This window comes from Molothrus ater, chromosome 2, assembly GCF_012460135.2.
Source record: "Molothrus ater isolate BHLD 08-10-18 breed brown headed cowbird chromosome 2, BPBGC_Mater_1.1, whole genome shotgun sequence".
In the NCBI taxonomy this organism is placed as follows: Eukaryota; Metazoa; Chordata; class Aves; order Passeriformes; family Icteridae; genus Molothrus; species Molothrus ater.
The window spans coordinates 38,182,200-38,326,378 of NC_050479.2; the positions used below are offsets into that span (position 1 = coordinate 38,182,200).

At 40.0% G+C, this 144,179-nt stretch overlaps 4 protein-coding genes across 7 annotated transcripts; 2 read left to right on the top strand and 2 right to left on the bottom strand.

Annotated features, from left to right (window-relative positions):
* Positions 1-2,295: 2,295 nt before the first annotated feature.
* On the top strand, positions 2,296-11,993 carry POGLUT2 (protein O-glucosyltransferase 2). Of its 3 annotated transcripts, none has more exons than XM_054514073.1 (10): positions 2,296-2,488; positions 3,887-4,092; positions 4,506-4,711; positions 5,455-5,532; positions 7,557-7,729; positions 8,669-8,906; positions 9,483-9,692; positions 10,049-10,138; positions 10,675-10,779; positions 11,921-11,993. In XM_054514073.1, the coding sequence occupies exons 1-10, from the start codon at positions 2,319-2,321 to the stop codon at positions 11,966-11,968; spliced, it is 1,524 nt and encodes a 507-aa protein (XP_054370048.1). In that variant the 5' UTR covers positions 2,296-2,318; the 3' UTR covers positions 11,969-11,993. The 3 variants fall into 3 exon arrangements, with proteins under 3 accessions (XP_054370048.1, XP_036246825.1, XP_036246816.1); XM_036390932.2 differs by lacking the exon at positions 11,921-11,993 and adding an exon at positions 11,004-11,267; XM_036390923.2 differs by lacking the exon at positions 11,921-11,993 and having other exon boundaries at positions 10,675-11,267.
* Positions 11,994-12,209: 216 nt separating this feature from the next.
* On the bottom strand, positions 12,210-17,331 carry TEX30 (testis expressed 30). Its single transcript, XM_036393844.2, has 5 exons — positions 17,308-17,331; positions 16,053-16,283; positions 14,976-15,027; positions 13,683-13,897; positions 12,210-12,577 (listed from the first exon to the last, which is right to left on the bottom strand). The coding sequence occupies exons 1-5, from the start codon at positions 17,323-17,325 to the stop codon at positions 12,404-12,406; spliced, it is 690 nt and encodes a 229-aa protein (XP_036249737.1). The 5' UTR covers positions 17,326-17,331; the 3' UTR covers positions 12,210-12,403.
* A 31,644-nt stretch (positions 17,332-48,975) lies between these two features.
* On the top strand, positions 48,976-57,087 carry METTL21C (methyltransferase 21C, AARS1 lysine). Its single transcript, XM_036380200.2, has 5 exons — positions 48,976-49,008; positions 52,862-53,013; positions 54,302-54,444; positions 55,995-56,112; positions 56,693-57,087. Exons 2-5 carry the CDS (start codon positions 52,872-52,874, stop codon positions 57,085-57,087), a joined length of 798 nt encoding a protein of 265 aa, XP_036236093.2. The 5' UTR covers positions 48,976-49,008; positions 52,862-52,871.
* TPP2 (tripeptidyl peptidase 2) lies at positions 55,027-107,567 on the bottom strand. Of its 2 annotated transcripts, XM_036380180.2 has the most exons (30): positions 107,406-107,567; positions 101,409-101,537; positions 99,605-99,700; positions 99,091-99,195; positions 98,301-98,425; positions 97,427-97,590; positions 96,043-96,197; positions 94,966-95,042; positions 94,324-94,451; positions 92,384-92,483; positions 90,254-90,402; positions 90,009-90,124; positions 88,258-88,426; positions 86,234-86,391; positions 85,649-85,725; positions 84,714-84,820; positions 83,765-83,919; positions 82,570-82,686; positions 80,909-81,009; positions 78,857-78,953; positions 78,424-78,561; positions 76,896-77,140; positions 76,617-76,695; positions 74,717-74,755; positions 68,039-68,190; positions 67,845-67,941; positions 66,851-66,981; positions 65,377-65,584; positions 58,954-59,073; positions 55,027-58,347 (listed from the first exon to the last, which is right to left on the bottom strand). In XM_036380180.2, the coding sequence occupies exons 1-30, from the start codon at positions 107,565-107,567 to the stop codon at positions 58,258-58,260; spliced, it is 3,786 nt and encodes a 1,261-aa protein (XP_036236073.1). In that variant the 3' UTR covers positions 55,027-58,257. The 2 variants fall into 2 exon arrangements, with proteins under 2 accessions (XP_036236073.1, XP_036236081.1); XM_036380188.2 differs by lacking the exon at positions 74,717-74,755.
* Between the last annotated feature and the right edge of the window lie 36,612 nt (positions 107,568-144,179).

Here is a 144,179-nt window from a genome sequence, read left to right on the forward strand (position 1 = left end):
TATGAAGGAACGAAAGTTTATTTCAGGTAACACTGTCTGGAACTGCTGACAATATTTGTCATCTCATCCTTCACTGCGGTCAGCATGAACAACACTGAAGATGCAACTGGAGCTGTTCTGCTACTGCCACAAATATGTAAAATTAATTGATTTTTAATTATTCAGATTGATTTTGTAACAAAGTCGCTACAAAATTTTAAATAAAATATCAAAAAGTTATATGAGGTCCTGCTGACAGAAGATTCACTCCTGGCAATTACGACACTGTGCCTCAGTCCACAGAGCCTCTACTCCCAGCAATACTTTCTGTGAGAGGTGCTGCAATTAATGGAAAAAACCCAGAATCTAATACCCTGAATTGCTAGTGTTATTTGATGGTTCTCAGTGGTTAGGTGTAGCTGAATTGCCAAATTGCTCAAGCAATTGAGGGTACAGCCATGTTTGCCATCCCCTGGACATCAGAAGCCCTAGATCACATTCCATAGTTTATGTGGTTTATCCTGAGGCAACCTGCCCCTTGTAAAGGAGAGCATCCCTTATGTCTTTGCCAGCTGGAAGCCTGTTGAGCTGTAGTCGGCCAACAGCCTTTGATATAATTAAATAATTCTGCCTCCACAGCGTTTTTATCTGAGCCAAATTATAGGCATTAGGATAACAGTGATGTTGGCTTTGCCAGCCAAGACTAAAATTAGGTTGCATGATTTATCTTATAACTTGTTCGGGTGCTGACAAATAGTGCCAAATCTCTGCATGGATTCCCTGAGCTGCACTTATGGGGGGGAAAAAATCTGGAGGAGAGAACATCAGGAGGATGGAAGTGTGTCACCTTTACTTCACCACTGCTGTGCTTTTAACGTGTCAGTGCCATCCTGCTTAAGAGGAGGAAGCATGATCTGTGAATTCTACAGCTATCAAATTTCTTTTTAATTAAAAATATCTTTAAAGTTCTGCCACTAGAGAAGACTGGCTTCTCTCATATAGCAAAATATGAACTTAGAAGGAGTCTGATTTCTGCCTGTAAAACATATCAGGAGAGTAAAGATGGGGAAGGAGAGGAGCTAAAGAGTCATGGATATACAATAGAGTCTGTGTGAATTCTTAGTGGAAATTTTAAGTCTTCTAACTGCTGAATGTCCTGAAAAACTCATGACAGTTAGAACATTACAGGGCAAAACCCATGTCTTTAAAAGCTGGAGCTTGGTAATATTTAAGGCATTTTGTAATGACCTTGTTGGTTAGAAAAGACTCTCTTCATCAACCCAAGTTGTCATTTCTCAGCTTGAAATTTTCTTCAAACAAGTGCTTTTTGTGTGCTTTTAGCTAAGCATATTTGCAGTTATTTCAAGATAATTAATAATAATAATTAATTTGCAGTTAGTTCAAACTGTAAAATACAAAATCTTTTTGAAATTCATGAGTCCTTGCTGATGAGTTTCAATTTTTTTTATTGTTTGCCTTAACAAGAGAGAAGCAGTCAGGAGCCAAGTTGAAAGTATCTTAGAGGTTTTTTCCAACCTAAATGATTCTGTGTGTAGTTAAGAGCAGCATTAGTGTTTGGGACTAGCTCTCTGCAGTTGGAGGCTGGATTATTTGACAAAGGGCCATGGAATCACCATATGCCTGAACTGGGCGATTGCCCTGGTGGCAGCGGGTGAGGTGCCCCCTCACCTCTGCTCCAGACAATCCCAGACCTGCACTACCAGCAGCCACATATCACAGAGTCACAAAGCTGTTAAGTGAGGAAGGCACCTCGGGAGATCATCTAATCCAATCGCCCAAGGCAGGGTCACCTGGAGCAGGTAGCATGGGAACACCGTGGGCTTGGAATGTCTCCAGAGAGGAAGCCACCACGGCCTCCATGGGCAGCCTGTTCCAGGGCTTTGCCACCCTCAGCTCAAAGAAACTCTTCACCTCCAGCTGCTCAGGGGAGGATTTTGAAAACACATTTTCCGGATTGTAAACTCCATTTCCCAGCCTAAACTTTGGGAGCGGATTGAAGGGAAGCTGGGGGGCGGGGGGGGAAGAACTTCAACTCATGGCAGGGATTAAACAGCGGCTCAGAGATGTCCGGGTGCGTAGGTCAGGGCCGCGGGCCGTCAGAGCCTGCTGTCCCTAATGCTTTCCATGCGCTAGGTCCCAGTAATTCCCGGGGACTGTGCCGGTGCCTCCCAGCCGGCCGGCGCCTCCCGGCAGCGCCGCCCCGCTATGCCGCGGCCCCGCCCCGTGGAGCCGCGCCGGGGGCGGGACTGCCCGGCGGCGTGCCGAGGGCAGGAGGCCGGTGCCGGCGGTGTTCGTCCCTCGGGACGGTAGCGCTGCCGATGCTTGCGCTGTGGCCGCTGTGCTTCGCCCTGGGAGCCGCGGCGGCGGCGGCCGCGGGCGGGCGGCCGAGCGCCGAGCGCAGCACCGTGTGGGGGCCCGGGCTGCGCGCCGCGGCCGCGCTCCCCGCACGGTACTTCTATGTGCAGGCCGTGGACGCCCGAGGGCTGAGGTGAGGGCGGCGGCGGCTTTTCGGGGAGATTCTGGGCATGGTCTGACCGAGAGGCTTGCGATTTGCTCGTAGAAGGTGCGGGCTAAAAGCTCCCTCTACGTGACTCTGCATGTCACTTGGCAAGAGCTAATTAATCCTTTCAAGGAGTGTCAAATAACGGCGCGAGGGGATGAGATAAGAGGATGAAAACGTTCAGCAGCAAAGCATACGTGTTAGTCAGTGGGAAAAGTTCATTATTTATTCTCCTTTGTCAAAACTTTAGCAGTGACTAATACATTTAATTTGTTAGGCTCAGGCATCAAGCTTGTTTCCACTGTTGGGAACATTAGCATTTCTCCTACGTGCTGAGGCGCAAGATCAGTGAAATAATTTAGGAATTAGTCCATAGACCAATAGGTAAATTTCTTAGCAATGAAATAGGACGAGGAGCAATGGCCATAAACTAAAATACAGGAAACTTCACCTCACCACGAGAAAAACTTTCCCTGAGGGTCACAGAGCACTGGAACAGGCTGCTCAGGGAGGCCGTGGAGTTCCTTCTCTGGAGACATTGCAAACCCCCTGGACACGTCCCTGTGTCCCCTGCTGCAGGGTGACCTTGCTTTGGCAGAGGGATTGGACTAGATGATCTCCAGTGGTCCTTTCCAACCCTAACAACTGTGTGATTCTATGATTTTCAGAGGATACTCATTGCTTTCCATTTATTTAGGAAAACTGGTTATGCAACCTAGATAGGTGCTCAGAAAGATTAGCTGCACCATGGCTTGTGTCAGTATGGAGGCTGCCAATTCAGCTTAACTTGGATAGTAAATATTTCTTGCATTTAATTGAACTGGCAGGTCTCGAGTATGACTGGACATGTTTTAGGAAAGGTGAAGTAAGGAGTTACAGCTCAAGAGCCTGGTCACTGAAAGAAAGGTGGAAGGAAGTTGACAGCATTTTGACTGCACCAACTTTGTTAATACATCAATGATATGTGATAACTTCATGATTATTCAGATTATTTTATTTGGTTTTATAGAGGTTTTTCTGTTTTGGTATATGTTTAATTATACCAAAATATCTCATGTACACGTAGAATTATGTAATCCCTCTATAATTTCTTTTCCCTGTTTTTTTCCAATATAAGCTACCATAATGATTAAGAAGTGTAACTTTGTTCTTAACTTCCTTAAATAATACCTGGAAAATAAGGTAATCTGAAAACATTTTGCTTCTGAATGTAAAATAATAGACTTATTAACCTGTTAAAGTGAACATTTGGATGTGCTTGTAGAGGCCTAACATGGCTCAGAGGAAATTGTGGCTAACATGGCTCGCTGGAAATCTGTTGACTTGCAAAGGAAATCTGTTGTATGTTTCCTTTGTGTATTAAGCTCCCACTTATTCTCTGGGTAGGTTCACTTCATCACCAGGTGAAAATGCATTCCAGGTGAAGATCACTGCTCCCGAAGAACAGTTCACTCGTGTTGGTGTGCAAGTATTGGACAGGAAAGATGGTTCCTTCCTCGTGAGGTACAGGATGTATGCGAGCTACAAAAGCCTGAGGATAGAAGTCAAAACTGGAGATAAACATGTTGCCAAGTCTCCATATATTTTAAAAGGTAAGAGGCACCACTACACACAGGTTTCCTGTCAGGGCTGACAAAGCGTGTCCCGGAATGTCTTCTACTAGAAGCACGGGATTCTTTGGGACCTCATACTTCTCTGGACTATCAAATCCCATTGGGATTACGGATTCATTATATGCATCCTACACGTAGTTTTCAAAATAATAAAAGGAAGCAAATGCTGTGAAGCTGTTGCCTGATAAATACAGGTGGAAGGCTCACACATAAGCTGATAGAGGTTGACATGACTCCATTAGAGTTAAAAAAAAAATTCAGACATACCCATTTAGAGTTGCTGAAGTGTTGGCCCTAAGCAATGAATGTTCAGTGCTTGACCCTGTTCTGTGATCTCAACAGCTCAATATTATGACTTATTAAAAGTAAAATAATAATTTTGTTCCCAACAGGACCTATTTACCATGAAAACTGTGACTGCCCTCAGGAGGATAGCAGTGCATGGCTGGAAGAGATGAACTGCCCTCAAACCATTCCACAGATTCAGAGAGACCTAGCAAATTTTCCCATTGTTGACCCAGATAAGATTGCAAAAGAAATTCCGCAGAGGTTTGGACAAAGACAGAGTTTGTGTCACTACACCATCAAAGACAATGAGGTATGGAATCTGGTTGATCTGAAGTCCATATGGGAATTTGGTGGCAAGCCATAAGCAGTTTGGTTGTTCCAAGTTGTAAAAGCTTCTTGTAGTGTATTCTTTAAGAACAAGACTTTGCTTGCTTCTCTGTCCTTGAATACTTTGCAGTTTATGTATGAGCTCAGCAATGTCTCTCCTACTTTGTAAGTGCTTTTTTTGTCCATGTTACAGCTGAAACACAGTGAAAGCAAATTACTTTCCAGGCAATCAGTGTGAGTACTGGGCACCCACCCAAGTCTCCTAAATGCTAATTCAGTTTCCTGTTCTCTGAGCAATACTGCTGTGAGGTGTCACAATCATCTAATGTGAAGTACATCAATAAATTATATCATGCATAATTCTGAGATACCCACTTTTAGCTGAACTAAGCATCAGAGCTGCAATTCTTTGTAACAGAGAATTGTATATACTGTACTTTTTTCAGTGGAGTTTTATGTGGAAATTAGAAGAATGGAACACCACGGAGACAGGCAACAGTTTCTGCTTTCGTGAAACAGACCTCAAACATCTGCAAAAGCAAACAAACCTTGTAATTTTTTTCATCACTTTTCTGTGATGAGATTTCTACTGCTTCCCAGCTGATTCATAAATCTATACAGCCATATAGTCTGTCTGAGTAGTTACTATGTGATTAAAAGAGCCCTGAATTGTGCCAGCCATTCTCTGGAATGAAATCACCCAGTAAAACCTTTGTTTATTTTCAGGTTTATATAAAGACATATGGGGAACATGTTGGCTTCAGAATTTTCATGGATGCCATACTGCTTTCTTTGACCAGAAAAGTGAGTACATCTGTACAGCCACTTACTCTGCATGTCCTAAGTTATAGAAGCCTGGCCTTAAATACACATCAGAGTATTTGTTGCTGTTTCTGTTAAAAAACTCTTGCTCATTGATTAATTATGGAAAGGTCATGATTTTCCTTGTTTGAAGTTGTCATGTTCTAGAATGCCATCTGATTGATTATCACAAAAGTTAATTGAATAAGCAGGCTTTTATAGGTGAGTTTGATAAGCCAGAACAGGGTGTGTTGGTTTGAGGTTTTTTCCTCTGTAGAATAAATAAATCATCCTGTAACATCTAACAGAAAATTCTGTCTCTGCAGGTACATTGCTGCAAAAAGCTGAACACAAGTTTAACATTTTAAAGAAATATCAAGTAACCTTTCCACTATCCTCAGGATTAGTAATGGATCAGTTATGCTACTCTGTCTGCCTTTAGGTGTCATGCTTTAAGGATTGCTCTATTGCTAACATTGCTGAACTAACATTGCACAGAAAATGGGGAAAATGACTAAATGTACAAATGTACAAATGCACATTTATTTAACTGGGGATTGTTTCCTCTAACACTGTCTACAGGAGGATATGATGTCTAAGGAAAAACATGAATGTAGACTACAATTATCTAAAAGATTGTTCTCTGGAAGATGGAAGTAAACTGTTCTTGGTGTCACTAGTGTTGGATAAGAAATAATGGAGTTAAATTTCATCTAAGGACTTTAGACTAAAAGTTGAAAAAGGATTTCTAACTCCAAAACCAGAAACTGTTTACAGATCTAGAAAACAAAGTTTATCTCATTCCCATTAAATATCATTGAATAAGAATTTTTATTAGGATAGTGTCGCTGAGTGACGGTAGATAGTTTGTTGGAGAAGATTCAGGCTGCTGATGGATTCTGCTGCTGAGGATGTGTAGAAAATTGAATTTGTAGGGTTTATGCCCCTTACAACCATTAGATGGCGCCATAGCAATGAAGTTCAGTGCTGAGCGTTCGTCTGTGTAGCAAACACCCTTTGAAAGGAATAGAATATCTTCCACCATTTGGAAGTGTTTGATATTTGGCAAATTATTAATTTCTTTTGTTTTGAAAGAGGCAACTGAGAGGGAAGAGAGTGAACTGAGATATGACATTAGTTCTGCACTGACCTTATATGTGCCTTCAGGGTTCTGTAAAACGCAGCCATTTGTCATGTTTTGCCTTTTGCTCTCCAAACTGAACTGTCCCACCATTTTCAGTGTTTCCTCACAAGGCAGCTGGTCCTTTCTTTGGAAAACTACAAAGCTGCCTTTCTTTCTACCTTTTCTTACTTCACTTGAAAATACCCAAACCAAACTCAATACAGGGGGTGCATCACAGTTTCATAAAGCACAAAATTATGCCCTCTGTCCTGCTTCCTGGCCATCAACAGTATTTTTCTTGCCTTTTGGCTGTGACAGTGATTTCAGGTATGGTTCCATGCTACCAAATATTTTAACTAAGTGATGATGTTATGCTTAATAATTAACCAAAGCACTGACTAAATTGGTCTTCCCATCTTGGCTGTTTATTTCTGTTTCTTCTCTTCTGTTGGATTTAGGCATCCTGCAGATACAGGGTGAATTAGATCACTGATGTGACAGAAAACTGATTTACCAGCCAGCATCAGTTTTCCAGACAGTAACAAGATGATCCAGCTTACCTTGGAACTATACAATTGCTGACTAGGTCCCAGTGCTAGCCTGATCAAAAGATTGTGTGGCCAATCATGTAAAGTATAACAGGAAACCATCCTCTAAAAAGGGGGCTCCTATGCCTTATGTCACTTTGCAAATATTTTTTTTTAAATACTATTTTGTAGGCTTTACTCTGTGGTCTCAGTACTTCTAACAGGTTTCTAAATGTCCATGATTTATTACAGGTACTTTAAGTATATTAGACACCTGGCAATTTTTTCTCTTAGTGAGGGTTGTTTTCAAAATGCAAGATGCCAGCAGAATACTGTTTGTGCTAAACTGCATTTGTGCCTACTTTGCTTCTCTTTAGGTGAAAATGCCAGATGTAGAATTTTTTGTTAATTTGGGGGATTGGCCTCTGGAGAAAAGGAAGCCCTCACAGAACTTGCACCCAATCTTCTCGTGGTGTGGGTCCAGTGAGTCAAAAGACATTGTCATGCCAACATACGACTTAACAGACTCAGTTTTGGAGACTATGGGACGGTAAGAAATGGATTAAACTTATCACAAAATTCACAATGAATGATCTTCCATAGAGATCTGTATGGTAACAGTATATTAGCTATTTTCATTTACCCACTGAGACACTGGCAACCCAGGTAGGCAGTGACTGTGTAATCAATATATTATTATACTTCACTGTTTCATTTCAAAAATTAAATTTATCTAAACATGGTCAAATCACTAAAAACAGCACTTAAGATGTTTCAAGGCTGGGCATTTGATTTGTTCTTGTTTGCTTTGTTTCTCCCCCCATGAATTTGTTGACAATGGCCAGGTGTCTTTCTTTCCTGATTTTGTTGGAATTTGTTATTTGTGTACCTTTCAAATCCCAACATAGCTATGGGGAATTTTCGAACTAGGAGCTACCATCTCCCACTTTGATTACTGACCATAACTAGCCTTAGCAACTGCTCTTTTCTGTCTTGAAACACTACAAAGACAGCTTGCTTCTAAGAAATCTTTGTAATCCATCTTGAACTTGTTTATCGTTTCACTGCATTTAGTTCAGGTTCCTTTTTTTTGTCAAGAGTTTTTCTAATTTGCTATCCCCTTGCCCTCCCAGTTTATGTGTTTCATTCTTACATTTTTAAGGATGTGCAATATATTTACTAAGCCAGTTACAGTACTTTGCACCACCTTCTCTGGCAACTGTATCCACTTTTACCTATTTTTTTCCGTGGTATTGTTTCCACATGCCATGTTGTTGAATGATGCTGTCATGCCACAGGCCTGTGAACTTAACATTCATTATCTGTTTCTATTGCTGCAAAATGACTGATACAGTAACACATGATGGTGTGCTCATGACTCGCCTTCATCTTTGCTCTCTGCCTCTGGGTACTGTGAACTCTTTTAAGTTACTGCACTTTAAAAAGTTTCCAGTAGGCTTCACTATTAAACCACTTCTTTCTGGTGCAGAGTCAGCCTGGATATGATGTCAGTCCAAGCAAACACTGGCCCATCGTGGGAAGACAAGAACACCACAGCCTTCTGGAGAGGACGTGATAGCCGCAAAGAGAGGCTTGAGCTTGTAAAACTCAGCAGGAAATATCCAGAGATCATAGATGCTGCTTTCACAAACTTTTTTTTCTTTAAACATGATGAAAGCCTCTATGGTCCTATTGTTAAGCACATTTCATTTTTTGATTTTTTTAAGGTAAGCCACTAATTATTTTTCATAGAACTCAGTTCTCACTGTTTCCCATTATGAAATAACTTAGTATGTATTATTGAAAATAAAGGGATTGTTAGTTTTTCAGGACACCACCAGTAACAAGCATGACTAGACATCCCTCCAGTGGGATTAACTGCTATGTAGCTCTTACCCTCAGGATAGTAATGTCTGATTTACATCTAAAGGTTCTGTAGAACCTCGTGTAATCTACATAACTTCAAGTTCCTTTTTATTTCTTTTTCCTGATTCAGCGATCAGGACTACTAACATAACTAACATAGTGGGAAAATCTGTGGATGAAGTGGCACATCTACCCTCACATCCAAGGATGAGCACCTAAGAATTCCTGGAGAACTTAATTGATGAAGCTCTGTGTACCCTGCACTGTGATGAATTCCAAACTAGATAATAAAAGCTTCTTAGACATTGATGCTTGCCTAGCCAGTCCTACCTGTCTCAATATCGGCAAGTCAGTAACACCAGTGCCCTCAGAACATAACCTAACCAAGCCACTGGGATCTTGTAGTTTTTAGTAACTTCTGGTCCTTTTCTTTCCAGTATAAATATCAAATTAATATTGATGGCACAGTGGCAGCATACAGATTGCCTTATCTACTAGCAGGAAACAGTGTGGTGTTAAAGCAAGACTCCATCTACTATGAGCACTTTTATAATGAGCTGCAGCCGTGGAAACACTTCATTCCATTTAAAAGTGACCTGAGTGATCTGCTAGAAAAACTACAGTGGGCAAAAGATCATGATGAAGAGGTAAAATACACATTTAGAAGTATGCAGTAATGTTTCTAGAAGAGAACAGAAATTGAATTTCTTTAAAACAAAGCAAAAAAAAATACTAGGACAACTTGAAAATTATTTCATCAACTCTACAAAGAAGAAAAACACTCAAAAATGCATAATATTGTCCTTAATTTGAAATCAAATTGAACTTCAGGAAAAAAAAAGTATCTTCCTAACAATGCCGTAACTTTTAAAAAGAATGTTTTACTTGAGTTATCCTGAAGTGTCAACTTCATTTGTAACTTGGGAACCAACAGTAGCACCCTGAAATAAATACTAGGTCTGGGCAATAAAAAAATAAACCAAACTTTCATTTTCTTTGACAGGCAAAAAATATTGCAAAATCTGGACAAGAATTTGCAAGAAACAATCTCATGGGAGACCACATTTTTTGTTACTATTTCAAACTTTTCCAGGTCAGTATATTTTTAATGGCTACTGGCACAGAAATAGAAATCACACAGCAAGAATTTAGGGCAACAGAGCTGCTGGAAATTGGCCAGTCTGGTACTTGAAGTCATGAAGCAAGCAGCAGCAATTAAAATCTTAATTTGGTTTTTACAAACATTGTATTCAATTATATGCTATGAAACCCCTCAAGACTATGCTGGCTGCTTGAGAGGCAGTGGGATCCCAAAAATCTTGATCTAATCTGCCAGAATATGTAGCCCACAATGATCAAAGAATTCCACATCAGACACACACCCTGTGAACCACAGCTGAAAATATCTGTGCATTAGCACCAAGATACCGAACTCCAGGGAGGCACCCGAAGGGGCTCCTGTCTGCAGCTGAGTGTTCCCTCACCCTGTCTGTGACAGTCTGCAGGAACAGATTGTGTAGCCCCAGAGTTTTTACAGAATTCCTCAGCTGATTTGGTACAATATTGGCAACTACACGTACAATCTAAAAAATTTATGGATTAATGATACCTTCCTTTTTTTAAAACTAGGAATATGCCAGCTTGCAAGTGAGTGAACCAAAAATCAGAGATGGGATGGAGAAGGTGCAGCAGCCTGATGATGACCTTTTCCCATGCACTTGCCACCGAAAAAAGGTACAGTCCATGCAGGTTAAATGTAAAGTGCTGAGTGTCTTCAGTTCCTGCTGAGCCCTGCTGGAGCAGGGCTGCTCAGTGTCCCACAGTATCAGTTATCAGGCCAGGCCATTAACACCTATCGAACTTAGAAACACTTCTTGATGTATTTGCAGGACTAGGACTAGACAGTGAAAAATAGGCTTCTACTTAACTGAAACATGTTTCTTCTTTTTTGACTGCAGGCCAAAGATGAACTCTGACAGAAGTAAATAATTTTTTTCAGTATTTACCTAAATTCAGACTGTCTTCTTAAAGAAAGAAGGGAAATCTGGGTTAGTGTGCCCGCAGAAAATGTCAGTGGATATTTTAAAGTTTACCATTTCATGATCTACGTATGGAAGAAAACAAAATACCCCTGATTTCCTTTTAATCATGCAGTGGTGGCAGAGCCTTATTCAAACACATTTTTATAATTTTTTTTTAATAAAAACCATGTTTGTATCAGTCATGTGTTCCTGTCCTGAGTTACCTTGGAAATACAGATACTTCTTACTCATGCTTGTATATAGTAAGTCTTTTCACAAATGTGAAACTGTTCTGCAAAGAAGGGCAGATGAGAATTGTATATCTTCCCTCCCTCTCAATCTATCCAGCCAAAGGCTTCTTTTTTCAGACCATAACTGTGCTCCTTCTGAGACAATCTCAAAGGCAATACTGTGGGGTTCATAATCTTGTTAACCTGAAGGAAAACCACAATTCCAATATTGCTGTAGGCTCGGTTACACCAACAGATTACTCACAGGCCCTAATGACAAAGGCTGCAGCTGCCAGTACACACAAAGTGTTTTATCCACTCTCCGGGGTCAGAGCTCAGACAGGGACCTGAGATCTCCTGTCACAATGGATGCACAACTGGTTCCTGCTCCAGGAGTTCCTCCATCACTAAACACAATTTGTTTTTATTTATCAGAGGGCCTCTGTGATCAGTCCTTTACAAAAAGGACATTAGTGAAGGGGACTGCTCAAAACTGAACCATGTTCTTCGCTTCACACACCCAGCTGTGCCTGCATTACCTCCTCCTCCCCACAGAGGAAGAATCTGGCTCCCTAAGGTGGCAGACACTGTGACCAACCAGAGATTCCTCTCCCTGCCCCACAGGTTTGGAAGCACCTGGGAAGGCCAGCACACAGCACCAAGGCAAAGTAGTATACCAGGCTTGCCAGCCTCAGGGGATGTGCTGGCAGAACCCTAAAATCAGTAGGTTTTGCAAGTGAGTACAGCATCAGTAATATACTCAGAAATTGAAGAACCCTAAAGATAGCTGTTGAAGTAGATTTTTTTCTAGTATATTACTTCAAATATTAGTCAAAAGCATTATTTAATCCTCTACATTCCCAAGTGTCATATATGGATATTTGCATAGAAACACAGAACAATGCTGTCATGATATATTTTCTGTACTTCTGGACGTTCTTTATTATTTTGCATTTTTTTTTTCATTCATACAAAGCTTTATTTGCATTTACACTTAGACCTCTGAAAACATAAGTTTTTTAAAAAATATGCCTCTAAAAAATAACAAACCCCTTATTTGCCACATTTAGGAAAAACTAAATGAAGATACTGCTTGAACACTGCAAATTATTTTTGCTGCAGTTGAACATTCTCTCTAAGCCAAGAAAAAACTTGTGCATTTACTTCTTCCATGACATCATCTGCTGTTCGTCCTTTGACTGCCATCCCATGGTTTGCTTTATCAATCCAATGGATTTTTTTAGGGGCTTTCATTTTGCTCACCACACCTTCTAGCAATTGCTATGGAGAAAACAAGAATGCAAATATTAGAGAATTGGCTGCTACAAACTCTGGAACTCCTAGATGTCTCTTGCTTTGCCTGTGTAATGCAAAACAGGCAGCTCTAAAAAACAGATAGATGGATCTGTGTGCACATGAAAAACACCTTGCTAGGAAAATGGGTTGTATTCTCTATTCAGGATATGAATAGTGGGATCTGCTCAAAGCTTCACTCTTACTGAAACAGAGAATAGCAGAAAATTAAACCTCAAAGGAGTCCATTTTTACTGTCAGAGGGTAGTGCTGGCAATAAAATGATAGAATTGAAGTCAGATTTGTCTGCAGAGGCTGAATAGCAATGTAATTCCTTAGGGACTAGCTTTGACACTGTTGAAATCTCTCAGCAAAGAGATCTAAGAACCAGCTCACAAAGTCAGAGATTCCCCCTTAAAGGGCACTCCAAGGATCTGCTGGTCACTGGCCTGACTTATTTTGGCAACAAATCCTCACAAAAGCATTATGACTCCTTAGAAACTGTCCAAGCATGGAAAATGCCAATTGCACGTAGCCCCAAATTCACACTGGCCTGTTTAAAAACAGCAGACACCTGTTTGCAAGGAAACACAGCAGAAAAGCACTGTTACCCTCCCTCTGAACACCTGCTCTTCATCTCTACAAAAATATCTCTACCACAGAAGCCTGACTTGGGGGTAGAACTGCTTTGCTAGAAGAATTTGCCATGAAAATGTGACCAGTGTGACAGTGGTGGCACCACACAGGTTTTGTAACTTGAAATGATTAAAACAAAATAGCAAATAACTCACTCGTTCCATAGACCACTTTTAATTTAGGCACTCCTATTGAAACCATTTAAATCGGGAGTATTTCAGTGACCCAAAGATGAGCTTGCTAAAGTGGAAGACCAAGCATGGTCCATTACATTTTAAGTGGCAAAAGGAAGCCCTGTCAGGCTTCCTTGTGTCTGATGAAGTTTTCTACCCAAGGCTTCCTTCAGAAGACACCTATTTAGGCAAGTTTGTTAATCAGGTGAAATACAGGCATCACTGAGGCCCATTGCTGCTCCTCCAGACTGCCCTTTCATAGCAGGATTTACAAGGGTACTCACTTTTTCACACATCTCATCTGCTGATCCCGAGACAAACAGCACTGGACATGTGATCAGTAACAAATCCTCATCCCGGAGCTTGGACTGCAGTTTTGGTCGATGCAAAGGGTAAGATAAACACACGAGACCTTGAATGAAGCCATCATCATCATCATCACCACCCTGGCTCAGCTGACGTATCACAGAGGCAGCAGCTCGTGAGCCCATGGAACGGCCTTTCTCCCATGCAGAAACAAAGGAAAAATGTATTATCTGCTGTCACCACATCCACATTCTGGTTTAGTAAACAACTCCCCAAACCAATCCAACTGAGTGTATTTCAGTGTCACAAAATGCTAGGGATGTTCTCCTTCATGAAAAACATTAATCCTAATTTCAACATTTTCTGCTAAGATATTTGTCTAGTTGTAACATTTACACCCCTGCTTAAAAAAGAGGGGGAAAAAAAAGAAAATATAAATGGATAGGGATCCCTTGCAATACTGGAAGGAACAACATCCCATCCTGGGGACAAGGGAAGAGAAGCATTGGTCCTATGCTCCAGAGCCTGGAAATTTGAGATAGCCATGATAGTGTGCTGTATCATTATTTTCACGCAACCTCAATTTGCTCAAATTCAAAACAAAATTCTGCGCTTGATTTCACTTGGCTCACAAAACAAATCCAGCCAGTGTTATGTACACCTTGAACTTCAGCCTAAAAGTAAAAGTAGAAGGGAGGGAAAAAAGTGTGAACTTGGAACATGAGGTCAGTCAGTAACAGCAAGCGAGTATCAAAGTATCTCCTCAAAGAGGAGGCATATGAGCTGACAATGCACTGAAATTGAGTGCTGCAAGTCCCTAGTTCTTATAGCAGCACAGACTTGGTTCACTCAAGAGAAAACTTAGAATTTTCCCTGTCAAGATATTCCTAACCACCCCCATCTATTCCCCTTCCCACGTAACATAGCTGACTTTTTTATCTGCCACTAGGTTTTAATTACCAAAACCTGTTTCGGGAAAACTGTTTTCCATTTATCAGTAACCAGAATTCTTCAAGACCTGCAGTTAAAAAGTACACATGGATAATCAGAAAAGTCATGCCCTGTGATTCTAAGTGACAAGGAAGTTTTTTCCCAAAGTACCTGGAAAATACAATCTATTGCTCTTTCTTTCCTCTTCTGCAGTAAGATCTATGGCATCATAAGGAGGGTTCATTTGCTTGTCACCAAAGTGGGACAGACTTGGAATATTTACAGAATGCTATTACTAGAGACAGTATAACAGAGAAAATGATTGATAATAAAAACAATACCTGCAAGGAAAACACCAGAAAGTTTATAATCATCACAAAGTTTTAAGTATTCCTAAAGAAATAAGAGAAAGAGAAGCATTACAAGTCAGTATTAAGACAGCTGGGAAGCTGGGAATCTCTTCTGTTTGTAGTTACTACACAGAAAATGGGAAGCTCTTTCAGCACTGAAGATTAAAGAACAGGTACATATAAGGTGCTCTCTTGGGTTTTATCACATAAATGGTTTCATAAGGTTTTGCAGCAACAACACAATCAATTTAACATTAGCTTTCAGCAAGTCTAAAATATCAGACGCCCTATAAAGTTACCAAAACATAAGTGAATACTATGTATCAACTCAGTTACAGTAACAGATCCCGAGCACACTCTTGGCCCATCAAAAGGAAGAGCAGGTTTGCAAAAATGCCCTTCACTGACGTTATGTATTTGTGACACAATCAGTTAAGTCCAACAGAAAAGATAAAATTCAGCAACATTTTTTCACATTTTAGGAGATAGCATCTGATAAGATGGCATCTGATTAGTTATCTTAGCAGATGCCTTAAAATTACCTTTACATTGCAGCATATTAACATAAACCCGCTAACAACATTATGCTTCTTCCATAAAGACTGAAGATGCCCATGAAAGACAGTAAAGTCTGACTTCAAATTAATGTACATATAATCACAATGATATCACACAAAATTCCTTTAGAACTCGACTTTGTTCCCCTATGAAAATGCCTCCTGCTCAGTGCAAGCAGATCACCCATCCTAAATTCTTCACCTAGCTCATTTCCATCCTAAATTCTTCTGCTTTTTGCAAACTGTAAGTTTTCCCATGAAACACCCTTGCTCTTTGTCAGGCTTTTCTTTTTCCCTACACTCAAACCCGCACACTTGTGGCAGCTGTTCCAGCTGTTGCCCATCTAAGAACCGCTTCTGCTGTTTCTGTTCATACACAGTGCTCCATTTACCTAAACATTGGTTCTAATTTCCCACTGTTGCTTGGCTAATCTCTGGCTGTAAATTAAGAAACCTGGAAGACAGCACCTGTGGATCTAAGCTTTGGTCTGAGAATTTTTTCACTCCTTACCACAACTGCTTTGAAAGCCTTAGTCCTGTAGGCAACATTAAGGCCTTTACAAGTAAACCGCAGGCACAGAACTCCATGGGATGCAAGATAGGCTGCCAAGGACACCAAGTGAGGGAAATTCATGTCTCCTCCAGCTCCATGAGTAAGAATCACTCCATATGTTGGTTTCTTCTCTGGGACAGAAAAAATAGCATCAAGGTATTTGTTTCCAAAAGGTATTTTCACTTTAACCTAGAAATGAAACAAAACCCAGTATTATTATTTTTAAAAAACCAAACAAAACCAAACGCAAAAAGCCTTCCCCAAAAAACCAAGAGGGAGTGTTCCCAGTCTATACATCTACACATTATTATGAAAAAAAACCCCAGACAATTAAGAAATAAACCAAAATTGCAAGCCTGTTTTTATTTCTTCTGTTTAAGAGTACTAAATGAGTGACTGCACCTCTGGTTCAAAGATTTTCTGTACAATAATGGGCAAATCACTTTATGACTCCTCACCTTATGTTCTCCATTAGAGAATGAAGCTTCAAAGCATAAGCTAAAATGATTCTGACCCTCTCTATATATGTATGTCTAGCTTTTCCAGACCTAACTAGCTGCCTAGACCATAATATGTGACATTAAGACATTAAGCAAACATTTTGAAATCACAGAGTGATTTCAATCACCACTGAGTGAAGCAGCAGCCTGCAGAGGGGCGGACTGAACCTTCCCCAGGGACAGGGAACAGCACAGGTTCGGCCAAAGCTCCAGGGGGACACAGGGCCTCGATCAGCACAGCCAGCTGGAGAAGCTGATCCAGACACAAGACCTGCTCACGTTCTACGGCATGAACGGGGACTGGGCAACACAAACATCCCTGTGGCGGCTTCTGAGAGCAAGAAGGACACCCCGGGGCTGAGATAAACTCAATGTCCCGAAGGCGTTCCATTGCAGCGCTCCGCAGAGGAGCTGCACAGGCCGGGGGAGGCGCTCAGCGGCCCTGCCGAGCTGCCGCCCCCCGGGGCGGCCCTGCCGAGCCCCTGCCCCCGCAGCCCCCGGAGCGGGTGGCAGATGCCAGACACGGCAGGGGATGGCGGAGGACACGCGGGACAGCCAGAGGCCTGCACACAGCAGTTTTCCAGTGGGAAGGCAGCGACGGCAGTCTGGCCCCTTGCCCAGCTCAGGCCCCTCTGAGGGAAGGGAAGCTGCCCGGGGCGGCAGGAACCCACAGAACCCACGGGCGGCAGGCGCAGGCCAAGCGGCAGCCATACCTCCGCGCGCCCGCCCATCCCGCCGTGACGTCACCGGAGTGACAGCTCCCTGCGCCAGTCCCGCTCCGCGGCCCGGCTGCCGCGGCGCTGATTGGTCAGGACCGGCGAGGCCCTGCCCCCCCGGTGAGGGGAGGGGCAGCGGCCTACGCGGGGGAGAGGGAGCTGTGGATGGAAGCGGGTTGGGCCGTGTTAAATACATCAAACACCCAGAAATAAATAAAGCCCCACGTAAATTGTTTTTATTCACCCGTGTGAACAAAAACTCTACGGACTGCTAGGTGGTAATTCAGCACAAATAAATAGCATAGGGATTGCTCGGAAAGTCAGGTTTTTACTGACTTGAAGGAGTACAGATGAGATGCTTAGCATGAGTTACAGAATCATTTAGGTTGGAAATGACCCCTGAGACCATCGAGCCCAACCTATGACTGAACACCACCATGTCAGAAAGACCCAGGCACTGAGTGCCACATCCAGTCATTTCTTGAACACCTTCCAGGGATGGTGACTCCACCACCTTCCTTGGGCAGTCCATTGCAATGTTTAGAAAACCTTTCCATGAAGAAATTTATCCTGACGTCCATCCTGAACCTCCCCTGGCGCTGCTTGAGGCCATCTTCTCTTGCCCTGTTGCTGGGTGCTTGGGGGAAGAGACCAACTCCCATCTGGCTACAGCCTCCTCTCAGGGGGTTGTAGAGACTGATAAGGTCACCCTGAGCCTCCTTTTGTCCCCTCCATCCCCTCAGCTGCTCCTCATGAGACTTGTGCTCCCGACCCTTCACCAGCTCCATTGCCCTTTTCTGGACTTGCTCAAGTGCCTCCATGTCTGTGTGGAAGTGAGGACCCAGAATGGGACACAGGATTCAGGGTGTGGACTCGGCAGAGCCAAGTACAGAGGGAAAGGTTAGATGTCCAGAGTGACAGCAGGCAATTTTCTTTTGGCAGCTGTCAGCACACTTGATCTGTGTGACATTGACAAACAGGGGAGAGACACTCAGTGGCTGGTTTTCTAGGTACACATCTGTTCCTGGGGCCGTGCTCTGTTGTACAGTAATGACCTACTGTGTTCAAAACACAGCCTTAATCTGGTGGGAGACAGCACCAACAATATGCAGCAGTGCTTGCAGTATTTGTATATTGAGTATTTCACAGGCCAATAAAAAATTCCAAAATCCTCTATTGCAAGGTATTTAGCCAGAGCTCATGTTTTCTTCCAGTATCAGTGCATGAAGCTCGCTCATATCAATTAAGGTGCCCTATTACTTACTTGATTGAAGATGGCATCTTCAGCAGAACTTTGTTTTTCATATGTTCAGTTGATGGAAAATAAGCTCACTCTGGCTTGTGCTCTGAGTGTCTCACTGTCGGCCTGCCAGCTGGACATTGTCAAACACTGGGACTGAAATATTGCAGCCCTCTGAGAAGTGAACCTGGCAGGGTAGCTCAGGTTCTGAGCTGCGGTCTCAGTGACCATCCTGCTGCCTCACAGGCCAATTCCCAGTCCAGGCATTATCATAGTAAGTGTGGAACACAGAAGTCGAGAACTGTGGAAACCCAGGAAATTCCTCTGGCTGCCCTGGAGGACTCAAGCCCCTGCCCAGGGGGCTCAGAGACCTTGGCACAGAGCCCAGGACCCCTGTGCCTTTGATTTAGCCCTTGGAAAAAACAATTCCCAACCTTATATGAAGAATTACAAGCCATGAAAGTTTAAGTAGAATGATGGTGAATTTATCACAGGGTCAAAAATAGATTTTTTGGGGTTTTTAGAATGGGGGTTCAGGGCGCAAGATGGAGGAATCTGGGTGTGTCCAGCCTTTCTCCTTCTTCTTGCCTCCATCTTCTGCTGTGATGTTGGCATTTTTAGATTGGTTTAGAATAGAAGCTCACTGTCTAACATAGGTGACAGGTGTTGGAAAGTAATTGTAAATATTGTACACGTAGTTTTTAGTATAAAAAGATAACACCACCCTGGGCAGGCAGAGTGCCTCTGACTGTCTTGCTGAGCAGACCTCGGCAGGGCAGGAGAAAGAATTTTATAGATAAGATACAATAAACAACCTTGAGACTGAGAAATGAAGAGCTCTGACTCCTTCTTCGAGCACCGGGCTTGGAAAAGAAACTTTCTAACATATCTCGGGGTCACTCTGACCAGCTAGAGACCCCGAGAGAGAACCTGGGAGATTTACAGGGAGATTTATTTATCTGGATTTCTACCTTGCCTAAAAGATGTCAAGCTAAAGTGGGATGCAGAAGCGTTAAGCTGAGTGAAAGTCAGGCACAGCCTGCGTGAGTTGTGCACCTTCCACTGAGCTGAACCATAGATGGTGTCCAGGCAGCTGCTCCTGGAGCCGTAGCTCACATCTGGGGAGTGCAGCAGACTAGGGAAATGTCAGATTAATTTGCCTTGATTGGAGATCACACTATTCTAACTAGTAGTTCACACCAGTTAAGCCTCTGTAAATAAGATACTTGGCAAAAGTGGACTGAGAAGATTTGTTGTCCCAAAGTAGTTACAACCTCAACCTAGAAAACAGGTATGCAAGAAGAAGGTTAAGAAAATCTTCCTTCATATTAATTTCTGGGGTTTTTTTTATAACTGCTTTCATTTCTATATGTAATGGATGTTTTTGTGCTCTGGTATAGTTTATATTTTTGGTGCTGTTTTGCTCCTTTCTTGGTCTGCTTTTTGCATTCTCTTTCTTTTTAATTTTTCCTCCCTCTTGAGTCCACCTGCTGTATTTGTCCTTCTGTACTCACATACTGTCTCCAGAGTAGTCCTTAAGGAACCTCTATCCCATTAAATCTACCCATGTGTAACCCCTTCCCACTGGAAAACTACTTTCTTATGCTCTCTCCATACATCAAGCTGCTACCAGTTTACATCCTATTTTTTCAGTTCATTTTCTTGGCTCCAATCTCCTTTCAACACGTGAAACTCTTCTGTGCATAAGCACAGTTTTTGAGGTAGGGTAGCTAATACCAGCAGAGTTGAGAACATCACAAATGCCAGGCTGGATGGCGCCCTGAGCAACCTGGTCTAGTGGAAGGTGTCCCTCTTCATGGCAGAAGGGCTGGAACTGGGTGACCCTTAAGGTCCCTTCCAACCCTAACCATTCTGTGATTCTGTGATGAAGAGAATGTGTGAGGAAGGAGAGACTCTGTCATTCTTTAATCCTCTGGTCTGTGGCAATAGGGTAGGACCAGTACATTTTTGCCACGCTTTTCCTGCTGTAACTTTCTTTCTGGAAGATAATGACCCCAAGTATTGCTAGTATGTCAAAGGCAATTTAATTATAAATACATATATTAGATTCCAACTCATGGGCAAATTCTTTATGATGGATAAATTCTGGGTTTTATTGAGTTCTGCATATCTAATAAAATGCATTAATTAATGTGCAAATGATTTTTTTTTTTAATTTGGCATCATAAAGCAATTCTCATATCAAACTATTCCAAATTAGGTCTTTCTAGGTTTAGGAGGACTTTTAGATAGATTCTTGTTGATTTTCAAGTGTGCTGAGTAACTGTTCTGAAATCCAGTTTTATTCCTTTCCAGGAGCATTGAAAATACTTTTTTTTTTTTTACACACTTAAATATTAATTAATACTGTAAGTTAAAGCTCCCCCAAAAAACCAATTATGAATCTTTTCGAAACTTCTGAATCAATGTTTTTAATTTAACATCTAAGGTAAGGAAACATGGTTTCTTAGGAGCATGGCATCGTTTCATAACTTTAACCTTACATCACTCCTGGAAATAGAAGTTGATTCTGGAAACTACATAGTACATAATAATCTAAGTCTGTCACCAAATATGAAAATCATTTGGGGTATGTGATTTGCCATTTCTCAATGGGAATATATGTCGAGCGTTAAAATAACCTATGCACTGCTGTAAGCACCTCTGACAGATTTGATATGCCAAAGGCAGCTGGGTTTAAAGAAACAGTGGCTGTTTACCAAAGAATGACATTATCCCTGGTCTAAACTTGGGACCCGATAACTTTCAGTAGCACATCAGACAATCCCTGTTCTTTTCTTTGGATTATAAATACAGCATTTCATACCAGAGACTTAGATTAACACACAATGGGAACAACAGAGATGACCTTTTGAGTTAATCTTTTGTTGGAATATATTTGTTCAGAGAAATGTATAAAAATAATTATAAAAGTATAAAAACTTATGTTGGGGGGGGTCTGTATTTCAGTGTAAAATAAATATAATCTTGAGGATATTTGGCTCAGAAACTTTTTTTTCTTAAGCTTTTTAATAGAAGACTGCAAAAAATTTGGGGTTCTTTTTAGGCTGGAGACACATATTTGTTCTAAAAGTTCAACTCTCCCTCTAAATTACAAACTTGACTTTTGAGCAAGAACCTTCATTTTTTTTCTTCCTGAGGATGTGGATACACATCAGCCCATGGACATGCTGTGTTCACAGGTATCAAAAGTAACCTTTAATAATTTTCTGAAAGTGATCAGCCAACTATTACCTGATTAGCCGCTATTGTTTCCTGTGTTTAAAAGTGGTGATATCCATAACACTGCTTAATTTTTAGCTATTGCACCATACTTCTTGAGGGTCTGAAGAAGTTTTGAGGTCCTCCATGAAAGAGGAAGTGATGGGCAGGCGATAAGTAGAACCCCTTTCTCCAGGAAGGGTGAAGGAATAAGCCCACCTGGTTTTAGTCTATTCAGACTTACTATTGTAAGCCTGTTACTGACATGCAATGTATAGTATATAATAAATATATAATGTGTATATTAGGCATCTATTAGGCATCTATTTTTATAAAATTATGTCAGGTACATGGTGCCTTTTGTAGCATTATATAGGTCACAAACTCTAGGAGCACTGATAACGTCAGGTGACAAATGTGCAGTGCGTAAAAACTTCTCTCCCTGTGCACGAGTCTCTTTGGGAACGTTTCTGGCTTTGTAGTTGTGGTGCTAAATGAAAGTTCCTTACTTTAATTAAGGAAGGTGTCATCATAACACATGCTTCTGCATGACAAATTTAGATGCTATACATTTCTCAGAGTCTTTGTTAGAGACTTTGAATTCCCTCATTGTTCTTGATAAATGCAACCACTTTGTTTTCCAGTGGCAGCTGTTACAGTTCTTGCGTGTGCTGGGACTGCACAGGCCACTGCTGGCAGGGGTCTCTCTCAGTATTCTCTCCCCTTGGCTGATGGTGAACTGACCTGGCCAGGAGTCAGTGGAACAAACCTTTCTGTTCTCAACGCTGAAAGGAAAGAATTAGTAGTTTTGGCATGTTCATACAATCTTTGAATGTTAAGCTCAATTCCATGTATGTTTTTGTTCTGAAGTTTCACTCTACCTGTTGCTTTTTTAAAAGGTTAACATGGTTAGGGATGGTAAAGAACATTATTGCTGCTGCTAGGGTTTCTTTTGCTGTGAACAGTGTTTCAAGATTTTAGTCTCTTTAATTCTCAATTCAAAAATCAGATCCCCTCAGCAGTTGTGTCATCAATCATTCAAGTAAGTTACTTATCTGGAGTTTATTGATAGTTATAATTATAAACATCGTGCTACAGCCCGTAAATATGGGCACTGTGTACATTTTGCATCTTGCTGCAAGATCCTAGGCCATTTTCACTTCTGTTAATATGATTATTATGTGATGCAGGAAGTGACATTGCACTTCTCTTTGCCTTTAATTCTCACATAGGTTGGCAGAAAATTAAGCCCTTTGTTTATCCAGAAGTTGTCAGAATGAATAACTGCAGAGTCTCTGCAGATATGTGTTTTACCTTCTTCAGTTATCATTCCTCCAGGTCACTTCTTTCATTTAAGCAGACAGAATTACAGAACCACAGAATCATTTAGGCTGGAAATGATCTCTGAGACCGTTGAGTCCAACCTTTGGCTGAACACCATCATATCAACTAGACCATGGCACTGAGTGCCACATTCACTTGAAGAATTTCAGGGATGATGACTCCATCAGCTACCTGAGCACCTTATTCCAATGTTTAATTGGAATAATTAATTTAGTCTTGAAGAATTCTTCGACATGTCCAACCTGAACCTCCCCTTGTCAGCTTGAGGCTGTGTCCTCTCATCCTGTCACTGGTTGCTAACCAGCCCCCATTTGGCTACAGCATCCTGTCACGTGGTTGTAGAGAGCAAGAAGGTCTCCTCTGAGCCTCCTTCTCTCCAGGCTAAGCAACCCCAACTCCCTCAGCTGCTCCTCATAAGGAGCTCTCTCCTTATCCTCTCCTTATCTTCCTGGAATGCTTTGGAAAACTCTCTTCTCCGAAGCATTCCAGGAATTCCTTTTAGTCTCACATTACCTGTATGGTTAAGAAGTATCTTATCTACTCTGCAGTCCAAGATATTTCTAAACATAGGGAGTTCAAGAAAAGAGTGCAAGGAACTCTCTCTGATTTATTCTTCTGTTCCAACAGAATATCATTCGCAGTCAGAAATGTTTTTTGGTTTTGCATGTGTGCTGTTGAAAGTTAATTTATGCTATGAATCTCTAGTCTGATAGAAAGAAGCAGTGGAAAAGTGTAATAACGTCAACATCTATTCCTGTTCACAAATTCTATTACTCTGGAGTAGGTGGAGAAATGATTTGATTTCACACAATTTATCAAATCCATTCTGAATATTGTTCACTTGTTAGTTGATTTCAGTGTACACAGAGAGTGTGTATTTGCTTAGTGCATGGAACTGAAGTCAAACTGAAAGGTCTAATTATTACCTTCTTATCTTCCCCTTTTATCTTACAAGCTGTCATAAATTTACATGTGCCACAGGATCTAGTTTGCTACCAGCTATATACTTTTGAGTATAAGCATTCATGCTCATATACATGCACACCAGAAGTGTTAGCATGCAAGGAAATGAGTCTGAAGCCTGACACATGCAGCTGTCAGTGACCCCAAGCAGAATTTTTAAAGAACTGTTACTTCTCAGAACAGTCTTCGAGCTCATTATATGTTCATAGGACAGCTCATACATCCTCTGACTGTGCTCAGGGAGTCTTAGGTGGACTAATGCTTGCAAGGCTGTCATCAGCTATTTTAAATCCTCCTGGTGTCATGCAAAGCTGCACTCAGGGCTCAACCAACTAGTGAATTCATCTCAGTTCCTATGATCCATGCATCAGTTCTTGAGTTGTTAGCATCTTGATGCACTTGGTAATCACAGAATCATGGAATGGCTTGGGTTGGAAGGGGCCTTAAAGATCACCCAGTTCTAGCCCCTCTGCCAAGGGCAGGGACACTTTCCACTAGACCAGGTTGTTCAGAGCCCCATCCAACATGGCCTTCAACACTTCCAGTGATGGAACATCTACAACTTCTCTGGGCAACCTGTCCCAATGTCTCACTACCCTCACAGTGAAGAATTTGTTCCTAACAGCCAATGTAAACCTAGTCTCTTTCAGCTCAAAGCCATTGCTCTTTGTCCTATTACTCCATGCCCTTGCAAATCCAGGTAAGTGGACATTCCTAAGTCTTGCATTTTGTGCCATATCTAAAACCAATCTGAACATATCTGGGGAGATGATATTTGACCGCTCTTCTTTCTTATCTGCCATCTCCCTCCCAAGGAAAGACCAGCTGGAAACATTTTTCAGGACCTTTTAGTCCTCATCAAGTATATTCTCACCTCAGTTCTCTAAGTGTAAGAATTTCTTCACATCTTCTACAGCTTCCTGAAGAGCAATAATTAAGTATGGCCTGAGTGATCTCTCCCCCACCTCTTCATGCTCTGCAGTTTTGGTTGCAGAATTTTTAACAGAGATGCATGGAAACTATAGCATTAAATGGTGACAAAACTAAGAATGCTCTTTACTCTGACTAAACTTTTTGTGCCCTGCAGTTACTCAGCTGGAACGCAGTGGGGATTAATGGATCAAAACTGTTATAAAACTGTATGGGTATGACTCTTGCAGCCATTGCAAAGACTTTGATAGGCTGGAAGAGAAGACTCAGGAATGATGCAGGTAGTAACACACATGTTGTACCTGGACTCATTTAAAATCCTTAATTTAAACAAAGCTGAGCCTCATAAGTATTTCTCTGATATACCATTAAGAGTGTCCCAACCTATTTTTCCTCTGAGAATTTCTTGCTGGGTGAAATTAACCGTGTCAGGTATCTGACCTCCGCTTGAAGTTGTGTTGCATGTCACAAAGTGTGCATTTCTTGTACATGGGCACTTTGCCAAGTGGAAGATTTTTCATGAGATGCTGCAAGGGCAACAGATTGCTGAAGTCAACATGACAGCTTTCAGCCTCAGACCTGTTTGGCTCTTCTCCTCAGCTCTTATAAAGCAATAGATTATATGATATGAATAAGTTCAAGAAGATGACAAGAAGAAAGATGAAGCACAGGATTTCATCCACTGTGAGTACTCCTAAGACCCTGTAGCATTACAAGACTTTTATTTATGTGGGATTTTATTTGTGTGGGATTAATGTCATCCCAGGGTTAACCTTTGAATTTCTGGATATGCAGCCTTGTCTTGATTACCTGAATACTTCAGCATGCAAAGCCCTTTGGAAATTGGATCTAAAACCACAGGTCTTTCAAATGTCTGTTCCACAATTAATCTCATTAACTGAAAAACAAATACAAAAAAAGAAGATCATTGCACTGCAGCATTCTGGGAAGACACTAAGGATAGTAACATTACACTCACAAGTTGGAGGACTTGTTTTCATGGGGAATTTGTAGGTCTTTGCCAATTGCAGCAAATCACACAGCGAATGTCTGAGCAATGACATCAGGCACACTGTGGAGTCAAGAGGCAAGTTGGTGATAAAGTCAGAAGGAGGCAGACTTGGCAAACTGCATCAAGCTCATGCCAGCCTGCGCCAGGGCACACAGCGAGCTTTTGGCCTTGTGCTTGATATCACGATGGACAGGTACTGAGCTAATGAAAGGGGTGGTGAAAAGATGACCTAGGAAAAGGTCATGTGCAGGATGGAATTTATGGTGCTATTTATTTTGTGGTTTAATTGCTGCTTTCAGTCCTTCCAATTTTAGATGCAGGTTTTACTTTGATTTTGGAGTTATGGGTTGCTGTTTGGTTTTAGTGGGTTTTATTTTGCTTTGTTTGGGGTTTTGTTTGTTTGTTCTGTTGGTGGTTGCTGTTGTTTTTCCTCAAAGAAAATAACTGCAGGTTCTGTTTTCAAGAATATTGACCCTTAAGAAATGAGCCTTTTCCAGGTTAGGGGAGATTTCTAAACCCTCAGTTTGGATCAAGATCAGATTTAGCCCAGAGTAGAACTGTATCCAAATCAGGTTTAGGACCCAATGGGAGCAAACTATGTTTATGAACTTGTCATTCTCTTAGATGCTCTGTTCACTTTGAGCTCTTGGCCTTATTTAAATGCTGAGCTGAGGTAATAGGCCCTCATATGGTGAGGAATTAATTTGTATCTGCAAAAAAGCAGGTTGGATCAATTAATCAGTGAGGTAGGTCAGTTGATTTCTCAAAGAAGAGTTGGAAGAAAGTAATTGCAAAAAAGGTCTTGCATTGATATTGCATCAATCTGTTAGAATTCTTAAAATGTCCCTTTTAGTATTTACTAGTAGAAATCAAATGCAGCAGAAACATATCTCAGTAGATGCTTTGACATCACTGCAGTTAAATATTTTTTAAGTGGCAAGGCATTTTCCTAGGACTGCAGAAATGAGAGAATCCAGCCATGTCATCTAGGCCTATCCCTGCTGATGCAGCATTATATGGCATTTGCTGTGGTGACTGTCAGGAACTTTTTAGACCATGTTATGGCAGCAGCCCTTGTGTTTGCAGTGACCCAGCCCACAGAGGGGATGGAAGAGGCTGTGCCAGTACAGCCTCTGTAGATAATTCTGTTTGTTCCTGCAGCTCTCTCCTGTAAGTTTATGCCTACATCAGAGTGTCATTAACATCAGCTCTTTGTCCTCTCCCCCTCTGCCTAGAGGAAGTGTGCAGCCAACCAAATGCTGTCTTTTGAAATTGAATGCTCCTTTTCTCTTTGCACAATCAGTGCAGAGTAGTGTATGTTTAATTTTCACATAATAAAGTGTATATGTGCAAGGTCCCAATCCCAGACCTCACCTACCTAGTAATGAATGCTGGCTCACAAGGTTTAATACAGACCTGCACTTAAGAGTTTCACAGTGTTTGTATTCAGCTCTCAAGAGCATTCCTCCTTTTGTTTGGCAGAACAGGCAAGTTTTCTGCAGACTGGCGCACATAGTGGGCTCAGGTCAAATGGCCTGACCAGAGCAGGGTGTGCTGAATTTTGACCAGGCAGGGCCCTCAGATAACTCCAGCCAAATCATTCAAGGAGAAGCTGGAGGATGCAGCCTGCAATTTTGGGTTCTTGTCTTTCATGGACTGATCTCTCTCTGTCCTCTTTCTGATTTGTTTCAGTGGAGCATTGTAGAGAAGAGTTTGGTTTCTGCCACTCTACCATTCCTTGACACTTGCAGACCCATCTCCGTATTTTGGAGTAGCAGAGCAGTCAGAAATGTCTCATTGTCATCTCTTAAATATGTCCCAACATTGTTTGCTACCAAAGAAGTGAAACTGGATAGTTGGTGTCTCTTCTGACAGCCCACTCTACTGGATATGCTCTGTATGAGACCAAGGGGTTTCACCTGCAGACCTTGCCAAGAGCATCAGATTCTGGGCAATCTGATTCTGGGCAGAGAACTCATAGTTTCATGAAGATCTAACCTTTAAGATCCTGTGCCTGTGGATTTTTTTTCTGACCTCCTTTCACAAGTTTTCTAGTTTATTGTTTAAAGCTGTTAATACCTCAAATATGTCAAGTGTTGCTTTGCCTCCTCCAGTTGTTACATCCTTTTCTTTAGCTTTCCAAGGACGCTCACCTCAACTATATTTATTTCTTTCTTTTTTTTTATTTTTAAAGAGCTTTAACTTCTCCAGTGCCAGTAGCTTTTTTTAATCACCTTGAAAAAGGTTTAGTCATGTGCTACTTGTGCTGACAGTTTCCCGTGCTAAGTGCAGACATTTTTAAACTGCACTATTCCTGCTCATTCCTTGGGTTATTGGTTCAGCAGAAGCATTGAAGCAACCCCAGTGGTAGCTGTATTGGTAAAGCTAACACATGCTGAAGTCAGGTGTTCATCTTCATGGATGGCCTATTGCTGGCTCTGCATCCTGAAGTGCATGGTCTTCCCAGAGCCTACTGAGTTTCTCTCTTAGCCAGAACTGCAGGAGCGTAGTAAGTGTAGGATTCCTTCTTCTGCATCTTACAGATGTTGAGAAAGTGCTGAGAAAAATCAAGGGAAGAAAATTATTGAAATATTAATCAAGAAGGTTTTCTATTTCCCAGTTTACTCCTTCCAGTCCCTAAAGAGCTGTGAAAATAAGACTGCATTTTTGGCAGATATATGTACCTTAACTACACCATTTATATGACACTAGGTCTTTTAACTAATCTTCAGGCAATGGATAAAAGGATTTTCCAAGCCACAAAGACTGATTAGAGCATCTTGAGCCTCAAGGGACCACAGGGATCATCCTTTGTGTTGTGTTCTGTTCAGAGGAGGCACAAATAGACACTTGCAATACATACACTTTGGTGAGATATGTTCACAGTGTTGGAACTTCCCATTATTAATTTGCAGTGTTAATGTTGTGCTTCTTGCAGCCAATAAAATACAGCAGGAAAAAACCCAAAACAAACATCCCTGCTCATGTGTATATTTATACCGTTTAATCTTTGGTCAAAAACCTAATGGGGTGCTTTTTCAAATACCAGCACATGGGAGTACCCACACAAATGTGCAGGTATGCTGATGCACATGCAAAACAGAATTTTTTTTAAAGATTATACCAGAATTCTTACTAGTTCATGGCCTGCAGGATGAAGCAAACTTTTCTCTGGACAGTCTAGCACAAACTCAGCATTTAGTTCTCATTAAAGCCCCAGTCTGAGAGGTTAAATAGCATTAAATGTTGCAGGAGCCTCATGCCACATCTCTGCAAGGGGAGTGGGTAGAGTTCATTCACTGTGAAGTAATGCTTGTGTTAATAGTTAGAGGTAGGATGACCAGGAATCCATGCCTGGAAAACCTGTGATCTTGATTATTTCAGTGCCCTCTCTAGCATCCTGTGAAAAATCTCACATGACAGCTTTGAAGGTGGATGGATCCCTTGCCAGTCAGCTGCTCCCTTCAGAAAATTCTTCCCCAGATATTCTCTGGATGAAAGTAATCCCTGTCAAAACACCCATCAGAAGGGAAAGAGCAGCAGCACTGTGCAAACAGCCTGGGGAGTGCCCTAATTTCAGATGAGCCTGTGAAAAACACTGCTAGGTCAGTAATGTCAGCCCATTAAATGTTGCAGTGCTAGAGCTCAGCTTGAGCTGCTCAGTTCATTTCTGGGGTAGGGTTTGAAGCCTGGATTGCACCCCAGGCTCCTGGGGGAAGCTTGTCCCCAGTGCTTAGGGGAATGAGCTGGAAGGTGCATCCACAGGGCAGAAACACCTACAGACTGACATCCTTTGGGATCAATCAGTCAGGAATATAGAAATAAATAAGTATTTGTGCAAGGGACACTACCTTCATGAAAGGCATCTGGTCTGCAGCAAAGGTGCAGTGGAGGTGAGGACAGCACTTCTCCATGTGCCCCACAGGGCTCATGGAAAACTCTGGAAAGTGCCTGCACCTGGGCAAGGCCATGCCTGCCAGCAGCAGGGCCCTCCTTGCTTTAAGCATCCAGATGCTGCAAGATCAATGTCCCCAGGGAATGGGACTTTTCAGAGACGTTTCTGAGGCCATGCTTGAAATATGTAGTGTTGGTAAGCAGCTCGTGAGGCAGCTCTGTGAGCAAGAGGTCAGCAAGTGAGGGAGTTCTCCCTGCTGATACAAGACTGTGTCTGAGGACATATTTGAGGTAGAAGTGGCCTAAGTGTAGCACAAAGCCCTTCTCAGTATTCTCTTCCCTAAGGCTTGCAGTGTGTAGCTCTGGAGGAGCCTCCCACCTGACTGCCACCATGTTCCAAACAGTAATTTCAGGCTGCCTGGCCTAGCAGGATTTGAAATGATGCCAGGATATGATTAATAAATTTCCATGTGTTTGCAGGAAAGAAGTGCTGGGAACAGCTGTGGGAGGTTGCCAGAAGCATGAGGTGACATCCATCATGGCTATGGTTGAGTAGGAATGTCTCCAGGCAGCAGAGTGCCACTTGAAAAAGTCTGACTGGAACTGACCCCACAGTTCCCACTCCCTGGCTGGACTCTCCTTTTCTGGGCAAGTGGGCACTGCCAGCTCATCTTCATCAACCTGAGTACCATTACCAGTCTGTCAGGAGAGGTGACAAATCTCTTGGTGGCAGGAGGCAGCCCCAGCATGCTGAGGCTTCTGTGAAGGCTGGGAAGGAAGAGATGATGGCTGGTTTCATCTCTGTTTGAGCTGCTGGAGAAGAAGAACATTCTGCCCTCACTCTCCTGGGGCCCACCCATTTCTCCTGGGTGAGTGAAAGCAGCCCAGCTCGCTGAGGCAGCAGCACCCCAAACCTCTGTGAGAGAGTGAAGAGAAAAGAGTTGTCCGCAGGTACACGTGGCAGATTTTCTGTTGTTGCTGCTTATTATGGGAAGTCAGGAAGTGGACTGTTTTCAGGGTATTTTTGACCATGCAGGACTTCTCACTCAGCAGTAATCTAATCCCCACAGAGGCACGGGGATCCTGTATACTGAGGTGCAGAGGGCAATTCTGCTGCCATTCTTCGTGTCAGCCTTTTTAACTCACTCAGCAGATTGCCACAGACTGAAAAAAACAAGAATAAAATGCCATGCCAATGGATGTGTAAAATGGAATAAAAATGGAGAAAGGTAAATTGTGTTTCTGAAATTTATTGAGGTGTCAGATATTGATCAAGATAACTTTAGCCTTTGACAGTGCTAGACAGTTTAATTTCCCCACTCATATTAGCAAAATCTTTCTGTGTATAATGTCTCTTTTACTTTGGAAGAATAGCAATGCATTAAAAAAAGCCCTCATTCTCAATTTAATGAAAACACATCTCACAGTGATTTGATATATTTCATAGTTGATTAAAAAATGCTCTCTCCCAGGAACAAAGACTTCCCAGCTTATGAAAAGGCAACATCATTTTTTCCTTGGTTGCAAAGCTCATTTTTTGCTATAATTGGATATTAACACCTTTGACAGCGACTGATATCAAAGGCAACACTCTGGCACTGAACTCTGGCAGGTTGGTAGCTGAGCTCATGACAGGGCTGCTTCTGACTTCAGGTTTCAGTTTCCCAGGGGAGGCCCATGCCAGGGTATTCCCTCTTTCCTCAGAGGTGTGGGGAGCAGCATCAGGAGTGTGCCTGGCTGGGTCAGGTGTCCAGCTTCAGTGTATTTCCTGGTGCCACAGGGATGCAGCGTCACAGTTAAAAGATATGGACATCATAGAATATCCTGATCTGCAAGGGACCCACAAAGATTGTTGAATTCCTGCTGCTGGCCCTGCACAGGACAGCCCCAGGAGTCAGACCATGTGTCTGAGTGCGTTTCCAAACACTTCTTGAAATATTTGCAGGCTTTGTGCCGTGAAAAACCCATTTCTAATGTTCAATCCAAAACCCATTTCTAATGTTCAACCTAAACCTCTTCTGACACAGCTTCATGCTGTTCCCTCATGTGTGTCAAAGACCTTGTGAAGCCCTTTTTGAAAGAAATGTGTGCATGTGTGTGTAGTCCATGTACACTCCTATGGATATACATATTTCAGCCTAAACTTGGTTTCTGCTACGTGTTTGAACAGTCACTGAATGGGACAGTTGGGGCTATTCCATGTGGGTTATGCATCTGTAGCACACTGAGATAAGGAAACACGTCATTCCCAATACTTTCAGGATCCTTCTGTACAGTAAAGTCAAAAGATTTTAGGAGAAGTTGCCGAGGGAGGCTGGGAAGCTCCAGGATTCAAGAATATTTACTTGGCAAGTGTTGCACCCTGTGGTAGAAATAAACACCTACAGGCTCTTTTAAAGTAAGAAATAACCTTAAATGTGAAGACCCCTAAATGCACCTGCAGTTTATTGAACAGCTGCTTTCCAGGCCATATTTAACTGAAAAAGGAACTAACTTCACATCCACATCAGATCCAAAGGAGTTCACATCTAGGGGCCAAGGTCAAACATGTGCTCATAAGCACATTCATAACTTGAACATGCCGGGCATTACTCAGTGGTTATGGCTACCAGTGCTTGAGTCATGGCCTACATGTGTACCTCTGTGACCTTGGTCAAATTAGAGCTTGGGAGTGCTGGCTTAGTGAAATAAAATAATGGAATTAGGTGGCTTTGTTGGTATAGTGAGCTTTATTCTAACAGGACTGTGTTTCCATTCCAGCACAGATGTGTCCCACTGCCCAGGAGGCTTGGATCAGAGGTATTACAGCACGTGTATATCAAAGGCTGTAATTGAAAGGATTCATCGCTTCCCTCCTTGCCTGTGTCTGAAGGAGGAAATCCCTGTCCAGATGTGACAGCTCCATGGGATGATAGGACACTTGGCTATGGCAAGCTCAGTATCCTGAGTGCTTTACGGGCAAACAGACAAGGTCATTACTGAGGAAAACTAAACACTATGTGATCTAATAAGAAGTCTTTGACAGTAGAAAGTGAAAATGAATGATGCAGTTGCTGAGGTACCAATTTAGCAGGACTGGGAGGGCCAGAGTCTCTGGTCTGCTGAGACTAGGTTCCATTGTAGATAAAATAAGTAGCATCCATTCAGGTTTTTTAAAATTACATTTTGACAAGTTTTAGTCATGGCTTTCCATCAGAAAACTATCATTCCCCTTGCATAGAGACCCAGTAATCCTGGTGCCTGGAGTCTCAAGCCACCTGGGTGAGGTGGTATAACTGGTCCAGCAGCCCAGCAGAAAAGGCAGCCTGACTTAGTCACTGTCCTGTTGCACTAGAAATGCCATAACAGACATGGCAAATGACATCTGGTCAGAGGTCAAAATGCAGGCCTTTAAAGCAGGTGGAGGGTAAGATTAGAAAAGCTGCTGTTCCTGTGAAAGGAGTCTTTGCTCATGTAAAACTGCCAGTGGACTTCTCTAGCCAAGAAATGAGGAGAGTGTTCTGGGAGCACATCAGAGTAAGAGGGAGGATGGGGAAGAAATGGACAAGTGAGATGACTTCTCAACATCTCTCTTGCTGTCAATGTACAATGCAAATTGGTGTGTCTTGTACTGAATCTGGCTGGCAAAGGGGCTACAGCACTCCTGCACAGGACAAGCCCTCCAACCACAGGCTTCATTCCTGGTGTGTGAATACCCCGTTGATTGACTTAAATGAGGCAGCTGCAGGACTCTTAGTAGGGTGGGAGCCTCTGTGCCAGCACAGAATGGTGAATGGTAATGAGAATGTTGTGCATCTTCCTTCCTCACTTCTGTTCCTCTTCCCACTGCTTCCCACCACACAGTGCCACTGCTTCCTTGCCTTTGGGTGCTGGTTGGCCACTGTGGCACACACAAACACTCTCCTGGAGAAGACCCCTCTCCTGTGGGGAGAGGCTTACCAAGCTCAGTGATGTCACAGCCAGTGAGTGCCAGGGCCACCTAAAAGCTGGGAGGTGGCTGGGAAGGCAGGCACAGCCATGGGGAGCAAAACTTCCTCCTTGCAGTGGTGGGGGCACCAAGGGCATCCACTTTTTGATGTGGAGTTGGGTGAATAGATGGGTGCTACTCTGCCAAGCTCCCCAAGACCTGGATTGCTGATGGCTCCATGTTGTGGAAAAATCCTTGAGCCAGTGGGAACCATCCTAGGTGCCCATTCAGGCTGGCCTCTCCTGCCTCACAGAGAGCTGAGTAGGTCAGACCTAGGATCGAGTGATTGGAATTTTGATGCTTCACTTAAGAGGGTCTCATGGCTCATTTGAAACTAAGCCTGAGCTAATTAGTCCCTGAAGACAGCAGTTCAGAAATAACCTGTCTGGCTCTTGGTATCATGGTGGGAAAGGACGAGGAAAGCTCATCTCTCTCATTCTGTGCTCTCGCCTGGCACACGCCGTGAGGTGAGTCTTGGCTGGCTCCAGCCCAGCCCTGCCTTTTCTGCCGAAGGGTGAGGGATAAAGGATTTTCCAAATGCTTTTTCCTGAGTTCTTTTGGCTCCGCCAAAAGGCCTGTTGTTTTGTGTTCATCTACTGTCATTGTTCCCCTGGATTAAAAACTGGAGCAGGTTCTCCCTGCACCTGCTGGCACTGTTTGGGTTAATCCCAGGTACTCAGCCAAGCCAGCTCTGGCAGCAAGGGCAGAGCCTGCAGGGCCACCACCTCTTTCTTCCTGTCCCTAGGGGAGACACAAAGTGAGACAGCCCCTGGCCTTTGCTTCACTTCTGTCCCACCTTTCAGCAATGCTTTAGAGCCCTAAGTATAGGAAAGGGATGTTTCCAGAGACAGGGAACATCAGGTATTCATTGTTTTTGATAAATTGGTACTCACAATGGAAAAAAATAATACCACATTATCCAGAGATAAGAGCAATGGAATGAGTACAGAAGTCTCTTATTAAACAACCATCAGCCTGATGCTATAATTGGTATTTTATATATTATATAAACCAGTATATATATTAAATATAATTATTCCTTCTTACACTTAACAGCTACGTTCTGATTTTTCCTCCTCTGGATGAGGCAGACTGTTGCTCTCTTGTTGCCTTTATGAATTTTAGCTTGGCTTCTGCAATGAAATAAAAAGCCAGTCCTCACTTCAAAAATATGTGGTCATGTTTCTTAAATGAAACAGTGTGATGCTGAGAGTACCAAGACTGTAACTCAAGTCGCTGATCACAAACTGCCAAAGTGATTTTTCTTTCAGGATATTGCCTTTCACTGAACTTGAAGATTAACTTACAATTTGTTGGACCATACATATCTGTTGGACCATGGATATCTGTTACATTTAGGAAGAGTGATTAGCAAACACTGGCAAGGCATTCTCCTAAGTAATATGGCACTACTCACTGCTGAATTTAAATGAAAAGATAAATGTTACATGCCACAAACCTAGCTCTATGCAGGTTTTGCTTCTGTTTTTATTACATATTTCTAAAGTAGCAGATAGAATTCTGGTGTTTTTGAAGCTGTACTTAAGAACCAACAAATCAAAGGTCCTTATTAAAGGAGCTGCTTCTATTCAGAGCAGCGTAGCCAGACCTTAAGCTAGAGGTGCAGGACAAAGCCTTTAAAATACTGCAAGATAAGAAGTGCTTTTGTAGAAATTGTCCACTTCAACTGACAACTGAAGCTATATTTGTTTTGTCATAAAAAATAATAATTTGAAAAATTGAAAGTGCTATTCTTTTAAATGGATTTTATACTTCTTTGGTTATTGCTGTTCTAGTCCTAGGGAGGAGCTGACTTTAAGGAGCTGTGCTACAAGGCTCAAGATAGTCATGCCAGCAGCACTGCTCTTAGGAAGATGCATTTTGTCACCAAGAACTAAGGCAATGACTATCTGGTCCTGAATTCTCCCATCATTTAAGCAGCAGAGAAATGTTTTCCTAGTCAGACCAGGGACAAACCAGGGACATAGCCTTCTGCAGAAAAGTGGCCACTCTAAGAGGATACTCTTAGACAAGTCTTTCTGCTTGTAAAGGTGTATCAGAGCTCATGAGAGCTGTTGGGTGGTAGCCTTTAGAAGAGAGCCCATAGCAGTTTGGTGTTCAAAAGAAGGGCTTAAAATTATGGAATAGCTTGAATGTGCATGGGGAAGCTGAAAAGAGTTGGTAGAGGAAACCTTATCCTCATTAGGAACATCTTAAATCACTGCATGAATGTCCTTTCTCATATTTCCAGCACAGATGCTGGAGATAATTCTGAGTCTATAAAACTTTGCTGGATATAGCTCTGTTTGCAGGCTCTCATTCCAGTTTTGAGGAGTAAGTACATTCTTGTCCGGTCTTCATAGTGGTATAGTTTGGAAAAAACAACATGCCAAAGCAGTTCTCTTCCATGTGGTCCTCCTTCAGCACAGATGGCTGCAATATCTGTGCCCGCCAAGTGAGTCACACACAACTTTCAGTTTACAAACATTTTGAAATGTCGTGGGGATGGGAGAAGGGTGTCTGCCTACCTATGCTATTTCTTCTCTTTAAATGAGCATTTGCCCTTTAACCTTGCTAAGAAGCACAGTTTAACTCAGAGGGCACTCAACTGTGGAACTTGCTGGCTCATAAGGTGTTGGAGCAACTTCTTGCCATGTAAGTCTCAGTCTAGTGAGGTACCAAGGATATGGAAAGGTGTCAAATAATGCCACCTCATGCTCAAACACAGTTGTGGTTGTCATTCAGCAATGAGCTTGCATATATTTTTCAATTTAATCTTATTGAGTTTAATGGGATTTGGAGTGTCCCCAAGGTTTGAGCTACAGCTGTGCAATCATCTGACCTGAAGCTTCAAACAGAGGCTGCACAAAAGCAAACAGTGCAAACCTGCTTTCACCCTTGCACCCAGCACCTGTGACATTCTCCTCACAGATCTCACTAAAATGAAGACTGCACCTCTTGGCTGGTCTTGAAAAGCAGGTCAGTCAAATGTCTCCTAGGAATGGCTCAGGTGTACTTTCTCCTGCCTTGGACTGGAAGAATGGCTTTCCACAAGCAATTGCAACCCACTTTTCTAAAATTTCTAGGAAATTATACCACCTGATTGTTAGATTATTAGATGGATGACAACTACAGCTACTAGCTAGTAGCCAAAATTAAAACAAATATTAATTACTCAGATTTTCTGTAGCTGTTAAACCTTTCTGACTTCACTTAGGCATCACTTCAAAGAGGAAGAGACTGGGGGAAAGAGAATGGTTTCCTGCTGGAAAGAGAATGCTTTTCAGCTTACAGATTAGAGGACATACTTTCCATCCCATTTTACCTGTCACTTCTCTCAAGTGTTGACACAGACAGAAAAGAAGTCTAGATCATAAAAGGCAGTCGTAAGCCTCTTGGGCAGCCAAGTCCAATGTCAATCTTGTGAACTCCCACCCTAAGCTGTTGTTTGTCTCTGGCTAAATATGCCCTGTAGCTCTGTTTCCATCGTAAACGTTCTATGTCATCAGATGCTGGCCATAGATGCAATAAGTCAAATCCAAATGTTTTTGTCCGAGCATAAAAAAAAATCTCTGGTGAATTTCCCAGAGACACTTTCCCACCTCTTTCACTTTGCAAAGGCAAGACTTAATTTTAAGTCTACTTCTTGCCTCCTGTCATACTTTGCTTCTGAATCCCTAGTTGGCATCCTTGTCTAGGTGACAAGGGATTCTCAAGCCAGTTTCACATCGGGGTGCAGTCACAACAAGAGGGACTGTGAAGAACTGACTTAAAAATTATCATTACCTTGCAAGCTGGATTGCCATTTGGTGTGGTAAGAGAAGGATGGAATAGAGATAGTTGCACCCAAAAATTATCTAGTTGTCACTTTCAGTTCCCAAATCTTGTTATTTTTCTAGTGAGATAGCTTTATTTTGGGGAGTCAAGCTTATATCTTATCTCAAGATTTAGTACTTTAGCTCCTTCTTCAATCAGCAGAGATCAGTTTGATGCAGTCAAGGGAGCCTGGAGGAGGAATCAGATGCCCTACCAGCACAGATGGGCTTCAGGTCTTTAATGTTGGCTCCTCCTGCCATTTGATACTCCAGGGCAGATGAGACATCTGCACAAGGCTGGTAGATGTGATGTGAGATGGAGAAAGCTCACATTCTTTTTGGTGAAGCAACTGGATGCCAACTGGGATACTCCAGAACACCTAAAATAGCATTAGACACTTATTTTAGGCTACTGAATCCTGGGTTTAGAGAGTTTAATTATTTCTAGATTCATCAGTCATACAGAATAGATCTCCATGGACTGGAGTGAATTGAACTCCCACATTGATGCCTGAGTTTAGATGTTCTCACCTGGCATTGAATCCCTTCTCCCAGCAGGATTAAATGGCCTAAATATGGTGTCTAGAACAAGTTAGTCTTTCATTAGTGAATTTGCAGATGACACTAAGCTGGGAGCCGATCTGTTGGAAGGAAGGAGGGCTCTGTAGAGAGACCTGGAATGGTTGGATGGATGGGCAGAGTTCAATAGGATGAAGTTTAATAAGTCCAAGTGCCAAGTCCTGCACTTTGGCCACAATAGCCCCCTACAACATTTCAAGCTGGGGATGATGTGGCTGGACAGTGCTCAGGAGGAAAGGGACCTGGGGGTGTTGGTGACAGCCAGCTGAACATGAGCCAGCAGTGTGCCCAGGTGGCCAAGGAAGCCAGTGGCATCCTGGCCTGTGTCAGGAATAGTGTGGCCAGCAGGAGCAGGGAGGTCATTCTCCCTTGTACTCGGCACTGGTGAGGCCACACCCTGAGTGCTCTGTCCAGTTCTGGCCCTTCAGGTTGGGAAGGACTTTGAGATGCTTGAGCACATCCAGAGGAGGCAACGAGGCTGGAGAGGGGCTTGGAACACAAGGCCTGTGAGGAATGACTGAGGGAGCTGGGGGTGTTTAGCCTGGGGAACAGGAGACTCAGGGGTGACCTTATCACCTCTACAACTTCCTGAAGGTGGCTGTAGCCAGCTGGGGTTGGTCTCTTTCACCAGGCAGCAGCTGACAGAACCAGAGGACACAGTCTTAAGCTGCACCAAGGGAAATACAGGTTGGATATTAGGAAAAGGTTTTTTATGGAAAGAGTGATAAAGTACTGAATGGTCTGCCCAGGGAGGTGGTGGAGTCACCATCCCTGGATGTGTTTAAAAAAAGACTGGTGTGGCACTTGGTGCCATGGTTTAGTTGAGGTGTTAGGGCTGGGTTGGACTCAATCTTGAAGGTCACTTCCAGCCTAGTGATTCTGTGATTCTGTGAAATGAAACCTCCCTGCCAAGGTGATGAAGGGCTTCCATTGTCAGTTTGACACAATCACATGAGTGATACAGGAGAGCAAAGATGACACCCAAACTTAAAAAGGTTTGGGCAAACTTGTTATTTGAGAGCACATTTCTGAGCTCTCACATTGTCCTCAGTGCCTGCGTGACATTGCAGAATCTGGTCAGTGAGGACTGAAAAACCCCATCACAGGTGCCTTTGCAATAGATACCTCTGCAAGTGCAGGGCAGGAGGACCAACAGCTGTGAGAGAACCACATCCATCAGCAATGAGCAGGCACCTCAGGCTGCTCACTGTCTCCTAAAACACATGCAGGGAGAAGCCACTTCATCAATGGAGGAGCTTTACTGTTTAGCTTACATGGCACTACCACTAGCAATATTCTTTAGAAGAGCTGCATTGCAGAAGTGATAATTAAAACTAAATTATACTATAATTCTTCTAACTGAATTTAATAACTCATGCATGGAGAACTGCCTAGGAAAGCATTTACTGCATAACATCCATAATAACTATTTACATTTGAAACAGCTGGAGAGAAGTCCTTGCAATCTTAGCAGTACATTTCAGTGTTTGACCAGAAAGAGAAACAACATAAAAATATCCACACAACAGCACAGTTGTTGTGAGTAATAATACTTGAGTAATAACTTCCCCAAAGAGAGGCTTCACGCAGAGCAGTGACACCAGAGCAGGTCACAAACACTCAGACAGGTGTGAGCATCACTCCCACGCAAGGACACAGGAGCAGAAAGGCAGAGCACCTGCCAGTGACAGCAAGCATGCAGGCAGGAAGGCTGGAGCTCTGGGATGGAGGAGAGGATGAGCAAAGGACACAAAATTGGAACACCAGATGTAGCTGTCCAGGATTGCTACTGCTGTAACACTGGATTAGCCTGTGCTATGTGACACAGTATTGTTACTCATGGCATACATTTCACTTGATTATAATTTCCTGCACTGCACAGCTACCCCTCCTCTGAGCATCTGTCTGTGCTGCAATGCTGCAATTGCAGTCTTTAAAGAGCTTTTAAAACAACTGTGGTTTTGACCAATTGGCATGAAAATGGAGGCCTGAAGCCATGTCCTGGGAGGGGAGGGGGCCAACAAAGTATTAGTGGGGCCCATCACTGGTGTGAAATGCATAAAGTAACCCCTCATCTTTTTGGTGGTGCTGGCAGGGAATCATTTTAACCTTGATGCAATAGCTATCCCAAAATATCTTTTCTGAATAGCCTTACAAAGGCTGCCAGGCAAATCTTTCATAGCTTTAAGTATTACTGGTACTTGCTAGATAACGTAATTCTGCTTTTTCTGGGCCATTCCTAACATACTACAGGCAAGCTGCATGACTGCAGAGGCAGGGGCACAACAAAAGGTTTGCCAAGGCTGACTTCTTCCTTGGCACCAAGTTCCTGGGCCTTCTGGCCTCTCACCTTCACAAAACACACTGATAAAGTAGGTGAAGCTGAGGATATAAGCTAAGATTCAGCTGTCCCTCTGATAAAATAAAAAAAGCCAAGTCTCTCCTTTCAAACAGTCAGACTTTGATTTATGTCTTAATTTGTGCTTCTGCACTTTAGTGAGCTAGGAAGGACTTAATTTGTGCTTTAGTGAGCTAGGAAGGACTTAATGATCACTTCTGACTGAAGATGTTTGTTAAACATCCACATTGCAATCCTTTTAAACTTCTACACAGCTAAATCGGCATCCTATTCTTACCTACGAGATGGAGAGCACACACAGAGCAGGATAAGGCTACACTGAATTTATAGCCTATTTATAGCTTCAGCCAGCAGTTAAAAAGATGTGATGATAGACATTGTAACTCATTTGATTTTTAAAAAATAAATATCATTAGTGACTTAGGATTAAATTCTGCAGTTCTTTCTTGGACAAATCTGCTGAGCTTTCAGATGAGGCACACCACAGCACACAGATGTTGATTAAATCTGAGTTAAACTGGAGGTCTCAAAATGATCCCTTTTGCACCCAGACTAATTCTATACATGGAAGAAAGGAGAGGAAAAAAAACTTTTAAAAAACATAATACCAAATATACAAGAGCCCTCTTAAACATAAACTTGATAAAAAATATGAAATAAATTTTTGTAGTCCAATGCAAAAAAGCCCACTCTCTCCAGCGACATAGAAATTTACCTTATGGTAACCATCTGACATTTCCAGTATGGTTTCAGTAATGTCATCACGAGTCTGAGGACTAATTCAGGCACAGAGCTGCTTTGATTTGCATTAAATTTTTTGATTTGCACACACACTAGTTAAGGAAACACACTCTGTATTTATATTGTGCATCTGTACAGTGAAGCTCATACAAGTCCAGGTTTGTTAAAAATCACAGGGATTAATGGTGGGGTTGGCAGTGCTGGATTAACAGTTGGACTCAATCTTAGAGGTCCTTTCCAGCCTTAATGATTCTAGGATTCTAAATCAATAGAGATTCTTCCATCTAATTTTTTTAATACTGCTTGTATTAGGCTGCAAAGACTGATTTCTGAATACTTATTCCTGTTACAAAACAAATTGCTTCATTATAATATTGCTTGGGCTACTCATTAGTCATTCATTTGAAATTACTTTAAATACACTTTTATTTCCTTCTAGAGAAACACCACATTTTTCACAAGTGGAAGAGAAGCAAGGAGTTTCTTCAGTGGGATACCATTAATCAGAACCTGCATTCTTGTAATTCAGCCATTTAATCAACCCTACCTTGACAAAATCCTCATTGGCTTCTGTAGCTTTACCTGAACAAGAACTTGAAGAATTTATTGCTTAGCAAATATTGTTACAACAGGGGATAGTTATATATCCTACAAAAAAACCCCCAAAATAACAAAAACAACAACAAAACAACAACTACAACAAAACCAGAAAAAACCCCAAAATTCAACAAAACAAAAAACCTAACAGCCCAACAAAAACAAAAAAGTAAGCTGAAGTCTGTAGCCCTGAGAGTGTTCATCCTTGACACAGCCAGCTTCAGTTGGTTCCTCATTTGTGTCTATAGTTACCAGCCCCAAACAGATTGAGTAAGGGCAGCCCCTGCTGTTAAACTTCCAGTTCAGCATATTAGGACCATTACAATCTTAGCTCTATAAAAAGCCACATGGAATTAGTTCAAGATCTTTCCTTGCCATTAGGAAAAAATAGCAGATGGCATTGAGTCCTTCTCCAAACAACTGGCAGAGAAATGGTAGAGGGACCACGGGAGGTAAGACAACACCCCATGGCAAGGCAGGGGGCTCCTCCGTGAAGAGCTTTGAGAGAGTTCAGATGAAAGTTCAGCTTTAGTGACTTCTCTCTGCAGGGAGCAGCAGCTCTCCAAACAGGTGGGATGAATAAGCAGATGAGAAAGAGGTGGCACCAAAGAGAAAAATCTGTCCCTATTTAAAACAGAGAAGAACTGAGATTAATGATGAAATTCAAACTAAAACAATAAGGCAAACAGCTTCAGATTTTGAAAAATTAACTACAGAAGGCTTGAATATATCCTCAAAACTCATTGCTGAGGGAAGCAGAAGTGTGTGACTTTATAATTAAACAGGAACTAATCAGTGTCAAAAAAAAAAAAAGAAATCCGTGGATGAGTTATATTGCCTCTGCTGTCAAGACATGAAAATGAGGGCAAAGGATCTGATTTGCCCATGATTTCATGTAGTCAAAGGCACTTTCCACATCCAGCAGTGCCAGAGGTTGTGCCTCTGTTCCTTCCCTGCCTTCTCTTTGCAGTTGTACCTCTCTAGCCAATCTCTTCATGCAAGTGCATGGCATCTAAATGGTCTTTACCATGACAAGAGACACTTAGAGAAGCTGGGCAAAAAACTCAACAAGGAAATTACTAGTTAAAAAAAACCAAACAACCTGTTAATTCTGGTATTACAGTGTGTGCTTAAATAATACTCCAGGACTCTTCACATAAGAAAAGTGAAGGAAGGTCCTACTCAGCCCACAAAAAAATTTTGACTCACCTGTCCCCTTGTTTTTCTTGCAAGACAGGAAGACATCTTGGTTCAACAGACAACACAGATGGATACAGAAGGTACAGAACACACCTATCATCACATGAATGAGGCTCTTCAGGTTAATCCAGAGCAGCCTAAGTTACAGAGGAAGGTTAGATTATGGAAATAAACATTCATTTTAGAGTCCCATTCCTCACCATCTTGGCATTTGTGATAGGTCCGAGTGATGCAGCACTAGTTTCCCCAACAGCTTTGCTAATGAGCTGTAGTGCGTGCACTGCCAGGGAAGGACAGAGCAGGCATTAAATGCACTATACACAGCTGACAGCAGCCAGGAGCTGATGACAAGGTGGGTGTCCCTCTTCTCAGCATAAATCTTGGAGCATTTCTTCACTCCTTCATGCTCCTGAATATAAAGATCCCCTACATGTCAGGACAATTTAAAATTATTACTTAGAATCTCAGAATGGCTTGGGTTGGAAGAGACACAAAGAGAATCTCGTTCCAACCCCACTGCCATGGGCAGGGACTGGTTTCACTGGACCACACTGCTCAGAGCCCCATCCAACCTGGCCTTGAACACCTCCAGCAGTGGGGCATCCAGAATTTCTCTGGGCAATTTGTTCCAGGTTTCTTATCTAGCAACAGTGAGATTTGCTCCCTTCTTTGAGATGTGTGCCATCTCATTGTACGTGCAAATAAGGTTAAGCCTGATTAACATGAAAGATTGAATCAACTAAAGAAAAAAAAAAAATTTTTTTCAAGCACTGAAACAGGCTGCTCAGTGAAGTGGTTGAGTCACCATCCCTGAGCCAGGCAAGCAGAAGAAGACATCTACCAAGGAGAATGTATGTATTTGTTATTCTAAAAAGAATGAAAACGGTGTGTTTGGTTTGAGGTTCATATTCAGTGTTATCCTACACCTTTCACTGCCCTTATTCAGGAAGGCCACCAGAATTAACTTTGAGTATTAGTGACCTTAAGCTGAGAATTCATTCCACAGCCATAATGAATTGGAAAAAAAAAAAGCCAAACATTGAAGATCATGCTTTATGTTGAAAAGGATCTTTAAAGGTCATCCAGTGTGATCTCTCCTGTGATGAGCAGGGACATCTTGAAATAGATCAGGTTGCTAAGAGCTCTGTCCAACCTGACCTTGAATGTTTCCACGGATGGGGATCAGTCTGTCCCCCAGCATGTATTGGCCTCCAGGGTTGCCCGAACCCAGGTGCAACATCTTTCACTTGGTCTTGTTAAATCTCAGGATATTCCCATGGGCTTACTTCTCGAGCTTGTCCATGTCCCTCTGGATGGCATCGCATCCTTCAGGTGTGTCAACTGCACCACTCAGCTTGGTGACATCTGCAGATTTGCTAGGGTGCACTCAATTCCTTTGTCTATGTCATTAAGAAGATATTAAATAACACTGGTCCCAACGTGGACCTCTGAGGGATTCCACCTGTCACCAACGTCCATCGAGCCATTGACCATTACCCTGTGGATGTGACCATCCAACCAATTCCTTAGCCACAGAACAGTTCACCCATCAAATCCATCTCTCTCCAATTCAAAAAAGTTGGGGATTCTGTCAGGGACCTTACCATAGTCCAGATAAATAACATCTGTAACCCTTCCTTTGTCCACTGATGTAGTCACTCCATCATAGAAGGCCACTGGGTTGATCAGGCAGGACTTGCCCTTGGCAGTCAGCTGTGCTGGCTGTTCTTAAAAAACAATTCTCCACACTCAATCTAGCTCTTGGTGGAGAGGGCAGCCCCACCACCTTGCCTTTCTCCCCTGTCCCTTCTAAACAGCCATTGACAGTTGCATTCCAGTCATGGGATTCATCTCACCGTGTTTCAGTAGTGGCAGCTAGGTCATAGATTTCCAGCAGCACAGTGGCTTCCAACTCCTCCTGTCTGTTTCCAATGCTGTCTGCTTTTGTGTAAAGGCACCTCAGCTGAGCTGTTGGCCTTGTCATCTTCTTAGAGAAACATTCCTTAATTCCTGTGAGATATTTCACTGGTATTTCCCTGTCAGAGATCTCAGCCAAGAACAAATTCACCTTGCAGTTGTTTATACTTCAGTGGACTATGCCAAGACCATGCTGTAGACATTTAGCTGGCTGCTGACAGATGTCCCCAGCAGTAAGAATGAGGAGAATCTGCTGTAGAAGTGTGACTTTGCCATTTTTCATCAGTCATTCACCAGGTCACCCAGGCCCTCCAGCAAATCCTGCAGGAGCCATGAAAGTTTTAATCAATACCGTGAAAGTTTTAATCAAAGATTTGAGGCACACACTGAAAAGATAAGATAATATCTGAATTCCTGTAGTGGAAAAAAACAATGTTCCTTTTCCAGTTTTTGTTTGGTTGGATTTTTTCCATTTCCTTATAAAAATGCAACAATCCCTTTGTGGTTTTGGTTAGTGAAGTGGTTTTGCAGGTACATAGCTATGGTATATTGCTGTCTCTGGCTCCATGAAGATCTCTTTCCTAGGTGCTACCGCGTTAGAGACTGTGTATTATGTGGTACTTGTCAGCACTGAATTTCATTTATCACATTATCACCATTCATAACATGCCAGAGATCCTGCTGGAACTCTGCAGCTTATTTTTCTTTTCACTGTCTTGAATAATTCTGCATTGTCATCACATTATTTTCACTACATTTTAGGTAAACACTCAGCAGCACTGGTTCTTCTGGGTCATTGAAAACTTGACCATTTATGGTCTCCTTACTGTTGAATTATTACAACAAAATATAAAACCCCTTATCCCAACAAAACTCAATTTCTGTAGGGATCTTTAGTGAGTGACCTATGAAAAGCTTGTGGAAAACCACGTACTCTGTAAACTGGAGGACAATTCATGACATGCTTGTAGACACTGCCAACGAACACACAAAACCTTCTTTACAGCACCTCTTATTTATCACCAGCACTGCTGTTCCTCTCAGTTTAACCAGCACTGTCGGACTTGCCCCACTGTTCCCTATATGCCTCCAAGACTCCTTTAGAAATACAACTCACATTTGTACAATTTCCTCTGCTTGGGTATCAAGCCTACTTTTAGATAAAGGCACCACACTTTGGTCTGGAGCTGGTAATACCACTGTGGAGTTCTGAGTAATTGCCATCTTGTCCTGTTCATCTGTGGTTATTGATTTAATTGACAAGAATATAATTTAACTTTTCTGGTGTAACTCTGCTGTCCTTTGGCACAAATCTGGCAGGCTTCTTGCTCCTGATGAGTTTAATGACTGTAACATTTTCATTCCTGTTTATCACAACCTTTTAAAGTTTTGATAGTTCTACATAACTTTTATGCTGTAATTGGTACTATTAACAGCAGAGGAACATTTTAATTTGTTTTAAAATTGAAACACTGTACTGTATAATCCAGTAATAGGAATATAGTTTTACTCTGCCTGTACAAGGAAGAGAATGCTACTGCTGAGTTCAGTGACACAGTCAGGAAAAATACTCCTCCCAGCTTTCCTGATAGCTTAAGAGCACTAAATGGGAAAAAGACCCATACTACTAATTAGGTTTCATATTGCCAGACCTAACACGCCCCTAAACCTATGCAAGCTACACAGTTCACATTAAAATACATACATTCTAAAAATATTTGAAGTTTGCTTTACTTCATCACTTTTGGCAGCCTGCTGCATTTTGTCTTCCACCAATGGTCTAGATGGCAAAATTCCCACAAGTGTTTAGGGAAACAGAAAAGCCAACCAAATAATTCAGAGCTTTGTGGAATGTTGAATTGATAACTGAAAAATGCCCTTTTACACGTAGAACTGAGGGGCTGTATTGCCCTCAGCCTGCCCATTCACAGAAGTCTGGAGAAGTTTTAATTCCATAGGGCTACCCCTTCAGACAACAGTCATTTTCAGTGTTAAACAAGAAATACTTGGAGATTGAGTGTGGAATAACAAGTATTTATAGAAAGTATATAGTAAATATATGTCAACAAAAGCTGCATTTCAGAGTATCAGTGTTGATTCCTCCATGAGTTGTAAACAAGAAATCAAGCCAGGCCTGCATGATTCGTAAATAATTGGTAACACTGTCCCTACAGTTTCCACCCTTGCTACAAGAGACACATTACAGAGTAAGCCAATTCCTCTGCTTTCATTTAACAAATAAACTGTTTATATCCACCATCAGTCCCATTCCAAAGCTTAGGACAGAGCTCTGACAGCAGCACCAGTCTGAGCTGCATTCACCCCTGGTGACAAATACAATAAATATGACAGCAGGAACATGCCTGCTAAAAGGACCACATCTTAAAAAAAGCCATGGCAGTCATTCCAACAGCAGCCTATCTTCATTTCCAATAACAGCTACTCACCTGCCTCAGGACCACTCATTTGCACTGCTTGTAAAGTCAGGCAGGTCTGGAGTCTTTGTGGAATGCAAAGTTTACAATATCAACTTAATACAGTTAATATCATAATACTAGTTTCCAAGTATAAATTAAAAAGTATATTTTAACTATCACATTTCAGAGAAAGAAGCTGGTGAGCATTTTAATGTGGAGACAAGTTTTTCCTGTCTTAGGTGTGACTCCTAGAGACACGCAGCAGCACACACATGGAACAGCTGCCGTGACACAATAGGGTCATTTTTTTAACTTTGCCACTTTTCAGGAGAGTATTACCTAAATTCAAAAGCTTTTTACCCCAAAATGAAAATGCCTATAAATTGAGTTAAAAATCCACATTTCCTCTGCCTCCCCCATTTCTTGCGCCAGCCTTCATCCATTCATTAATTAGCCAGGGGTTATTTCTAGCTTTATGACTTTCAAAGTAGTTTTAAATTTTTTCTGTCCTCTAATGGGATTGAATTTTTTTTGGCAGAGTCTTTGCAAAGAAGGAGAAGGGAGGGCAGAAAGGCAGCAAAGGAATAAATGTATATAAACCTCTCCAATTTTTGATATGTGTAAGGAATACACATCTGGTTCATCTTCAACATCTATGCCATCCATCTGTTTTAAAATAATCAGCTGGAAGATCTTCTGAAAAAAGTGGGATTTTCATTATTTTAATTTTTCATCCTCTTTCAGTCCATACAATATTTCCTATGGTTATGACCTGCAGTGATGATCAGAAAGTTTTTTTCTTAGGACTGAGACTTCCCCACACTGTCTGTGACTCAGGGCAGGGAGGGCACCCAGAGCTCCCCAGCCAGACACTCAGCAGGGCAAGAAGACCTGACCTTTTCCTGGTAGTGGGAGCTTCATGAACTTTTCCCTGTGCTTGGGCTGCTGCCAAGTTGCCACACTCGTAATTTACGCACTAGTTTGCCCACAGTTAGTTGCTGGCTTGGCTCAGCTCCGCTGACGTAAGGCGAGCACAGGGAACGGCATCGTCTGCAAAAACAGAACAAGAGTCTGGAGGAGCCGAGAAAGGTTTGTATGCTTGGGGCTTCAAAGTCTAAGAGGGTTTTTGATTTTGTACTGCACATGTGGAAGTCTTAAGTGTAACGTGGTAAGTGTAAGTTCTTTGAGCGCTGCCTGGTAACGTTACTCTAAATAACTTGCAATCCGACTGGCTGGAGGGGAAAGTTATTCTTTTCAGGTGCACGCCTGTATAAAATACCTCTGGAGCGTGCATCCACCCACAGGAAACTTCCCATGCCCTCTATCACATGAGGTACCCACACAGCTGCCCAGCTAACCTCATCTGATGTGCCTTTGTGCTACCTGCTAACTAATAACAGAAATACCTTTGTCTGAATTTTTGTATTTCAGGTCAGCTCTCTGAGCCAACACAATTCCAGCTCTCTGTTTCGTGCGGAGTGACGGTCACTGCGGTATTTGGGTGCGTTTACCTTGTAGATTCAAATATCACATAAATTTACTATAGTGATGTTCCTAACATTGAGATTTCATTTGTTTCCTAGCATTTGTGTTGCTGGTGTTTATTTTTTTAAATTTAGTTCATGGTAACATGAGAAAATTGCATGAGCTCTAAAGCAGATGTTAATGTATGGTAGAAGTATGATTAAACCTGATCTTGCAAAGAACAGACTGCACATGTGAGCAAATGAAATTGGCTTTTGCCCAAATATTTAAACTAACACAGACTACACTCAGCAACTCTGTGCTGAGATGAAACACATTTCAGCAGAGTTGTGTTTACAGCTGAAGACCCAGTGACACAGCACTGCTCAGTAACCTACTCTTTTTTGGCCACGTAACTGGATATTAAAAGCTCTTTCCAAGAAATTGATTTCAGCAGCTTAAGAGGCACAAAGTTTATTCTTATAGGGGTCTGTTACCTTAAGGTTTATCATCATCTTACAATTTCCCTCTAAGTGTTACCTTGTAATTTTATGTAATATTGTCAAATAGATATAGTTCTGTGAATTCTTCTTTCTTCCTTAGGTTCTGAAGAAATCAAAGTGATTTTCTAAGTTGTGTTCACAACAGCTTAAGACTATTAATGGAGTCAATACTGGTTTAAAAACTCTGAAAGAATTAGATAATCATTTCCCAACAAGATTAATTTGGAAAAAACCTGGCTACTAACATTTAGAAAGAGCCAACATTTTCTAAGAGAACAGATTTTGCTTGCAACATTATCAAACAAAAATTATTTTAGAGATAAATATTTTTTAGTAATATATGGATCAGAAAAATGTCAAAGTAGTGACAAGTGTGGTTTTTTGTAATTCTGTGAGCACAGCAGCAACATGAACATATATTGCATAGAGAATGCAATAATGCAAACACCACTTATTTGCAAACAGCCTCTCAATATTCACTTGTGCCTGTAGCCTTCAGGAGCAGTTTGTCATTTAAAATGACAAATAAAGCTGTGCATTATTAAGGCCTCGACACTAATATACTTGAATTCTTGAATTTATAAGACTAAAACTGTCCTGTAGTTTGCAGCTAAAAAAAGATTTACTTTTAACTCCTATGAAATATGTAATTGAATAATTATGGCAGTAGAATGAACATGCATATATATATATACATATATACACAGTTATAAACCCCTTTCTGTTTAGCAAAGGCTACACCTCTACAAGATATTGGTATAGCATCCAGAAGCTCCAGCCAAAAACCAGAGCCCAGTGTGTCAGGTGACATACAAACATAGAGTGCATAGTGTTTATCCCCCCAAATCACCACCTAGGAGCTCAGGCAACTTATGGGCTTAATGACCACACCAGCAGCAGGGTAACCACTAGTGTGGATTTTAGGCCTCCTGATCATTTTAATGAATTTAGTAAAACCAGCAAGGTTTCTTTATAAATATTTAAGCAGACTCCCATTTTAGGGGAACTCAAAGAACAAAGTGAGGGAAAGCATAACAATTTTTATTTTGAAAATGTAACATGTCTAATCAAGTTAGAGCTCAGTCTGAATAAGTGATAAATAAGGTATACATATATATCAGGATCAGAGATGGAATTTTATTTGCTGCAGGTCCTTAATAGCTGATCAACAAATTTGTATCTATCAAACATGCTTCCAAGCTATTTTCTGGAATTCACTGCCACCCACAGCCAACTGAAATTTTGGCCTGTTGTAGTAAGAGGTTGCTTAAGCAAGGAAAAAAATACAGTGGGATGACTTTCTACCCAAACTAACAGTTTATTATTAAACAAGCCTTCTGGTTTTATACATAGTAGAGTACTGGACAAGGTAAAGTTTTCTCCTGCTTTTTAATTTCAGGATTAAAAAGTTTTTTTATCAGTTTTTTTCACTTAAATAGCACAAATCATTTTTGTAAGGCTACAAGAGCCTTACAAACACCACCAAAACAAACACTCACCCCCAAATCCCCAAATATGAGAATGTATTGCTCTGCAGGTTTCAACATAAAATGTTCAGAAAACTGTGTCTTCAACCAAATGTCTTCTGGCTGTAGCCATCACCAGTTCTGACAGATTGTTCTCTTTTCATTATGTACCCTCCCAATTGCACAAGTCTGAAAATATTTTTCACAGAGATTTCCTAAAGCATTCAAACATGAGCAGATTTTATTCTAGCTTAAGGCATGAAAAGGAGACATTGCTCAAATCCAGAAGCCTACTTTTGATTAAATGAAAAAAACACTGCTGTTGGAAGGAGGCACACTGTGATATGTGGAAAGTGAACATGGATGCACTTCCTCATGTCAGGGAATGCAGTGACTGCACCATTAACTTCAGTCTGTTACCTACCTTCATCTTACCTCAAATCACACATCACAGGGGAAAGCCAGATCTTGTTACTAGCCAGATGGAGGCCCTCTGAAGAAAAAAAAAGGTGCAGAAATCAATTTAAAGCACTTTAAAACACTCTTCTCTTGCAGTACAAAATCACTGCCAAGATGGAACAAATACAGTTTCAGAGGAATTAGAACAGAAATCCTGTCCTTGTGAGTAAACAGAGCAGGAATAAGGAATATATCAGGTATCAGTAGAATTGCAATGGTGTCAATATCATGTGCAAATTAAATCACTCACATAAGTCAGCAGTCACACTGCTCCTTAAAAAATACCTGCAGGCATTGCTAAACATCTTGGCCACTGCTAGAGATTTACCCCTTCCAGTGAGGATATGTAAAACAGCCTCCTGCAGTATGATGCAACTCAAATGATACAACACTTTGCAGTGCCTGTGGCTGGAGAGAGCAAATATGCAGTCTCAAAAATGAGCAGAGTGGACAAATGTTTTTATCATGGATAAAAACACAGCTCACTCCAGCCACTATGTTATGGGGGAAAAGTGAACATGTACAGCCTCTGGCCAGAGCCAGAAGTTATGAACGGTTTGCTCTTTAAATATAGATGTGCCTGTGATATATCTATTTCTGTATCTAATCTAGATCTAACCTATATCTCTAGATCTGATTTTCACACACTCACAGATACATGCATTTCTTTACTGAAGAAAACTCTAGTCAAGCAAAGAATTTCACTGACCTGTCTCTCCAAGCAAATCTATATTAAGTTCTGTTCTTGCTTTTATTGATGCTGGCTGGCATCAATCAATTCCTTCTTAGATTAGGTGCTGCCCTGTACCCTGGGGATGCACAGGGAGAGTTATCCAAAACCCTTAAGGATTCAATCTTCTCACAGCAATGATTTCCTGACTGCCATCTGGGTATTCTGCAGTTCATTGCATTTCAGTGTAATTGGGTGAGCTGTTCTACAGGAAAAGACAGGGAAAAGAAGGCAACTCTATGCAAGGAGACAAAATCAAGAGCACTGACTGCAGCAAATGAAACAGTTTTATCTCTGGAATCATAAGTCCCAAATTTTTTGAAAATAGCAAATTACACAGATAAAAAGTCACAGATATTAAAAGACAGTTATCTTCCTCAGCTATTGCTTCAATTTATAAGAGTAGCTCAATTTTCAGGCTGACTAGAGGTATCAATTCAGTGACATAATTCTAAGCTTCTGCATAAATGATAAAAAAAACACAATGATAAAAATGATAAATGAGAGAGAAGAAAAATTCTGACAGCATTACTACATTCCCAGAAACAGCTTGTACCACCCAGTGGAGTGGAGATGTCCCATCTAATCCCACTTCTTCAATCCATCACTGAAAAAAACTCCAAAAGGCCACCAAAGGCCACCTAAACTACTTACTGTCTTTATCCAGATATATTCCATATGAAGAGAGTGCCTTCAAGATTTTATAACATTATTTCTTCCCTTCTGTTTCAGCTCTCTTGCCATGATTTCTGCACAGCAGCCACCATTTCCCAACAAAATTCAAAGAACAATGGACTGCCAATCCAAGGAAGAAGAAACATGTGAAGAGCAGTACGACTCTGAAAACTGCACTTGCAGCTCTGAGCATGCAGAATCTGAAAGAGGTTTAGTCCAATTTAAATACTGCAATTGCCATGGCATGCTAGCATATCATACTTTGATTTTTGTCAGTCTTCAAATAGCAGATATTATCATGCAACTTTTCCTTTGATATCCCTTTATATCTTTATATACCTTTAATTTCCCCCATTATGTCCCCTTATGCTTGCATATATTATCAGATCAAACCTACAAGAAATACCCCTCTATCTCCATAATTAAGAAATATATTTTAAAAGGTCTCTTGATTTTATTTAGACATCTAAGAATTATTTCTCAGCTAAAATCTCTTACAAAAGAGATGCGTTTATAATATGCATTAATCGGGCTGGCACTGTTAAAGCCATGTTATTACAGATTTTAACAGGCTAAACTGCTCCAACAGCTACTAAGGATTCTAGGCAGGCATCAGTTAAAAATCCCTGCAATCCAGAGCAGAGTAAATTTTCCCCTGGCAGTTAATTCTATGCGTATCCTTGCAACAAAAGTCCAGCCATTCAGAACAGTGTCCTTGTTTTCAGTGAGATCAGATGGAACAGCCTCAGCACAGATCTGAGCCTCCTTGCCATGATGAGACACCCAAGGACAACTGTAGCACTGACTTGCTGAACTACATTGTGTATGCCAACATACAAAGCATCTTACAACCCTCCTTCCGTGGGAGGATGCTTAAAAAACAACCACTAAGAAAGAGTCAGGTTTTCTTCAATGTAGGATGTAGATCCTAATGTAAAAAGCAGCTTGCTGTTCTAGAGCTGCTGGCCTCACAAATGAAATCTTCAGCACAAACACCAAAATACAAGCTACCTTGGTCCTGAAAGTCTTTCAGCTATCATTAGTAGAGTTTTATATTTGAATTGGTAGGTTTTCCTAAAAGGCTCATTTCTCTTTCTAAATTGCTCATGTGAATACCTAGAATGGCAGGAAATGACCATTGCTCCTTTCACCCCCTGGCCACTCAGACTGTCTGGTTTTGGACAGCAACTACTTTTCACTGAAGGGGTGGTCAGGCATTGGAACAGGCTGCTCAGGGATCACCACCCACAGAAGTGCTCAAAAGATCTGTAGATGTGGCATTTGGGGAGGTTTTAGCAATGAACATAGTGCTGGTTTGGTTAATGCCATGATTTAATGATCTTCCAGATCTTTCCCAACCTTAACAATTTGATGATTCAAGACCAATGTCCTGAAAGCTCTTCTAGTCCACGTGCTCACACACTGTTTTTGTAAAATACTTTTTACCGTTTAACAAGTTTCACATACACCCATGAAATTTCAACTTTTCTCTCACAGGCTCACCAGTAACTCTTAAAATACTGCAGAACTGGGTTCCTAGAGTTTCACACTACTTTGATAAGGAGCACTATACATACGTTGGCCACCAGATTGTCATTCAGGAGTCCATAGAACACTTTGGAGCTGTGGTATGGCCAGGGGTAAGTACACAAGACCACATGCAGAAAGCTCACGGGACACAAGAGCAAACCAGCACAGCAGCACACAAATATTAAGGAAGCTTTCTTAGATGACACTTCTGACAATGGAAGTTTCCCTATGCAGAACGAAGTCCTTCAGCAGAAAGCTCTGCCTCTACCCTAAGGCAGAGCTTTCTGCTGAAGGACTTCATTTGCCAGTTCATGCCAAAAGGACTATGGCACCAAAGCATTTGTACATCAAATGTAGGGATTGAAAAAAAAATTTAGTAAGGGAACTTAGGAAGAAACATTCAGCTTCCTCCATGCTTCCAACCAGTCACTGCTGGTAAGTAAGTAATCAGCAGTACTAAAAGGAGGCTGAAAATGAAAACTCTGAGAGATTGAATAAAGGATGTTAAAATTACTAAATATGCTTCTTTTAAAGAAAAGGCTAGAACAGTTTCATTACAGTATGGAAAAATCATACTTGTAAGCAGTTCTTCAGTCTCTGCCTCTCCTACTCTTAGAAACAGAATTTTATGCAGACTAAGAAAACCGCCTTTGAGGGAAGAGAGTCAACTGATAAAGACAAGAAAATCAGGATTTCAAAATTGTTCAGATCCACATTTATTTAAAAAGCTCACAAGAAAATGGCAGACAATTTCAAAACAATAGAGAGAGAGCATATGGGTGGGTGAAACAGGATCTTATTCTGAAATGTCAGATCATCAATTCGCACATTAATCAAGTGTCAGAATGCAGATGGTAAAACTCTCCAAGAAAATTGAGAGGTTGCACAAATTGGACTGGTGATTCATTAGCTGTCAGCTTTCCCAGAGCAGGTAGACAGTGTTGCATTATGAAAAGCACAAGAGTTAAAACAGTAACACAATTCTAAAGAGAAGTAAAAGGGGGAAGACAGTTTCTTTGGCATCAGTTTATCTTGTTAATAAACAGCCCACTTATATTCTGCTGACAAAATCTTTACAAAGGCCTAATATTTTAATACAGTGATCTTTTTGTTTTTTTCCAAAGGTTATACTATTATCAATAAACAAGCATCAAGTTTGTAAATAACCAATTTTCAATATTTTCTTTGCTAAAAAAATTGAAACAAAAAAAAAGTTTTTCAAAAATCTCTGCTGAAGCCTAAAGTTACTGTATGATAGTGATAGTATAGCATAACATACATAATAAACCAGAACATTACTTACATATTGTTAAACTTTGCTGCTCTGACTCTATGTTTCACATCTTAACACTGCCTATCCTTGTGGGTCCCTTCCAACTCAGCTTATGCTATGATTCTGTCTTGAGCTGTCAGAGGACTCATGTAGAAGTGTGTAGTAAATCAGTATCACATAAACTTAAAACTAAAAATAAACTGCTTTAGTTTTTTTTAATAATAAAAAAACTGGATACATCACAATTCTTCCCATCTTACATTTTTGTTACACCCTTCAGTGTTTCTCATTACACTAAAAAAACACAACACCCTTGTATAAAAACATCTAATGAATTTTTGTGCAACTTAGCTCTTACCTTTTATGGATATGTGTTAACCATTTTAGGCACTGGCTTTATCTCAGTATCTGGAAGCAAATCAAGAACAATTCAACCTCAAAGACAAAAAAGTTTTGGAAATTGGTGCTGGAACAGGCTTGCTTTCCATTGTGGCCTGTATCTTAGGTTGGTAAATTTGTATTTCCTTTTCAATTTCTAGTGAACGATGATCTAGCTCTGCCATTGTCACTTTAAGGCAATGAACCAACAGTTGAGGAAACTTTGTCACTGGGGTTTTTTTTGTTTTGGTTTTTTTAAAATTTTTTTGTTGTTGTTGCTTTTTAAAATGAAAATCATTGTAAAATGCTGTTCTGTTAACTAAATTACCCTAGTTATGCAGGAGGCTGGACCAGTTATGTAGATAAAGCTTCTTACATGTTCAACTACATACTATGAATTTTGCCCTGTCTCAAGTGAAAGGATGAGAGGAAACAGCCCTAAGTTGTGCCAGGGAGTTCAGATTTTATATTAGAAACTTTTTTTTTATTTTACAGAAAGGGTGGTTAGATATCCTTAGAGTAAGTTGGCCAGGGAGGTGGTGGAGTCACTGGCTCTGGAAGTAACCAAGAGGCATCTGGATGTGGGACTTGGGGATATGGTTTAGGGGCGATTATGGTAGTGCTGGGTTCATGGTTGGACAGATGATCTTGAAGGTCTCTTCCAACCTTAGTGATTCTGTGAATTAACAAACTCATGTCTTCTTTAGGGGCTCATGTTACAGCTACTGATTTGCCTGAAGTTCTTGAAAATCTCTCATATAATATTTCAAGAAATACACAGAACTTGAATATGCACAAACCTGAAGTGAGAAAACTGGTATGGGGAGAAGGCCTCAATGAAGACTTTCCTGTATCAACTTACCATTATGATTTCATACTGGCAACTGATGTTGTGTACCATCATGGAGCTCTGGACCCCCTGCTAGCAACAATGGTGTACTTTTGTAAGCCAGGAACAGTATTACTATGGGCAAATAAATTCAGATTCAGTACAGACTACGAATTTTTGGAAAAAGTTTGCAATATATTTAACACAACCATTCTAGCAGAATTTCCAGAATCAAATGTCAAGCTGCTTAAAGCCACAGTAAGAAAGAATTAAAGAGAAAACTACTACTGATCTTGATTTAGTGGCAGCACCTCAAAAATTGGAATGCTTTCCAAGATTATGTTGCACCATCTGTGCATTTATGGTTGTAAAGTTGCAGTTGCATCTAAGTTTTGCATTGCAAGTAGAAAAAAACCCAGCAAGGCAAAAGATATAGCAGTTTGTCTCTGGTTGATAAATATGACCTGTTCAAACTGACCAACTCCCCTCCACCTGAAGGAACAGTGTTAGTAAGAAGGTTTTAACAGAAAGCATTGACCTTCTGGGCTACACTGAACCTCTGCTGTTTGTAAACTGCTTTCTTTCAGCAAGTTTTATTTAGGTACTCATCCAGAAACCAATACAAATTTTAGCTTCAGTATTTTTATTCATTATAAAAATCTTTTGAAGTATCAGAGTGAACATGGTGGTATTTTGATCTTCAACTTTGCACATTTATTCTGCTGTGTTTTGTATTTTTACCATTAATAAACATCTATGTATAGCTTTACAATATCTGATCAACATGTAACTGTCTGGCACTTTTATATATGTATCAGCCTGTCCTGATACTCAGCTTCACCAGGATTTCTGAGTTTGCCTGAAATCACTCCAAAATGAAGAGTTTTGAAAATTTACAAGAGTACCTATGCATCAGCAATTCTGAGAAACATTGTAACCATTTGAGAGGTTGAATTTTTCTCAAAAACATTAAATGTAAACTCTTGCAAACAATACAGGTGTCCATTATTTTCATCTAATAAGTAAGATTTCAGCTACTCTTGAAGTAGCTTTAAGGCCTTCATACAATTGAAATTAAGATCAAACATGTTAAAATTCAGTGTGCCATAAAAAATACAGAACTTTTACAGGTTTGCAGTTCAAAGTAACAATTCAGAACATAACATGCATGCAGTAATTCCTTCCAAACTAATTCCAAATCCTTGATGTTGGCAGTTCTGGCACATCCATTGCCAGCAATGGGATGCACAATAAGGAAACTCCCTGATGACAGGAGTTAGGTTAACAGGTATTAAGCCATACCCAGGTGCCCTTACTGATAAATACACACAATTTAATAATCAGCATTCAGTAATGAAAACATGCGTCCGAATAAAAAGTCAAACTTCTCTTTTCCTATCCTGTCCCATATAAAATCATTTTAATTTTACAATTGTTGATTCTCTAGAATACACAATAATCAGGTGGATACATGACAGGAAGCCAATTTGCAGTGAAAGTTGCACAATGAGTCCATCCAAGCAACTTCATTAGCTGAAGAAAAAAAGCACACATTAAAAAAAATGAGTCTTACTCTTTTTAACCTCTAAATCTAAACAAACACTGCACTGATATCAACACTTCACTAAAAATGTCTATAATCAGAAAGACAACAGATAGAGATCTGGTAAGTTTTGACTTCCTCAGTCCTGAAAGGGGGACCCCTCCTCCCCCTTCTATATGATCCACATTCTTTCAACATAATGCACAAGAATTTAATCTTAGAAATTCCCATTAATTCTCCATTAAGTTCTATGAACAGTAATTAAGAGTAATAATAGTAAAAAAACACCCAGTGGTAAAACAGCAACATAAGGGGATTTTTATGCAGATATCTTGGACTAAGTTGTCTCTACTTCTTTTATGCCCCAAAGTAAGTTCCAAAAAGTAAATCTGCTAAAAACAACAGTTACTCACAAACAAGCTATTCTAGAACAAGGAAGGAAAAAAAAAATCACTGTTTCAAATGAAAGCTGAGTTACAAAACCTGGATAAAGTTAAGATATTACATTTAGTGCTTTCTAAAATGAGAAGAGTACAAAAAAATTCCAGAAGACACAGCATGAACACAGCCCCATTACTTGGCCAAACACTCCTTACCTGAATGCAGTTTTTTAAGTTGTCCTTTGTTGGCTTTTCTTCTGCAAGTTTTGTGGCAAACTTGAGCCCTCTTCCATACATTTTATTTACCAATGCATGCTTATAGGCAAAAGTCAAAACCTACAATACAAATTAAAAAAAAAACCAAAGCAAATTAGGTATTTTAATATCTTACAAGGTTTAACAAGTGAGATCAAATTCTGTTCAGGTAGCAGAAGTGATTCAAAGCAAAACATTTACACGAGATATTTGCAGCATAACAGATGATTCACAGTAGTAGTCATAAACATGAACTTCCTAGAGACTATTTCTGACTTCACAAACATATTTGACTTTGGAACTTATGTAACACAGATGTCACTATTTTAATTTTTTATCACATTTCTAGCTTCTTTGGATTTTCATTCTCTACAGGCAACTGTAAGGCATATTAAAAAGATAATTAAAACATCAACCAGGCAGGTATATTTTTGACTCAGAGAAGCAAAGACCCAATTGAGAATTTTAATTCCTAGGTAGTCACAAACTTACTGCAGAAACAAGTATGAATGTACACAGTGAATGATATATACAGACAAAGACAGAGAAATGTAAATAATTATAAACAAGCAATGAAGACATGTAAGCATGAAGACAAGCCTCAGGTTTTAGGTCAGCTCCTCACTATTGGTAATTTTTTAAGAAGAGATGATAAAAAAGCTCCTTCTTGATAATATTATTTCTAAAAAGCCAGCTTACAGTCCTTACCAATGCAGTAGTTCATGTGAGCAAATGAATGTGTCTACCTAAGACCTAATGAAAAATAATTTTACGTTCTTAACACCTGACCACTGACAGCATTCAGGGTGTTGCAACATGGTTCAAACCATTTCACCAGTTGCAGCACTAAGAATTAGAGCAATCAAGACACTTTCATATATTCCCTTTGGAACACTCACAGCAAACAAGATATTTTTTATTTTTTACTGAAGAGTGACATAGCAGTAAAGTTAGTGAATATGGTGGTGTGTCTGTTGTTGGCAGTGTTTTATGAAATCTTTTATTAGAGCTTGCTATTCATTTCCCCTCATTCACTACAACATTTTTCCTTTGCTCTGACTCCACAATAAAGGTTGAAGATTTCCCACTTAAAATATCCCATTAAAAAAAGCTAACAGAAACCCTTCAAGGATGTTAAGAAACATTTTTTGCATTACAGAAAAAAATTAAATATGTCTCTAGAATATAAACATTAAGGAACCAGAGATCTGAATCTTACAAGGAGTGAAGAACCTATCTAGTTTTAGCAGCCTGAACACTTCCACTTAATTACACGCACAAGTCTTTGCAGGATCAATAAATAGTTTAAATATAAAAAAGAAATAAACTTAATTATCAAGCAAGTCAAGGTGTAATTTTAAAGCTTCAAGATACTATGCCAAAGTATTCAAGAGTTGCTCATTCTTCTTCTGTCTTCAAATACTTATTTTGCTGTGTTGAAATATTCACTTAAAGCTGTTGTAGCTTACAACACACACATATATGCAACGATGAGCATACAGCACCTTTCACATATACAATTTTCCAAATATTGCTATTGGAAAAATAATCTGCATGCTGCATTCTCAATCCAATTATTTTGGATATTTTCCTAAAGCAAAACACATTAGCAAACATTTCTGAATAACTGCTCAGTGGATCTATTAGCAGACTTAGTTGGCTAAACTAAACTTAAAAAAAAAATTCTCTTCTGTAAAAGATGATAGAACCACAAAACAAAAAAACAAACAAAAAAAATCAAATGAAAAATGCATTGGAGCTCTCAGCAAATATAACATTTCTGAGGCTAACCAGAAATAATGTCACTGCTCTATGAAGAAAGCTCTTACCTGACCCTGTAAGTTTTGAATGGTTATTGAACATCAGTGATAAAGGCAGGAGGAAAGCCACTTGACAGCATTTCTTTCGTAACAGGGCTTCCTAGAGTTTTTGTGGCAAGAAAACAAAGCATTTTACGAAATACCCTTGCTCTGGCCAAATACAGGGTTGGGTATTTCTAAAGGAGAAAAAGGTTCTTTGCTGAACCAAAAGATTTAAAGCAATGCTCCAAGAGCTCCTGACATAAGACAGTAATTTCTGTCTAGTGTTTGGAAAAAAAACCCCCAATCAACTGCATACAAGTTCAGCAAAACTACTAAAATTTCATTAGTACTTCAGAAGTTATGAACAATGCATAAATTGCTTAAAAATCAGAATTTGTTTACAAACAAAAGATGTTGGATAAGAAATAGTACTTTACAACTTGTACATATATTGGCCAAATTAAGCCTTATAGATAAAATACTGCAAGCTTTATAAGATCACAGAAGTAAACGTTATGATTCCTTGCTATGTGTAAGGAAAATGTAAACTGGAGCGCTATTAGGATATAACAGAGAAAACAGCTGCTATCTGAATGTATAAAACCATCAAATAAACCTATTTGTAGTATCCATAACCAAATTGTTAGATGAAAGTATAGTAATGACTTCAAAGTATTTGATATTACTTCAGAACTACATAATGAAATAATAAATTATATAATAAATATAATGAAGGCCAGCTTTTGCACAAAAGCAATTTGGGCCAGAAATTGTAGAAAGAGCAATAAAAGAGTATTGAGAAAAGGCAATGCATACTTCTAGGATACTGGGGGGAAAAAAAAAAATCACTGTTAAGATACTTTATTCCCCAAGCTAATGGCCTGGAATACTACATGTGCTAGGAGCCAGACCCATGAAAGTGTTTGGATGTTCACCTCCTAACAGCCACTGGCTATGAAGATGTGTATTTAGGACAGTAAAATCCTCAAATGATCCTTCTGAAGACATTTTTGGGGCTGAAGACACTCTCAAAAAAAGTATGTTTGAATCCAGCAATACTAAAATGCCTAGTGAAACTTTCCTAGTATCCTAATGTTGTTACTCTATGGAAACAGACTTGTATCATCAATTAATTAATCATTTAAAGAGCTGATGAAAATATACCTACATTTACCTATAGTTAAAATACTAGGTTAAACAATACAATTTCTAGGTAAGATATTCCAGCTGTTTATAGAACACTGAAATTGTAATGTTTACCGTTCCCAACAAATAAGCTTTTTCAGGTTCATATACATCTATAGTAATAAATCAGGCTTTCTTAGCTACGTTTGTTGATTTTTCTATGCTCTGTTAACTGCCCTATTATGAATAAAAACTACATTAATAAAAAAATTACTCATTTTATGGAAGCAAGGGGAATTAAGGGAATCGAATATCCATCAACACATTTTTGGCAGTGACTGAATAAAATCAGCTGGAAGAGACTGCTGCATCTGACAATACAAATAGTATCAGGAAAAACAATCCAGGTTAAAGATGTTTAAAAGATAAGATGGAAAGGTATGTGCCTTTTACTTGTTTTTAAACTTATTTTTACATGTGACTTTTTGCTTTTCTCCCACAGCTAATAAAGGTTGAGGGGCATTACATTCTAGATATTGGTCATTCCCAATAACAAATACACAACATTATACTACTCTCCTGTAGCAGCTGTGTTTAAAACTGAGGACTTTGGCCTACAAAATTTAAAGCTGTGTTGTAGGAAAATAAACTAAAGTGCTATCATAAACATGTTTGCATAATCTATCAAATACTTGCTGCATAAAGCTATCTAAACTGGAGTTTATTTGAAATGCTTTTGTGTACACAGGGGACATAAATATTTTCTTTAGTGTTTAGTTTAAAATAAACCTTTAGATAATAGCTGAAAGTATGAACAAATGCACTTAGTATCAAAATTAAAGTTACTTCCCTACATACTTGCTACAATATGGTGACAAGCAGGTTACTTCAGTGACAAACAGCCAATTCAAAGGAACTACCAAATGCCCCTTGCTGCCCAGGTGCTACATCTGCATAGGAGAGATGAAACAAGGGACAGTACTTTATTTACTAGAAGGTGAGAAGAAACACGCAGAAAAGCGATGATGCTCCTGATTCCACTTTAGAAACAACCTGAAAGAAAGCATGGTCTCTCTTGGTTTTCAAAAATTTACTTAGCCTTTTAATTACTGACAGCTGCATGAACTTTATAGGAAGCTTATAACTAAACACGTTTAGACCAATGCTTCTATCTTAAGTCATATATATATATAAAAAATTAGTGCAGTACTTAAATGCCTGATTTCCATCCTCTCTCACCCAGATGTTCCATCTTTTGAGTGCCAGTATTACACAGACATATCTACATAAAAGAAGAGCTCCACATTTTCATCTCCAACACACTGCTTCAGAATAAGCTGGCTGTCTCTTGACAACTCTCCTTTGAAGGACATTCACACAAGGTCTATCCCCTATATTTGACTTGGCTGCTCCACTTTCAATCTGTGCTGGTTTAGGATGGGCTAATTAATTTTCTTCACAGCAGCTGATATGGGGCTTTGTTTTTTATTTGTGCTGCAAACAGTGTTGATAACTGCGAAATGTTTTAGCTGTTGCTGAGCAGTGCTTGCAGAGTCCCGACCTTTTCTACATCTCATCCCACTGCACGAGTGGGAAGTCTGGTGGTGCACAAGGAATTGGAGCAGATACAGCCAGGACAGCTGACCCCAACTGACCAAAGGGATATCCCACACAGTATGGCACCATACTCAGCATATAAAGCTGGGTAAGAAAGAGAAAGGGGGGAGTTTTAGAGTAATGGTGTTTGTCTTCCCAAATCATGGCTGCATACGATGAAGCCTGGCTTTCCTGGAGATGGCTGAACACCTGCCAGCCCATGGGAAGTGGTGAATGAATTCCTTGTTTCGTTTTGCTTGTGTGGAAGGCTTTTGTTTTACTAACTGTTTTTGCACCCTACAAGTAGCTCTGTAGGTCTCATAACAGTCAATCAGTTTAGACTTCAATTTGAAGTAATAAAACTCAAAAAAGTAGGAAAAAGAAGACAAACATACTACATATATAGGATGGAAGTTATTTCCATATGAAATACTACAAAAATCTAGAGAAGTTTTGATCTTTTAGTACCAATTTAACAATACAGAAGAATCAATTTTCAGAGCAAAACTGAAATATACACTTTCACGAATCCATGGATAAGACAGTCAAAGAGAGAGGTTCCTAATCCACAGAACTCAAATCAGAGTTACTTATTCCAGGCTCAAAGCACATAGCTCAGCAATGCTATCTGTCTTGAAATAAAAGCCAAAGAGTGAAACTCCCAACAAAATGTCTATATTGACATTCTTCCACTGAAATTATTTCCATCAGCTTTAAAAAAATAAAGAGCAGGAGACAGAAATAAACCAGGGGTTACTATACTGGAGCAAAGTACTGCATTTACAAACAGACAGCAAGAAAATCACGTGCCAAACAATATGATTGAAGCACAAAATCTGCTACCACATGATATTATCATCAGTTAATGATTAGAGGAAATATGCTGAAAAGATGTATGTGTACAAGGACATATACATTAAAGTGAGGAGGGTAAGCAGCATCAACCTTCCTGACCAGGCCTCCACCTAAAGCACAAGTTCTTACAGGAAGTTTATCTACTGTCAAGGAAGTTAAATGCTTTATTTTGGTTTTTTTTTCTACTCTTCTAAGTTCTGCTTTTGTAACTATCTGAAGCACTTTGATAATTTTACACAATTATCAACAAATACCCTGGTCACTCCATCTTCCACTAAAACACAGCCAAATGTGACAGCTAAGGTCAGAAACGAATTAACATCAATAGCTCAAAAGTGTTAAAAAGTTAAAACAAAGTCATAACCTCTCTAAATTAAAAGCTACATAATTAATCACCTACAACGGATTTTTTTTCCCTTCTGGAATTGCTTTCTTGAATGAAGGAGAAAAAAAATTCAGGTCTTGGGATCAGGAACTCTAAAATGATAGGGAAGTCTGTGCTAATCTATATGTAAGTGTCATTATTTCCAAGGGTTTCTTCCTTTACCTCTACAGACATTACTGACAGCAAAACACAAAACTTCTCTTGTCCATAGTGTGGAAGAGGCTACAGCATGCAGGACTGAACAGGGTGGAGTGCTGCACACCTCTGTGTGTACAGCTACAAGAGCGCAGAGGTTAATCGAAAATATTCCCTGGAAAGTACAGAAAGAAGCAATTCAATAAAGGAAGCAGCTTTTTTGTGGGAATCTGGTACTGTCCTACACCCTTCCCTTAACCTCTACATTCACTTGAACAGAGATGGGCTTACCACGGATTTGACAGGCTTGGCAAAATCTCTGTGGAAAAAGGTCATAAAGGAAGCACAATGCACAGGGGAGACATCATGGCAAAGTAGAAGAGAGGAATGTACAAGGCTGTGCACACAAAGGCAGTGCATCATTCCAGAAGAAACCATCAGAAAACCCAACATGCAAATGAAAAAAAACCTGCTCTGGTCTCTTACCTTGCTGTCAGAAAGGTCAGTCCATTTTGTTGTTTCCCAGAATGTCTCTGTCAAAGCTTCTGAGCAGCTTTCATGATCCTCATCTTTGCCTTCTGCATCACTGGAAGCAGCCCCTTCTTGGGTCTGCAGATGAAGAAGTTGGTCAGCCAGCGCACTTCCCTTTCGACAAAGTGCATCCACTAAAGTACTCTTCTGTTTTTCCATTTCACTAGGGAGGAAAAAAAAACAGCGTGAAAAACATTTAGAATCTTTTGTAGATGCTGCCTTAAGAACAGAAACAGTACTGACTCAGTTTAAGCTAAAAAAGTTTACAGTCATTAGTACACACAAGGCTATTTACTATAAATTAAACTAACCATTAAAGATTACCCAAAGACACTATGCATTAAAGATACTCAATCATTCTTCTAAGTATGAAATGCCTTAGATGACTTAAGGCAAGGGCAACTCAGGATTCCAAAAGTATGTCAGCATCTAGAAATACAACTTTATAGTTCCTGGCATTATAAACAGAGTCAAATCCACCACTAATATAAGCAGATATAATTCTGCTGACTTCAAAGGAATTGCATCCATTTAAAGCACCATTGAATTTGGCGTTCAATTTCAGATGTTATATTCAAAACACATGACCTAATGGATCAACTTACCAAGAAATGTTTAGAATTAAGTTTATTATGTCAAGGCTTTGCTTTTATATCACCAATTCTAGAATTACACAAAAATCTGGATTCAGGATAGCTAGAACAGATGGACTAGCTTTACAACTGAAATCTGATATTTTATAGATAATCCACAAAGATGCATCTCCCATTTTAAGGGCCTAATATTCAGAGCTGCTGTTCTGTTACTAAAACAGCACCATGCTACACACAGCAAAATCCATCACTTATTCTCCAGACTAAGGTGTCACCTTCAAAACATTATCTTCCTAAGGATATACATGGTAATAGTACAGAGGAACAATCTGAAACTAAAGAACAATGGGTCTCAAATACTCTGCAGCATGGTCATCACGCTTTTCATAAACGAAATCTCTTGCAAGCAAGCAGTTACTTCTTTGGCTGATATAAATTTTGTCTTTAAATACAGATAGGAAAGGTTGCAAAATATAAAGAAAAGGCAAGTAGCATTCAAAACAGATATTTCTACTAATACTCCAGAGGTCCCTCTGAGCTTAGACTAAGCTTGATACAACAATTTAAAATCCCATTTTTCTGATATATTTAAATCCTGAAAGAATCCTTGTTTATTTTATTGAATAAATAAAAAAATGGAAGTTTCAGTGTCCCTGCGTTCTGGAAATATAAGAAGAGAACACAACAATTGTGTCATATTTTAAATTGTGTGTGCGCCACAAAAAAAATTAAACAAGTATCAAAAAAAATTGCAGTCATTCCATTTCTTACATGCAGAGACAAAGTACATAGACTACAGAAATAGGATGCAGGAAAATTATTTACTGGGTAGGTACTTTTTTATAGTAGTTGCATCAGGCCTGGGATCGGTCTTCATGGCAAAATATACTGCTAATGCTGTTTGATCAATATGAGAGATTACTGTATTTGCAGCTTCAACGATTTCATCAAGTCTTTTCATTCGTTCCTAAAAGAAGAATATAAAGATGTTCAGCACCATAAAATTGCTTCATTGTTGATTCTACTAAAATTAGGGTGACTGCAAAGCTATGCAAAAATAACATTTGATCATTCAATATGCTCTTTTCTCCATTTCGTTCAAATTTTGCTCAAAACACCCTGGAAAGTCTTCAAGATTTCCTGCATACTTAGTCTATTTCACTGAAAACAAACTGTGAAATATGGTTGGAGGTTGGAATATGCAAAATGCAGAGTTTACAGAAAGAAAATCACCTTTCAGTACAAAGAGTACTTTTGTAAAATGTAGCAGTTACTCAATTCAGAAATAAATATAAAATTAGAATGAAATAAAAAGAAAAATATTCAAGCTAGTGGCATAGGCACAAAGGTGTTTGTTTTCAAGATGAAAAAAAAACCACATGCAAACTCTTCTGTTGACATTTCCTATTTTTGAGGACAGTAATGGAAACTAGATTTAGCTGTGTCACTTTAGGGGGTTACTGTCCTCAGGTGTCTGAGTCATGCTGCTAGGAGAAATTACCAGACCAGAAGAGAAACAGAATAGGATGTATGTTTGTCTCAGTAGGCACCATTCAGAAGAAAACTGTTGTAGACTACATAAGCATGAAAACTTAAAATGTGTTTAACTGAACAAGGCATAACTTGATGAGCAAACACACTTTGGTTAGGCATAGTTTCTTTTATTCTGCCATGGAATTAAGTAAATCACAGTCAAGGGAGGTACCTGTTACCTAATTAGAAATTTCTGCTTTTTAATACTGCATACAGTCACTTCAAGTTCAAATGTGCACAAAGGAAGAGTTGTTAGGGTGTATTGAGACAAATCAAGCTTAAGAAGTGTTAAATGACCTTTTCAGAATCCAGCTGATGAAGTCTTGCAACATACAGAGGAAGATGATTAGGAAATGCTTCTTTCAACTCACTATACATGTCAGTGGTATCCAGCCTAGAAGAGAGGAGGATATAGCATTAAGTACAGATTCAGAGTATTTTTGTGAACTTCAACCTGCTTCAAGCTTGTGTAGTAATGACAGCAGACATACTTGGTCATCCACTGTATTTTTAGGTCTCTTAAAGCTTCAGCAAATTCTTCTTTTGCATCTTTTTCTTTTTCCTGTTCTTTTTCTTTCTCTTTGCTGCCATTTTTACTCTTCGATGGTGATGGTATCAGATGATAATGAACAGTAAGGACATCCTGGAGGTGGGAAAAGAGACACATACTCAGAGGGATACAGTACACTTTTTTTGATGCCATAAGAAAGCTAATCATAGCCAGCAACTACTCTGAGCTACACATACAGTGAATAAGGGTTCTGAGAGCAAAGATATTAGACAGTAAAAATTCAGGAATTGCTTTAAGTTTTTTATTCTAAGCAATGCAAGGATGTAAATATTAAAACAGCACACTAGGTGTAAGAAGATAAAGCCTAAAATTTAGCTAATTTGACATTTTTACATTCACATAATTTTACATAATATTAGTTAGGGAATAAGGTAAGTAGTTTTCTGTTTGTTTGTTGATAAAAAAGCAAATAACTTGGTTAAAAGGATAAGGGAAAAAAGACAGAGAGATCCTATCCTACAAATCTGGCAATAAACAAATGAATAAAGATGGCTGAATTCTAAAAAATAGTACCATTGTAGGATAAACATGAAACATGTCACAGGATAGATATCTTTATTACTCCCAAGAGACTATTTCTTTCATGTTCATACTGAATTAGCTGATACATCCAAAGTCAACTGATTTCCAGTTTGCTGCTGCAGACTTTCCAGTTTCACCTATATCTCAGTTCTAATTAAGTAGATACAATAGCAAGATTTTTTTTAACCCTTAAATGATAGCATAGAAATATGACTATAGTTTGAGTTCATGCTACACTAGTCAATAACCACCATGAGAAAAACAATTACAGATATTTAAAAGGAAAATCCTAACTCAGACCATGTTCTTGAAGTCCATTTCCTGACAATTTACATATAAGTTTGCAAATAAGATAGCATTAGATTCTATCCACTGCTTCTAAAACATCAAACTGCTGGGTGAGGCCATTTGCTTGTTTTGGTTTTAATGTTGCAATCTTTACACAAGCCTTTCCCTGAACAGCAAGGGCACATGTCCCATTACTTTACATACAGGATACTTCACAGAGAAGATCACGTAAGTTTAAATCCTCCAGATACCACTACTCTGTTGCAACATGGTGCAATATTTGAGCTGCATGCTCAATTACTATGGCAATTTAATTATTCTTAACAATTATTCCAGAATACATTTGTGGGAATGCTTCCCATAAACCAGGTCAGTGTTGTGTAGTAAAATGAACCCTTGTGTACAAAATGGAGTTAAAGTTACTGAAATAGCAAGTAAAATGGTGACAGAATTGGACTTCAACTCTACACTTCTGAAATATTAAAAAATCATGCTGCAGAAAAATTTTATTTGAACTTAAAGTTCAAACAGACCAGCATCCTGCTGTGGGTTACTGAACACAATATTGGTAAAAGTGACTTTAATATTCCCTTAAAAAAAAATTCCAGCTACTTAATATGAAATCACAGAATCACACCATGGACATTTAAATAATTTTTTTTGAAACCTAGTTCAGATAATTAATCTGCATTAAGGAACTATCCTGCACACATGCATTGCAAGTATGAAGTGAACAACCAGTGAATACATCTAAATGAGCCTCCAGTAAGACCTAGGCCAGAGCATAACATAACAGGTCATGGAATTAAGTACATACAGAAAAATACAGAGGTCAGGAACATGGTGTGGGGTTCACTAAGGTAATTAGAACAGTAGAAAGCAACAATATAGTTCACTAAAGCAAACAAAACATTTTAAGAAGTCTAAGAAGCAAGTTCAGCACAAAGATCTTAATTTACAGTATCTTCTAAAAGATGTCCTCTATCGAGACTAGTATTTTCCTAAGAAAGAAACCTGCCTAAGAAATATTCTTCCAAGAGCTGGAGACTTCCTTTTTGAAAGTCCATTTTGCATTTCACTTGGCAGTGTATTTTTGGAGTTATGTATGTAGATGACCTCTGCATTCTCAAGCCTTGTCTATATGAGAAGGCTCTACAACTCTGGTTTGTTTCAAACCAAATATAATTGGATTAACAAAATCTCACTTACATGGATGAACACTTGCATTTTGAGAAACTAACCCTGTGTAGCTAAACCATCAACAGTAAAAAGTCATCTCCCTGTTTTCTCACATAGGTACTTTTGGTCTCATGAGGTTCTGCAAGCCTTACAAGCTATGACCACTGAAAGGAAAACAATGAGCTTCAGACCCAGGCACCCTCCTCTCAAAAGAGCTTACAGAACAGACTTCACTACAGACCTCAAAATTATTTCATGGGATAAATAAAGTTTACGTTATTATCACATTTAACTAACTATTACAGGGCATTAAGAGGGACTGAAGGTTTATTTATTTTATCTTCAAACACTAGGATCATTTATAACACTTGGCAACTCCCTAGGTACAGAAGAGCTCAGAATGGCCCTGTCATTGCCATTACAGAAACATTCATCATTAGAGAATAAGGAGAACAAAGGCAGCTTTTCACAAATCAACACTCTAATCTGTTTTCCTATATGAATTTCTCTCTGACAGGAACAGAATTCCTAGAGTAGTGTACTGGATTTCATTTTATATATACCTATAAAAAGACAGAGAGCTATAGACAGAGAAAGACAGCAAGTGAACATATTATCCACTGAAAAAATTTAGGGAAACTTTCAAATTTATCCACTATAAAGATATGCAGCATTGAGAAATTGTGATGCATACAGGATATGCATTTCGGTCAGTGTACTCTGTGGAGTCTTGTAAGCCTCACTGGGTTAACTTTTAACTGAACTACAAACTACACACATAAACAAGCACAGTGCCATCAAAACACTCACCTCTTAAACAGCTTAATTAACAGTTAATTTGGCTTCAAGATTTCAATTTAGATTTCTGTCTGGTGTTTTACCACCTAGTACTTTATATGTAAAACACGTATAAAACTATTGTTATTTGTACTTCAAAGCTTTCATAGCAAAGCTAACCACAGGAAAAAAAGCTCCCTCTAGGAACACATCCCAGGTCTCATTTTCCATTTAATAAGTATCTTCAAATTAATGCCTATTTGCACATACAGATGAATATACATACAGAATTTGAATCTGTTAAGATTCATACAATTTGTGCAGTGTTCCTTATTTTTGTGGCAACTCTCATTTAGTGGAAAATTAATAAGGCTTCTTGGAGCCACCAGGCAGGCTTACACAAAATTTTATCAGACACACACTTAATCCTATTTTTGAATGCCTCATGGTTAAACAGGGATAGTATCTTAATGCTCAAAGGAAGTCACCCTTTTATCTGACTTCACAGTGGTATTTATTAGTCTTCCACTAGTACTTATCAATATTTGCATAATACATTTCTTGCTTTAAACTGGAAGAAAGGATAGCAGAATAGGGAAAATGGTGTAGAAACTTTCATACCCTTGGCTAATTGTTACATACTGCTGTTCAAAAGCTGCATTATGTAAACCAACAAAAAGTCATTCTTACAGACCAAAAAAGTCAAGGATATGTTTTTCATTCTAACTTTGTTCTGGACAAAGTTTGGAGACAAGGAGAAAAAGTAATCAGATTTTAACTGTGTCACAAATGAAAACAAAGACACCTGTTTATTATGTGGCAAGAGCCCCTTGACATTTTTGTACAGTATAAAAGAATTAAGTATCTTTGGAAACCTAGGCTATATCCTGGCATAACCACAAACTGCTTTTATGCAAAACAGAGATGCAGTCAGGTGGATTGAAACCTGCTGAACATCCGGGCCCAGAGGGTGGTCAGTGATACACAGCTGGAGGTCAGTAACTAATTTTGTGCCCTAGGGGTCAATTCTGGATTGAACCCTGTCTGATGTCATCATTAGTTACCTGGATGATGGAGGCAGAAGGCACCCTCAGCACATTTGCTAGTGACACCAAAGTGGGAGGAGTGGCTGAGATGCCAGGGAGTCTGCTGCCATCCAGAGGGACCTCAAAAGGCTGCAGAAATGGGCTCAACAGGAGCCTCATGAAGTTCAATAAAGATAATTGCAAGAACTGGAAAAGAATAAATCCAGGCACACTACATGCTGGGGGCCATCCAGTAGGAAAGCAGCTTGGCATCCTGGTGGACACCAGGTTGAACATCAAACAGCAGTGTGCCCTTGTAGCAAAGAGGGCTACTAATCTTAGAAGAGGGCCTGGACCTATCTTTGAAAAATATGAAAAATCTACACTTTTTTTTTTTACTGACTGCATTGCTGAAGAAATATATAAACAAGTTTTCTGTGCAGGAAAACATCTTAACTGCATGTAAATCTATGACAGGGCAGGGTGAATACCAAAATTTTTAAACTAAGAAGGCCTTTGAGTTGCATTCTCAGCAAAATGCATTAATTATTGGAGCTCTTACAGAACAATGCCCTGAACTACACTGTGTTTTATTTCTCAGAATATGCCAAGTTGGAAGGGACAAAAGGATCATCAAGTCCAACTTCTGGCCCTGCACAGCACCATCCCCAAGAGTCACACCATGTGCCCAAGAGTATTGTCCAAACACTTCTTCAACTTTGTCAGGTTGATGCTGTGACTTCTCTGGGGAGCCTGTTCCAATGTCCAACCACCCTGCAGGGTGAGGAACCTTCTTCTAATATCCAACCTAAATCTCCCCTGACACAACTTCAGGCCACTTCAGGTCCTGTCACTGGTCACCACAGAGAAGAGACCAGTGCCTGTGGCCCCACTTCCCCTCATGAGGAAGTTGCAGACTGCAATGAAGTCTCCCCTCAGTCTCCTCCAAGGCTGAACAGTCCAAGTGACCTCAGCCACTCCTCATACAGCTTCCCCTCAAGGCCCTTCACAATCCTCATTACCCTCCTCTGGAGATTTTCTAATAGTTTAAAATCTTTCTGACGTTGGGGCACCCAAAACTGCACAGAGTATTCAAGGTGAGACCACCCCAGTGCAGAGCAGAGCAGGACAATCCCACTGGTGCTGCTGTGCCTGATGCCCCCCAGGACACGCTTTGGCCCTCCTGGCTGCCAAGGCACTGCTGACTCCAACTTCCCATCAACCAGGACACCCAGGTCCCTTTCCATGGCACTGCTTTCCAGCCTCTCATTCCCCAGTCTGTACTGTACATCCAGGGTTGACCAGCCCAGGTGCAGAATCCAGCACTTTCCCTTCCTGAATTTCCTATGGGCTGTGATTGCCCAGCTCCAGATTTTGTCAAGGTCTCTCTGCAGGCCCTCCCTGCCTTTAGCAGCTCCTCCCAATTTAGCATTGTCTGCGGACTTGCTGAGTATCCCTTCCAGTCCTGTGTCCAACTTGTTATGAAGATGCTGAAGAGCACAGGGCTGAGGATGGAGCCCTGAAGAAATCCACTAGTTTATCTGCTGCTAGTACACTGATGAGTAACAGATGGAAATAACAAGAAGGACTGCTTTTACTTTGGCTTGGGTGGTTTTAGGGCTCAGATCTGAAAACAAATCTCTGTTCTAGAACCAAAGATGTAAAAAATCAACGAAAAAAAAAACCAAAAAACCACAACCTCTGGAATCTGTTTAATAGGTTTTGTTATTCAAATTCTATTATTATAGTTTAATTCCCTTGTTAGAGATTTACTTAGTGAAGATCTTATACCCTATTTATCAGGAAGTCATGCACTCACATGGAATTTTACATTATCTTTCTGAAAGCGATTTGTGTGATTTTCAGGTATGAAAATAAAACTCAGCAACATACACTAAAATCCTTCTTGGAAAGCCTAATCTCATTCCTTCCAAGTTATTACACCAAAATGAGAGTAAGTTAGCAGCTTACTATTCACAGAATAACGGAGTATGACTATAAACTACGTTATTCACAGTTCTCAACAAGAATCCTGGCTAATCTGCATGTCACTCCAGAACAAAGTACTTTGAAATCAACAGAAAGTAAATACCTTTACAACTTAAGAACAAGAAAAAACCCAGTAACCTTAAGTAGGTAGCTTAGTGAAATATATTTTTGCATTTTTTTAAACAAACTGGTTTACACTGACTGCTGGTAAAATATTGTATTATCTGACATGACAATACAAGAAGGAACAATACTAAACACTGTTACACTAAAAGTCAACCCCTCTCTAAACTATCTGGTACATGTTCCAAAATTCATTCTGTGAATACTACTACCTGCTACGTGACTGTATAAACTCTAGCTTCCTTGTATATTTTTTATGACTGTAAAGAAGACAACTATCAATTTAGTAGACTGGGAATACAGTTAGAGATTCAATTATTCAATTTGAAGTTCATATTTGATTCTCAATCTGCAGACAGAATAGGCAGAAACACTTGCCACAAAAAATCTTGACCACAAACAGTGAACATTCCTGAGTATTTAAGAACAAGAAAAATTGCAGATCACTAACAGCACATGCATTTTTCCAGCACTTATGGCAGAAGTATACAGATGCTCACGTGCCTCTCAGCTATGTGTTACAGTAGTGTTTTGTCATTCTACCAGTAAACATACTTAAGGTGCTGAAGTAAATAACTGAGGTCTAAGCAGGTAGATGGAGAAGACAAATTAAAAACCAAGACTGGTAGACAAATTCTTTAAGTCATATGCAAAAAGATTTCAGTATATCTTTTTCAAAAACTAACATTCAGTACCTTTTTAAATTTTCCTTGTCGCTTTGCTGCAGACTGCCCCTGGGAGTTAGAATAACATACTGTAAGAAAACATGCACACACCACACAGGATGGAGACACCTTCTCTGTACAATTACAGTTATACTTCCAACCTACAGATTTCCAACTTTTAGAGATTCACATGTATGATCAAACATGCTCTTAAAGCATGCTCTGTCAGGTTTTTATAATCAATAAACCAATGCATCACTGTATATACGATCCATTACTCCTGCAATATAAGCAAGTGTTGTTAACCACTTAGCTTCAATAAATAAATTACAGAAATTCAGCCTCAGAATTTTAGATTTTAGACTGTTCGGTGGCATTGTTCTCTTTCATAGTAAATACAGACAATAGATACATTTTCCCTTACCTTGCATCCACTCACTGACTTAGAGACAACTTTGCTGCCTAGTCCTCCTTTTTTGTCTCCTGGTACATATTGAGGTTCACTAAAGGCAGCAGAAAGTATCAATTGCTATTTGATACCATCCTTTTTCCATTGAAATATGACCATAACAATAATGCCTTTGGCTATGACATGAGGAACATCTCAGCTGGAATTTCTTCCTGTGTAAGGTCTTAAGTATTCTCTATCATATGAAATTTGACAGGCTGTATCTACCTATCTCCTGCTTCCTATCCCAGAAACCACTGTATATAGCCACTTAGTCTGGTTTTAAAATAAAATATGCAAGATTGCAACCAATAGTTCAAGGAAGTGCACAATTCTAGCTAGGGAAACTAAATGATCATGGATTTCATAAAAGCACACTTGCAACCTTGCAGGTACCACAAAAATATTAAACTAGGTATTTTAGAGCTCCTAGTTACTGGGTTTTTCCTCACTGATAAATAAATTCTCCTAATACATTATCATCTGCAGTTACATACAATCTGCCCCAAAAGTACAACCATTTAGATTGAATTAACTAAACTTTTATGCTTAACAATATCTAAAGGTACATGCCAACCTACTCTCAGAAACTTATTTTCTATGAAGACATACTCTAGTTTTATACATGTTGTTCAGCCACATCTAGTGGTATATGCACATAGATCAACTATCACTGAGTACTAACAATCATCAGGATTGACTAAAATTTAGTCTCAGGCTTACCATCTCTTTAAAAACAGCTAAGGGAATCTTCTAAGCACTGTAGCACCAGATACACAGAAAAGTGACAGTTACTATAATCACTGTTGCATCACAGAGTCATACAAGTTAAAAATATTTTTCACAGGGTGCTGTGTTATGAGCAAAAACAATCTTTCATTTTTTTTCTAGCCTCACACACAGAGATCTTATACCATTCTGTTGAAGCATACAATCATACCAGTGGTTGACAACAACAGTGTGTAGCAGGTAAGAAAATCTGTTTATGCATTTGAGTCAGCAAAATTCCTATTACTTGGTAACAGTAACATATATGTGTTTAGAAAGCACATGTTTCTGCTGAATATTGCATGCATGCAACAAAGAGTATTACAGAACCAACAAGCACATAACACTATATGCATGTATTTTTCATTCAAAAATTAGATTAAGCTAGGGAGTTACATAAGGTCAATTTTAAAGCCTCCACACCAACAAGAAAGCAGTTGCTTCTAGAAATAAAATATTTTAGAGCAAAACAATTAAAACTCAAAATTTAGAAAATGCAATTAAATTTGAATTAGAAGATGAAAACAATAATAGAACTACTTAGAAGTTATGCTGACTTTAGAATGAAACAACTGCTTCTAAAATGTATTATGTTACCAAACCTAATGCTCTTTAAAGTACTAATCCCATACATTACAGCACTTCCTGGCATGCAATTTGCTTGCTAGAAAAAAAATTCAGAAAAAACCCCCGTCATCCATTCCATATACTCACAGCTTTCTTTCCAAGTTCTGTTTTAGACAGAGTAAGACTTCCTGCAAGATAACATCCTGGTCCTGCTCCTTTAGGTATTCTGTTCAAAGAAAGTAAGTTCAGTGTTAAAACCAGGTTCACTAAGGTTCCACGGAAATTCAATAAAGACACCTAAGAGGGAAAGAGCAACACGAGGAATAACCAAGCCTGGACAGGCAGACACTATTAAAGTATCATTTTAGGGAGGTGCAGAGGCAGCTGCCTAGATACAGATGAGAAAATCAACACTTTGTAACTTACTTGTCATCAGGCAGGGATGTAACAAAGAATGGCTGACTGTGTTTCGGTGGTAATGTCAAACTGTTGGATTTCTTCTTCCCTAAGAGAGCAAGGCTATGGTTTTCATAAATATCTAAGCTCAAGGTACTAGACAGCCTATGAGAAACAATAAATGGCAGGTCTTTGATGCGATCCAGCTCACTGTTCTGCTCATGACGAATTTGTAACCGAATAGTGTAATCTCCTTTTTCCAGTTTCACAGAATACTGAAAGAAAGAAGTTCTCATAAATGCCAAGATTCAATATTTTACCATTAATAAAAAAAGCTTCCAAACCCCAGAAATAAGACTGTCATGTTTTGAAAGCATTCTTTAATTTTTAGCAACCTGACAGGGCAACACATCTGCACACATTCCAGCAACAGTATGCTAAGTCTCCTTTCTGACACTGCTACACTAAAACAGAAAGCAGCCCCAAGTAGAAAGGAACAACAACTCAGAACTACCCTGCTCCTAGAATATCCCTCTTCCTGGCTAGGGAGTGATGCTTCCTGTTGGTATTTTTTCTGGATTAAATAATTCAGAATTGTTTTAGAATCGTCCTATGATGCACAACACCAGAGATTTACAGCATGATAGTCCACCAGGTCTAAATAACAAAGCACTAGGGTGATGTTTAAATTTTATATTATCTTAAAAATTCAGGTTAAGGAACAGAAGCTTACACAATGCAATTTTTGAAAATAATTTATAAACTGTAAAGCATGTCTCTTGAAACTATCTTTTGTACACTTCCAGAATAATCAATACATCAAAATTACCATTACATTGATGATGTTCAACTGTGATTTTATATTGGTAAAATATAGTTTCAAACAAAAAATTATGAATAATGTTTCTTTTACAACTTTTTTTCCTTTTTTAAATGTTTTTTTTTTTTTTTATTTCTCCCTACTTCCCCCATGATCCAGGCACACAGTCTGTTAAGGCAGAAAGAGATTCCCGCAGAGGGTAGAGTATCTAACAAGGGTTGTGCAAAAAACTGCTCTTTCAAGGATGGCAACAGGAAGCAAACAAAGCTGAAGTACTAAAAAGGCTGTCTGAAGATATCAACAGCACAGAGGACAGTGTTCATGAATACAGAAGCCCCTGCTCTATCAGCACACAAGTCAGACCTTTCCACCCTGCATAGAAAAGTTTAAGGTACTGTCTTTGTAAAAAAACAAAACAAAGAACAACATGATTTTGAACTCATTTCTTGAAAAGCACCAGACAAAATCACAAGAAATCAGAAGTTAACAGCTTTTCCTCTTTCTCCTTCTGCAGGAGAGAAAAGAAAAAAATTATGTTCTATTTCATGGACACTTAACGTTTTTTTGATACAAAAACATCATCACTGAACCTTGTATGACTTCTTGTGACTACATAAGAACATTAGAATTATGCATCAGGAAATGTAAAGAGCTAACAGGAGGCCTTGAAGGTAAAAAAAATGAACATTTTCAGAGTCTTCAGTAAAAAGAAGGTAAAATAAATACATTACTCTGTACCTGGTGTGGATAGGCATCTCCTGAACCCATCTGTCTTTTGTTCTGGTCAAAAATAATCCAGAGCTGACTATCAAATTCAGATTCATACAACAATTCACAAAGAAGTGGACAACTTGGAGTTACTTCTCCACTCTTAGGCTATTAAAAGAAAGGTAAAAGCATTTAATCTACTACAGAAAAAAACAAGTACAATCCTTAGATACATATTCAAAAAGATAACTGTAGCATGTTTCAACAACAGTAGCATGAACTGTAGCATGTTTCAAACAACAGTAGCTTTAAAGTGGACCAAATCAGAATTTTGACTGTAGGGAGCCTAGAGTGTGACTCCAGACCTCCTTTCTGAGAGAAAGCTAGTTAAAATTAAGACCTAATTAAAGAAAACATGACGTGTTTAATAACTTTAAAAAACCCCAACTAATGTAACCCTTACCTGATGGAAGTTATAGGTCAAAATCATCTCATACAGTTGACGATTATTTGGTAAAATATCTCTGGATCCCAAAGGTTTTATTTTTGCACTCACTGGTCTGCAGTTAAACAACAAAAGGTTCTCTTGAGAAACATGCATCCTCTATCAAAATTTGTCTTGCTTAAGTAGAAGCATGTTCTGAGATACAACTGAATTCAGCACATGCCATAATATCTCATATATTGTAACTATCCAAGCAGCATTAATTCCTCAGTTAAAATTATTGTCAGTCCAAAAAACAAGGTTTAGTGACACTACAGACACTGCCAAAAAAAAAGGAAAACAATGTAGTAGGCATGTCTAAATGCTCAAAATTAAAGGCCATTAAGTTTAAGAGAAAAAAAATCAGGTTACATTTCTAGTATCCATGCTGAAATCAATACTTGTCTTCATAACTGATTAACGGCACTGCAATTAGAAGACAGAACAATTGATAATTCCTTTTTATAGAAGGTTGTGTCTTCAGAGAATGTAAGAAGCCTCACAGTAATCTGAGTAGTAACACAGAAAAAAGTAGACTACAGAGTGTTTATATTAAGTCAGACACACTCGGGAAAAGTAGTCAAAGTTCAGGGTAGCCAAACATTTTAGACCTTAAACATCAAAAAATGTAAACAAAATAATAATGATATAGGAAAAATCTAAGCTTCAGAGATAAAAAATAGCAGAATCAGGGTGGTCTGGCATCATTGAAGTTTACCTTTCATTTATTAAATCAGATAACCTCTAACTACATGATGAGAATTTGTCTCTAAGGTTCTGCCAGCTCTTTCACTGTCCAAGGGCACAAACTAGTCACCCAGTAAGATATGGTGCTGGGTCAGACCACAAGTCTGCTTAACCCAGGTTTCCTACTCTGGCAGACACTGGATAGACTGCTGACAGAAGTCTTAAGAACTGAGTAATACCACATATGACATGATATGTCTCCCTAACATTCACCCTGCCTCCAAGCATTTGAAACAAGAGACAGAATGAAAAGCCATTCAGTAATTCTCTCTGTCATGACTCATTAGTTCATTCAAGAGATACTATTCCTGCTTTGATTTAAATACATAAGTATTTATCCATAGTTTACTTAATTGCAGCTCATTTACTGTCAGATGAGGGAGTAAAGAGCACGCCCATTTTTCCAACCAACAATAAGGCAAATATTAAGGCACTGTTTTATTACCTCATTTACAGCACATCAAATGGATTATTTCTGAATGTAACATTAGGTGATACGTTCATTAAACTCCTGGCAATTCCAATTAGTCAATTCCAGTTACAAGTACCCAAAAGCCCCAGACAGAGCTAAAAGTTTCCACTCACAGGCCCAAATAATGGAAAACTTTGGATTACTGACCACTGTGAAATTATCTCAAAAGTACCACTTTATCCTTCTGAAGTGACCAGCTTTAATCACTGCTGCACTGTCTAGAAATTTTCCAGTAAAGTTTTTTCCCTAAATCAGCATGTGTTAAACTAAACACAGCTTTCCCCAAAAAAATCTCCACCAGATTCTACAAAAATAGTTTAAGTCAAGCAAGAGAGAGACGATGGTTTTCCCAGGCCAAAATTTGGCAGGATCCCAAGCAGCTGTTTAGGGAAAAAAAAAAAAAACAAAAAAAAAAAAACAACAAGCTAAAAAAAACCCCAACAAAATAAAATGAAAAAACCAAAACAACAAATAGTAGCACATAATAACTCCAATACCTCTACAAATTTTTTTTTTTTAGATATTAAAGTACCTTTTACATCTAAGTGTCTGGAAGCAGTGGAATATTTTTGTAAATTTTTCTTCTTTCAAATTTGTTTAAGGAAAGTAATTTGTCTTGAAAAAGTCACCACAAAGAAGAGAATGCTGACGAATTAACTGATGCTGACAAATTAATTGATGCTTCCAAAGCTACTTTGAATTTGACAAGAATATTTTTGTAATCCTGAATTTCACTGCTAATGTGTTACTTTCTAAACTCTACGTATGAGCAGTTTTCCCAGTCTCCCAAAACAGTTCCCCAGAAACTCTACCTGAGTGTTTGAACCCAGCTTTTCAGATTTATGCACGGAGCAATATCTTCGTATTTCAACAGGGACTGAACATCAAACCGTACAATGCCTTCTGAAGCGTGCTAGAAGAGTACAGAACAATTATGTTTCTGTCACTTACAACAGCAGATGAGGACCACCTATTATGATCCTCAAAAATACAACATAAGCTGTAGTTATTTATACTTTAGCAAGTAATGCTGTGTAATTTTGAAAGTGTCACAAGTGCATCTCTATTTTACAACAGCAGATAATACTGGGACTTGCAAAACTTATATAAATAAAACTTAAGTTCCAGTTGCTCTCATCTTTTCACTTCCTAATTTAAATACTTTGTACAGAACTAGTAAGTCATACTACAGGCAGGACTGCAATTGTTTGTGCATTTAGGATGATTTACCTTAAATATGTAATTCAATGTATACAATATAGAATATTAAAACAAGTATTTTGTGGTGCTTCCTAGGACTATTATTACAGAACAGATTAACTCTGAAAAAGACAAACAATACTGCATACATAGACTTGGTTATGGGCAAAATAATTCAAAAAGTTTATTTCTAGCAGTATCCCATGACAAAGACACTAGGATATGAACACTATTGAAATTTATTTTATGGAAGTTACTGGTGCTCAAAAAGGAACAGCAAGACTATTTGTATTCTCTTATTTTTCTGTGTCCATTATTCTTTTGGTACAATCCTGCTGGGCTGGGGGCAGCTTCTGTGCACACCACCAACAGCTCTTTCTTTTTCTGTTCTACCAGTTCAAGACCTGGTACCTTAACACACTACCCACTCTTTCTTCCTCAGTTTATTCAGCTCTTAGAGCCTGAATACATCCAAATTCACCCACAGGAGAGCTACAATTTGCTCTGGCCTTTAGCTGAAAGAAAGGCAGGAGCCAAGACAGATTGGCATGCTGCTGCTTCATGCAGGTACCAGCTCTCAAAGAGCTCTCTCCTGAGGGAGGCAGTGCCAAGCCAAAGCTGCATAGGACAGCAAAGAACACAGGACCAAGACAAAGTACTGTAGATATCACACAAACTTTTTTAAGCAACTTTTTCAATCCCTTAGTATCACAGACCATTAGGAATCATGACACTGCCCCACCCACTGTACCTTCAACTACCCTAAATGATGACTCAAGCCAATCCCCACATCTCAACAGAACACTGAATAGAAAATAAATTTTAAGGAAATTTTACTCTGAATATGGTATACAGAGTACTGTTGTTTTAGCAATGGTAGTCTAGATATTTACGTACAAGAACTGTGGTCCCAGCAAAGTTTATTTACATAAAACACTTGGTACTGTAAGCATATTTATATTTTCAACCTTTTAGTATGTTTTATGTACTGATGTTGAGTTTAGGTTTTTTGTTTGGTTTTTTTTTTCCTTCTTTTTCCACTAGTGGTTTATAATGAAAAGGCATAGAAAAAAATCATAAATTATAGTAACTGGCATTTCTCTGGGACTGAACTCCAACTTACCAACTTTTAAGAGAGAACATGAAAGTCTCATGTACAAAAATACTTTCACTGTTTCTAAATTCAGGCAAGAAAGAAGAAAAGCTGTTTTTTTTTTTCTGAGAAACCATAGGATTTCACAGTAATTCAATATAAGGACTCTGGAAAACTTACCATGTTTAGCTGAGGAGCACCACAAAGCACACCATGGAAAGAAATTGTGTAATTAATGCTAACATCACTAAGGCTTGCCCACCACCGAGCAACACAAAATTCAATGGTTTTTCCAGCCTGGGTAACAAAAGCACAAAGTTAGACTCCAGCTCCCATCATCCTCTTCTAGTGATCCCAGCCTCCCAAAACCCAACCAAAACAAAAAAGACAGAGTACAACCCAAAAAAGACTTCTTATGTCCAGTTTACTCCAATTGTACAGATTTGTAGAGTAACAAGACATTATACTTGGTTCAGAAAACATAAGACAATTCCAACAAAACAGCATGACTGAAAAATGCTTCAAAACAAGGAGTGCCAGGGTACACCCTACAGAGGAAGGTACTGCTTTTAAATGTTCTGTCTTCTATTCTTATCCCTCAAACTAGGCAGACAGGTTAGTTCATAGATCAGTTTCATGCGTGTCCCCTAAAAAACATGCATTAAAAAAAGAAATCTCACTCACTCTCTAAGTAAGATGACACAAAACTTGAGATGTTTGAGTTAGTTTTGGTTTTGCCTGGTTGGTGGGGTCTTCTGGGTTTTTCTTGTTTCGGTTTTTAAATAACATGACAAAATAATGTGTCAATGGGACCAACATAACTTATGGTCCTCCACCTGATATTTCCACAGAGGGTAAGGGACTGAACTGCAGAGAAATTGTAACTACTCTTTGGCATTAGAGCTATACAACTAAACATAAACCCCTGAACTGCTAGCTCATTCCCTGACTGTTTTGGACTCTTTGAGCTAGCATTATTCAAGCTAAGACTCCTGTACCTAGGATGTATGAATGTGAGCCAGTCAGTTATCCCTAGCTTCAAGATGAAGACGTCCCAGACTACCATATTAACAGCTAAAGGCAAAATATGCTGAATTATCCAACAAGGCATAGCTCCTATTTGAAAGGGAAACAAACTGCTCTGCATAAAAAAGCACAAGCAAATTGCAGAGATTAACATGTATTATATTACTAAATAGCTCAGAAACATTAGCAAGCTGATAGAGATCTTTTCAAAACTGAAAATCAGATGCGTTGACTACTGTAACAAACACACAAAGTCTTGGGTTTGGAGTTTTTCTTAGGACAAAAAATCCCAAATAAGTAATGTTATACTGTACTGGTACATCATTTACCCCACCCTAGGGTAACTTACTAAGACAGGAAATGCTTCAATCACTGAGCCTTTTTCTGGTAAGGATGAAAATTTGTAGAACTCATGACTTCTGTATGCTTTTTGCTTCACAAGTTGAACAGCATGAAGCACAAACTTGGCAGTCACATCAGCTGAACATGAACACACTGTCACTTCTACATTAAAGAAAAAGAAATTTAGTCTGAAGACACAAGAATTTTAGAAGAAAAGCAGAGAAACATTACTTTCACAAGCAATTTGTAATTTAAGAAGTTATGCAGTACCCAAAGTGGCTCCACATATGAAAAATACTTATACATCAGTTAGTTTCAAAAGCTCTTTCAGGTTAAAAAAAACCAGCTAAATTTGGAGGATGCTTAAAGAGAAACATGTCTTAATTAAATGGTGAAAATTAATCAGATAGTACAGATGTATCATCTGCATAGTACAGACTGATGAATTGCAAAATAAGAGTCCTATCACTAACTTCAGTCTAAATCAAAGATTTTTGAAAGGACTATTGTTTAGTAATTTCACAAATAAAGACAAGGAAAACAGCCCCTTCTTTTCCTTCTTGCAAAATTGTGAGCTTTAACCCATTGTGAAGATTACATTCTCTTCAGTTATGACTTCTTTCAACACTACATCCATACACCTTAAAAACTAGGTAAGCCTCAGACAGTGATACTTTTCCATAAACACAGGCCATTCCTCCAGGTACAGGCAACCACTTTAGAATGTTATTGGCCGGATGTTATTAAGACTTAGAATCAAGATCCTACTATACCAAAAACCATGAAATAACTCAAAATTACTCATCTAAGAGCTTAAAAATCAAACAAAAATTTACATATTCATGGGCCAAAATCTTCAGTATTTATTCAGGCAGAACTCAAAATTATTTAAAACCAACTTTGTCAAGTCTGACAAATGCAATTTTTTATTTAGGTAATGTGGTCATTTTCCTTACCAGCCCATGTAGCTCCCTGGGGAACATCAATGAAGTGCCTTCGGATCTGACCAGGTTTAAAATGAACATCTGTGTATGTCAGGTCATAGCTTGATGATTCATCTACTCTGTATGTCAAAAGGAAAACACAAATAGTAGTCAAACAAGCTGGGAAGCCAATTTTTGTAGGATTTTTAAATGCAAAAATACTCTAAAAATGTGTACAATGAGGATATTTAGTATTTAACACCAATTATATTAATCCTACTAATACAGAATCTGACAGTACAACGTATCAAAAAGATTTAAAATGTCAGCTCCACCACACTATGTAAATACCCTACTAAAAATTACAGTGACTAAACAGAAATATCACAAAATCCTCATTTTCAGTGGATCTGCTTTTCCTGGCTGAGTGAATTGCCACTGAAGTGAGCTAAGGTATGGAAGTAGCAATATTTCCATGAATGAATTAGAAAACAGTTACTTTGTCTTTCCCCTAATAAATAAACCTGTTTATTAAACCAAATAGGTTTAATAAAATATTCTCCTTCTTTATCAACATCACTAAGTCTTATTTTTAACCCAATGATGGGCAAAATACTAACTCTAAACTCACTGTATTGAAGTCATGATCAAAGACTATCCCAATGTATACAATGGCCAAATAATGCCCTCTGGCTCTATGTACTCTAGTTCCCAGGCAGAAATGAAAAACCAAACTCCAGCTGACCTACACATATGAACAGTACATTGATTAATAATTTGGTCAACAAGCCAGAAGGCGTCTGTATGCTGATAGAAAAGGAAGCTGCTGCCACTGTGGCTCAGCCCAGCAGAACACACTGCTGTCATGACCAAACTATTAAAAAATGTCACAACTGCATAAGCCTGCTATAAGAATCTTTTCAGGTTTTTGTAGAAAGGGAACTCTCAAGAGTTCTGGATTTACTCACCTTGTTGGTATAACAACAGTGATTGGAACTCTGAACAAAGGGCCTGCATTAGGCATTGCTGTATCATATCCACACACCTAACAAAATAAAATATAGCAACTCAAAATCTTTGGTCAAAATCAAACTACAGAAGACAACATTCAACTTAAACCAGTTGCAGAGTATTTTGAATCTTTGTAGTTGTCACTGAGGAGAAGATGTCATTTGAGCACTGTCACCCTAGAAACAGTAAAACACCAACAATCACTGAGGAAAAAAAAGATTTTTCTCATTTTGACTCATTCCACCAGAGGGAAAAAACTTAAGCAATAGTTATTTATTTGGCTTATGTTTTCTATATGCTCTTATTTTTCAAACAGATACTCAAAGTTCTACAGGCATATGCTATACAACATTGTATAGCCCAACTATTCCTGAACCCTGGCTTCAGTTTGTATAGACTGAAATACATTGTGGCACTACTTTCTGTTCTGTAAACTCAAAGATTTTATTTCCTTAAATGTTATTTCCATAAAAAGTTGACAGAGACCCCATAAGGACAGACAAGGGCACAAAGTCTTGCTCAGAACACCAGTACTTCCATACCTCTGTATAATGTACTCCTCCACTCAGGCCACGTGGATCCACACGAATATTTATGTGTCGACACTGGTTCATGAGTTCTAAATGACTAGGACACTGGACCCATGGTGCATTTGAAGTTAAAGCTAAATGAAGCTGGAGAGATATTCTTTCTGTGTTTTCTGTCAAGAAACAAATTATAAAATCAATTCAGTAACACAAACATGTGCACAGAGTCCACTGTAACCCTATTTGCCATTAAAATACACACATTGGTAAAATGTAATAGGAACCAATTCCTTAGAGCCCCTGGATCTCTGATTCTGCACAAAGGGAGCGTTCTATATTACTTCTTTTTACTTGACAAAAAAAGAATAGGAACAGTAGGCAGTAAAAGGAAGGTGGTCTCTAGCTTTGAAATTCCTCTCCCCTGAAACAGTCAACCCTGACAAAGCCAAAGGTAGGCTGCTAAGCAAGGCTTCAGTTACCCACAACACAGTCTGCAAGCAGGTATAAACTTCCTTCTAGAGATAAAGTATTGCCTAATGCAGAGAAATACAATAAAAAGCAATCACACTGATTCTCAATGCTATGCTAATTACCAAACTACATTATAAAGCATACTAAGTAAGAGGTGAAGTCTATTAGAATTACTATGATAATCTAGTCAGATTTTGCAAACAGTCTGGCAGATTCTGCAAATTAGCTTTTATGCCAAAAACGCTATGCATTAAGGCACAGCTTCCAGAAAAGCATCCAGAACAGTAGAAATGTTGAAATGTTTTAGTTATTAGGAGCTTCCTCCCGCTCAAAAAATTAATGACACTTTGCAATTTTTTTTTTCTGTTTTAGTCCTAATTAAGCTTATCTTAATTTTCAGACATTTCATCATATCTAGATTAAGTAGAGAAAAGAACACTCTATTATAAGTACAGCAGAAGCAATAAAAGCTTGAAGAGAGCTTCAACAGACAAACTGAGCCATCAGCCTCCCTAAACTCTTATTTACAGTTTCTCAAACTCAGTCTTGTTGAAGACACCAGACACAGCACAGAAATAACTAGGGAAAACAGGTACCAGGGAAAACTAGGGAAACAACAGCTATGCACCATTACCAGTCATTCATTGCAAATGCCTGTTTTTAGATTGCTTATTCCTGCAGAAGTCTAGTGAACAATTATTTTGTGCTACGTTAAATTTAAAATGCACTGACTGCAATGTAAGCTGCCAAGCAATTAAGTTATTCAGAGTCAGTAACCTGCCCTAATTCATACCCTTTCTGCCCCTAAATAAACTCATCTCTCTGTCACATGCCAACCTTCTTGATGACCACTGGTTTCAGGAAAGGAATAAACTCATTAACAAGCTCTCACACAGCTCCCTTTCCAAATACAACATAATTCAGTCTCTCAGGGAGTTCCAATTTTTATTAAATAAAGCAGGGCAAAAGGGTTTGCAGAAAAAAAGGTTAAACCTTATTTTCATCTGCACAAGTTATTTTTACCCTTTTAGTAATAAAAACCATATAAATTCCTGTACTGCCCTTCTAAATCTAATCCATAGAAATTCCCGTATTGCCCTTCTAAATTCTAAATCTAGAATTTATAGTCTTTAAATAACTGAGAAACTAATTTCTGGGTAAGTGCTTTCATCTTTAGAACAATCATCAACCTCTGCCAAAAGTTATCTACAACACAAACCCTGAAGTTCTGTAATTTCATGAAACATCAGGGATCTATGGTTACTCTTTCTGTTTCTCAAAGCCTCCCCAACTTGACTTTAAATTTCTACAGAACAAAGAGATCTCTCTTTTTCAGTGAGAGGAAGCATTAAATCAAGTCTCCCCAGACAACATGAAAGCCCTGCATGTAAGTCTGAGGTTGAAAAGGAAAAGTTGTTTATTTTGCACATCTTCCTTGACCATGAAACTTATCATTACACTGACTCCTTTTACAGTACAGATTCCTATCACTCATCATATCATGGCTTTTTGTGTCAAGTTGACATTTGTATTTCTCTGCATCTCCACCTACTAAAGCTCTTTCCTACCTGTATTCTCAGGAAAGACAGGTTCTATGCCAACCCCATGATCAGATGGTGCCACTATCTGGGCTGGATCTCTGAGGTAGATTCCACGGTTGCTGCCGACAGTAACTGTGAAGCCGATGTTACTTGTGAATGATGAATTCTGAATGAGGTAGTCATAGGCTTTATCAACCTGTTAGAAAGAGCAAGTTCTAAATTAACAAATTTCAACTTAATAGCAATTTATGCATGTTCTCTACAATATGAAATGTTTAGCAAGCACAGTAAGAAACAGTGAAGTACCTCACACGCTATCTGAGCAACGTGCGATTGCACGATACTCAGTACAGAAAATGAGGCAATTTTCTCAGTCTGCAATGGCCACAGAGAGCCAGAAAGCCAAGAACATTTGAAAAACAAACAAGGCCAAGTCTCCTCTGCCACAAGCACACAAAAAGATTCCTATTCAGAGATATTCCACTGAAAAAGAGGATTCAAGGCCCAAACCTACTATTCTAATATAGGTGACTTTTTCATAGGTGGAGCAACACTAGTTAAAATATTGAAAACTTTTATACTATAAGAGCTGAGCAATTAAAAAAAAAGGCAATGGAATACCCATGCAAGTCTTATATATTGGTATGAAGTAAAAGAATCAGGTCATGAAATCCAGCTCTGGGTCTAAGTACATGAGATGCCACAATCAACTCACATAAAAAATTAATCTTCCTGTTTTAAAAAGATACCTTTCCACCTCACTTGCTATTTTACTGACTACAAAAATCTTAAGTTCTCTTCTACTTGACAGCAAGGTACCTTCACCAGTGAAGATTAGGGCACTCTCCTTTGAGACAAGTGGACATACAACACCTCGTCTCCAAGATCAATTCTAGTCACATTTTAACACATGATTTAATCACAGGCTGCTAAAACAGCAAGTTTGATCGGTGCATTTTATTTTTTATTTGATATGGCTACCCCCACTGCTGCCTTCTGTATCAAACTCAGCATTACAGATGCACTTAACAGGCATTACCTACTAGGTTCTAGCATCTCCTGAACTTGAATTTTGGACTAAGCATTTAATAGCTGGCATTTTGAAACACAAGAGAAAAATCTTAGTACTTGTATTATACTAGGACAGGAGTGACTGTAGGCAATAACCAGGCCCAGCTCTGTAAGAACATAAGCTATTGCAAAGGGAGACAGTTAGTATGCCTTTACCATACACAGGATCATATCACAGATTTCCAAACTACTCAGAAGCCCACAGGAAATGATGAGCACTCAGACTGTTTAGTGCAGGCCTACAGCAAAGTCACTGTACAGCTGCAGCTGTACTTCTCTGTGAACCAGCATGGGTATCTGTTTTCACTGCCCAGAACTTACAGTCCCACCTTTTGTCTGGACAGAACAAGTTCAGCTGTCTCTGACAATTCTTAAAAACATTTTTGGACATTAGAACAGAATCTAGGTGCCCATGTGGCACCTAAATCCACATGTGGGTGATGAAAACCTACGTGCCACTTTTATGTCCATGTATTTTTTTGATCAGCCTAAGAATGTGTCCAGTTATCACATTTATTTTACAGTAACTGCATGCTGAAACTGGAAGAATCTTCTCATTCCTTCCTCTCCCCCAGTGAGATTTGAGAATCAAGTAGGATGGAACAAACTGAGTGAGATCACCTCAAAAGCTGTTCTGGCTGTTTTATGGGTTAGTTTTTCACCAGCAGTTATTTATATTATACTGGATTTTTTTTGCTTTCAAATACCTGAATAATACCATGTCCTTGTGCAAATACTTCTATGTTTTCAGCTTTCACTGCAGTATTTTCTAATGCTCTTCTGACAGAATGAACAGTGTAATGAACATTATTAGCTTTGAGTCCTGAAATTAAAAATAAGAGTGTTACTGGATACAACAAAATATTTGAAAGTGACAGCATGCTTTTAAGAGGAAAAAGTATCTAACCACTTTTAGATGATGCATCTAAAGTTTAACATTGTAGCACTTTACCTGACAATACTAACGCAATGCCTCCACATGCATTGGGAGAAGACATGGATGTGCCATTCATGAGCTGTGTTCCTCGCAGAGTCCAGTTTGGAACTGAAGCAATAGCACCTCCTGGGGCACTGATGCTTACTCCAAGGGCTCCATCAGTGCTAGCATTAAAAAGCAATGGTTAAAACACTGATTTTTTTTTTTTTTTGCACAATTTAAGATAGAGTTGTCAATACATTTAAAAAAAAAGTTCGCTTTAGAGAATACTCACTGCATTTTACTTCACTAAATCCATTAACCCATTAAACCCAAGAAAAAGCATGCCACCAACCAACAATTTAAAATGTCATGTTAATCATCAGCTGTGCCTGTTTCACAGTGAGAGGTTTCTAAATTTTCCACTCCTTCAATATTCTCCACCAGGATTGAGTTTAGCCAGCAGAATACTTTCTGGGATTTGAATTACAAAATGCACACAAACCAACCTATTAAACACTTTCAATAAATAAATTCATATTCCACATAGCCTATTCAATGGTTATTACTTCTAAAGAAAAATAGTAAAAGGAGGAGGAAGGCTAGAAAAGACCCCAAACTTAGACTTCTAATTTTGCATGCTGACAGTTCACTACCAGGTTAAGTTTTGAATTTACAAGCCTGAGACAAGAGGGCAAGGGGAGAACACATAAAAAGTAATGTCAAGACATAGGTCAGGATCAGCTGGGCCTGATCCCTAAACCCCACTTCTTCTTTCACATGCATATTTAAGAACAGAGCAACTGTGTGCCTATGGCACAGTCAGAATAGCATCTAGTTTTGTGAGCCAGATATGCTCCATCTTTCTTGCTCTGGATAGACAAAAATTGCACTGCTTGAATAAGGACAGCCCTGTGCCTGAGCTATTTAGTTCTGTAGAGAGGCAGGATATTTTAGGGTACTTATATCCCACACTAACAGCTTCATATGTCTAAAATCCATCTGAAATCAGAATATTCCAAGTATGAAACAGCAATGTGACGTTTGGACATATTTTATGACAGATGTATATAAACCCATAAAAAGGTTCTGCATCCCAACACTTTGGGACAAGCAGCGCACAGCACATCTGCCTGAAAGCCTCTACTGCTTACTGGGACAGACTGATCCCTGCATCAAGACTGCTCTAGCAAACTTCAGGAACTCTTCAGTCATCTGCATACTGCACCCTGAACAAAGAGAATCCTCCTTTGGCCAGACTTGGCCTTTCAGCTGACTGTTTTACAGGGCACAGCGACTAAGCACACAAGAAGTGATCTATATGTGTATGTGTGTGTGTATGTGTCCATCAAAATCAATTACAAATCAATTTCCCTTTCTCAGCTGAAGGCAGAGAGCACATTTCTCTTTTCTCTACACAAAACATGACAATCCTTCATAGTAAGATTCTTGAAACAATATACTTGCCTGTAAATATAAACACTAGAACAGCTAGAGAACAACTCCAAAGTCTAAACACAAGCAAGAACTCAAGAAAAGACGTTACTATTTTTTTTTGTCTATCACATTACTATCAGATGCTTCTGAGAAATTAAATAAAAATTGGTGTTTACATTGCCCTTAAAATTTCTTTCACACACTTCAGAAAATTTTCTGTAGTGTAAGGCAGAAAGCAATTTTTTCTGCCTAGTCACACCTCTACTGAACTCAAACAAAACCCTTGAGTAAATTATGCCATCACAGCACTGTCACTGTCACAGAACTAACACCACTGCAGTAACAGTATTTATTTTAATCTTCATCACTTATAGCACATTTAACTTCACCACACTAACCTAATGAAATAAATGCTATAGAAAAAAAGTAATTTAAAAAACACAAACAAATTTCCAAACAACCTTTCAGTAACTTTGATTATCCTTGAATAGATCTGCACCCAAATACTTTTCTGGAAAATACAGGCTGTGCTGAGGCAGTTCCATGCTATTCCCTCTCCTCCAGGAGCTCTAGATCCCAATATACAAAAGTGTTACCAGAAGAGCAAGCTAGTTATGCTCTTTCCACAGGGAAGAAATACTTTCATTTTGGTATTAGTGACCTAGTTTAGATTTTGACTTATAACACCTGAACCCCAAAGTAATCAATTGTTTTTGGAATGTAACCTACCTAGGCCCTCTGGATGACCAAGTGTACTGATTTGCTGGCAGTTTTTCTCTCAAAGAGTATTCAGCAACCATCATGTCAGGTGACACATAGGCACCAACACCTGTAAAAAAACATTCAAGCGTTTTAGATGTAATACGAATTTTTATTAAGAATTAAAGTAAAATTCTTAAAATTCTTCTGTGATTTTAGTTCTTTATGAGAAGAAGTCTTGCTTGACATTTAAAATGGAAACATACATTTGCCATCTCATTAAATCCAGATATTTTTGCAAGGGAAGTGTAAATCATCATGCTATGCAGTAACAATGCTGATGGGCACACTGTATAATAGTAAAGTATCATGCAAAGTTCCAAGTTTCACTTTTATTCAGCTGGAATATAACCTTCTACACTTCTTTCTCAACAGCTAACTTGTACATTTCTTCTCCCTCTCCTGCATCTCTTTTCTCTGTTTACACTGCTCTGCCACAAACTGCAACAACTGCACGTCAGAGCAATCCATGTGAATTGGTTCATGTTCACGTGGCTCCCAGCTACACCCCCTGGAGCAAATGGCCATATCCACACATCTCACTCAGGAGACAGTCTCTACTGGGTATCAGTTCCAAGTACAGAGAATATGTTAAACAACTACATCAAAGCCTGATAAAGTAGCAATTGTAGAAGAGAATGCCAAGGATGCACACTGCAACTATGATTTTGTTTACAGCACAAGCACTACCATGGTGGTACAAAACTACCATACCAAGCTGACAAATTTGGCAAGGCTGTCTCTGTGTGAACTAAGCCAACCTGTCAGCTGTATTTTGCTTTACCCTCAAAAAACAAAAACTCTATCTGGTTCACTCCAGATGGAGGACAGGAGCAAACTACTTGGCATGCAGAGTGAATAATCATGCTGTCTCTGGAGTGATACAACTAAGCTGAATTGACAGAGTAGATGCACTGTAAGAGCAAAGCCAATGCAGACCTGAAAAGAGCTTGTTAGTTCCAGCTCCAACCCCCAGTCTCAGTACAGAATTAATAGCAGATTAACTTCCAGAAAGTAATCAGCATTAATTCTACTAGCAGCCCTGGAATAGCAGCTCTCCAGCTTCCAAGGCTTCATGCTAGTCTCCTTACATACTGGTCTCCTTGCACAGGAATTGTGACACTTAAAAAGCATCTTGTGTAATGCAGCAGTGAGACAATAAAGGATTTATTTAAAAATTAAGACTAAGCAAGTTACCCCTGAATGCAAGACATTTTGCTGAATCCTATACCTCCATCTTTTCCTGAAGTATCAAAATCATACATTAGCCTATCAGAAAAAGAATTTTAATGACAGTAATAGACTTGCACAGCAGTGGCACTGAAGCTGGAAAAATTCCTCCCCTACAAGGACTTGTCTAGATCCTAGCATGGGATTATTTTCTATCCAAATTAAAAACATCTGTTCCACTAAAAATAAAAATTAGAGTATCTGATGAAGACATGATCGAAAACTGTAGTTTTTAGAATTCAAAATGCATTGCAATACTTTGCAGAAGACTCATTAGAATCCAACTTAGAATCATATTTTCATAAGTTGCATTTACCAGCAGCTATGGGTTGGAGCAAAGTGGTGTGCTTAGACAGTTACAATTGAAAAAATAATCCTGAAATATTCAAGTAAGTCAGACCAAACATTTCTTTTGCAAATTTTATACAAAGCCACATTAAATCAAGATCATTTGCCTCTCATCTCTTTTCTACATATGTAAGGTCTTGAATTCTAAGAAGATAACAATCTAAATTTGTATACCTAAGCATAGAGCAAGTGCTTCTCTCAGAATTAACCTTGTAGCACAGCAGGCAATTTTTTAGATTTTAGTTCAGCAATCAAACATGTAACAAAAGTACAAAGTTTGAAAAGACAGAAGCTGAATACTGTCAAAAAATTTGTCTAAATGAATTATTTACCTATTACACTAGATGTAGTTCCACCAGGACATCCAACTGTAGAAAGGCAAGGACCATTATTTCCTGCACTTGAAACATAGATTACATTGTGTTTCCACACTGCTTCATTAATCACTTCACAAATTCTCCTAAAGTAAGAGAAAGAAATGAATCATTTACTCAACAATATTGCTTTCTTCCACAGGACAAAGCTCTCATTTCTAGGACAACCTTTGACCATTCACCAAACAAGGAAGCTTATGCAGCCTGCTTCCCACACCTAGCAGAGGCGGTTCCAGCTCAGAAGCTGACCACAAAAACATCTTCTGATTTCAAAAAGGAGTGAAAATTATGTAGTGATCCTAGGTCTTCAAATAATACCCCACACATCATGTGGTGTTGCAACTATTAAAGTTCTTTATTATGCTAAAATATTATTTGTATATGTGTTATAAGTATGTGTATGATATATAAATGCAAACCTTTTTCAATGGGTTTACTTCTTTCAAAGCCAGTTTAAAACTTATACTGCAAAGTTTCTAACTTATGAATCATGTGAGCTTGGATGGTTCACCCTTAAGCCACTAGCTGACTTACAGAAAACTCAACAAATACAATTCCACCTCTGTGAAATTAAAATACTTTAACCACAGCACTACTCACCCAGAATTTGGCCAGTGTGTTGCTTCTCCATAGCTGTAGTTGACAAGATCACATTTGTATTTTATTGTTTCTATCATCTGATAAAGTAAAAATGGAAGTCAAAATATGTGCTAGTCAAAGAATGAAAGTGACTTCAGGAACGACAGAAAACATCTGCTTAAATTGATTTGCTACATATCTCAGAAAGACATATAAATCTCTTGAATCTCTTGAATTTACTGCAGCCAGATAAGTGCTATTTTCCCAAAGAACTAAGAAAATTAAAAAACCTATTAAAATTAAAAAACCTAAACCCTGAAAAGCCTTATTTTTGCCATGTTCCCAGCTATAAATCAAGGCATTATCCTAAGAGAAAACTGCAGACAGCACTAGTGTTGTCTCAAGAACATAAAATTCTCCTTTCCTGTGCAGTTTGATTGAAGTACAAAAAGTTGCAAAAAAGTTATTGTTCATGTTGCTACATCAAGATATCCCATGGACCACAACATAGTCTTTTCATATCCTTTTCTTGTGTAAAATTTTTCCTTATCAACTCATTATACAGAAAAGCTCTTGGATGATCTTTCATCATTAAAAGGAACGCTCTTTTTCCTCACTCTTAGGAAAAAGAGTTAACACAAATACAGCAACATAGGTAGATACTTGCCTCTATTCTAGATTTATTCTAGATCTGAGTAACTATAAAAGATACACTGACAACATAAAGAACTTTATTAAGTATGCAAGTAACTGCTCTCATGCATCAAGCTAGTCAGACACTGCAAGTCTGTTAGCCTGGAGAAACTCTAAGAGCTCTATGCAACAGAAGTCTTGTTTTATATTAAAAAACTAGTCTTACAATATGCTTTAAAATACATTCTAGTTGGTTTTAGGCGTTTTGGCTGTGTTATTTATTGCTTGAGGGTTTGCTTTTTTTGTGGGGGTGGCTTGGTTGTTTTTTTATTTTTGGTATTTTTGTTGGAAATACTGTAGAACCACAGAAACAAAGCCTATAAACAAGTAGGGCATGAAGTTCCACAATATTCTACACTTAAATCACACTGCTGAGATTAGTAATTTATTCAGTGATATACCCACAGCTCTTATTAGACCAGTGCCAGTTTCCATTGTACTCAGTCTCGTATCACCAATCTTGATTGCAAGAATCTGAGCTCCAGGAGCCACACCATTCCGCTCTGGTTCTTCTGGAAAGTATCCAGCTGCAATACTAGCCACATGTGTCCCATGTGCTCCTGTGCAAAGGAAAAGTACATCTTTTTAGTGGAATTCATTTGCTGGAATTCAATATGCTACAGCTCAATTAATTTTCGCTTATTGAGCAGTAAGCACATAAATCCAGGCAGTGGCCAGTCACCAGTGCTGCTGGTACCAAAAGGGTGACAGTGTTCACCAGGACTCAGCAGTGGAGCCAGCCCTGTTCAGTACTTTTTGATGGTCTGGACAAGGGGATTGAGAGTATCCTCAGTCACTGTGCAGGCAACAACAGGCTGGGCAGGAGTGCTGGGAGGATAGGAAGACTCTACAAAGGGATCTGGACAGGCTGGATCAATAGGCTGAGGCTAATTGTATGAGGTTCAACAAAGGAAACAGCTTTTCAAGGAGAGAAAGGAGGCAGCAGGAAGAGAGGAACAAAGTATTAACTTAATTCCACTAACAAAAGTTACTTTGAAGGCTCCACACTTCCTACTCAAAGTTATGAATACTACACCTGAGACAACTCAGGTAGCAGGCATTAAGAATAGAAAACAAAACTACACAGAAACACAGAAAGGAACATCTCAAATAAGTTACCATCTATTTAGAAATCTGAACTGCTTATGTAGGTCTATTGAGATGGGATCATTTCATGGGGAATAAAGAGCATTCTTCAAAGCAAATGCATCCATACCATCCCAACCACTCAGCTTGCTTCCAAAACAAACCATGATTACTTAAAGAATACTCTAAAACAGGTTCAGAGTGGTTGGAGCTACAGTTATAGTGACATCTAGCATGACAAAAAACCTAAATTAAGATCAATACCCATTTTGTTCATGGGTACTGTATTTAAGATTCTTAAAGTATACAAATACAAAGGGAAGCAACTAAAATCAATCATCACTCTATATTTAACAAAATAACAAAAAAGGTTTTTTGACAGAAGGTTCTCTTTAGTTTAGCTTTTAAGATGTCTGTACACGTTAAAGAATACCTAAGTATGCACATTCTATGTATACATGCTTATGTACATAAAGTCGACAATATTTCATACAAAAATGCAGGCAAGTTTGGTAATGAGCTGTCATTATAGAATTTAGTTCAGGAAATATGAGTATTGATCTTAAAAGTCATAATAACAACTGCTGTACTACAACAGCTGCTTCAAGCCATCCCAAGTATCAGAAACAAGACCCAATACAAATTACTGCTTCTCATCATACCTACTTAGCAGCAAAATGTTTTTAAGATTATTTTCATTTACCTCCACTTGTCACAATAGAAAGGAGGTTTCCATCATCATATATATTCACTGAATAATTCAACATCTCAGATGTTCCAAAAGATCCATATTCCTGAGCCTCTTTGTAGGTTCTCAGCACTGTACAGTTAGCTAAGTCACCACTCTCACTTGTATCTATGCAGGCTCTGTTGACAAAAAACAAACAAACAAAAGAAGGCAATGTCCCAGCTGCTGCAAACTTTTGGTCACCTACCCTCTCCAGCTGAGCATAGCAAAAAGACTTCAAGAAGTTTGGTTCTGTGTTTATGGTTTCTTTAAATAGTTCTTTGAGCAACTACTTTAAAACTTGGTTGTTTATACTTAAGATTCAGAAACTACAAAGTTATCTAAATAAACTGATTTTCAAAACACTACTAAATTCAAATAAATCTGTATTTGAAAAGCAAGAGTATGAAAATTTAGGCAAGTTCAAGGAAGAAATTTTACTAAAGATAGATGTTCAGTGCTGGTACACAAACATTCTAAGTTTTACTGTTTTGTATGAAGCACATTATCAGGAAAGAAATGTGCCCTGTTACATTTCTGCACAGACACCTGTTTCGTCTTATTTCACATCACCAATTGATAGTCAAAACAGTTTTATTCTGCTTCAGAAGAAAAACCCCATAAGCTTACATTCATATCTCACTGTCTTCAGTAAGACTTTATTCTATCCGATCTTCATTTGGGACCAGAATTTTGTCAAGAAACTCAACTGGTACAGCAGGACTATTTTTAAAGCAAAAAATACTTAAAACCTCTATAAAGAGGGCAGATATAAAAGTTAACAAGTCCTCGATGCAAGCTATTGTTTTATGTAAAGAACAAGATATTTTAGACAAGTTTAGTCATTTACCTCCAGGTCTCACCGTCATACCACACTACACAATCATACACTGGGCCAGGATCACTGTATTTTTTCTCAAAAGAATTCAACAATTCCACTTGATTTTGAAGTTCTTCCTTTATTAGCTTATTTACCTAATATGGCAAACAAAATTAAATTAGAATATTTCCAAAACTATTACAAGATGGGTAATCCTACATTCTTTTCTAGTGCTATACATTTTTTCCATTACTTTCCCAGCAATGTTAGACTATCCTAGGAGTCACAAAAATCTAGAAGTTCAATGGCTTTCAACAGTGCACTATTTATTTTTGGCCTATTATGTACAACTACTTCTAATTTCTGTAAACGTAACATTTAAAGCCATTATTTTCTTAAAGACTATTAAATGATAAAGTAGTATCTGAGGCATTTCTGGTACTTCATTAAAATAGTACACAGTTTACACAAGAAAGAATATGTTTAGAAAATTCCAACTTTGAACACAGCCAAGGATGGTGGCCTCAAAACATTGCACATTAAATTAACAACAAAACTTACTGAAAATATCCAACAATTCTTTTGAAGTAATCCTGTTTTCATATTTGACACCAACTCTCAAAAGTAAAGAACACTAAGCAAACTGAACAACCACGCATACAAAGACTTATAAAATTAATCAGAGGATACACTGGCAAATTATCTGCCAAAATACTCACAAGTATCTTTCTTTAACTCATCTAATGAAACATTTTAATCCTGTCAACCAGTAACAAATTGTTGCAAAGAACAAGTTCATAAAATTAGGCTTCGTGCAAACCTGTGAGGGAGAGCTATGAGCTGCATCAAATTCTTCTTGTTTCCTACAGGCCTCTGCTAAAGCCAGCCTGTGAACAGGATCCCAGAGCTTTTCCTTGCGCTCTTTCTGCAAAATAAAAACAGAGGTTCCTCCACATGCTAAGATATGTATGTCAAAGTATGAAGTCTATAAAGATCATTTGAAAATTCTGATTTGAGACAATGGCTAAAAAGCTTCCATACAATAGTATAAATAAGCATAAATTGCCATACAATTTTAAAAAAAGGGGCTATCAGTAATTTCTGTACGTCTCGCCTCAAAGGACCACTGTGAGGATTTCCAAGCCACCCCCCTGTTGCTCTGAAAAAATCACAGAAGAAATGGAATCAATAAAAATCAGAGAGAATAGCATTTTCGTGCTGGTTAGCAATCCAAGTATGTTAGCAAATCACATGCTGTAGTGTTCTAACAAAATTAAGAAACAGAACTGTAAAATATGACTATATACCAGAAAGAAAAGATAATTCATCCTTACCTGAATCCTCTCCTTAAGAGCTTTAGGATAGATATCATAGCCATTTTTTATGCCAATGTGATATTTGCCTGAAGGATTTACCCAGTTTGCTGGAATCTACAGAAAAGTACATTTAGAAATAGGTTAACTAATGGCATTAAAAGAACTTCTCAAACAACAAAGCCCAACACTTTGTAAGAGAGCTTAGCAGAACAAGACTGCAAATACTGCCAATTTAATTCTCTGTCTCCGTAACAGTAACTACTGCACCGTTCCAACAACATGACATGGAATTTTAAATCCAGCTCCCAAAAAATGAGTATCAGTTCATGTGACACTGCCATTGAACATTTTTAAGCATTAGTTGCTCTGATAGTCTACTTTTAAAACACAAAGCCCCAGCTTTACTGAATTTGCTGGGCAGAGGTCTGGGGAAATAACAGTACTATAAGTGAAACCTAACATGAGCAAGTATGGTTGGAAGCCATGACAAACATCTGAATATCTCATTTCACAACTTCATGCAATTTAGACTCTGTATATCAGGATCTGCTCATCCTAGTAACAAAAGTAAAAGACCAACAGACTTAGCCTTACAATCATCTTCTGTGCAAAATCAGGAAAAAGCTGACAGTATGGAGAGATCCAAAGATGTGATGCCCCCATATCACATCATCAATCCAATCAGGAAATCAAGAAAACGTTAGCAACATCAGTTCTGTGTACTCAAGACCTCTACAAGATTTCGTGTCCTTTTTGGAAACCCTACAGCATTTCTGCTATGCATAGTGAGAATTCAGCGAGTCTACAACTAGGTCCTCAGAGATTTCTCAGTCTCTAAATCTATTCACCATGAGCTTAACATAATTCCTCTTGTAGCTCATGCAAATGTGGAAAATAGTAGCACTCTTCAAGACACTACTGTGTCTGATATTTTAAAAACATGTTAGCACATTTTCTTCAGCCAATTTCCAAAGCTGTATCAGATACTCTTTTGAACAAATAATTAAATTATTATCAGGCCCCACAAAAAGCCCTGTACACACCCATATTCAGCTACAGAATAAATTAGAAATAAAGACATATAAAAAGTGTAAAAAACACTAAGCAATCTACATGAAGAGCAAATGCAGCATTAGGTTTGGGTAAGATCTGGTTAGCTGGTTTCAGTTGGGCTAGGGTTGATTTTTTTTTACAGTAGCTGATATGGGGCTGTTTTGGATTTGTGCTGAACACTCTTAATAACTCAGGGATGTTTTAGCTGCTGCTGGACACTGCTTGCACAGAGTCAAGGGTTTTTCTCTCACCCATCCCAAACAGTGAGCAGGCTGGAGATCCACAAGGATTTGGGAGGGGACATAGCTGGGACGACTGATCCCAACTTGACCACAGATATATTCCATACCATACAGCATCATGATCAGCATATAAAGCCAGGAAAAGAAGGAAGAAGGGGAGTTCATTACGAGTGATGGCATTTATATTCAAGTCACCATTTGTGTGGAGCCCAGCTTTCCTGGAGATGGCTGAACACCTGCCTGCCTATGGGAAGTGGTGAATGGACCCCTTGTTTTCCTTTGCTCGCATGCAAGGCTTTTGTTTTTATCTCAACATTTAAGTTTTTTCAATTTCACCCTTCTGATTCTCTTCTCCCCACATTACCTGGGGAAGGCTGAGTGAGCAGCTCTATAGTGCTTAGCTGCAAGCCAGATTTAAACCACAACATCTGGTTAAAAGGAAGCAAGTTTTGTAAAAACCAAAGCAGGTGCTAAATTTGCTGTTAACCAAAGAAGATGTCCAGTGGCGTCTCTGTACCACCAAATACCTTTAAAGTTCTTCCAGAAAGACCAGTAATCTCTCCATCTTTAGGTTCTGCAATGGTACATGTAGTTACATCACCACTGCCCGTAGTGTCAATGATATCAATTATCTTCGGTTTCCCATCAGTTGTAATCTGAAAATATGAGCACAGAAAAATTGGAAAATGTACTTGATTAGTACTTTAGCACACAAACCAGGAAAGTTTTGCTGTTAAAAATATCAACTAGCTTTTTCAGGCACCCAACCTTTAATTGAAGGACATAAAACCAACTTGAACTCAAGATAAATTTTCAAATAACTAAGACCAACATGTCCCTATTTCTGGTTCATACAAATCCACTTATTTCTAATAAGGATTTAGAAGAGAAAAAAGGAAAAACACTCTATCAACAAAGCACAGGCAGCCTCAATTTAAAACCAAGCCTAAATTTGCAAAAAACCTATTTGCAAGAATTACTATTTGTTTTCATATTATTTGCTGTGTTGCGTGTGACCCTTCATTCTGGACAAATTTTATAGTAATGAATGCACAAGTAAGAAAATGACAGGTGCTGAAGTACAAGCTCTCACAAACTGGAATCTCTTAACTGAGCTTAAAGAAACCTGAAAGGGACACAAGTTACTATTACCTTATTTTTCCTCTTTCAAAGATTTTGCTTTGTGTTTTAATCCATTTGCACTGTTAGCAGCTACAGCTATATACACCTAACACTTCTATAAGGAGTTTGGAAAGATGTTATAGCAGCCTCCCAGGACCTAGGAGGGCCTATAAGAAACATGAAAGCAATTTTTTACATGGCACAGGCAGTGATAGGACAAGGAAGAATGGCTTTAAACTAAAGGAGACTGTAGGACCAGTTATAAGGAAGAAATTTTTCACTGTAAGAACAGTGAAACACTGGAACAAGTTGCTCAGAGAGGTGGTGGATGCCCCATCCCTGGAAACATTCAAGGTGAGGTTGGATGAGGTTCTGAGCAATCTGATCTAGTTGAAGATGTCCCTGCTCCTTGAAGGGAGGTTGGACTAGACAGCCTTTCAAGGTCCCTAACCATTCTATGATTCTATGAATTGATCATACATACATATTTTTACAGTTCTGTATCAAAGACTGATTCACAAAAGAAGATATCAATCATCTTCCTAGTATTTCCTATACGTTAACTACACTGAGAGTGAAAAGAGCTTCATATTTAGAAAAGCAGCAACATTTGTTGTTTTCTACATTTAAATACATGGTATTTTTGCCTTTATTCTCTATCAATAATTTTGATGTTAGATATAATATATGGAAGGTTGCTTTGTTCCAATAATGCTCTAGAATTGTGAATTCAGCTACTGGAAGCTACCGACACATTCAAACTGTTTCATAAAAGTCACTCTGCTGCTGCCAAAAGGACAAGAGTCAGGTTCTTATCACATGTCAGCAAACAAGGATAGATACTTCCATGGTCTCAAATTCATGGCTTAAAAAAAAAAGCAAGTAACAAACAAAAACCCAACCAAAACTCATACAATCCAAAAAACAATCTCTTAGAAACTCAACAAAAACCAACCCAGACAAGTAACAAGCAACACCACCAAAGAAAACAGACTTAAACAGGTTAAAAAAAATAATCAACCCCAAATATTCCAAACCCATAGCAACCATAAAACCAGCATCAATTTCATTTCCCAGAAGGTAATAAATAATGCTTTTGAATAGGCTAGCTAGGGAAGAAGTTTCATGAGAGAAACCAACACTCTACTCTGTTCACAGAAATTCAAGTTCACTAGAGAAAATCTTAAGAGCATCTTAACCTGGTAAAACATCGACCAAACCATAGTTACACAGTAGTGAAAATTTATTCGGGGAACAGTGTGTAGGCACTAAACCATACGCTTTTCAAGCATTTGTAATTAATGTCTTCAATGCTGGCCACAATTCACACAAAAGTCAAGAGCTGCTCCAATACTAAAACAACTGCAAGCTAATCCTGACATTAGTGGCACTGCACACTTTTCAATATGCCTCTACTCAAGTCAACTATTCAGTGATCACAGTACAAGAAAACAAGAACGAAAATGTAATCCAAGGTGACTTGCTTGAAGGAGGCAAGTTATACAGCAACAGGTGGCCAGAACACAGATTTATGCTGCAGCAAGCTTGGATAGTTTTGGGAGTTGTTTCCTAGCCCGAAAAACGAGGTGCAACTCCTACACTCTATGGCTCTCTGCCTCCTAGCTGAAACCTAGCAGGCCCACACACGCACTTGAGTTTGTACTGTCAGAACCAAGAAATCAGAGTCTTTCAGTCAGACACAAGAAACTCAGAGTTTCAGCTGGTCTAAGGCTCAATTCCTATCAGCCGCAATCCAGACAGGTTCACAGTAATTTAGTGCAAGTAACTGATACGGCGGCTCCTGCTACCATGAGCTGCTCTTCGGCACACTGCCCACCAGAAGCAATGCCAGAGTGAAACTCAAGAGGTCAGCTCACTTGGCTTTTGCAAATCTTGTCATTCTGAGTTTAAAATTATAATAAAAATAATCAAGTGACCTTGATCAATTCTCTTATGCGAACAGAAGAGTCTTGAAGTAATTAATTGATCACAGACAGAAGGTACATTCTAGTAACTTTTGCATTAAAAGTTAAAAAAAATAATTTTTATACAATTAAAAATATTTTATACTGTGTTTAGAAAAAAAATCCCCAATCCTGCCTTAATTATTATGGCTTGCCTATAGGCATTTAAAAAACAAATCAGTAGTTCAAAACTGAAAACTACTTTGCTGTTTATACATTTCTGCTTGAAGTTTTAAAATCCGACTTACATGTTAGTTCTTTGTAAAGCAGATAAATTAGTAAACTGAGAACACTAAAATTAATCTGTGTGCATAATCCTGGCAACTGATACAGGTTATAATAGAAGTAGAGGAGCACTAGTATCTTTGACAATCACAACACAAGAAAAAGGAAAGCCAGATGTATTTTAGCATGTTTTTACTAGCTCATACAATCATTGACTCCAACTGACAGCTACTGCTGCCACAAGAGACGAACAAGTTCTTCAGCACTTTGGTCATGGGACAGCTGATCATCATCATCACAAACAAAATCATTTCCAAGCAATTTTTTTTAACTCAGTGCTGAAAAGCAAGTAAAACAAAACTAGCTGCTACTGCTAAAAAGTGTCACATAAAAGCACAAGTTAATGTTAGTAAATAATAATTCCAAATGCCACTTCACAAAAAAAATAAATTTGCAAGAAGCAAAATGAACTGACTTACCTATCATGAAACATAAGAAGCCACAATAGGAACAGGGAAAGGACAGGGTGGGGCTGAGCAAAGGCTATACCTATACAACCACAACACTCCATTAAATGCACCTAAAATTTCATCAGTCACTGTGCCTTAATGAGGAATTACAAACAATGACTTGGCAGACAGCAGAAATACATTCTACCAAGAGGACTGAAAGAGGGCAAAACTCACATGAAAGAAGCAGACAAACTAAACCTTACAGTTGGTGTCAACTGGTGGAAAAGCAATGGAAAAGGAGGTGAAAGGAATTCCCTAGAAGGCACTGGTTCCCAAGATTCATAAAGAAAAGGAAAGTAAGTACAAGCTAGAATAACGTTTTATCTATCAAAGAAAGCCAATCAACAGACAACAGATCTAAGAAGATTTTGTTAACTATTCTCTCTATAGCAGCAAGCGTCCAGGGAAGAACAGAAACATAATGATATTTCCCTGTTAAACTCTGTCCCCAGATCTTTCTGTCCCTCAAAAAGAAAACAAACACTGCTATCAATGTTTACAAACCAAGTCACAGAATCAACAAGCAAAGAACCCTACCCAGGAACGAAACACTATGGAGCAGCTAAGAAATTAGCTGTTTTGTTTTGACTAAGAACTCCACTATATCCAAATCACAGTAGCTCATTTTAGCTTGTAATAATCATTGTCATTAACCAGAACTCCAAGTTGTAATACCAATTAACCTTGCTACAGGTTAGCAACTGATTCAACTTCTATAGATCTAACTCTATGCCAGGCCAGGAACTGACAAGAAGACTGACAGTAAGAAAAAGCAGCAGCAGGAAAGACGGGTGTAAAAAAAATTCCAGAAATTGTCCCAAGGTTAGAAACTACTTCTTGCACTACAGCTATGCTGTGTCACTGCCTATGCCCAGGACACTGATTCATTGCACTGAGCCAAAATGTAAACTGGCAAATGCTCCAGAGAGTGAGAACATTCCTTTGCTGAAGAAACACCTACAAAGCTATTCTAGACTGAGTGCTGCCTATGCTTCCTTTATAACTGCCTGTGCAGTAAGTCTCCCCTGGCTGTACTTTAGCAAGCCCCTTAAGCTAGGTCTACTAAGTGGGCAGTGTGAAAAGATCACACAACTTCTTTACATGTTTTTCTAACAACCCTGCAAACTTACTCTCACCCACTGCAACGTTAATTACACATCCTGCTCTTCAAATCTTTTACTTCTTCTACAAATCTTTAACTGTGGTACCCAAAATTTTATCCTGTGCCTAAAGAAAGTATGTTGGAAAAAACTGATATGGTCAACACAGAGATCATGCTGCTTCATAAATAGCCCTTATGAGCCTTGGGTCACCTATATCAGAACAAAGCTTCCCACTACTGCCAATAAATTCATACTGGGGTTCTGTTGTTGTTGTTGACCACTACTCATTCATAACCTCTAAAAACCTAGGGGTTTTTGCTTTTATATGTGAAACTTCAGAACCATGCACATCATTCAATTTATATTCACACCTTCCTAATTGTCTTCCATTACTTTCTGCTCTGCCCATGGTATTATCATATTTTCCTTTTGACTAGCTTTCATTAAGATTTCCAATTACTCTTCCACTTACCCACAACTTCTTACCAAAAGCACCAGCTTCATTTCAGCTTAAATCAATCGAAGTTACACCTGGCCACTCCTTCCCTCCATCCAACCTGTCCTCATAACTCATCCTCTAGTCTAACCGCATCCCATAAGGAGTCATTTCAGAACACAGAACTAATGATCTGCCAGGGTCAGGTCCCTGAATGAGGTCACTTAGGAGTTAATTCCACACCAAAGAAAGGATGGAAACCACCACAAGCCCTGCTTAGTCAAAACAAAACAAAACAAAGGATTCAGCGTCCAAGTGAGTTGCATACAACTCCGAATCATTCTTCCACGGACTATTATGCCATCACTCAGACATAACATGTTGACAAAAAATCAAAAGCAGCAGTGACACAAAGGGCCACATGCAAACTTACAAGATAAAGAAATGTTAAGAGACAAAGGTTATAAGAAATAAGTGCTGAGAAATGCCCAAACTGACATCGCACACAGAAATTTACAAAACCGACATGGAGACATAAAGTTGGCAGATCAAAAAAAAAAAGGTGGCAGAATCAAATTTGATACAGACTGCTATTGCAATAAAACGCCCGAGAAATATAAAGAGAAAGACGGGTATGCAAATCGTGCCATAAATACACTTTTCATGTAAAACACCTAGGCGGCTGTGTGTAGCCTCGAGCTACCTACTGCCGAAGTAACGCTAAGGTTTAACAAAAACACAAAGCGTTCTTTTATAATGAGCTCTGCGCGAGAGAAGGCAGCCCAAGAGATTTAAGTGCCGTAACACGCCTGCGGACGGCCGGGAAAGGAGCAGGATCCTCACAGCAGCAGCACCGGTGCGGATCCCCGGCCACGGCATCTCCCCGCCCTCCCGCACCCGAGCCCCGCTCACGCGTGCGGGGCGGGAACCGAGACCGAACACAAGCCACGAGTCCCCGGGATAGGGACAGTCTCCGCCACAGGGACAGTCCCCGGGACAGCCCTCCGGGGCCTCCCCAGCTCTCGCCGCCGCTGCCTCGGGCCGCCCGAGTGCCATGGTCGGCCCCGTACTCGTCCCCGTCCTCCCGGGCTCGCTCCGGTGGGACCCGGGAGCTCCTTGCGAGCCGCGGCCGTGACTCAGGGCCGCCGCCGCCCTGCTCTACCTGCATGCCCGGCGCTCCGGGGTCCACGCCGGTGTCCAGCACGGCCAGCAGCACCCCCCGCCCGTCGAAGTCGGGGAAGCGGGCGAGAAAGGCAGCGGCGCCGGTCTCCTTCTTGGGCAGGAGCCCGTGGAACGGGAACGGCTCCTCGGCGGCGGCCGCCATGGCGCGAGACCAGGGCGCGGGGCCGGTGGGGACAAGCTGCGAGAGGCCACGGGAGGGCGGCGCATGCGCGGTGCCGCCCCACCGGCCCGCGGGAACACGCACCCCCTGGCGGCCCGCGGCGCGAGCGGCACCGGACCTAAACTGACCAATAGGACGCCGAGGCGGGCGGGGTCTGCTGTGCAGGCAGCCAATCACGGGAGGGACGCGTTCCACGCGCCGGGGCTGTGGCGGCCACGTACGGCGGCGGCGGGAGCCGAGGGCACCTTCGGTCGCCGGGCCCGCGGGCGGAGCCCGACCCGCGCCGCCCCGCCCCGCCCCGGGGCTCCCGGCCGGCCGCAGGCTGCGGCCTCAGGCCCTGCCCGCGGCTATGCGAGGGTGCCCGGCGTCCTCCTAATCGAAAACGGAATTACGGAATCATTTAGCTTGGAAAAGACAGCTGAAATCATTAAGTTCAAGCTGTGACCGAACGCCGTGTCAACTGAGTGTCAACCAGACCACGGTACTGAGTGCCAAGTCCAGCCTGTCCTTAAACACCTCCAGAGACGGTGACTCCACCATCTCTCCGGGCAGCCCATTCCAATATCTAATCATGCTTTCTATGACGAATTTCTCCCTGGTGCCCAAACTGAACCTCTGGCACACGTCTTGAGGCCATTTCCTCTCAGACAGTCACTTGCTGCCTGGGAGAAGAGGCCGACCCCCACCTGGCTGCACCCTCCTGTCAGGTGGTTGTAGAGAGCAGTGAGGTCTCCTCTGAGCCTCCTTTACTCAAATACCGGATGTGCAAACATTTACTTAGTGATGGTTTTTTTTTTCTTCTTTTTCTGCTGATTCATTGTTCAGCAGAAATAGGTCCCACGGTGGCCGTACCAGTGCAACTGTTTAGCAACGAGTAGAAAAAAAACCCAAAACCAAAAACCAACCAACCAAAAAACCCCAAACTAACCCCCCAACCACATAAAAACAAACAAACAAACAAATCAAGGAAACCCACAAAAATCCCAACAAAACAAACAACTCCAACAACAACAACAAACAAACCCAAAAGACTACATAAAGGGGAAAAAAACCCATCAAACCAAAAAGACGACCTAAAGGCTAAAATAAAAGTTTTGCTGAAGTTGTTAAGGAAAAATCTCAACTTTGAACAGAGATCAGAAGTTTCAAAGGTATTTTTCTAGCTTTTATACTCACAAACAAATTTGCAAAAGAACCTGAACTATGGAGTACCAGAAACACACACAGAATGTGTTTTGGAAAAATGCCTTGTTTGTAGTGTCTGACATGTGCTCCTTCAGCCATTTTAGCTGGTAATAAGTGTAAACCTGGTTGATTTCTGGGGTATCACTTTGCTTTCTTCAGGCAGGTTTCTATTTAGAGTCACCTTGGCAGACAAAGGTGTTTGTGAGTTCACTGTAAAGCAATGGAGATTTTGACTTCTGAGAGTTCTTCTGTCTGTGTATTTTTTGTTTCACAGGTCTGATGAGATTATTATTGAACATTTGTCAGACATTAATCTTCATTGAAGTGGAGCTGGCATTTGTTTCTTCTCTAGAAGAAGTGGGAGAGGGTTGCTAGCAAATAGGGGTACTTCATTTTTTCCCCATTTTTTCAGCTACCATCAGCATTATCTTCCAGCTCAGTAATGGCTTTAGAGATCCATGTGATTTTTATGCAAGTACTAAAATAAATCTGAGAGCACTGCGTTAAAAGTACACAGTATTAAAAAAGTGAAAGCTGTACTGTATGAACATAGCATGTAACTCAGTCTGCTTCCCACTTTGGTTTTCAATCATAAGTCAAAATTTTACATTTTGATGTCTAGATACCATGTGCTTAAATTTTTTAGAATGCTGATGGTGTCTGACTGCCATAATCAGATTTTTTTTTAATTACATAAAACTTTGACTGATCTTATTACAGTGGAGAGAATTATTCTGACAGGATGGTTGTTCACTTGTTTAATATCTAATTCACTGTTCATTTGAGTTTAGTTTTCGTTCTGTTTTTCATTGCTAGTGCATATCAGTGGGAGAAGCTTGTATTTCTGGCAGCATGTTGACATGAACAGAAGTCTCATATGTCCTATTCCTAGTATACTTTGAGACATTAGGCTACAAAAAATTCTCAATATATTTCACATCCCCTTCAATGAAAAAGCTGTATGTTATAATTTGGAAACATTTATTACTAGCCCTGAGAATTTCTTCCCGGTTCAGTTGCCTTGGTCTCAAAGTACCACAAACAACTCATCTAATTAGCAGGTACATATTGTTCAGGTGTGTATAAATTATGTGCACTGCCAAGTAGCAGGGCAGGTTCTGCAGGAAAACCCAGGATTTGAGGAAGGTGTGCCAATCAACATTTAACAGACTTGAAAGTGATACCATGAAAAGAAAAAAAACCTAATTTCGGTGACAGTCTTCAAAAAGTAGCTATTTTGTTAATTGTATGATTACAACTGTAGTGTTAGGACATGAGCTTAAGAATAAAGTTGTGCATCTTACTGAGACTCTGCAGATCCTGAGCATACTGAGAATTTTGGAAATTTAAATTTAATCCTGCTCTTCTCAGGTTCCTTATATTTAGTGTGCTAGGTTAACGGTTGGACTAACACTCCCAAGTCCTCCATTAAATCATGTCTTTAAGCACCACATCTTAATCTATTCAAATACTTCCAGTAATAGTGACTCAATCCCTTCCATCATGGGCAGCCTGTTCTAGATGGGGAAAAACTTTTTGTCAGGACCTGTAGCAACAGGGCAACTAAAAGAGGGTATGTTCAGACTAGCTATAAGGAAAAGTTTCTTTTACAATGAGAGTGGGGGAACACTGTGACATCTCTCCCACAAGAGGTGTGGATGCCCCACTGGTGCAAACATTGAAGGTTAGATTGGATGGGGCTCTGAGCAGCCTGATCTAGTTAAAGATGTCCCTGCTCATTGCAGGGACATTGGACTAGATGGCCTTTCAAGGTCTCTTCCAACCCAAACCATTCTATGACTCCATGAACATTTGACCAGTTAGCTAGATTTGCATGGGCATGTTGTGCTCCAACAGATTCTGCTCTGAATACTCCCAATATGGATGTGCTTCTAGGTCTGCATCTGAAACCTGACAAAGCTTTTGCGGTCTTGACAGCCTGAGTGATTGCTCATATTGCTCACGTGTCAGGCCTGTCAGGATGTGGAGCTGCCAGAGATCACCTTTGATTTCATGTGCAGCCTAATGCACTGTGGATGAGAAGGCAGAGAACACCTGCTACATCTTCTGCCTGATGATGACACGCAGAAGTCCCATTCTGGGCTTCAAATCTCTTTTCTGTCTGAGCATGCATCTTTCTGTAAATTAAATGCTCCAGCTGCTGCAGGGTTCTCTCTGAGTCAGGCAGTTCTGTTTTGCATGGAAACATCCCAAAGTGAACCCGAAACAACATGACCTAATATCTTTCTAGTACAGGCATTGACATGAATGTAGAAGTACTGGGCTGTTTGTTCTTTCTCTAATTAATGTTAAATTATTCTATTCAAAATATGAATTAGAGTTGCGCACGAACTGTTTAAATTTCAGTTGCAGCAATTACCTTAGTCACTATGTTTTAGATTTCACCCACTCCTTCTTTCAGCCCTGCCTTAGTTACAACATGTGGAGAGGAGGAATCATCCTACCAGTTAGACTGTGAGAGGATGTGTTTGATCAAATTGTATTAGGCAAGGCAGGCACTTCAGTGTTCTGAGTGAGGTCATTAGGGGCTCAGTAGAGACTCTTCCTTATTCCCCCTTTATGAGGGAGGACTGGCTTCAGGGAATATTGGGAATAGATGATCTTTGAATGAGGTGGATGTGACTTAATTCCTTCCATTGTCTCTGTCTCCCTTCCTTTCCCACTGGCTTTTGCTATTGCTGTGTGAGCATAAAACAACACAAATCCTCCAGAAAAAGCAGTTTTCCACTCCTTCCCAGCCTGATGTTTGGCCATTCACTCTCGTTCTTCTGCTCCCTCAGTCACTTGTGCTGTTGTGGCTTCTTGATGGAACCAATAAAGGAATAAATCTGGCTGAAAACTATCCCACATAAGTGGTTGGGAGCTGGTACCTGAGACAGGCTCCTGTACCACCTCTACCATGCTTATACTGGTGCAGAGTAGAGATGATCCAGCACAGTATTCCTCAGTTAAACACACCATGGAACTGAGGCACTACATGAGGGAACTTGGCTACTGCACACTCTGTCAGGGAAACTGGGTTTACAGGATTTGGGTTTTTGGGGGTTTTTTTACCAGGTGCTATACTGAGTCTTCTGCAAAGTGCCTGCATAGCAACAAGCCTGTGTAAATTTTTTTTGTGTGTATCTAATAAAGATTTTCAAAGAAGGCCCCATCCCAGTTCTTTTTCCTATATTTACTACTGAACAGTTCAGCATGGACTAGGGTACCAAATTTGCAGAGTGAACCTTTCAATGCTCTTTCTTCACAGAGAGGAAAACATTTACTCATATTTTAGTTTTGATATCTAACCTTCCTTAATGGACAATGTATCTTTAGCTTTGTCCTTAGGAAGTTATTTACTTGGTTGGGTCAATTTGGCCTTCCCTTGATGAATATCAAATAAAACTATCACTGCATACATATAAAATTATGAGGTCATTAGTGAACAACAGCTGTTGTTACTCTCCAACATAATCATATTTCAAATATGTCTCTCAGTTACCAGAATGAATTCTTATTGTTCTCTGTCACAGACTCTTGTGGCCTAGCTAATGTCTTTAGGGTGTGCTTTCATTTACAAACTTGTTTAAAACTGTCTGAAATTATATCCATATGGACAGGATATAATAAGAGGATATAATCATAAGTTCATATATTGCTTTAAATACTTTCTCAATAATGCTGCTCAAAGAAATTATTAGTGCTGAAAATTCAAGAAGTCAGGATCCATTTAGCTCTGGCCTCAGCAAAAAGCTGCAGCTGCAGTTCAGTACCAGTTGAGCCTCAAATATTTAGTGGTCTTCTGTGGCAAAGTTGTTAGTATGGTTGCATTTTAAAAACATATTTCTATGAGAACAGAGTCACTCCTTTAACTGTGCTGCAGAAATGAGCAAAGAAATTACTGACTATAAATGTATACTTGTTATTTCTAGAGCTGAGCATGCATATTCATTTTTCATGTTTCTCTGAAGTTTAAAACAGAGTTCAATCTTTTTCCCAGACTTGGCCTTGTGTAGCTTGCAGAGATTGTGTTAGAAATATAAAGATTAGTAGAATGAATTATGGATGGCATTGTATGTATATAAAAGAAACAATATCAAACAAAGGTTAAGAACATCATATGCTGATAACCAAGGACACAGTTAACATCAGTCAAAGGGGTGAACAACAAGGAATCCATTGTTTACAGCAAGATCAGAAGGCCTGAGTTTTCATGGGACCACAGCATGACAACACTTCAGTAGAAGACTCGAACTCTGCTAACAGGAGGATGACAGTAAGGTTGCAGCCACAAAAATGCCCAAATGATGATACACAGTCCATAAGTATCAGTCTTCCAAAAAGTATATGGAGGAATCTTTAAACAAGATCCTGAAGCACAGGTTTATGCCATAGTGGCTAAGTCACAAAGTGAATTAAAACTATGTGTAAACCCCATTGTCAGCAAGAAAAATAACAGAGATTTAATTAGAAGTTGATAGGTAATGTCCCTTGTCCCTGTGTCATGTATAAGTGAAGTTGGCCAGACCACTGAGACACACACATCTTGGTGCAACTAACACAAGAATGCAGGAGAACAATCTATGAGATAATGAATATAAACCATCCAGATTGGTTTTGTTTGATATAGGTAGCATCTTCTTCCTCCAGCTGGTTTCACACTGATTGTTGTTGTTTTAAATTTTTGTAGTGTCAGGAATACTGTACTAATAGGGTGATTGCCAAAGCAGTTGGTATTTCAAGTGCTATTCTGTTGTGTGAAAGTCACTTTGGAGTTTTTGGGCTTTTAATTTTTTGGATTTTGTAAGACACCACAACTGCATTTCTTTTTAAATTTATGACATACAAATACACTTATGAAGACAATATTATGTTGTTGTTTAACCCCAGCTGACAGCTAAGCCATATGCAGACTCTCTCTCACTCCTCACTGCTGGGGTAGAGGAAAGAATCAGAGAGGTAAAATTGAGAAAACTTGTGTGTTGAGATAAAAACAGTTTAATAGGTAAAGCAAAAGCCATGCACACAAGCAAAGCAGAGCAAGGCATCATCGCCACTTCCCATGGGCAGGCAGGTGAAAGCAGGCATCACACACAACAAGGACTTGGGAAAACAAACACCATCACTCTAAATGTCTCCCCCTTCCTCCTTCTTCCCAGGCTTTGTATGCTAAGCAAGACACCAAACACTATGGGATATCCCTGTGGTTGGTTGGGATCAGCTGTCCTGGCTGTGTCCCCTCCCAGCTTTTTGTGCACCCCCAGGATGCTAACTGGTGAGGTGAGAGGCAGAAAAGGCCTTATAGACTTACAGAATCTCCTGAGTTGGATGGAATCCACAAGAATCAAGTCCAGCATCTGACCCTGCACAGGACAATCACCCCAAAAAAGCCATGACGCTATGTAACCATGGTGGAGCAGTAATTGGTATGTCCTTGTGTTATCAACAGTGATATTTTGCCAAGGGTTAGGGTTTTGAAAGGCACAAAGACAAGAGCTCCAGGCACACTGAGGCTGCAAAAGCCATCCCAAGCAAAAGGTAAAACTGCCATGACACGGCATCCTCCAGAGCTTTTTCCTTGGAGCCAGTTGCAGCCAAAGGCTGCGTTTATTGCTTGGAAATAAGCAATAAACGCAGACATGTTAGGCTAGTGTTAGCGCTAGGGTTGCGACTACTTTTAGGGCTAGGGTTAGGGCTAGTGTTAGGGCTAGGGTTACAACTAGGGTTAGGGTTTTGAAAACCACAAAGCCCAGAGCTCCAGGCACTCTGCAGCAACAAAAGGAATTCCAAAGGGCAGTGCAAAACTGCCACGACATGACTGCCTCCACAACTATTTCCTTGGAACCATCCCTAACCCTAGGCTGATTTACCCGCCAAGTGTTAGGGTTTTTTAAACCAGAAAGCCCTGAGCTCCAGGCACACTGCAGATGCAAAAGACATCCCAAGGGGAGTACAAAAGTGCCACGACATGGCTGCCTCCACAGCTTTTTCCTTGGGACCATCCCTAACCCTAGGCTGATTTACCTGCCTAGGGTTAATTTTAGGGTCATGCCTAGGGTTAGGGTTTTTTAAAACAGAAAGCCCTGAGCTCCCGGCACACTGCAGATGCAAAAGGCATCCCAGGAGAAGTGCAAAAGTGCCACAACATGGCTGCCTCCACAGCTTTTTCCTTGGGACCATCACTAACCCTAGGCTGATTTACCTGCCTAAGGTTAATTTTAGGGTCATGCCTAGGGTTAGGGTTTTTTAAACCAGAAAGCCCTGAGCTCCAGGCACACTGCAGATGCAAAAGGCATCCCAAGGGGAGTGCAAAAGTGCCACAACATGGCTGCCTCCACAGCTTTTTCCTTGGAACCATCCCAAACCCTAGGCTGATTTACATGCCTAGGGTTAATTTTAGGGTTTTGCCTAGGGTTAGGGTTTTTTAAAGCAGAAAGCCCTGAGCTCCAGGCACACTGCAGATGCAAAAGGCATCCCAGGAGAAGTGCAAAAGTGGCACAACATGGCTGCCTCCACAGCTTTTTCCTTGGGACCATCCCTAACCCTAGGCTGATTTACCTGCCTAGGGTTAATTTTAGGGTCATGACTAGGGTTAGGGTTTTTTAAAACAGAAAGCCCTGAGCTCCAGGCACACTGCAGATGCAAAAGGCATCCCAAGGGGAGTGCAAAAGTGCCACAACATGGCTGCCTCCACAGCTTTTCCTTGGGACCATCCCTAACCCTAGGCTGATTTACCTGCCTAGGGTTAATTTTAGGGTTTTGCCTAGGGTTAGGGTTTTTTAAACCAGAAAGCCCTGAGCTCCAGGCACACTGCAGATGCAAAAGGCATCCCAAGGGAATCGCAAAAGTGCCACAACCTGGCTGCCTCCATAGGTTTTTCTTTCGGACCATCCCTAACCCTAGGCTGATTTACCTGCCTAGGGTTAATTTTAGGGTCAAGCCTAGGGTTAGGGTTTTTTAAACCAGAAAGCCCTGAGCTCCAGGCACACTGCAGATGCAAAAGGCATCCCAAGGGGAGTGCAAAAGTGCCAGAACATTGCTGCCTCCACAGCTTTTTCCTTGGGACCATCCCTAACCCTAGGCTGATTTACCTGCCTAGGGTTAGGTTTAGGGTTTTGCCTAGGGTTAGGGTTTTTTAAACCAGAAAGCCCTGAGCTCCAGGCACCCTGCAGATGCAAAAGCATCCCAAGGGGAGTGCAAAAGTGGCACAACATGGCTGCCTCCACAGCTTTTTCCTTGGGACCATCCCTAACCCTAGGCTGATTTACCTGCCTAGGGTTAATTATAGGGTCATACCTAGTTTTAGGGTTTTTTAAACCAGAAAGCCCTGAGCTCCAGGCACCCTGCAGATGCAAAAGGCATCCCAAGGGAAATGTAGAAGTGCCACAACATGGCTGCCTCCACAGCTTCTTCCTTGGGACCATCCCTAACCCTAGGCTGATTTACCTGCCTAGGGTTAATTTTAGGGTCATGCCTAGGGTTAGGGTTTTTTAAACCAGAAAGCCCTGAGCTCCAGGCACCCTGCAGATGCAAAAGGCATCCCAAGGGGAGTGCAAAAGTGCCACAACATGGCTGCCTCCACAGCTTTTTCCTTGGGACCATCCCTAACCCTAGGCTGATTTACCTGCCTAGGGTTAATTTTAGGGTTTTGCCTAGGGTTAGGGTTTTTTAAAGCAGAAAGCCCTGAGCTCCAGGCACACTGCAGATGCAAAAGGCATCCCAGGAGAACTGCAAAAGTGGCACAACATGGCTGCCTCCACAGCTTTTTCCTTGGGACCATCCCTAACCCTAGGCTGATTTACCTGCCTAGGGTTAATTTTAGGGTTTTGCCTAGGGTTAGGGTTTTTTAAACCAGAAAGCCCTGAGCTCCAGGCACACTGCAGATGCAAAAGGCATCCCAAGGGGAGTGCAAAAGTGCCACAACATGGCTGCCTCCACAGCTTTTCCTTGGGACCATCCCTAACCCTAGGCTGATTTACCTGCCTAGGGTTAATTTTAGGGTTTTGCCTAGGGTTAGGGTTTTTTAAACCAGAAAGCCCTGAGCTCCAGGCACACTGCAGATGCAAAAGGCATCCCAAGGGGAGTGCAAAAGTGCCACAACATGGCTGCCTCCATAGGTTTTTCCTTCGGACCATCCCTAACCCTAGGCTGATTTACCTGCCTAGGGTTAATTTTAGGGTCAAGCCTAGGGTTAGGGTTTTTTAAACCAGAAAGCCCTGAGCTCCAGGCACACTGCAGATGCAAAAGGCATCCCAGGAGAAGTGCAAAAGTGCCACATCATGGCTGCCTCCACAGCTTTTTCCTTGGGACCATCCCTAACCCTAGTCTGATTTACATGCCTAGGATTAATTTTAGGGTCATGCCTAGGGTTAGGGTTTAATAAAGCAGAAAGCCCTGAGCTCCAGGCACACTTCAGATGCAAATGGCATCCCAAGGGAAATGCAAAAGTGCCACAACATGGCTGCCTCCACAGCTTTTTCCTTGGGACCATCCCTAACCCTAGGCTGATTTACCTGCCTAGGGTTAATTTTAGGGTTTTGCCTAGGGTTAGGGTTTTTTAAACCAGAAAGCCCTGAGCTCCAGGCACACTGCAGATGCAAAAGGCATCCCAAGGGAAGTCGCAAAAGTGCCACAACCTGGCTGCCTCCATAGCTTTTTCTTCGGACCATCCCTAACCCTAGGCTGATTTACCTGCCTAGGGTTAATTTTAGGGTCAAGCCTAGGGTTAGGGTTTTTTAAACCAGAAAGCCCTGAGCTCCAGGCACACTGCAGATGCAAAAGGCATCCCAAGGGGAGTGCAAAAGTGCCAGAACATTGCTGCCTCCACAGCTTTTTCCTTGGGACCATCCCTAACCCTAGGCTGATTTACCTGCCTAGGGTTAGGTTTAGGGTTTTGCCTAGGGTTAGGGTTTTTTAAACCAGAAAGCCCTGAGCTCCAGGCACACTGCAGATGCAAAAGCATCCCAAGGGGAGTGCAAAAGTGGCACAACATGGCTGCCTCCACAGCTTTTTCCTTGGGACCATCCCTAACCCTAGGCTGATTTACCTGCCTAGGGTTAATTATAGGGTCATACCTAGGTTTAGGGTTTTTTAAACCAGAAAGCCCTGAGCTCCAGGCACCCTGCAGATGCAAAAGGCATCCCAAGGGAAGTGCAAAAGTGCCACAACATGGCTGCCTCCACAGCTTCTTCCTTGGGACCATCCCTAACCCTTGGCTGATTTACATGCCTTGGGTTAATTTTAGGGTTTTGCCTAGGGTTAGGGTTTTTTAAACCAGAAAGCCCTGAGCTCCAGGCACACTGCAGATGCAAAAGGCATCCCAGGAGAAGTGCAAAAGTGCCACAACATGGCTGCCTCCACAGCTTTTTCCTTGGGACCATCCCTAACCCTAGGCTGATTTACCTGCCTAGGGTGAATTTTAGGGTCATGCCTAGGGTTAGGGTTTTTTAAACCAGAAGGCCCTGAGCTCCAGGCACACTGCAGATGCAAAAGGCATCCCAAGGGGTGTGCAAAAGTGCCATGACATGGCTGCCTCCACAGCTTTTTCCTTGGAACCAGCCCTAACCCTTGGCTGATTTACCTGCGTAGGGTTAGGAATAGGGTCATGCCTAGGGTTAGGGATTTTTAAACCAGAAAGCCCTGAGCTCCAGGCACACTGCAGATGCAAAAGGCATCCCAAGGGGAGTGTAAAAGTGCCACAACATGGCTGCCTCCACAGCTTTTTCCTTGGGACCATCCCTAACCCTAGGCTGATTTACCTGCCTAGGGTTAATTTTAGGGTTATGCCTAGGGTTAGGGTTTTTTAAACCAGAAAGCCCTGAGCTCCAGGCAACCTGCAGATGCAAAAGGCATCCCAGTAGAAGTGCAAAAGTGCCACAACATGGCTGCCTCCACAGCTTTTTCCTTGGAACCATCCCTAACCCTAGGGTGATTTACCTGCCTAGGGTTAGGGTTAGGTTTAGGGTATTGCCTAGGGTTAGGGTTTTTTAAAGCAGAAAGCGCTGAGCTCCAGGCACACTGCAGATGCAAAAGGCATCCCAAGGGGAGTGTAAAAGTGCCACAGCATGGCTGCCAAGACAGCTTTTTCCCTGGAACCATCCCTAACCCTAGGCTGATTTACCTGCCTAGGGTTAATTACAGGGTCATAGCTAGGGTTAGGGTTTTTTAAACCAGAAAGCCCTGAGCTCCAGGCACACTGCAGATGCAAAAGGCATCCCCGTGGAAGTGCAAAAGTGCCACGACATGGCTGCCTCCACAGCTTTTTCCTTGGGACTATCCCTAACCCTAGGCTGATTTACCTGCCTAGGGTTAATTATAGGGTCATGCCTAGGGTTAGGGTTTTATAAACCAGAAAGCCCTGAGCTCCAGGCACCCTGCAGATGCAAAAGAGATCCCAAGGGGAGTGCAAAAGTGCCATGATATGGCTGCCAACACAGCTTTTTCCTTGGGACCATCCCTAACCCTAGGCTGATTTACCTGCCTAGGGTTAGTTTAGGGTTATGCCTAGGGTTAGGGTTTTTTAAACCAGAAAGCCCTGAGCTCCAGGCACTCAGGAGATGCAAGAGGCATCCCAAGTGGAGTCGCAAAAGTGCCACAACATGGCTGCCTCCACAGCTTTTTCTTTGGAACCATAGTTGCCTTTTCTGGCTCTAGTTACGGTTAAGTTTAAGACCCCTCCAGTGGTTTGAACCCAGACAAGACCCAGATGATCTGTGTGCTTGCAGGAACATTGAGAGGCCTGACTAGCCATACCTGATATCTTATGACTGACAGCTCTCTTAAATCTGGTTCCTAATTTTTCAGACTAGGTATCATGTCAACTCGTAAGAGAGGTAAAAAATGGTAGAGAGGGGAAAGAAAGAGAAATCTGTGTTGGGTGAAACCGATCATTTTTCTTCATTTTTTTATGAAACATTGTGAAATATACAGACCTGCGCACAGTAGTTTTAGTCATGTATTTTCAGTAGGCATAGAAACTCTCGGACTTGTAGTTTTAGGGAGTATCCTGATGCTTGGGATTGATTATACTGGCATCCAAAATTAGATCAGTCTGACCAAATATGTGCAGGTTTCTCCTTGCAGGATGAGTTAAAAATAAGAAGCTGTAGTGATAATTTTGTATTAGAAGCACTGATTCTCCATCCTTGCCTTTCATCTGGATCTGCTTAGACTTTTGTACATTTACTCAGCCCTGTCCTTGCCATCCCTCAGTTTCCATAAGATCTGGGCAAAAAGAGTCCAAGAGAAAATGTAAAGGCAATGCTTTCATACCATCTTTTACACATTCAAATAACAAATATTTAATCTTTGAGACCTGAGCAGCAATGTATGTGTGAAAAAGTGATATAGCACTTAAGTGATTGCTGCAACCTGCAGTTCACTCCGCATGCAGAGATTTCATTATAAAGTCACAAGTGATTGAAAATATAATATATGTAAGAAGTAATGTGTTGTGTGAACAATTGATAAAGCTGGAAATAGGACATATTTGGGGCATACAATCTTTTCCTTACATCTAGGTTTTTTTCTGGTCAGTTTAATAACTAATCCCAAACATTTTACCTTTATATTTATAAACAAAGAGCAAGGATACTGCTGACAAAATCCATTTTTGAGAGAACAAAATGTGAGAAACTACTGCAAGTTAATAAGCAGAAGGCCTGTTTATCACTGAAAGTAGCATCTCAGAGCCAGAAAACTGAAAATACAAGAACAGGCTTGTATGATGTATAGCCACAGCTTTTTTGACCACCAATAAAAATCTACCATGTCCTGTACTTTCAGGTGAGAGAACACAAGCTAAAGATAACATACAACTTTCCATGTTGGTGCTATTCACTCCTCCCCTAACCTGACACAGAAACATTGATTTTGATTACAGTATTCCTGGCCTATAGCATAAAAGGGGGCACCCTGCCACTGTTTTCCAGATGCAGTGCAATTGCCTGAATTTATTTAAAAGAAAACTTAAAGAGCACTTATTGAAATTCAGATACTTATGAAACTTAAAACTCATTCCCAAAACTTTAATATCATGAAAATCAAAGAATCATTTGTTTTCGAAATGTATTCTAGATATTCTCAAAGTTGGGAATCTTTTCCCAAGTTGGAAATATTGAACAAGAGAATAATTGAATCTTCCAAAAATCAAATCTGTTACTTGTATGGTCCTCAGTTTTATTAAATAATTGAGATCATCAAGAAGAATTCTCTCCCCTCCCTGGGAAGAGATTATGGTATTTGAAGAAATGCAATTTCCTCCACTGTTTCTGTTGCTGTGATCTTTATTAATTCCTGATCTTCTAAAAATATTGCAATAAATTGTGGATTGCTAGGTAGAAACTTGAAATCCAAAACCAGTAAATTTTCTTTCCATGTGTTGAAAGCACTGCTTTAGATATATGGAGTAATAAAATATATTTTAAAAATAGCAACAAAAATATTTTCAGTGCAAGCAAAAGTGATGTTGTATATTTACCTGCTTGCTGATGTTTTTCTAGACTCAAACCCAAAAATTAATCTGGGACAGTCCATGCCAGGCTGAAGAAGGCTTTAAAAAGTCAGTGCTAAAATGTTTTCTAGCATGTTTATGTTTTCTAGCATTTCACCAGGTTGGACACTCTTCTTGAGTTCATTGACTTGCATCCAGAAATGTCATTAGTAAAACACAGCTTAAGTGGATTCTTTCTGGGCCTGACTGACCACAGAGCCTGAGAAGAGGCTGCATTTGCTTCCTCTGCTACTGGCTTCAGCTAAAACCCCTCTGATGTCTCTAAAGACATAGGGAGAAAATTTGCCTAAAGTCAGACTGGGGAATATCTATTGATTTTATTGAAGTTTAGACAAGTCAACATCAAAGAGAATGTTCTCCTGGGCTCTCTGAACATTTGAATTTATGTTGTAAACTCTATCAATACCAAAAAAATAAATAGCCTCTTAAAGGCTATTATGGTTACTTAGATTAAAGGAATATGATAATATTTGTAAGTGCAGCTAATCAGTGTTGCAAGCCTTACTAATGTTTCCAGAGTAGTTGCTCCATTGGAGTGTTAATCACAATTTCTCTGATTATCAGCAATTGTTTAAAAAATAAAAACATGAAGCAAACAAGATAAATAGTCTTCCTTGGTAATCAGATGAAAGATGAAAGGGAAAATGAGTAATGGTCATCATTCCATTGAGTATTAATATTTGACTTAAATTTTTCAAGAAACTGCTTGAATGATGCTCTTTGTGCAGTCTTTTTCTGAAAACAAAAAAAAAAAGAGAACACCCTTTTAAAATAGTTTAAGTTATTATTTTGAGCTGTAACACTTATAAATCACTTTTCATCTCCAGAGCCCTGAACCAGAGCACAGACCTTTGTTGACCACACCAACAAAGGATCTGCTACTGTTCCATGTTTCTGTGATGAACTAAACATTTCAGAGGACAGGACCTTGTTACTGCCTTTCCCACCAAACACAGCAAGAATTTCAGGATCTCATTATGCTGTTTTGATAGGCAGGGAATCTGATATAGGTAATTTTTAAAATATGCCCAAGGTAGCAGAGGGAGTTGGTAGTAGTGGGACTACAACCCAGGAAATCCTGTCTCTGGTTCTGGGATGGTAGCCCTAGCTATTATCCTTCTCCACACTTCAGTAGTGTGACTGCTGCAGAGAAATCATCGTGTTCTTCCACATACCAGCCCTGGTGCTACAAAATACTTAATGCATTATTAAGCAAAAGATATTCCAAGCCTGTCATTGATTTAGGGCCTGCAGTCTTGCAAGAATTATATCATTTATCTTCCTTATAAGTGGACAAAATTCCTGGACTCTATTTTCTCTCCATAGAAACTACAGAGAAGACGAAGTAATTAATGAAAAGTACTGGTGTCATGTGGACAAGAACAGGGCACACATTCAGCCCTTTCTTCAGCCATTCAGACTAATGGGAAATAGGCTTCTGTGTGGACCGTATGACTGGGTCCAGAGGCTGGATTTAATACATTTGCAGCCCAATCATTTTCCCAAGTGAACTGTCAATTACCAGTGTGAGACAGAAAAGATGCTGATTACCTGGGCCAAACTCTGTTCTTGTTTGTTTCAGAACAATATCCCTGATTGCGCTTGCTTCCGTGTGAATGTGGGTTGAGTTTGGCTCTGTCTCCTCGGTTCCCTGGGTTGTCTTTGAACCACAGGAACAGTGCTTTGAGACAGCTACTTGGGCAATCGCTAATGGCAGGAAAATCCACAGTTCCTCAGACATTAAGGCATTGTAAATACTGAAAGAAAATAAGTCTGTGTTGTATTTTTTTTTTGGCATACAATGCCTAAAGCCTTATCTCTCATTCTGTCAGGAACCAAGAACTATGTATACAGATGGTGCAATTTATTATGTTCTGTACTGTGACCAAGTGCTGAAATACCTTCAGGAAATCACCAGAAAACCTGAAAAGCCTTGCTGTCTCTTGTGACTCCAGCTCACTAAAACTAAGCGGAGGGCAGCTGCCGCCGGGAGGAGCCCGGGCGGGGAGGGAGAGACGAGGGGAGCCGTGCGCGGAAGGGGGTGCCTCGATGAGCTTGAAAAATCACTGCAGCGGCGGCGGGCTGGTGGGAGATGCAATGCCCGGGCTGCGCGGCCGCGCCGCTCTCCCCGCATCTCCCCTCCGGCTCCGGCCCTGGCCCCGGCCCTGCCGATTTTTTTCCGCGCCTGGCTCCAAACTTTTCCCGCTCCCCTCCCGTGTGTGCGGGAGCCCCGAGCTCAGCGGTGAGCGCCGGTCGGGAAGCCCTCGGCACAGAGAGGCTGCCGGCGGCGACAGCCGGTGCATCCCAGGGAGGGGAAGCCGGCAGGGCGGGCAGGACGGGGGTGGAGGCGCGTCTCGCTGCTGAGGGAGCCGGGCCTTGCAGGGTTCTGGGTTTTCCCGACCACTCTTTCCCCTCCCCACCCGCCCACCATCCCAACCTCCCTCCCCGCTTCCTTCCCTCCCGCCTTCCCTCCTCCCCTCCAGAATTAAAGTTGGGACAGTCGCGCTCCGGGGATGGGTGCGAGCCAAGGTCTCTGCTGCCCGGCTCGCTCTGCTCCCTCCCCAGGTCGCCCGGAGCCCGCGCCCCCGCCCGCCCTCCCGCCCAGGAGAGATGCTGCTCCGGCAGCTGCTGGGGCTGCTCCGCTGCTGCTGGCCCTCCCCGCTGCTGCACTGGGCCCTCCACCCGCTCTGGGGCTCCCTCCAGGTAGGGCCGCCCGAGCCCGCTCGCAGCTGCGGGGCGCGGGGGCGGCGGGACCTGGGCGGGGGAAAAGCGGGGGTGCGGGCAGAGCCCCTCCGGCAGCCCCGGCGCTGCGGGGAGGAGACATCATGCAGTAGTAGTACGAATACTGAGTGACAGTTTGCCTCTCTTTTAAAGCAGAGGCAGCTACTAACCCTATACAAACTAGTTACAACATGTAGCAACATTTTACCTTGGCAAGTAATTTCCGTAATTTTTTTTTGTGACTACCTGAACACATTGCTAGTCCTCAGTGTGGATATTGCTGTCTCTATTTAGGGTCATAGGAAGTCAAGTCTGTGACTTGAAATGATATGTTGACAGTGGTGAGGTGACAATTATCTAGTGTGTGTTTTTAATTTTACCTGATTTTAAAATATTAATTACTCTAAAGCTAAGTTTTTCAGACTGCAATCTCTTCAACAACATAGTCATCTGGACATTTAATGGCTGGGATATGTTTCTGTGTTGCAAAACATGAAAACAACAACCCCTCAGTCACTGTTTTTGAGTAACATCATGAATTAGATATTTGTTAAAGTTCTCCTCTTGAGGGCAGCAAATATTCAGAACTAAAAGTTGTTCATGTTTCTTAATGATGTGATAAAGAATTTCCTGGATATGAAATAGACCAGAGTTAGCTTGTCCCTTGGCTTTCACGGTTTAGAGAAAGATTCACCTACAGCTCTACAATTCTTGTACAAAGCCTGAAAATTTAAGTGAAAAATGTAGCATATGAAATCAAGGCTTCACCTTATAAGCCAGCTGAGAAAAGAGTAACCAAGTAGAAACGTATGGAATCATAGAATCATCAAGGCTGGACGAGACCCTTAAGATCATCAAGTCCAACTGTCAACCCATCCCTACCCTCCATAAGTTCCAGCCTAAGTTCTCTGTTAAAGAGATCAGCCCTTTCCTCCAATGACTTATCTTTCCACACATGAGGAAGACCTGCTCCTGAATATTATACAATTATTTAAAAAAGGATATCCAGCCTTCCTGAACTCCTTTGCCCTTCAGGACTGACTCCCAAGGGCTCTGTCCTAACCAGGCCACAGTCTGCCTGTGGAAGTTCTGCTTCTCCTTATTTCACCCCTTATAGAAAACACTAACATTTCATGGTCATTGTGCCCAAGATGCCCACTGACCACCACATCACCCACTTGTCCTCCTTCTTGGTTCACAACAAAGGTCTAGCACCTAGGTACCTCTGCTGGTAGGCTCATTCACCATTTGTGTTAGGAAATTGTCTCCCACACACCTCAGAAACCTCTTAGACTACTTCCTCTCTGCTGTGTTGTATTCTCAGTAGACATTTGGCAAATGTGTTTCCATGAGTACCAAGGCCAGCAATCATGAGACTCCTGGCAGCCACTTGTAGAATGCCTCATCAGCCTGTTCATCCTGGTTGGGTGGTCTATAACAAGCTCCCACCGTGACATATGCCCCTATGAACTTCTCCCATGATCTTTACCCATAGGCACTCAACCTTGTCATCTTAATCATCATCCATTCCAATGCAATCAAAGCACTCTGTAATTTACAGTAATGTACAGTAAAACACTCTGTAATGTACTCCTCTCTTGCTTCCATCGTCTCTTCTCTAAAGCTTGTAGCCATCCAACAACAGTCATTGTCATAAAGTTTAAAATGAGCTTTTAAACATAAAGGAGCTTGATTGAAGTTGGTATGAGAAGCTCAGGTGCTTCAGACATCTCTGATGATTCCTGAGCTTATTTACACATGCCCAGCCAAGAAGAATGACACCTGTGGCTATGTTCTGTCTACTGTGTCTTTATCATGGACACAGTGCAGTATCTCCAAACAGAAAAAAGGAAACAACTACCAACCGGTCAGCAAAAACTAATAACATATATTGTGGGTTTGCCTATTTATTGCTTGTGTGTCTTCCATGTGGCTTCATTTTTCAGTGAGGTCTCATGCTGCAAACCAATAAAAATTATTGCACTAAGCCCGTGACAGGTTTCAGGAAGTATTTCTGCACCTCAACAGCTGTCACTGTTACTTCTTGTGATGGTCAATGTGCTGCACCAACATCATTGTGCAAACTCAACTGTCTTTAGCAAATTCAATGCAAATGTAAAGAAATAGTCTTTCTTTCCTCATTCATTAATTAATAAAAGAATATCTTGAACTAATGCACTGAAAATAACTGTGACTTATGTGTAGTCTTTGAATGAAGCTAGATAAAAGACAATTAGACAAGTTCAAATGTAACCTTTACTACTGGCAACGCTACAAATACACGTTGGTATGTCTCATTTTACTGTTGCCTAGATTTTATTAATAGAAACTCTGTGTTTCAGAACTTCTCTTTGCTTTTGACCCAGAATATGTGCCTGACCCAGGAATGACCTACTTCCCTTGTTTACTTCAGGTACTAGAAAACAAAAGGCCTTCAAACTTGGAGAGAGATGCAGAGATCCTGGGAATAATGGAAGGAGTTTGATTCTCCTCTGCTTGGTCTTTGGCTTACCTCCAACTCCCAGGAAAGCTGGATATCATTCTCAGTGTGGTATTTCTGTTTTGTACCAAATCATGCTCTCAAGGAGTACTTACTTGCAGTCTTTCAGCAAGAATGTATACTCTAGATGTGTTATCTAAATCCCATAACTCAAATCCCTAAGTAGGTTATATGTATTTGAATTCTTCACTGATTGTGATATTGAAGAGGTCATGATAACACAGAGAAAATCAGGGGGAAGGATCTGAAAGGAATATTGTGTAGGCTAAAGGAATAAAATTCCTTGTGAATGAGCTGAAAGGCAGTGGGTATTGCATGTCCATGCAGGCTTGTGAAGGAGACCTGACCTTGCAGGTTATTCTATATGGTGTGCAGGGTGAACTGCATCTAGGCTGGTGGAAGAGCTTAGTCTCCATCATTTGGAGCCCCCCTCAAGCCTGTGCCTTGAAGAGAGACTAGAGAGCAAGATCAGGATTGGATGGATCATCGCTTCATCCTGCATAGATCTGGACTGGGGAGCCACACTATCCCTTGTCCATACATAGTGCCATACACCCCCTTTTGTTGAAGAACTCAAGGACTGGATGCTGCTGGTCATTCTTCACTGCAAATTGAGGCACTGATGGCCCTGGAGCAGTCAGAAGGCCAGGTACTGTCAGAAGGCCAGGTATGTCACTATGCTGGGAAAGCTGGGGAAATGAGTATTGCCTCCCTGAAATCCTTCAGAATGCTAGCCGTTGGGCCCCTGTGTGAGCCCTGGAAAGGTTTCTTTTTCCCTTTCCTTGTCTAGGTAGATTCCTCTTTTGCCAGAAGAACAACTTATCCAGGTTAATCAACGTTTTTGTGCCTATGCTCTAACATGCCCTGAAGACTTAGTTTAAGGAATTGTTGTATGTGCCTGCTTGCTGTAACAACATATTGCAAGCCTCTGCTTTCAAGGATATAAAACCCTCAAATCTTTGATTATTCTGGCTATATTACCATTTTACATGTTACAGTTGACTAGATTAATAAATGGTGTTGTACCTTGCCAAAATTAAAATGTTTTCTGTACCCATATGAGTAATTTAAGTGCTTTCTGACTTTTTTACTTACCTCCACAAGTGCTGTAGCATTTTTTGCTCTAACATAATCCAGAATTATAAAGTATTGATTTTCAATTAAAGTATTGATTGCACAGATATATGTGTATCTTTCTTATATGGGTGTTTCAAATTTTATTAATGTACATACAATGTAAATAGAAAATAATAGCCTTTGATACTCAATATAAAAAAAGTCTTAATTAGCCATGCAATGTATATAGGAATAATTAACTTGATGGCCATTAGATGTCACTGTTGCTCTGTGTATACATGATTGAAGCATCACTCACTGCTCTAAATCGTGGTCCCATAAAAAATTTCTGCTATAACTCTACAGGTTTCTAGTGCTCTGTCCTTAATGCTATACATTGAGTATTCACCATTTCTCTTAACAATTAAATCTTAGAATTTGTAAAGCAACAAAAAAACATGTTTTCATTATTTTGAAGTCTTAACCATTAGATCTTTACATTAGAAAAAAGACATTATTTCTAGAAAAATAAAATGCTTAATCAATTAGTAGATTTTTGCATGGGAGATCCACTAGATGGCTTTTCATTCTTTGGTTTGATTAGATGCTCAAAATATTTTACAGTTGAGATGTAACTGAAAAGTGAAAAACCTGTCTCTTCATATGCTAATTTATTTCTTCTGACTCTGAAATAACCCTTAGAAGTAATTAAAAATACATTCAATAATTTTTAATTTTTTTCCCATCACATCAATGACATGCCTATTTGTCCTTTCTACATAACTAGCCCGAAATGTCTCCTGGAGTCAGTCTTCTATTTATTCCTGCCCATGAAGTAGTGAGGAATACATATATGGTCAGCAAAGTGGAATCATAAAGGAAAATTGCAAATCATTATGAGGTAAAAATCAGTTTGGAATGGGACTTAAAAACTTTAGAATCCTCAAAAGTAAAGGAGCTACTTTACATGAGCTTCAAGAGATTGTGAGGCATAGGCATTACATGTTGATTTTTGTCAGTGCAAACAGTCCACAGATTTTAAAATATTTTTTGTTAACAGCAAAGATGAAACTTCCGAGAAGGTTAAATTCCTGCCTTTTGTCTCTTATCCTCCCACTGCACACCACATTGGATAGTCTGACTCCCATCTCCTCAAGCTTCCTATAGATACTGGGGTAGCTGCGCAGTGTTCCCAAAGCCATCTCTGCCCCAGGATGGATAAGCCCCCTGCCCCAGAGACACTGCTCCAGCCTTGACCATCACTGAGCTTGCTGCAGTTTCTTGATGTCTTTCCCGTGTTGGAGAACAGTATCTAGATGTAGCTAGTGAGTGCTGAGCAGAAGGGGACAGCCAATGCCTCCCTGATCTCCTGGCTCTGCTCCAGGGATGCAGCCCCATATGCCTTTGGCAGTCTCTGCTGCCAGGGGATGCTGGTGGTTCCTGTCCAAGTAATTGGTTGGAATAAGGAACACAGCATAGGAATAAGTTCTCAGCTCTTTAGATTTTAGGAACTCATGAGTTCTGCATGGACCTGTGTAAAACATGTACATGCACCTGGAGAAGGAAGGTGGCAAAGTAAGAGTTTTCAGATAATGATCCTTGAGGAAAATGAAGGAAGAGTGTATTATACATAAATCCTTCAGGGGAATGAGGGCAAAGAAAAAGTACATAATATATAAAATGCAGCATTATATGTATGTATAGCTACTCAGAAGTGCCATTTTGAAAAGTTTTGGATGCATTGATGAAAACACTAAATCAATGCCTGACAGAGGTCAAAACCCTAAATATTAAATTGTTAGCAGAAGGTACAGAGAGTGAGGCAGAATGTCATTATGCCATGGCTGTATGGTTCATTACATACAGTTCTTCTTGCTTCATCTCAAAAAGGGAAGAATAAAATAAAATGTCCAGAGAGGAGAAATAAGAAGAGAGAAGTAGAAGAAGCTTCAGAGAAGAGCTACAAAGATGATCAAGTTCATGGATTTCTCAGTAAACTGAGATGCTGGAAGTAGTTTGGGAAAGAGAGAAATGGGGGCCATAAAGCAGAAGTCTAATCAGATGAGTAGTGTGCTGAAAGTGAATAGGAGTAAGTTCTGCTCTGTATCCCTCAGTACAAAACCTGGCATGAGCAAATAAAACTGGATGTATATCTTTGTACACAGAATCAATTCTCATAGCATGTTGTGGCTATTAAAATTTTAAGGGATCAGAGACCTCACAGTTCTTAGTCAAGTAGCAGTTATTAATGCTTAAAAACCACTGAGTGTACACAAGCCACAAAAATTTGGAGGAGTTTATACTACAGGCGAAACATCCAATATATTCATCCTGTTCTTTCATATTTCCTTGAGCATCTCCCTTGTTTGCTGCCAAGGACAAGGTACTGGGCTAAAGGGAGCTCCAGTGTGAGCCAACGTGGATACTCTTATTTCATAATTTAAAAAAAGTATAATATAAAGGAATGAAGAGAAGCTTCTGTAAAGACTGCTTCATGCAAATTCAAAAGTTTATTTCTTCCCTGACTATTGAAGTCTCTATAAAATGGCATTATAAGGAAAAAATAGCTAACAAAATTGTACAATAAAAATCCATAATAAAAATAGTATCTAATATAGTGTCCTAAAGACAAGTAATTACTAAATTAATGAAAATTATATTTCTTAATAATTTTCAAAATTCTAAGTGTGGATCAACTACTGGGTGCTTTACAATATCAAATGTTATTTTATCAACATAAACATTTTTTCTCATGAGAAATACTCATGTTTTTCCCAGCTTTTGATTTAAGATATATTTTTGTTGTTCATGCCTGCTATAAAATTATGCTAATGTAGAATAGAATAGAATAGATAGAATAGAATAGAATAGAATAGAATAGAATCATAGGATCATTAAAGCTGAAAAGACCTCCAAGATCCCAGGGTCCAGCCTTGGACCGAACACCACTTGGCCACCTAAACCATAGCACAAAGTGCCACGTCCAGTTGTTTCTTGAACACTTCCAAGAATGGTGACTCCACTTTCCTGGACAGTCCATTTTAATGCCTGACAAGCCTTTCAGTGAAGAAATTCTTACTGATGTCCAAACTGAAAGGGTTTGTTTGTCACTTATGTAATTCAGTATGAAATGAAGTACAACTGGAGTTCTGTCACATTAGTACTGCAAGTAGAAATTATTGTAACAGATTGCGACAGGCTAGTTTTAATGACAGGTTAATAATTGTTGGTGTAACAGGTTAGTTAATGAAAACAGAGGGGAAGTACAAAACAAATGTCAACATGTTTCTCACTGCTATGGGAGATGAACATTCGCAGTGCCACTTTTATTACAGCTTTAATACAAGTTTCAAACTTTATTGGCAGTCCCTGACTTCAAACAGCAAAATATTGGGTTCTGTTTCTGACATGACTGTAAGCCTGTAGTCTGACGTCTTGCAGCAAAGGTTACCTTTCATCTCCCTTCGGGTAGCTTAAAGCTCCAAGTGTCCCACTGAGGATCTTCCAAACTTGTGTGCTGTGAAGTCTGCTCAGTCACCAGTTTGGGATTTTTTCCTTTCCTGCCAGCAAGAGCAATGGCTAAAATCTCAACACTCTCATAGTTTTTCTCAGTCCTGTGATTAAACTTTTTGCAGTCCTACTGTCAACGACCCACCTTCCCATCTGCGAACAGTATTAAAAGGCCCAAATTAATTGTTTAGATATAGAAAAATGCTCTACCCATGACAATTTTCAAAATATTCAAAGTAATCAATCACTTTCTTTGGAGACTATGGGAAAATTATCACCATTACCTATTAGCAGATCTTCTACTGCCTACCACCTCTCTCCAAAAATCTCACAGGATTTCACAATATGTCAACTAATTAGATATTGCCATGTGTCTGAACCAGCCTCTAATCCCTCTCCTTCCTTCTGGCTGATGGCATGTCATCTGCACTCTAATTTGACTAACTGATAGTGTTCTGCCTGATTATATGGCATTAAGGAAAAGTATTAGGGGAAAGAGGACAATGAGAGAATTAAAGCTGAGACATCTCTTGAAATATGCCTGGAGGAGTTGTGGGAACAGTGAAAATCCATTGAGTGAAATTATGTCTTCCAGGTGATAACCAGGAGTAATAAAGACATTTTTCAAAGACAAAAATGAGAGTTAAAATCACCCATTTTGGAGAAATGGGATTTGGGGTGTTTCTTATGTGGACTGGGTGAGCCTCTGTCAAAGCAATCCTAAAATATGGATGAACTTCACCTTGAGCAATCTCAAGAAGCATCTCTCTGCAATTAGTTTTTTGAATGAATGCACTGAATTGCTGTGGTTAAATTGCCTTGGATTTTGGTTAGGTATTAAAGCCACCGGGCTAGAAGGCAGTCACTCTCCACATTCTTAATTTAGTTTTCACAGGATGGGGTGAACAGGTTTAAAGCCAGCACTTCTGACTGAGAGGTCTTGCTTCCTTTTCAGTCTGCCTTGTTGCCTTCTCCAGCATGTGTGCTACTCCTGCTGAGCTTTTGGAAACAAATTTGTTTTGCTACAACAGCACAAAGCAAACAGGATTTTTCTTTTGTTTGTTTGCTTGTTGTTTGTTTGGACTTTGTTCTGTTTTATTATGGGAAGGGAGCAGGACAGAGCAGCAAATCCACCAACCTTCTTGGTGGTGAGCCATTACTGAGGGCAGCTGCCTGTGAGGGGGGATGAACCTTTGAAATCCAGTGAGACATAGTTGTTGCTTAGCAGGTGCTGCATAGTTATTTAAATAACAGGTGCTGACTGGGAGCACTGGAGCTACAACTCCCAACCTCCCATGAAGAGAGAAAAGAGAGTTTCTGTCATGTGGGTACACTGATGGCATTTCCTGGGCTTACATCAGAAAGCTTGCCTCTGTGATTGCATCCTGTGCTAAAGTTCATTAAAAACCTTGTTTAAATTTGTCAAGTGGAATAAGACCCTAAGGTTATACTGATCAAAAAAATGAAGTTGACACTTAAGGCCCTCGTCCTTTTGGACTCAAGCCTGTCTGGCACCTGCAGCAACACAACATGACTTGAAGACTTAGGGTTTCAAGTAGCTTTGGGGCTTGTTAAAGGGGAAAGTCCATGCAGCCCTTCAGCATGGGCTTTGCCTTTCCTGCAGCATTAAAAGTATGGGCTCGTTGGGCTCAGCTGGGTTTGCTCTCATCCCACCCACACTAGAGGAAGTGTCACATGGACACAGAACAGACTGGTCCACCCAGGCCTTCCTGGGGAATAGCCCAATGCAACCTCCACCTTGTGGCACTGTGTGCTGGTTTGGGCTGGGATAGACAGTGTTTTCCACAGTATCTGGTATGGGCTGGTTTTCATTTGTCCTGGAAAGAGTATTGACAACTCAGGGATGCTTTAGCTGTTGCTGAGCAGAGCTTGCCCAGAGTCAAGGCCTTTTCTGCCTCTCACCCCACCAGGGAGTAGGTTGTCGGTGCACAAGGAATTGGGATGGGACACACCCAGGACAGCTGACCCCAACTGACCACAGGGATATCCCATACCATAGGGCATTGTGCCCAGGATATAAAACTGGGGCAAGAAGGAAATGGGGAAGTTTGGAGTGATGATGTTTGTCTTTCCAAGTCACATTGTACGTGATGGAGTCCATCTTTCCTGGGTATGGCTGAACACCTGCCTGCCCATGCAATGGACAATGAATGCATTTCTTGTTTTGCTTTGCTTGTGTGGGTGGCTTTTCTTTTATCCATTAAGCTATCCATTAAACTATTTCTTACTTCTACTCTTCTAATTGTCCCTTCCCTCTGTGGGAGAGTGAGCAGCAGTTGCATGGGGCTGAGCTGCTCTCTGAGGTTAAACCAAGACAGCAGACTGGAAGGAAATGTGGGCCGAGGTTCACTGTAGACAGCTTGGACTAAATCAAAGAGGAGGCATCAAAGCAGCAATCTGGTTTGCCCAGCAATCTGCTTTGCCAGCAGTGAAAGGGAGTGACTGCTTGTCATAGCTCTTTATGTTCACAAGGAAATGGTGAAGACCAGCTGTTTATTACCCCAAGCCTTTCCCTGGACATTTACAGTACCTTTAGCTAAACATGCCTTGCAAGCACCAACAGCACTTGCTCAAGTTCTTCCTCTCCTGCTCTCATCATCCACATCACAGCAGTGATCCTTGTGTCCCAGCGAGGTCTGCCTCACCTTCTGGGTCAGGCACCTATGGACCTATGGATCAGTGTTGTCCCTGTGTTTCTGGACCTTGGTAATTGTTACTATCTAACTCAGAGCTGACCTGGGCTCCAGGTCTGTAACAGATGGGAAAAGCCAAGTTTTATGTTTTTAAGAGCTAAGTATGGAACAGCTTTAAATTATTAAACTGTTACATGATATTAGTGGGTTAATCTAGGAGACATGGCAAGGACAGATGAATAAAACTAAAGTTTTAGCTGCAGTTTTCAGTACTTAGAGAGGGGTGTTCTTGCTTAACCAAGCATGGCTGCATAGCCAAATGTACATCTATCCACTATGGACTCTGAACTCATTGCAGATCCCTGCTCTTCAGAAGGTGTGAACCTGAACTGCAGAGAATGTAGTGTATGCCATCTCTGAACTGCAGTTAGGGGAATTCACATGTTTTATGGTGTGCTTCTGCTGAAGCCACGAGCAAAATAAATGACTGAATGAAAAAAGACTTTATGTCAGCAGAGACCAAAGTATCTAGCAAATTAACAATAAATACCTTGCTAAATTAAATCTTATTTTCTTCAAGTAGCCACAAGGAATGTGAACATTCAGCAGCAGGCTGATTGCATAAAAACAAAGACATCTTAGACACCAAATATTACAATCAAGGTATCATTTAACATCCTGATACTCAGATAAGAGTATATGAATGTTTCAGACTTTACATAACCATTCTCTTTGCTCTTAAAGGAAATCAAACGCACATCTCAAATCAAAATGGGGCTTCAAGTAAAAATTATTATACTAATAAAATTGGATTTTATAAAGATGCTTGTATCTTTCTATATAATACCTGCTTCTTCTCAATGAGATACAACCTACTGTTCACCATATTGCATTGCCCATAGCTATTTTCTCTTCTCCCCTGTGGATATACATATACATGTATGCATTCTTTCCTATCTGACATGGAGACACTCTCATCCAGTGCTTTCACACATCCTCAAGGGCTTTTTCAACTAATGGAACATGCTGCATCCTTAGGCTGAGATGAAATATTCAACACCTCACAGAGGTTATGCAATACTTTTTTTTTAATATGTAATTAAAATACTCTGGTTTACATGGATTAAAAAATTCATAAACACTTCACTCAGTTAAATTTACTAGTACAATGGAGTCAGTCCTTGCAAACACTCTATAACTTTCTCATGTTGGCAGTGAACCTTATTTTTTCCCTTTTCCTCCAGAATAACACGAAGGTCGTGATGTGAATGTTTCATCCTTTTGTTCCTTTTTTTTTTAATTACAGACGCAAGTGTCTGAAGCAAGTTGTCTGTAAACAGTAATCCAACTGTTTTACTGTAGGCCTTGTCCCCTCATCTGCTTTCCCCCCACATGTCCTAGCTCTCATTTCCCAGGCCTCAATGTTCATTTTTGCCAGAGGCCACAACACTGTAGCTCTCTGTCTGAAGGCTGGCTTCCAAACTATTACCAAAGCAGATGTATTGTAGCTGAATTTTCCAGACTTTTTTGAGTGGGAACTTTAATATAAGTCCTTTTCCAGAGCCACCAATTTTCATACGGTTTACCAGACTTTTCTTATTTATTCAGGTTTTGCTAAAAATGCCCAGTGGGTTCAATGGTTTTTGGTGGTAGTGTGACACACCTGCATGCACAAGCAGGTAGGCAGAAAAACTGTAAATTCTTTTTGCATTCAGAAAACCAACCTAGGAAAGACAAGGCATACAAAATCCTGTTCAGGCCAAGCTTCTGCTGAGAGGGCATGAGGATAGAAATCCCACTGTGGAGGACCACTTTATTGTGGACAGGTAATTCCGTACTTGCACAAAATATTTTCTTGTTCCAGTTGCTGCTAGAAATAGGATACAGGCTAACTGATTCTATGGACTGATGAAAAAGAACAGAAATATTTTCATCTCTTATACAATATAAGATCAAAAAAAAGGAAAGAGGAAATAGGAAATAGTTCTCAAGCAGCAGTACTGTTGGGTTCTGGTTTGCCTGGTGTCTGATATATTTAAGACTTCATCTAGTCTTTCATAATGAATTAAGATTGACTGGTAGCTTCAAAAATTATTAGAGAGTCAACAAACGGCGAGGTGAACACAGAGGTGGATAGGCAAGACAAAAATACCTCTCTTCTCCAATCTACACCTAATCAAAGTTTAATTAAAGTTTCTCATGAAAGTCACCTGGATGAGAATCCTGATTTATGCTCCCATGATTTAATCATATCATCATCTGGCTTTCTGTCTGAGAAATTTAACTATTATTCTAAGTGTAGAGCAATCCCACCAAGTTTCTTGCCTAAGCATCAAGGTCCTCAGGTACTGGTTTTCCAAGCTGAGAGTAATATTTTAGAAATAAGTATGTCCTGGATTTTATTTCTTCCCCTATGATGATTTGTCCCCCATTACTAAGTTACACGAATGAATGTATTCTGTTCATAAAGAATGGCCACACAAAACAATTAATATCAGAGACAAATCCTGAATTTGGTTAACAGAAACTGCCTTGTTTTTCTTTTCTTTCAGCTTTTCCTCTTTAGCTATATTTTAAAATCAGAATAATGTTTATTTAAGTGACTTAAATAAATGTCACCCTTAGTGACTTTGTACTGAGTTAGAGTGATGGAGAGGTTGTTCTGGGGGAGAGCGAGAGAGGGAACAAACCCATGCAGGGCTCTTCCGGGACCTTAGTAAAAAAACCCTTTTTTTGACAACAAAAGTATCAATAATATAATTTTTTAATAAGACAGACTAGAAAGGAATATATGTAGTGACCAGATGCTATGTTCTTTCAGATGGAGGGCACAGGTGCTCATACAGCATCAGAGCTAAGACTGAATGGAATTTCCCCATCACCCTATGCAGAGCTGATCATGTCCATGGAGGGAAGGTCTCCCTTTTTGGCCATTTGAGCAATTGTATAATACAATAATTGTACTGTATACAAAAAACCCCTGCTGTATTCCTACAGGATGCTCACACATTTCATTAACTTCTCTCTACCCTTTTTTTTTTAGATGAAGCCAAGGCCAGGCAAGTGCTGCAATCAGCAGAGTCAGGTGGGAGCTGCCTGCAGGCTCCTCCGGGTCCATGGGCTGGTGGAGCTCATCCTGCAGTCAATGGACATAGATGGCACAACAGGGCCCGGAGCCCGTGCTGGACATTCAGCCCAGTGCACACTGCCCTGTGCCTGCTCAGGTGTGGAGTGCCTGCTCACCTTTGGTGTGGCTCTCTCCCTCCTCAATGAGCAGTGCTCTCCTGATCATCATCAATGCATACCACCCCTTGACCCATGTAGAGTTTACCTTTCCCAAAGCTATATATAAATTGCAGATTATATTAATATCATGGGGGCTTCTCAAGTGCTAAATATGAGCCCTATCAGAGCACATGAGATCTATGCAAGATCACCAACTCCTTCAATGCAAAGTCTTCAGCAAAGCTCCCTTTGCAGATGTGTGTCTTGTAAGATTTTCCTCTGCACCTTCCATTTAAAAATAAATTGGTACATATGAAGTGTGCATGAATCATTTAAAAATGTCACCAGGGAGTTACATTAAAGGGTAATGTAATACTCTGTAGAAATTAGAAATAAATCTCCTAGCACAGAAAACTGCTGTACTGCAGAACAGCAATTACAAGCAAACAAAGGGAAACAATAAGATTCTTGAATATTCTGGCTGTATCTCCAAACCTAATTAGTTCAGCCTCGAACAACATCAAAGAGTGCTTCATTAATGAACCTCTGAATCATCTGTACTCATCTGTGACTGATAACCATGACTCAGTTTTACCAGTGACAAGGATGAGGTGGTTTGGTAATAAAGACATTAAATTGCCCACTATCTTAAATTCTGCCATGAACTTGCATGGGCAGGCTGTCATCTCTGCATGTCAGTTCTTCAGTGAAAGGCAGTACTCCTCATGTGTACTGTGACATTTATATTTCTCATAGAATGGATCATGCATTGCAATGAGCCTTGAGCCCAGCAGATTTTCCTGGGTAGTCCAGGAGCACTTGGGAATGCAGAGAAAACATTCATAGATGGGGGTCCTCAAATATGAAATGACCTAATGTTCCAGATATTTCACAAGAAAGAGATTTTGGAAGCATCAAAGTCACAGCAGCTGGAAAAACAGGAACATGGTTTTAAGGAAATTATATTTAGGAGTTCATAGAGAAGAATAAAGGGGAAGAAATAGTGAGCAGAGATAAGTTTAAATGAAGAGAGAAAAGACTGAGGTAACTCGGAGAAAGAAAATAAAGTTGCTATCAGATGTGGAGGGAGAATAATGAGAAAAGTGAACAGAGTTATTCTGATAGGGAAACCAGAAAAAGCCGTTTAATGAACAGAGGAAAAAGCTACCTCCAATAGTTAATTAAAACAGTGCTGCTCCTGTAAGATACTAGGTAAAACTAATAATGACAGATGCTGTTGTATTTATAATTATATTGATGACAAAAGTACGTTTTAGCTCATTTAAGCTGCTTCTTTTCTTGCAGAGACACATCAATAATGCGTACTTTAATTACATTCAACTACAGAACCTATGTATTTGAGCGGTAACACTTTGATGACGGATAGAGATGTTCAACAATTTGTCATTTGGCAGAGTACAGTACAGGGACAAGCTTACCTGTGTACAGCTGTAAGTGCCATTCTCTAAAGGAAAACTGGAGTGTATGTATTAAAAAGTGCATTCTATTTAATATTAGGAAGTCAGTAACAAATACTGGGATGAATTCTGGCCCTCTCATTATAACTCAAACAGACAAACAAAATTAGATGTATCTGAAGTACAAACAGTCCAAAGAGCAACAACAAAACAGAAAAAAGAGATGATGCTTCTATGACAAAAAAAGTTGCAAAATCAAAGAGATAACCTGAAAATTAGCAAAAATAATGAAAATATAACACCTCAGGAGAAAGTTAATATAGTTTCAGGAATTTAGATACTCTAAGCAGATTTATCTGATTTTTCTAACGCTCTTGTAAGTCCACAATGAAAAAACAAAGCTGAAGATGTCTTTACATCATGCATTTTCAAGTGGCATCAAAAATTCTGCCCAGATTTTGTTGCATATTGGCATATACCCCTTACATTGCTCTACTGCTAACATACTTTTCACAATACAATAATGGTAAAATTGCCGACGTGAGAAGCTGTCAGGCAAAATCCTGTTTACTCTAGCATGTCATAAAATAAAAGTATAACAAACTTTTCTGTCAGTTTTGGATTTTGAATATAGCTGGATCTGACATCAGTTTCCTATATAACAAATTCTGTCTGTCAGTTTAGATATTCTAAAATTTACTTGTTGCAAAACTAAATTGAGATAGCAATGCTGTCTCTTAATTTCTTATAAGTATGAAGTCTAAGGTTAAAATTTCTTCAACCACAAGTAATCTACCTGGAGAGCAGTAACTGATTGCTGTTTAACACCTGTGAAACAATCCTGTGTGGCAGGATCTGAAGTAATTTAAGTTATTTATTGCTTTCCTTTTTTTTTTTTTTTTTTTTTTTTTTTGTGTGTGACTGTAGAGAAAGATGGGCTTTTCAGATTTTATTTCTGGTGAGAAAGATATTTATTTAAAGGTGAAATACTGGAGATGGAATGCATGGGCAATGTCTGAGACATCTGTTAGGAGAATTTAGAATTTCCAAGATTGTCTCCAGGACATGATGACTTGCAGCTTGTGTTGGCCTGGAGACTGTCTTGTCTAGAGGTAGGAGTGTTGAAGAGTGGCTGCTTTTGTACAGTTGGGCATCTGGTCTCTGGCCCTCCCTCAAGTCCTCACAACAACTTTGTATTGTGGAGCTTCCCACACCCACAGGTGGTCCTCATGGACTTCTGGGGTCTGATGTAGTTCAGCCCACCGCACCCTCATGCACAGAATCCCTTTAAAATGGCCAAAGGGCAAGATGCAACCTTTCCATTTCTGGATTCTAGGGATATTAATACAAGGGTAAACTGCCAGGATGGATTGCTTCCCTGCTGCACAGAAGTTTTGATGTAATTGGACAACACAGACCTCTACAGTGGCTAGAGACTCACTCATGATGGACATTGTCAAATGTTTGTGAAACTTTGTTCAGAGAGGTCTGCATGACATGGAATGGCCACACTCAGGACAGTCAGCACGTGATACTTTCAGACGCCCCTACTTCTGCCATGCACTAACCCCCTTGGCAACCCCCCAGATTTCTGACAGACTCCTCTACAGCCCAGCTTCCATACGTGCTTCAATCCCTGCAAAGTCCAAGTGATAGAAGGTAAGGCCTCTCTTCATATGGGGAAAGCTCCATGGGGGTGCCTCATATGGGGTCAGAGAGACCCTGTGACAAAATGGCAGTATGAACAATGCTCCTAATTAATGTAGCAGTGTATAATCACTCAAGCTTTTCCCACTCCCTTTCTGGGGTGTCTTTAAAGCCTTCCTCACCTCCTGGCTCACAGCTGAGTGAAACCTTTTTTGTGAAGTCATGCATAGATAGCCCTGATGGAGCCTGTGGTGCTGCTTGTGCAAGGAAGCTCTCCTGTTGATGGAGCGTTCAGACTCTTCCGTGTCCATAAGTGCTCACGGCCTGTGCCAAATTCTAGTTCCTTTTAGGCACATGTAAGCTACTAAATCTATGGAACTTCTGGGCACAAAGAGATGTTTGGAGAAGAAACTACTTCAGAGTGTTAGCTTTCAGAGAGCTCTCTTGGAGTACACATTTCTTGACTCCTGCAACCTGCTTCCCACCTTTGTTGCTGAATTTCTGAGAGATACCTCTAGGCTATCACCTGAAGTCAGTGTGGAAACACTGCAGAAAACTGAGCCAGACTTACTGGTTATGGCCCTTCTACCACTGAGATGTCCCAGACCAGTCAATGCAGTAGAAGGGATCACAGGAGACATTGTAAATCCTAGGCTCAGTTACTTCTTTGTAAGGCCGAGACTTTTGACACTAGTGGAGCAAACATGAAAAGTCTCTATTGGAAGCTATCCATGTAAAGGAAACTTTCAGTACTGAAGAGATCTTAAGGAAGTTGGTTTATGTCAGTCCTGTTAGTCTCTGCCAGGGAATTGGATATCTAGTTATAATTTTACTTTATTTCACTCCTCAAATAAAATTGTCTTATAGTCAAGTTGCTTCTCATTTTATTCCCAGACTGCTAGAACCACCAATCAGACACATATGTGGCTTTATCTCCTCTCTCAGGGCACTGTAATATCTTATTTTATACTTCCATTCTCATCTTTCCTTGAAAGTCCATTCATGTGGACTCTTGTTTTTGTTGAACATCCTCAATCTCTCCTTTCTGCAAGTCTGAGCTCAGAAAACTTGAAGCATTTATCATCATGTGCAATTGCACTGGAGTGATGTGAGGTGTTACCACTGAATAATTTTTCATTCTCAGTAATCCATCATATGAAGTCAGACAGCACAAGTACCACAAGTTTTGTGTGGCTGCAATAAAGTTCTGCAGTGGCAGAAAAACAAGATTAAAAGATTGTATAATAAATCTTGTAATTCTTTATTCATCCTTTAACTTGAATACTAGATGGACCCCTCTCCCCATATTGAGCTAGTGAAGAAAGAGAGGTGACTTTTGTGAATGAAAAGGAACATGCGGGTGTCTAAAATCTTCTATTGCTTTTTCCTGTCAATAGTATTCTAGACAGAATACAAATTCAACAAGGCCAGAATTTTTGGTCAGTGAGACATGGTAGTAGATGTATGGAAGTGCAGTGAATTTGTGGGGGAAAATGACTGATCAGCTCAAGTTATTTCATATGAAGTGGAAGTCCACTAGAACAGACAAATGCTAAAATGGATGAGTGTCTTCTGTCCTGTATGACTCCCTTCTGGGAACTGAAAGTGCAATTAGGACAAAAAATGCTGTTCCCAGGAAGGTAGAATAGTCATTCAGTGTTCAAGTGAGCAGGAAAAATGTGTTTTGTAAAGATTGATTCATTCTCTGCAGCTCTTGTAGTGCAGAACCACTCATTAATATTTACTCTGTCATTTAAGTCTAAGGCAAATATTTTAATAAAAATATTATTCTCACTGAAGTTTAAACATAGAACCAAAGGAGGTTAAAAACCATCTCATGACATGAATGCTTTGATATTAAAAATAAATATTACTTGGAGAAGTAAAAGCTATATGAAAAATACAATTTGAAGTAAACAAATTGAAAAATACAATTTGAAGCAAATACATAAACCATTTTGTACAAGTGCCAGAATTACCAATATCCTTCAGATTTAAAAGGATAAATTGCTCTCCACAGCAATACAACCTGAAAGTACCATGGCTCCTATCCACTAGGCAATGACCCAGGGAGTCATTATTGGACTGGAAGGCTGTAGTTGTAGGGAGACATGTTCCTTAATGCACTCTAAGAAAATCACTAAGCAGAGGGAAGAGCAGAGAAGGAAACACAGCAGGTGGCTGGCCCAACAGCGGTTGCTGTCGTTGCTTCCTTCCATAGTCAGTGGATAGAGGAGGAGGGTCCTGGCAGACCAGCTGAGAACAGGATCCTGCCATCCATGTATCCTGCATTGTCCACACCTCCACTGCCTTAAGCAAAGAGCTACACGAAAAACTTCCAAAAGGGGGAGAAAGGTAAAGAAATTAACAAAGTAAGAAAATGGATGGAGAGCAACAGAGAGGATGTACAAGCCAGAAGGGCACTTGAATGAGGAGAAGACCCACAGTTACACAGCAGCTTGGTTTTGCTTCTCTCAGTAGGAGAAGGCAGAGTTAATGCTTTATCTTGCAAGAGATAAGGACCCAGCTGAGGAACTCAGATCTCATGTTAACTGTAGTTTAGAGCAGGACTGAATTAATGCTCCAAGCTGAACAATTGCAAGAAGAAAATGTTCAGTGAGAGAGACTAGAGATGTAAACTTGGAAAAAAGCAAAAGAAGGAAAAATGACATGAAGTTTTGCTGGTGGAGGTGTTAAAAAAAGGATGGATTTTGAAGGATGTTGAAAAAGTAAAGTTAACCATGAGAAGCCTAAGACAGGTCAGAGAACTGCACAGCTGGAAATTTGAATTACTGCAAATGCATCTGAAATGCCTGTGGAGATTACATAAAAGAGGGACAGGAAGAAAGAAAATTCAGCTTTAGTTGTATTAAGCTAAGGAAGTACAGGCCTAAACACTATTCCCATGTCTCCATTGAGAGGGTCACAAAGTATGACAAACCATGTACCTAATGCAAGCTTGTTCTTGCACTTAAAATGTAGGCAGATAGGGCCTTCTCCTGAAGGCTTTTTAAAGTACATTCCTCACTCTACTAGATATACACGAGACATACAATTTACAAGAACTGATGAGCTAGTAACAAAAAATTGAGGTAAAAATCTGGTTTCTGAGTTATTCAGTCTAGATCTGTGCACCTTGTCCCACTCCACTTCCCTCCAATATTTGGGCAGAGGAGTAGACACAGGTTTTTGAAGCAAGATTCCACAAGAGAAGAAGAATTAAAATATATGCCATCAGTATGCTGACTGAGGAATAGAAAGACTGCAGAGCAGACAGGATATCACATTGAGGAGTGCTGAAGAAGGAGGAGCTGATGAAAAGAGTCAGTGACAAGAGCAGAAGAGAAACAAGAGATACTTTTGTACCTCTATTACTCAGAAGGATGACAATGCCTTCAAAGACAAGTCAAAATTAGACTACAGTACAGCTTAGCAGAGGATCCCAAGTTTTTTGTGCCCTGGATATATCAGTTAAGCAAGGAATGGTTGTAACTTCGTAATTCAATTGTCAAAGACAGGTTTGAGTCACATAAATTCAGATCCAGTTCTAAATTTTCCTTGAATTTGAAGGGTATTTCCATTTGGATTTGATTCAGAACCACTATTACTTTTAGTGGAACTCCATTGCATATTGAGATCTGGAGATATTCTTACTTTTTAATGGCATTTTGATTCACATTTAATGCTTATTGAAGACAGGGATGTATAGATTTATTTGAATTGGAACTTATTTTGTCAACCTAAGATAGATCACAGTAAAATTAAATCAGTTCAAGTATACATTAGTCAATACTATGAAAGCTGATCTTAGAGATTAAAGAGTAAAATTCGGTTGCAGTTCTGTAGACAAAGCTACCCCTCAGTAAAGCAATCAAAGACAACTTCTCTAAGAACTGTTCTCCAAAGAAAGCAAATTTTTTTATTCCACAAAAAAACTTGTTAGAAGGCTAATGCATCAGAGATGGTTCCTGTGGAAGTGCAATTTGGTTAAAATCTGCTGAGAAAGTCAGACAACCATGTTTTCAGAGCAGTTTTCACTATTCACAACTGTTATGGTGAACTGCAAAGTATCAGTGTATAATCACATCCTGCTCTGACGTAAAAATGGGATCTTTTAATTTAAAATAGGAGTTCTCACACTGTCTTCTCACCAGCAGAATATTT

Coding starts and splice junctions, on each gene's coding strand:
- POGLUT2 (XM_036390923.2), top strand. CDS start 2,319: ATGCTTGCGCTGTGGCCGCTGTGCTTCGCCCTGGGAGCCGCGGCGGCG. Junction 7,730..8,668: donor GTTTTGGAGACTATGGGACG/GTAAGAAATGGA, acceptor TTTCTGGTGCAG/AGTCAGCCTGGATATGATGT. Junction 10,139..10,674: donor ACTATTTCAAACTTTTCCAG/GTCAGTATATTT, acceptor TTTTAAAACTAG/GAATATGCCAGCTTGCAAGT.
- TEX30 (XM_036393844.2), bottom strand. Junction 13,898..14,975: donor TTCTGGTGTTTTCCTTGCAG/GTATTGTTTTTA, acceptor CATGGGAGAAAG/GCCGTTCCATGGGCTCACGA. Junction 12,578..13,682: donor CAGATGAGATGTGTGAAAAA/GTGAGTACCCTT, acceptor TTTTCTCCATAG/CAATTGCTAGAAGGTGTGGT.
- METTL21C (XM_036380200.2), top strand. CDS start 52,872: ATGATTTCTGCACAGCAGCCACCATTTCCCAACAAAATTCAAAGAACA. Junction 53,014..54,301: donor GCATGCAGAATCTGAAAGAG/GTTTAGTCCAAT, acceptor TTTCTCTCACAG/GCTCACCAGTAACTCTTAAA. Junction 54,445..55,994: donor GAGCTGTGGTATGGCCAGGG/GTAAGTACACAA, acceptor TAACCATTTTAG/GCACTGGCTTTATCTCAGTA.
- TPP2 (XM_036380180.2), bottom strand. CDS start 107,567: ATGGCGGCCGCCGCCGAGGAGCCGTTCCCGTTCCACGGGCTCCTGCCC. Junction 84,821..85,648: donor ACTGTTGTTATACCAACAAG/GTGAGTAAATCC, acceptor TTTGACATACAG/AGTAGATGAATCATCAAGCT. Junction 68,191..74,716: donor GACAAGGAAAATTTAAAAAG/GTACTGAATGTT, acceptor TCCCACCTCCAG/GATGTCCTTACTGTTCATTA.